Source organism: Papaver somniferum, chromosome 7 (assembly GCF_003573695.1).
Source record: "Papaver somniferum cultivar HN1 chromosome 7, ASM357369v1, whole genome shotgun sequence".
Lineage (NCBI taxonomy): Eukaryota > Viridiplantae > Streptophyta > Magnoliopsida > Ranunculales > Papaveraceae > Papaver > Papaver somniferum.
The window spans coordinates 149,786,298-149,930,476 of record NC_039364.1 but is presented as its reverse complement, the minus strand read 5'-3'; the positions used below and the strand labels follow the sequence as shown (position 1 = coordinate 149,930,476).

The 144,179-nt window shown below is 36.0% G+C and overlaps 3 protein-coding genes, 1 long non-coding RNA gene, 1 other non-coding gene and 1 pseudogene across 7 annotated transcripts; 3 read left to right on the top strand and 3 right to left on the bottom strand.

The window, feature by feature from the left end:
• Positions 1–53,521: 53,521 nt before the first annotated feature.
• Positions 53,522–53,621, bottom strand: LOC113300697 (annotated as a pseudogene).
• A 13,157-nt stretch (positions 53,622–66,778) lies between these two features.
• On the top strand, positions 66,779–71,351 carry LOC113298733. 3 transcript variants are annotated; one of them, XR_003334360.1, is made up of 4 exons: positions 66,779–66,992; positions 67,089–67,195; positions 68,782–70,502; positions 70,872–71,351. It is a non-coding gene; the product is annotated as an uncharacterized LOC113298733 (long non-coding RNA). The 3 variants fall into 3 exon arrangements; XR_003334359.1 differs by having other exon boundaries at positions 67,955–70,502; positions 70,872–71,349; XR_003334358.1 differs by having other exon boundaries at positions 67,089–70,502; positions 70,872–71,350.
• Positions 71,352–73,020: 1,669 nt separating this feature from the next.
• On the bottom strand, positions 73,021–74,217 carry LOC113293065 (RING-H2 finger protein ATL52-like). The gene has a single exon (XM_026541831.1). The coding sequence runs from the start codon at positions 74,006–74,008 to the stop codon at positions 73,205–73,207; it is 804 nt and encodes a 267-aa protein (XP_026397616.1). The 5' UTR covers positions 74,009–74,217; the 3' UTR covers positions 73,021–73,204.
• A 13,482-nt stretch (positions 74,218–87,699) lies between these two features.
• LOC113298732 (purine-uracil permease NCS1-like) lies at positions 87,700–89,662 on the top strand. The gene has a single exon (XM_026547550.1). The coding sequence runs from the start codon at positions 87,807–87,809 to the stop codon at positions 89,520–89,522; it is 1,716 nt and encodes a 571-aa protein (XP_026403335.1). The 5' UTR covers positions 87,700–87,806; the 3' UTR covers positions 89,523–89,662.
• A 79-nt stretch (positions 89,663–89,741) lies between these two features.
• On the bottom strand, positions 89,742–89,928 carry LOC113300930. Its single transcript, XR_003336018.1, has one exon. It is a non-coding gene; the product is annotated as a U2 spliceosomal RNA (small nuclear RNA).
• A 10,171-nt stretch (positions 89,929–100,099) lies between these two features.
• On the top strand, positions 100,100–101,547 carry LOC113295367 (protein DMR6-LIKE OXYGENASE 2-like). The gene is made up of 4 exons (XM_026543706.1): positions 100,100–100,378; positions 100,462–100,709; positions 100,815–101,193; positions 101,299–101,547. Exons 1-4 carry the CDS (start codon positions 100,100–100,102, stop codon positions 101,545–101,547), a joined length of 1,155 nt encoding a protein of 384 aa, XP_026399491.1.
• The last annotated feature ends 42,632 nt before the right edge of the window (positions 101,548–144,179 follow it).

Below are 144,179 nucleotides of genomic sequence, written 5' to 3'. Positions count from 1 at the left end.
CCAGAAATTGAATCGGAAATTTAACCATTTGAAGCTCCAAATACTGAAATGAGGATAAGAAGGTATTCCCTACAAACCCAATCTTTTATTTGTTGTTTTTCATGGATTGGATGGGTTAAATTGCTAAAAACTTAGGGTTTTTAACGGTTACAGTAGCGGGTTCGGCTGATAATTGAGTTGAGTTTTGAGCCGAACTGTTCTTGAAATTTCACCCTAAAAGTATCTATGAACAGTTCGGCTAAACCGTAAATGTCAATTTTTAGCCGAACCCCAAAATGTGTATTGAATACGTCCCAGAACAGTGTCAGGTTCGGCTAATACCTTGCAAACCTTCCCGGCCGAACCTGAGAAGTGAAATTTACCCCAGGTGGTTGTCAGGTTCGGATGACTCGATTAGATCACTTTCAAGCCGAACCTCTCTCTGTAAACACTTCGAAAATATTGATTTGCAGGCTCTAGGTTCGGCTAGCTCGTGTTGTTGAGTTATCAGCCGAACCTTCTCGTGACCTCATTCTTTTTGCCTTGTGTTTGTCTTTTCATTCTCGTGAAGTTAAAGATAAGATCTCATTGATTTTAATGAGTTTAATATGGACCTTGGTACTCTCCATCATTAGACTTTACTTTCTTAACACTTTTAGTAATTTCCACTTTTTTTGTTTGGTTCATCCTATGAAAAGGCTGCACAATAGAAAACATATGTAATAAAAAGCCTAACCGCTAAATGTGTATGAATTTAAGTGTTTCATGGAAAATCAGTATCATGTTCGGCTGATGTGATTTTTTTAATATGAGCCGAACTTGGAAAAATATATAGTTCGGCTGATACGATATTTAGAGTGAAAACCGAACCTAACTCTCAGGAATAGGTTCGGCTTGTTATTAGAATTTAATATAAGCCGAACTAGGATCTTGCAAATAGGTTGGAAGTTGGAAAATGAAGGTTCGGCGTATAACGTTAACAAATTCAGGTAGCCGAACTGTTCATCAATTTAGTGGGTTCGGCTTATATTTTTAAGCCGAACATAGTCCTGGTTCGCCTAACCATGATGAAAAATACATTTTTTTGATGATTTCAAGCTACAAAAGTGAGATTAAACATAAAATAGAAGTGTACATGTGTGTTAGAAGCATTTGGTTCCTCATCTATGTATTTATCATCTGGATTTGGCTCATAAAAATCATCATCTTGAGTTTGAGTTTGAGTTTGTGTAAAATCATTCTCATAATCTAAGAAATCAGCCATTTTTGGATCATTGTTGTAGTTGATATGTATTTTCCTAGGTTTTTTAAATGAAGAATGACCCTCCTCATCCTCCATTGAATCAAGAAAAAAAATTTCTCACAAAGGACAGATTTGTCATTATAAAAGGTTTTGATTTTCTGATTTTGTTATTTGACATCCTTTTTTGTCTTTATTCAATATGCCTAGAAAGATTTAGGTATGCCTAAAAACAGCTTGTTCTTTTTCGTGACAGACTCTTATCTATTTAAGTGGTCCGTCCGTTTTGAGGATCTTTTTGTCCTAAAAACAGCTTGTACAGGTGATCGGTGATATCAATAGTTACACAGTGAGCTAGATGCTAGTCCAATTCACATAACATGTGTCAAAAGGAAAAATTCGGGCAAAAACTTCTACCGTAATGTTATTGGAATATGTAGACAAGAATTTAATGAGCTAGTGGTGCTCTCATACTATCATGTGTAAGGTTACTGGTGCACTCCGATTTGATTTAAAATTTATTGTCCAAGTTTAATGCACTTATTATACAAGACTTTAAGTATGTTTTATATTGCATGTGTGATTTTCCACTCTTTTTTTCAAATAAAATGTGCTAAAGATATCAGTTTATGGCTCCCTTGTTTTGGTGGTCCGTCCTTAATTTTTGATGTTCGGAATAAAAAAATGAAATGATTCAAATGAATATCATGTTGTCTAATATGTTCGGATTTTTATTAGAAGTGGGCAAAAACGGATTTGAAGAGCAACGAACTCCGACAAGCGTACCTAACTTAATACGTCCAATTACCACGGAAAATTTATATTCGTACCTCAAACAACTCTACCACCACTATATTGTTATCAATTCCACCTCCTAACGTCCTCATTTTATAAAAAATAATTAGTAATTTAGAAACCCATGATATTATAAGTTATTGTCGGGAAGGCGGATTCTTGATAATATTATTGTAGCTAAGGAACTGGTACACTCGATGAATCAATCTAACTCTACTATAGGTTCCTTCGCGCTCAAACACGATACGAGTAAAGCCTATGATAGAGTTGATTGGAATTTTCTTAGCAATGTCCTTCACAGTTTTGGTATTCATGACAATATCCATTTCTTGATTATGAATTGTGTCTCTACAACATCTTTTTCCATTAATATCAATGGGCAACCTGAAGGAAGAATTGTCAGTGGGAGGGGTATAAGATAAGGATGCCCCTTGTTACCATATTTATTCATTCTATGCACTCGTAGCTTGTCGAATATTATGAAGAAGATGGAATTAGATGGATTATATCAAGGATACAGAGTTAATCGATGGGCACCCTCGGTATCGCATCTCATGTTTGGTGATGATATAATGTTATTTGGGAACTTTAATACAAGTACAATTAATTCTGTGATTGCTACTTTACATGACTACGTAAAGTGCTCAGGACAGGTCGTGAACTATAACAAATCGAGAGTATTATTTAGAAAGGGAGTTACACCTGGAAGGCAGCAGGAAGCCATGTCTATTCTTGGAGTACAAAGAATGCAATCTGACGGTAAATATTTGGGGTTTAAAATTTTGAAGCCTGGCAACAGAAAGTCATCCCATGAATTTTTGGTTGAGAAGTATGATCTATAAATTAAGTAGGTGGAAGAAACACTTTCTTTCCCATGCCGGCCGAACAACTCTAATTCAGTTTGTTCTGGCTTTGATTCCGGTTTATGTTAGAAAAAATGGGTTTTGTTTTAAAACCAAAACTGCATGGACCATGATTTGATCCTTCGACCAATTGTCCACTAGTTGTTTTTTTTTTTGAATAGATAAAATATTAGTCCCACATAGACTAAAATTTTAAGAATTTTAGAGTTAAATACCATGGGTTTTGCCTAAAGGGCATGGCCTTTTGGGTCTACACACTTTTGTGTGAGGGGGAAGACTTAGACTAGGGCAAGGTTGCCTCTTCCGTACGCGTGGTGGTTCGCACAGAAGCACGCACGCGCCGTCTGTACGGGCGGACCAAGCTCGGGTCGGGTTCCTATGGATCTATCTTTTTGCTCAAACTTTTCTTACGTGTTTTCCACACACATGAAAGAAGAATTTTTCTCTCTTGTTTGTACGTGTTTGTCACACGCGTGAAGAATCTTTCTCTTTGTTTTATATATCTGGCACGCGTGCTACTTTGTTGACTGACAAAAGCAAACACTTTTTTATGCACGCATGCTTCTCTTGGACAGACAAAAGCCTTTACTTTACACAGTTTTCTTAGTGAATGTTTTCTGATAAAGTGAGAATCTCTGCCATTATCTTGCACTGTTTTTAACAGAAACATTACCAGTACGCATGGTTTCTTTGCATGCTTTTTTCCTCTCGTTTGTAACGTCTTGAACACTATATAAGTGAGTAGTCTTCAGCTCATTCTACACACAGAAAAACAACAACCTCTACTTTTCCTTTGTTTTCACAATGGTCTCCTGATATTTATTTTACTGTTAATTGTTTTTCAATTACTGCCAAGCTCTTAGGGTGTTCTCTTGTATGCTACAAAGAGGAATACTAAAAATAGTTGTATCCTGGAGGTAAATCGTCGAAGGCTATACCATCTCTCCGTTTAGAGGAGTAGCGGGCGAGATTGTCTTTAGGACAACGTATCTCATACGTGCCTCTATTTCTCCTGCTACAATTATCACGGCTGCATCAGAATCACCCATCAAGCACTGGTTTGAGCTAAGTATTATTTTCTGTCTTTAGATTGTTGTTACTAGGGTTGAACGTAGTACATCTTCCTTGAAACTAATACACTCGGATTTAGGAGATCTGAAATCAACACCAACTAGAGGTGGTAAAAAATGGTATATCACTTTTATAGATGATCATTCACGATACTGTCAGGTTTATCTTCTTAGAAGTAAAGATGAGGCCCTGGAGGCTTTTAAATTATATAAATTTGAAGTAGAAAACCAAAAAGGTGTTATAATTAAAACTCTTAGGTCAGACCGTGGCGGTGAGTATGTAATACCTATAGGAGAATTTTGTAGACAAAATGGCATCATCCATGAAACTACCGCACCTTCCTCACCTGAGTCCAACGATATAGCCGAAAGAAAAAACCGAACACTCATAGATATGATAAACGTTATGTTGACTAGTTCAGGGTTACCTCGAGCCTGTGTGGGGAAGCAATTCTCTCTGCTTGTTATATCCTGAACCGAGTTTCGTTTTAAGAAATCTGATAAAACTCCATACGAGTTTTGGAAAGGTAAACAACCGTCATATGCATACTTTAAAGTGTGGGGGTGTTTGGCCAAGGTGGCCATTCCGTCTTCCAAGAAACACAAACTAGGATCTAAAATCGTGGATTGTGTTTTCCTAGGTTATCCTGAGCATACTAGTGTACATAGGTTCATGGTCATCAACTCTGACCATAGTAACATTGGTATGAACCCAATAATGGAGTCTAGAGATGCAGTATGTTTTGAACACATTTTTCCTTTGAAATCTGGACCTGGAAAAAGGGTACATAATGATATCCCAGATGTTCCTTCGACTAGTCAGAACCCACCTCTAGAGGCTGAGACCGAACCAAGAAGAAGTAATAGAATTAGAACCGAGACAAGTTTTGGTCCAGATTTTGTAACTGTTACGGTAGAGTCTGAACCTCAAACCTTTAAGGAAGCTATGAATTCTCCGGAAGCTCCCTTCTGGGAAGAACCTTCGATAAATGAGTGGGAGTCCATTCAGCAAAACGAAACTTGGGAGCTTGTAGACTTACCTCCTGGTAGTAAAGCCATAGGTTGCAAATGGGTATTCAAAAGGAAGCTTAAAGCGGATGGAACTATAGAGAAACACAAATCTAGGTTGGTAGCTAAAGGCTATAGACAAAAGGAATGATTAGATTTCTTTGATAGTTATTCACCTGTCACTAGAATCACTTCTATTAGGATGTTGATTGCTATTGCTTCTATTTATGATTTGCATATACATCATATGGATGTTAAAAATGCATTTTTATATGGTGAATTGAATGAAGAAATTTATATGGACCAACCTGAAGGATTTGTAGTGAAAGGTTGTGAAAACAAAGTATGCAAATTGAATAAATATATGTACGGTTTAAAACAAGCACCTAAACAGTGGCATGAAAAATTTGATCATGTAATGATATCTAATGGCTTTAAGGTTAATGAATCTGATAAATGTGTTTACATTAAATCCTTGGATGATGATCATGTTATTGTGTGCTTGTACGTTGATGATATGCTCATATTAGGCAGTGACATTGATATTATCAATACCACTAAAAACATGCTTAACGAAAACTTTGACGTGAAAGACTTAAGCCCTGTTGATGTAATCGGGATGGAAATCAGAAAGACGTCTGATGGATATAGTCTTAGTCAATCTCATTATGTTGAAGCTGTACTTAAGAGATTTAATCATGAAAATGCTAAACCTGTATCTACTCCTTATGATCCCACCTGTAACTTGAAAAAGAACAAGGGTGAAGGAATTTCTCAACTTGAGTATTCCCGCGTAATTGGCAGTCTTACGTATTTGATGAACTGCACAAGACCTGATATTGCTTACGATGTGAGTATATTGAGCAGGTACACTTGCAACCCTGGGCAGGATCACTGGAATGCTCTCAACAGAGTTCTGCGCTACTTGAGAGGCACCTCAAACTTTTTCTTAAGCTTTGGGAGGTTTCTTGCTGTGCTGGAAGGGTATTGTGATACCAAATGAATATCAGACTCAGATGAGGGCAAATCCACTAGTGGGTACATCTTCACACTTGGAGGTGCGTCTGTATCATGGAAGTCTTCTAAGCAGACATGTATAGATCGATCCACTATGGAATCTGAGTTTATAGCCTTGGAGAAAGCTAGAGAGGAAGCTGAATGGGTACGAGCTTTCTTAGGAAGAATTCCACTCTGGACCAAACCTGTGTCTTCGATCGCAATCCACTGTGATGGTCAAGCTACTATTGGTTGCGCAAGGAACAATGTATACAACGGAAAGTCTATACATATAAAGAGAAGACACAAGATAGTGAAACAACTATTCTCTACTGGTATTATCTATATAGACTACGTAAAATCTAAAGATAATATTGCAGATCCTTTGACAAAAGGATTATCTAGAGAGGTAGTTAAATCAACATCGAAGGGGATGAGACTTAAGCTCATAGAATAAATCACCATGAAGGATACTCAACCTTGTGAATGGATCTCCAAGATCAAGGTTCAATGAGACAACTAATTTATGGTGATATCGAGAAAACACTATCTTTCCCCCCCCTATGGTGTAACTGTGTGATAGTGCTACCTGCATGAGTTAGGATGATCTGTTGAGATCTTAATGAGTTCCATGTCTTTGTTTAAAGCGGAGTGTGGCTGGACACTCTTAATGGACTCACATATGTGGATTTTGGAAGTGAAGACGCTTCCTATGAGAATTTGAGCTGATTCTCTAGAGACATTCATTAAGTCCGGGATTTAGCCCACCGCCAAAACGGGCACAACGGCAAGAGCTTGGCAGATATCCTTTGAGACATCAAGTGTGGTTGTTATTTCTGAATTGCATTCACTTTTGACGGTTCAAGACATTGCGTTCACCGTTACAACAAGCAGTTCCGGTAACCTCTCACTAAGTTAAGGTTCAATCTCTGGGACACCTTAGCCTATTTTTGATGTCTTCTGTTTTCTCGTGTTTTACCGATATGTTTTATCATTCATGTGGGGGATTATTAGAAAAAACGGGTTTTGTTTTAAAACCAAAAGTGCACGGACCATGATTTGATCCCTAGACCAATTTCCCACAAGTTGTTTTTTCTTTTGAATAGATAAAACATTAGTCCCACATAGACTAAAATTTTAAGAGTATTAGACTTAAATACCATGAGTTTTTCCTAAAGGGCATGGCCCTTTGGGTCTACACATTTTTGTGTGAGGGGGAAGACTTAGACTAGGGAAAGGTTGCCTTTCCCGTACGCGCGGTGCTTCGTACAGAAGCACGCACGCACGCCGTCCGTTCGGGCGGGAGGGCCGGGCTCGGTCTCGGGTTTGGGTTCCTATGGATCTATCTTTTTGCTCAAACTTTTCTTACGTGTTTTCCACACACATGAAAAAATAATCTTTCTCTTTGTTTTATATATCTGGCACGCGTGCTACTTTGTTGACTGACAAAAGCAAACACTGTTTTCTGTACGCATGCTTCTCTTGGACATACAAAAGCCTTTACTTTACACAGTTTTCTTAGTGACTGTTTTCTGACAAAGTGAGAATCTCTGCCCTTGTCTTGCACTGTTTTTAACAGAAACATTACCAGTACGCATGGTTTCTTAGCATGTTTTTTTCCTCTCGTTTATAACATCTTGAACACTATATAAGAGAGTAGTCTTCAGCTCATTCTATACCCAAAAAAACAACAACTTCTATTTTTCTTCTGTTTTCACAATGGTCTCCTGATATTTGTTTTACTGTTAATTGTTTTTCAATCACTGCCAAGCTCTTAGGGTGTTCTCTTGTATGCTGCAAAGAGAAACACTAACAACAGTTGTATCCTGGAGGCAAATCGTCGAAGGCTATAGCATCTCTCTGTCTAGAGGAGTAGCGGGCGATATTGTCTTTAGGACAACGTATCTCATACGTGCCTCTATTTTTCCTGCTACAATCATCACGACTGCATCAGATTCATCCATCAAGCACTGGTTTGAGCTAAGTATTATTTTCTGTTTATTACGATTGTTGTTATTAGAACCAACAGTTTATTATATGGCCACCAACATCATTCCAAAGGCCATCATCCATAAGCTTACTCAATGCATCAGAAATTTTTGGTGGGGGCATACAAACGAAACCAAAACGATGCATCATCTTAATTGGGATTGGTTTACTACTAGCAAGGAACTTGGCGGATTGGGATTGCGGGATCTGGATCAGCTAAACTTAGCTTTGGTAGCTAAAGTGGGGTGGCATTTTCTTTTCAATCCTGATTCCATTTGGGGTCAGATTTTATCAGCAAAATATTTGAGAGATACTAATTTCTGGAATGCCCGTAAACCTCCTAAATGTTCGAGTACTTGGTCTGCTATTCTCGAATGTAGAAAACAGTTGAAGGAAGGGTGTTTTTGGCTTATCGGCGATGGGAAAAGAGTTAACATTTGGAAAGATCCTTGGATTCCGTCGATCCCAGGATTCACTCCAGAAATTCCACAAGAAGGAACCATTGGCATCTCAAAAGTCAGTGATCTTATTATTGAGGATGAAGGGAAGTGGAACAGTGCTCTTATAAATAGCGTGTTTGATCCATACACATCATCGCAAATTCAGAGAATCTACATCAATAAAGAAACTTTAAATGACATGTTGATTTGGAAATTCACCCCTCATAGAGTTTTTTCAACTGCGTCATTTCAGAAACTCTTGAATGCTTCTACTGCTGAGACTTCAACACGTAATGATACTTATTTTCCATGGAAGACTTTCCGAAAATCGAAATCCCTGGCTCCAAAAGTACATAACTTTGTGTGGAGGATCCTTCGAAATGGTTTGGGAGTTCTAGCGAAGATTAGTAAGCATATAGATGGTGTTCAATCTGACTGTCCAATGTGTCACAGCGCTATGGAGACTGTTGACCACCTCTTTGTCCAGTGTCAGGTAACTCAGGCAATCCTATTTGCATCACCTCTAAATTTCAGTAATAACTTTATATCAGAACCATCCGTGCTCGCTTGCTGTAAGTTCTGGCTCTCGAAGCATGATTCTTATGATACTTTTTGTCTGGGAGCTTGTATGTGGTGGGCAATATGGAAAGCTCGAAATAAATTGGTCTTCGATAAAATTCCCATTAACATGCAGGCTACTGTAAATGAGGGTATATTTTGGTTTAATTCTTATAATGAGGGAATACTGAATGAGTTAGAGGCTGACGATGTTACTCCTGGAGTGAAAATCACTGCTCAAGTTTTGACTCAGTGGCTGCCTCCACCCTTAAACTATATCAAGATAAATGTTGACGCGGAAGTTGCAGCAACAAAATCTCATGCTGCAGCGAGTGCCAGAGATGGTAATGGGGTAGTTTTAGGAGCTGGTGCAGTCACAATCGAAACTACTGACTCTCTAATAGCCGAAGTAAACAGTTTTCTTCTAGCTTTTGAGCTAGCCCAGAGACTTGATAGCCGTAATTTTATTGTTGAAGGGGATTGTCAGTCGGTGGTTCTTATTCTTCAAAATAAGAAAACCTCTACACCTTGGAGAATTCAACATTTCATTGATGAAATTTGTGCCAGGTCAAGAAGCATGAACTCAGTGAAGTTCGAATATGTTTCGAAACGAGTCAACACTATGGCTCACGTTCTCACAGCTTATGCTAAGCAGCACAATGTCCAATCTTGGTGGACATCTTCTCAAGTCCCTTCTTCTATTCTGGAGCAAGCTAACTGTCGAGTTAGTTTCTCTTTTTCCTCTTTCTTCTTCTTTGTAAGGTTCACTGTTTCTTCGTCTGCTCTATGCATAAGTCCAAAAAAAAAAAAATACTCACTTCATAAATTATTTACAAGAACACCAACACCAATGCGTTCAGCACGCTTACGATCCATAAGAAACCTAGAGAAATTCTACCACCAGGGAATTATAATACAGCTTTTGACGATCATGAACTTAATTCGTCGTGTGAGTATTGGTACCTCGTTAGAAAACAACGGAGAACTATGAATTTTTTGATTAGAATTAATAAATAATCTTAGCGATCCCGATCAACAATCAACTTCTTAAAGAGAATTATAACTAGCAATATAACAATCCATTCCTGACTGGCTGAATCAATTAAGGGAAGAAACAATATAACTATATACTTTTGAAGGTTGAATTACAAAGATCTACGTTGTTTGATTTTAAACTATATCACCACAAAAAAAAGAAAAAAATTGTGATTTACTGATTTTCATTATTAATAATGAATGTAGTTAATATTTTGAAATAAAAAAGTGTATTAATGGGAGTGATGGAGTTGTTTAGGGTGTCAGCCGACTACGACTTTTGGCCCCCTCGAATCCATTTTTTGTAATACCCCGATTATCGGCAGTGGTTGGCCGAATGGAATATAAGTAATGGTTCGTCCTTTCCTAACACTAAAACCTTTTCAGCATAATTGGTTCCAGAGTTGGCAGAAAACTCTGCAGTTAAGCGTGTTCGGGAGGGAGCAATCCATGGATGGGTGGCCTCCCGGGAAGTTGTAGCTGGATAACCGCAGCGATGCCCGTTGAAAACCCTACACTGTCAGGTAACCACAGTCGCTAAGTGGGGACTGTATCGGTGGAGGGACGTAGATTTTAACTTCTAACCATGTAAAATCTCTTATGTCTTTCGTTTACTGGCTTTCAATCTATCCATCTTGATAAACACCAACTGATACTTGCATCATAACCTTAGATCTCTTTAGGTAGTTTTCTACATTTATATTGAGAAAACTTCACTGCTTATAAAACTAGTTCCATTGTAGGTAGGAATATAACCGATAATATTGTGATTTCCTACTAATAAGTGCATAATTTACATGTGTTTAGTGTCATGCCAATATTTATTATAATTCTTGCATTCTACCTTGTTATTACTCTTGTTTTCTTTAATTTGTTTAAATTAGGTGAATCATCCCAATAAGAGCGAAAATTTCTAACAAAAAAGAGCTAATAAATTAAGTACTCCAAGTATCTAAGTGTCTAGATCCAAGGAAAGTGGAAGAAGTGCGATGAAAAGGAGCAATTAACGTTAAAACGCATGGAAGACCAACAAGTAAGGAATTGAGCCTTCAAATTAATAATTTCTTCTCATCATCTTGTAGAGAACTGAAATACGAATAGAAGGCAAACATAATGAGGTTATTCCGAGTTCGTATGAAGAAGTTATGAACAAAATGGTGAAAATAATTTGGATTTAGTTTCTGCTGGGCCTATTTTGGGCATGTGCGGGAAGAAAATGACGGGATGCATTTTGGGCGTGAAAATTAGGGTTTTGGGTGGATTTTGAGGAGGTTAAGTATCCTAACTAGATAATGATCAAAAGGAGGTGTAAATACTTGATACTTTGATAGTTATCAGGTTTCCTAGTTGGATAGATATCAAGAGGAGGTTACAAAAGCCTATATAAAGAGGAGGCCAGATACAACTTTTTAACATTCAATTTTATCTACAACTTCTTCTTCTTTTTCTTTTTCTTCTTTCTTTGTATAATGTCTAGGTAATTATTTCTTTGATTAGGGTGATTTCAAGTCCTGAGTAATGGAGTTATAATTATTTTTACGATTTCGTATTGAGTTTTATTGTCGATTGTCTCTATTATTTTTAGTGTCCAAGAGTTATTATTTGGTTTTTTAATTGGAAATTTAAATCAACCTAATAATAATTCTTCTGCTAGTATTGTATTGTGGGATACATGTAATTGTCAATCAATTCTTTATACAAGTAGTACATCGCAAAATCTGACAAAGGGATTCTGTTAAGTTATTGTGTGTAAAGATGACACTTGTAAGCAGACCGAGCTTATGCATCTGATGCTAGGATCAACCTAATTAACAAAGTGTAAAGCGCCCGACAAATTTATACCTTTCGAGTTTGTTCTTGACAGGTTAGTTGGGTAGAATCTGGTTGTTGAGTGCTTCTGTATCCAGAGACGATAAGAATTCTGGGGTAGCAGAGCTTATTGTTGTTCCACGGTTGGTAACAATATAATTTATCAACAAATAAATGAGTATTTCTAGTAAGTTTGTTTTCAGTGACGAGGAAGGATTCCTTAGTCGTCTTTTTTCGTATTGTTTCCACATTCAATCTTTAGTATTTTCTTTTATTTATTTTGTTCTAGAACCCAAAAATCTTGTTTTTCATACTTTTAACAACTAGAAGCACCCTGTTCTTTGTGGAAACGAACTCCTTATCATTATATTACATATTAATTGTGTGGAAAGAAGTAAATTAATTTGTTGTGTGAACGAAGCGCATCATCCACGAGTTGGTGATTCTATGAGAAAATCAAAGTCCAAATATGGTTGAATATGTCTAAAGCCTGTGATAGAATAATATGGTGCTTAATAATAAATCATTAAGAAAACTTGGCTTCTGTGATGAATTTTGGAGTTGGGATACAAAATTGATGCCTCACACATTATTTATTTAGGTACTCCCATTGAAGCTGATAAAAGAAACTTAATTGTATGGGAAGTGGTAGTTGAGAGAATACAAAAAGAACTTGGCACCATGTAAGAAGAAATTTTTAAACAATCCTAGAAGAATTATTTTGATAAAAAGCTCTTTAGAGAGTCTGTTAAGGCACTGCTCGGTCAAACTCGCATGCGTTTCTATCTCAAGCATGTTTGTCAATGTTAGTGATCAAAACTATAATTCTTGATTTCTAGTCTACTATTAGCTAAGTCTTGGACTAGGATAGAAAGTATAGTTGAGATCAAGACTCCATGGAGACCATCATACAAAGACGAAGAACTACTCAGGGAACTGGTGGAACTTCATCGACTAAAAGGTATGTGGAGACTTGAACTTATCTATCACTCAAAAGTATATCTACTCTATCTCCTATCTTGAGACAAAAGTCGTTTTTCTATATAGACTTTAATTATACACATTTGTTATTTCGAGTCGAGTTTATCTCTCTTATCTATTTCTCGAAATATGTGTTGGTAAGCTTTCTCTTTGGCCAAGTTCATCTTTACTAATGGCGAAAGTCATGTTAAGTTTCAATCACTTGAAAATGGCTTTGACGAAAAATGGTTTGTGAACAACAACTATATAACGTCCTCTAAGAATGTTTCAATGATTGAAATGAGAATTTAGATTATATAATCATTATTGGATATAAGCATTGTGTGGTAACTCATACATGTATAAGTTCTTATTCCTTGAACCAAAGTATGCGTACTTTGCTGCTCAGGAAAACCGGAACAAAATCCGCGAACAGTCCGCCCGCGTACCCAGTCCGTGTACTGTCGGAGGTTCTCTTCCCGAGAAAATATGCTAGAGTTTGTGAACTATTTACAAACTTATTCAGCGTACTTAAGTCCACGTACCAGTCCGCGTACTTAAGTTGGTTATTTTCTAAAAACGATTATTCGTGAACTTAAACTTACATAAACTAAGGAATGCAAGTTTGCAAACCGTGGCTGTAAAGTTCATGAGTCGATTCGAGTGAATGAAATCGTTTTTGTTTCAATTGTGTCTATTATAAATATCTAAGCAATTGAACAACTCTGTTACTAGTTCACTTGAGTCATTTGAACTAGTTGTGGTAAAGAAGAATATGGTTGATATGAAAGTGCTCATATGGCTAACCATTTGGTTAACTACTGTTGAACCAACTAAATGTACGTGTTTGGGTACGGTTACACAAACTTAGATAAACGTGCATTTCATTTGCGTGTAACAAGCTAAGTTTCGATCTAACGGTTGAAAGATATTAGCTTGAATCTAATCAGGTTTTCATCTAACGGTGAATATTGAATGCTTTGTTACTAATCTAACATTGATTGCAAACCCTGATTTGAAAGACTATATAAGGGAGAACTCTAGCAACTGGGAAACCTAATCCCCACACCTCATGTGTGATACTAGTTGTATTAGCTAGAGTCGATACTCCTTTAACCTTAGGTTTCTACCGAGACCCTGTAGGTTAACGACTTGAAGACTTCATTGGGATTGTGAATCCAGACCGATACTACTTTTCTTGTATTTGTGTGATTTGATCTTGTTGTTTCTATCGTACTAAGTACAATCTTAAGGATTGGCTTGAGATTGATTTCTCCGATAGGCAAGATATAAAAGTAATCACAAACATCTTCGTCTCATCGTTTGTGATTCCACAATATCTAGTTTCACCATCATACGATTTAGATTATTATGAGGTGATTGATAATACTAGGCTGTTCTTCGGGAATATAAGTATGGTTTATCAATTGGTTCCTGTTCACCTTGATTTATCAAAAGACTGAACAAAAACTCGTAGGTATTTCTGTGAGAGACAGATTTATCTATTACCGTAGACTTTTCTGTGTGATACAGATTTGTTTATTAAAGTCTTCGACTTTGGGTCGTAGCAACTCTTATTTGTGGATGAGATCAGCTAAGGGAATCAAGTACGTAGTATCCTGCTGGGATCAGAGACGTAGGAGCGCAACTGTACCTTGGATCAGTGTGAGATTGATTAGGGTTCAACTACAGTCCAGACCGAAGTTAGTTTGTAGTAGGATAGTGTCTGTAGCGTCTTGATACAATGTGTGTTCAATCTGTACTAGATCCCAGGGTTTTTCTGCATTTGCGGTTTCCTCGTTCACAAAACTTCTGGTGTCTGTGTTATTTATTTTCCGCATTATATTTTTTTATATAATTGAAGTATTAGAGGTTGTGCGTTTGAATCAATCAATTGGGAAATCCAACCTTTGGTTGTTAATTGAAATTGATCGATATTTGAACATTGATCTTTGGTACCGTTCAAGTGATTTCTCTTGTATTCAATTAGACTCGCTTATTTCTATTTACTTGAGTAAGTATTGAATCGAGAAAGAGAGATATAACTCCTTGATATACTTTTATTAAGATTGAGTCTGACTGTCTAGTTGATTCTCTTAAAAGTATATTGGAGTTAGTCCATACAGATTGCTAATCGAAATATTGGGTGTGGTTGTTAGATCCCCGCTTTTTCATTTGGTATCAGAGCAGGCAAACACGTTTAAAGACCTTACAAGTTTGTGTTTGTGGCAATCTGAATATATGGAAAGTAAAGTCTCTAGAAACACTTCACTAGGGTTAAAACCAATCGTAGAAGAAGTTCTGATAAACTGGATATTCTCCAGAAAAAGTTGGATGAACAAATCCGGATCAACTCTGATCTTGTTGCAGAAATTGCAATACTTAAGGATTTGAAATCTATCAAAATTCATTTGATGGATCTGAATAACTCTAGTTGTCCTTCTATGAAGAACAGTCGTAAGTCAGGTGATAAACAACGTCTAGACGTTATGAAAACCGATATGACTCAGAACTGCTCAGACGATCTTAAAGATGTTGGCCCATGTTTGTTTTGTGATTCCTCCAATAACTTTCAACATACTTGTATGTCCTTCCAAAAGAGTCTGAAAGTTGCAAGTCTCTTCATAAGAAAACTGAACAATTGGTTGCTTCTCTAAAAGGATGTACAAAACTAACAAGAAATCCTAAACAGGAAAGTATTGATAGTATGTGAGACTTTGCTTTAAAATCAACATCACCCTTTCAATGGTTTCTTGACAATGAATGTAGCAGACATATGATGGGTGATCTCACATGGTTTGTTTCTTCAAACAACTATGAAGGAGGTCCGGTGACATTTGGAGATGGGAGTTGTTGCTACATAAGCAAGAAGGGGACGATCAAACTACCTGGCGTACCTGCAATCCATGATGTAGCATACGTAAAAGGTATGGCTGCAAATTTTATTTCTAAAATTTGTGACAAAGGCCACAGAGTTGTCTTCAATGCAAATGGATGTGACATCGTAGACAAAACTGGGAAAGTAATTTTTCAGGGAACTCGTGGTAAAAACAAATGTTATCTTCTGGATACTCAGTTCAGCAACTGTTGCAATTTGACTAAGGTGGAATCTACACATCTTTGGAATGAGCGTTTTGGTCACATCAATTATCGTCTTCTAACTAAGATCATTAACAAAGAACTTGTTAGAGGCGTTCCCAAAATCAATGCAAAGATGGATGGTGTATGTGGTGTCTGTCAAAAGGGTAAACAAACGAAAGTTCACCATAAATCATCTCGAGATATTCTCACTAAAGCTCCACTTGATTTAATTCATATGGATCTCTTCGGACCAATTTAACAACCCACATTTGCTTGTAAGAAGTATGCTTTATTTATGATAGATGATTACACCAGGTTCACTTGGGCTGCATTTCTATCTCATAAAAATGAAACCCTTGATGAATTCAAGATTATTGTTAAAAGAATCCAGAACGAACAAGGTCGCAAACTAAAGAAAATTAGAAGCGACTGTGGAACTGAATTCAAGGACACTAAGGTGTTTGAATTTTGTGACGAACTGGGATTATTCAACAATATTCACCAGCCATCACTCCTCAAGCTAATGGAGTTGCAGAAAGAAAAAACAGGAACATTCAGGAAATGGCCAAGGTAATGCTCCATAACAAAAACTTACCATTAAGGTTTTGGGGAGAAGCTGTTTTTACAGCATGTTATTTGATCAACCGTGTCTACCTACGGTATAAAACGCTAACACTCCTTATGAGTTGTGGTACGGTAGAAAACCCAACTTGCACTATCTCAGAGTGTTCGGAATTAATTGTTACATTCTAAAAAATCGAGAGCAGAGAGGGAAATTTGATACCAAAAGTGATGAAGGTATCTTCCTTGGCTATGCTTCTGATAGTCGTGGTTTTCGAGTGTTTAATCTCAGAACCCAGGTCATGATGGAATCTGCTAATGTTATCATCAATGATATTAGTAATTTTCATTATGATAATCCTCCTGCTGAATTGCCTCCAACTGGGACAATTGAGAAAGTCAAAGAAATCCCAGATTCAGTTGAAGTTATTCCAACTGTTACTGATCCTGATATTTCTAGTGACGAGAAGAAGTGCATTGATCAGGCTATTCCTTGCGAACAAGAACGTGTCCCTCCACGAAACCTCTGGGTTCAAAGGAATCATGATCCCAACAGTATTATTGGTGGAAGAGATTCTACTTCTAAGACAAGAGGAAAACTTCAAAATATTTGCAATTTTGGTTGTTATCTTTCACAAGTAAAACCGAGAAATATTGATGAAGCTCTTAGCGATCCCTTTTGGGTGAATGCAATGCATGAAGAGGTAAATCAATTTCAAAGACAAGGGAACTAGTACCTTATCCCTCCAATATCAATATTGTTGGTACTAAATGGATATTCAAGAATAAGTCTGGTGAATTTGGCACAATTTTCAGAAATAAAGCCAGACTTGTCGCTCAAGGATATTCACGGATTGGAGGTATCGAATTTGATGAAATCTTTGCTCCTGTGGCACGCCTTGAGTCCATTCGATTGTTATTAGCTCATGCTTGTTTTCTTAAGGTTAAGTTGTTTCAGATGAACATAAAATCTGTGTTCCTAAACGGAATCTTAAAGGAAGAAGTTTATGTCACTCAACCTAAGGGTTTTGAAAACCCTGATTTCCCAGATCATATTCTTAAGCTTAAAAAGGCATTATATGGGTTGAACCAAGCACCTAGAGCCTGGTTCGAAAAACTTACCACTTCTCTTATTAGAAAAGGTTTTTCAAGAGGCGGAGATGATAAAACTTTGTTTACCAAATGGAGTGGGAAAGATGTTTTAATTTCTCAAGTTTATGTAGATGATATCATCTGTGGTTCAACTTCTGAGAAATTTGCAAAGGATTTCCAAGTCTCTCTTGCCAAAGAATTTGAAATGAGCAATGTTGGTGAATTAAAATTATTCTTAGGATTACAAATTCAGCACCATAAGAATGGAATTTACGTATCCCAAGAAAAATATGCAAAGGATCTTGTCTCAAGGTTCGGTCTGGATAAGTCAACTCCAAAACTGACACTTATGCCCACTACTGGTAAACTGCACAGAGATGATAAATGAGTAAATGTGGATCAAAAATTGTATCGATCTATTATTGGTAGACTTTTATATCTTACAACTACTAGACCTGATATTTCTTTTAGTGTTGGTTGTTGTGCTAGATTTCAGGCCAATCCGAAGGAATCTCATCTTGCAGCTGCAAAGAGGATCATGCTATATGTCAATCACATAGTCAGGTATGGTCTATCTTACACTTTTGATACTAACACTGACCTTTCTGCTTATTCAGATGTTGATTGGGCAGAATGTGTAGAAGATAGAAAAAATACATCAGTGTGTGTTCAATCTGGACTAGGTCCCGGGGTTTTTCTGCATTTGCGGTTTCCTTGTTAACAAAACGTATGGTGTTTGTGTTATTTCTTTTCCACATTATATTTTGTTATATAATTGAAATATCACAGGTTGTGGGTTTGAATCAATCAATTGGGAAATCCAACCTTTGGTTGTTGATTGAAATTGATTGATACTTGAACACTGGTCTTTGGTACCGTTCAAGTGATTTCTCTTGTATTCAATTAGATATAACTCCGTGATATACTTTTATTAAGATTGAGTCTGTCTGTCTAATTGATTCTCTTAAAAGTATATTGGAGTTAGTCCATACAAATTTCTAATCGAAATATTGGGTGTGGCTGTTAGACCCCCCGCTTTTTCAGAGTCTATTGATATGAAACATGCCCCTTATGCACCTTCCTGTTGTGGTGGAGAAAAAGGTTAACAACATTATGAGAAAGTTTTGTGGGTTAAAAGTCATGAGAAAATAAAAATGAGTTGAGTAGAATGGCATGCATAAGATTTACAAGCCTAAGAATAGGTGTGGATTAGGGGTCATAAATTTGAAATGGTTAACAGATCTTTGATAGCTAAGTGGCATTAACGATAAAACAAGAAGAAGGAAACAATAGTAACTGCTTGGTGACTTTAAAAACTAAAGATCATATTGGTGAATTGCTAGATCAAACGAAGATTTTTATGATTGTGTCAACTTACAGGTAAGTGGTGGCATATGCACAAGGTTTTGGCATGATTGGTGGCTAGAAAATAAAGTTTGAAAGAGAAATTCTAAAGGTTGTATAAGATAAAATTCCAGAAAATGATATGGTAAATGATATTAAAAATCGTACTAGATATTTACTTTCTCTAGAGTCCTTAATACAGATCGATCTTTTGGAGATAAAGCATAACTTTAATGTGGAGCTGAATGATGAAGGGGTAAATATTATGGATGGTGATTTTACTGCCAAAATATTTGATGATAAATTCATGAGCTCAAGTGAAGATTGTGACTTTTATGGGTGTATGGAGAGTAATTATACCTCCGAAAGCAAGGTTATTAATCTGGGCTTCGTTTTACAACTCTATAAGATACATATGTTACATCATAGACGTGTAGTTTTGCAGCAAAATCTATTCATGTTATGCAATGTAGATCAGGAGACTTTTGAACACTTGTTTATCTATTGTAAGGGTACTAATGAAATATGTAATTATTTTATCTATTCATTGCAGGTTGGATGGGTTATTTCTTATGATTTTAAGGCACTGCGTGAAAGATGAAGAATGACAAGACTGAATGAGAGGCAATTGATTCATTATGCATTGGTATAGGAAGTGTGGTGCATAAGAGTGTTAGGATTCATGGAGGTAGAGTGAAGACCAGATAGGGTTTGTTGATGGCATAAAAATAAATTATTTGTCTTTGGGGTTCGACTAAAGATATCTTAAATTATTACGCTATAAAAAAAGTGTTATCCAAATGATAAGAAATTTGTTGTACAATAATATCCTTCTAGCTTTACTTATTTGATGGTGATCCTTTGACCTAATTCATATAATATTTTCTAATTTAATATATGCTTCTTTTTCAAAAAATAAAATAAAATATTTTAGTATTTTTACAACTTCAAACTAGTTAAATGGTTTTCCTAATGAAAATTTTAAACCTCAAAGAAGTTTATGAGAACAAGACTATTTATCCCATTGAATTTTTCTTTATATCTCTTATTAAAGCAGAAAATGAGAGCATAATTTATTAAAAAGTATAGGGTACCTAGTACAATACCAATATTTTCGTTCGCGAACCTGTACGGAAAATGTTTATATGATTAATATGTTTAGATCTTAACAAAAATAAGATTCTCATTCCTGATTGTAATCATAAGGTCAACCTAGTATGTAGTTGAACCTTCAAGATCCCAATGCAATCAAGAGAAAGTCTAATATGATTTATATTTCAAGATCATACTCAACAAGAGCAAGTCTTGTGTAATATTTACTATCAAGAGAAAAAATATCTAGGTTAATTAACGTACTACTAGTGATATTTCAGTTATAATGATAAAAAATATAATGCGGAAATGAAACAACACAAGGCACCAAAGAAATTTTTGATGAGGAAAATTGCAATCTAGTAGAAAAACCCTGGGATTTTATCCAATTTAAACACCATACTTAATTGAGCCGCTATAGATACTAGCCTACTATCAGACTTCACATTGGAATGTAGTTGAGACCATATACTCTAATATCTACTCAACCGCAGCTGTGCTTCTTACATCTCTAAAATTGTAAAGAGTTTCGTCACTCAGATTGACAAATGGGGTGATTGTTAGAGCATTGCTCGGTTGAACCCACCAAGTGTTGGTGTCTCAAGTCTGGTTGTTGTATTTTATTTCTGAAACTCGAAGCTGATTGATCTGATTACTAAAGTCAACTTCGTTAGGTTAAAGTAGGAACAACAGAAATATTGACACTCCCTTATGTTACTCTGAAGAACCTGAAAAACGTATTGGCATAAACGAACACATCATCCTTCCATTTGAGGGTAGTAACACATACTTGACTTTTTCCATCTCTAACTTCTTTTCTTACAAGTCGTTTACATTTAAAACATAGCATATGAAGTTTGTTTACATGTCCCTAGTATTGGTTACTTGATAATTTAACTATGGTATAAGTGTAAAGAAAAAATATACTAGCTGCTCATACAACTTTGATATATGGAGTTACGAAGTATATTTTATCTATTGGACTTCGTAGATTCGATATAACATTATTTGGTAATTTGTTATAATTTAGTGTGTTGAACTTTTCGATTAATTTCATACCTCGAAAACTATGTTCACATAGTTTAAAGAAGTAGACTTGCGAAACTTTTTTCGTAGTTGAAAGTTAGTCAAAGGATATATTCTAGTTCTGATCCCTTAAAAAAGGATATTTACTAGGACCGATCCTAAGGATATATAGTAGGACCGATCCCTTACCAAGGATCTCTACTAGGGTCGGTCCCAAGTATCCCTACTAGGACCGATCCTATGGATCTCTAGTAGAACCGATCCTTAGTTTAACCAAGTTTTATTTTTTTTACTTTGTATATTACTTTAGGGTTTACGTACCGAAAATGTATTTGGTTGAAAAGGAAAGTTCACATATTTTGAAATAATAAATTTGAACATGTGTTAAACTCTTATTACTTAATGATCAAGTGTTTTCCTTGATATTCAAGGGGATATCCCAAACCAAAATATTCTAAATATATTTTAGATATTGGAATGTATACACTTTCCATATCCCAGAGGATAAGCATATCTCTTGTTATTATATAAGTAAATTATATGCGGTATGCTAACTAATATTAGTTGTCATACACGAGATTTCGGTATGAAAGTTGGATTACAGTTAAAGAGAACAAAAACTAAAATAAACATTTATTGCACATCTTTAGTATTTTTGGATTTTCTATGTTTTCCAAACAATCCTTGGTCATTACACTATACATACTAGAGATTGTATTCTTCCAAACTTATCCCTTGGACAGGTTGAACTAATCGTTTGTGTGGTAAGTCCACTAATAATATTATCGTAATACCTATCGAAGATGAGAGTACCCAAATTAGGTGAAATCTCTTACATGTGCTTCTGTTAAAGTCTTTTGTGGGATCAAGAAACTTTATTAATACCATTGATGTGAAATCAAATAACATATTTTTATTTTAGTTTTCGATTATTGATTTGCTTGACTAACGGTAACGTTGAACCTTGATATATCTAGTTCGTTTATTTTGTGATTCTTCTCTTCTAATATAATGTCACTCGAACTAGTTCAAGGATCAACGATTTCAGATCTACTTTATTGATTCAAGATATGAAGATAGGTATTTCGATTATCCATTGTTAACAGACTCCGTTCTGTGCATGATCGATCATTAGTGGAATGAAGTTGTCTGTGCAGGTACTTTGAAAATTGAAGACTGAAGACCAGAAGATTTCTTTTCGGTATACTGATCTTTGTGATAACTTTCTGCACACTTGATTGACTGGGATCCGACAAGCAAATTATTTTGCAATAGACTTTTAAAGATTGTGGTATATATCGACAATCAATCTAGGTGTTTCTCTTTGAAATATAATTTCATAAGTTATAAAGACTGACTATTTCGATAGTATTTATTTTATATTGATTAAAAGGAAGAACCTTTGCACTCAACTTAATTATCTCTGATTGAATTGTTAATATAAGAGATTGATAAAGCGGTTACTGAAACATATTAGTTCATTACTAATTCGGATTACGATCCAAATGAGTTGAGTAACAGAATACTTCACAACGGGTGAAATAACTTGAGATAGTAGAATTTATCTTGGGATTCAATTGCGTAGACCAGATTGGTTGTAGGCGTAGAGATACTGAACAAACTGAGTAGCTTGTAGTTAGTTTACTTGGTCTCAACTATACGAAGTTGTTGTAGTCAATTTGTATAACAACTTAATTCTGAGAGTATTCAAAACTGAACTAGGTCTCGGGGTTATTCTCTCTTTCATTTTTCCTCGTTAACAAAATCTTGTTGTGTGCCTTTACTTACTTTTGCATTATAATTATTTTTATAATTACAATTAAAGTAACAACATTGTACATTAGTCAATACTAGGTTTGACCCCATAAATTAGCTTGGTTTCGAACTTACGCTATATACCAAGTGTACATCTTTTTTAAGTAATCTCCTTGAAAGTTCTTGTGTGTATTTGATTACACAAAGTGTGTCATTCATAGGTTAATATCAAAAATATTGTGGTGTACTTAGTACTCTCACTATTTCAGCATAGATTGAGAATTTTAGTTGCTGAGAGTCCTCTATATATAATGATGAATTATAGTAAGTTTCTTAAGATTCAAGCAACTATTAGCAAGTTTGTGAACTATTTTCCATGTGTATGAGTTACTTTATTCCCAAGTAATCTCTTGCTACTTCAAATAACTTTTTACTTTGGTCCTAATTAACTTGTTTTCCTGGTTAGAGCATTCTAGCAATGGAGTTTTTCTATTGATAGAAAATTAAAGAGAGGTACTTCTAAAGTTTAATTTCTATTCAATTAATAAAAGAGTTAACTTACTTACAATAGCATGGTACCAAGAAGTGAAACCATTAAGCGTCCAGAAATTAGCATTGTAATACAAAAAAAAATGCACTCACAAATTTGTGGTTTCATGCCATGCGCTAAAAATTAGTTCAAGAGTTAATCAATATGGTCGGTGAACAATCAAGAAAATTATGGGAATCAGTAATGTCCAACAACGACTTAGTTCATGAACTGATGGTTCTAGTTCGTGAACTAAGATTCATAAAATGCTATAGAATACCTTAAATTACATAGTTCACGAACTACTTGTCGTGAACTCTAGCTGCAATTTTGGGATGTTGAAAACACCTTTAATTGCTTAGTTCGCGCACTCCAAAAGATGGTTAGAGAACTCTAAGAAATTTTGGATGTAAATCGAAAATCTATAAAGTTGCATAGTTCTCGAACTTCCAAAAGTGGTTCGCGAACTTTAAGGCAATTTTGAGTTAAAGGTATTTCTTGCGCAAACATAGTTTATTGAACAAATGAGTTAACCTCAAATGCGATAAGTCCTTTGAAAACCTATTGCTTGAGTTCATGTTTCGCGATTAGCTATACTCAAGCTTAACCTCGAAATTTTTTCTTTGTATCTCATCAAGTTACTAAAGCATACGACATAGTCTTAGAAAATGGATAGGTAGAAACAATGAGTAAATAGGATGGTCAGTGTCTGCATGCCTTTGTTAATGAAGTTATGTCTTTAGTCTTCAATCTGCAGGGGTATTCAGTGATTTCTGAAACCCAACTACCTAAATCTAATCCTGGTCCGAGAGTTATTTTAGCAAAGGATAAATCAAGAAATAGTATTAGCCATCTAACAGTGACAATAAGCTCAACACTTGTAGGTTTAGCCGAGCAGCGCTCTAACATTCATGATATTATAGTTAATAGATTTTGTCTCGCTGTTTCTCATTTGCGTTTTGATGAATGCCTTTTCTAAGTCTAATAGTCATGAAGCTAGACACTTAGCTAATATCATACGGAAATCTGTTAATTTTCAAAAATCGGGTATAACGTTCAATGCTAAAAATAATGAAATATTTAACACTTAAACATTAAGAAAATTGCGTTGAATTATAAATATTTTGAAGTGCTTATAGTCCTGCAAAGAAGTAAGCTACAACCCTTTAGTTCCGTAATTGATGAATATATATATGGTGATAGATTTGAAACATATAGGTAATAGTTTTTAAACCAACCTTTTATCATTGTTCTTGATCAATCTATTTAGAGTAGTCTATCAACTCATCATATGGCAGTGTTCCCAATACCAAAAAGCTTACTACTAAAATGGACTGCATCCAAATGTAGGTTCTAGTAGAACAAGAAAAAAGGTAATAACAATATATTCATGAAAAAAATGAAGGGAAGTGGATCATCCTAACGTGTTTAGTGGAATGAACATTAAATAAGCCGGTGTGATAAACAAAGAGTTATTGGATAAACTTTCATGGAGTGTCGTATGGGTGCAAATCCTATAAAATAATAATTTTTCTGACTCAAACCCCTTGACTGATTATGTCTCAAATGATGGTTCCTGGGGTACTGGAGGGCTTGCATGCAAGTTTGGAGATTGTGAGAATTCATGCTTATTGGAAGTAGAAAATGGTAACTCAATCTATTTCTGGAAAACAAATGGGTGTTCTATGTTTTATCTTATATTAGATCTTAGTTTGTTTGTGCTAATAGTCAGTCAATTAATGATTCTGAGTCTCTGATGCCAAAGACTGGAATGTGCAGGTACTTAATTCCCCTATGATGACCAAACTGATGAAAAAATAAAATATCTTCACCTAACAAAATTGGTGAAGATTATTTAAGATGGAAACAAATAAGTTTTAATAGGAATTTCACCATTAAGTCTTCCTAGTTGTAGAGCTATTCTGAATAACACTAGTCCTCGTACTGAAAATTTGAATGCGATGGGAATCCAGTGATACCATTTCTAGAAAAAAATTTGTCACCAAAGAATACTTCATTTTATATGCAAATCAATGTTTACAAGATCTTATTTTTACAAGAGATATGATTGTTAGATATTGTTTCGTTGCTAGTACTAATTGTCCATTATGTGATATTGGTGTTAATAATATGCAACATATATATAATTATGGATCGTGTGTGATAAAAAAAATGGAATAACGTGGATAACATGTTAAGAAAATCTTTTGCAAATGTAGTGTTAAAGATTGGTTAATTAATTTGTTTCAAGTTATTAATGTGTATAACAATGATACTGATACTCTTATGTATGTGCATTCATTCTTTGTCAAAAATGGAAAGTTAGGTACATGTTTATTTTTGAAGATGTGCATGCTCATGCTAGTCAAATTGTTCAGTTGGATAAAAATGATTGGTAAATGGAATACTCTCAATCTATGCGGAAACAATCTTATACATGAAATTGCTAGGAATAGTAATGGGTACCGGGATTCTCCATATATGATGCAATACATATTTTTTACTACACTTTTTATTTTGGTTTTCTTATTTTAACAAACTCTTTATCGAGTAGTTCGTGGGTTACAAGGCTTTGTTTTTTTAGTTTAGGTAGATTTCATTTTCTTTATCTAGTCGATTAATGTAAGCCTCTGTATAGGCCAAATCTATTGTTTAGAGATCATCTTTTATTATTATAAATTTCATCTTATTATCTTGATTATTACAATCAGATTATATTAAGCTTCCTATGAAACTTAAACTCTCTTCGTATTTCCTGCAACTTGTTTTCTTTCAACTCTATCGTCTTGCTTTAGTTGGCATCTGATCCAAGAATTTTAGATTCTCATCTAAAATTCGATCCTAGATATCGCTTCTGCAACTCAAACCTTCAAAAAAAAAAAAAAACCCTACCCTTTTCTATTCACTCGTCCAATGGCTGAGAACTTGGAAACCACGGTTAATAAGCTATATAATGATTTCACCAATAAGAAAGATCAAATTAACACCATGCTGGGAGAGTTAACTCAATTATCTACAAATATGAATAACGTTTTGGGGTCGTTATATACACAAACAGATGAATCCACGGGAAAGACGTCAAGAAAGACGTTTGAATCAACCTCTAAACAACATGAAGAATCACACGGTAAGAAGCAACATGGATTTGTTTACACTGATGTCATTCCAGAAAATATATTGGAAACCCTAAGAAAGAATAAACAACATGAAGCTTTTCTTAATAAACCAAGAAAAAAAACTTCAATTTTTCAACTAGACAGTGATGATGATCTTGGAGACGAACAACATAAGAGACGGATAGAAGATAGACGTCTTAAAACAGGTCAAACCACTTATAGTTCTTTACATGGGTATAAATGGAAGGTTGATATTCCTAACTTTAATGGGAGTTTCATAATTGAAGAATTGATGGATTGGTTCTATGAGGTTGAAGCCTTTTTTCAGTTTATGGAGGTACCCGATGAATCCAAGTAAAGCTTGTTGCTTATAAGCTTAGGGGTGGAGATGTTGCTTGGTGGGAAAATCTATGTGAAGATAAAATAAAGTATTCTCGACCTCCAGTATGTACTTGGGGACGTATGCGCAAACTTATTAGGTATAATTTTTTGCCTCAAGACTACAAACAACAACTTTTTGTTAAGTTATAAAATTATTAACAAGGAGCTAGGTCTGTAGAGGAGTAGGTGTCTGAATTTTATAACTTGGTTGCTTGTAATCAGATAAACGAATTTGAAGAATAGTTAGTGACACAATTTATTGAGGGTTTGAATCGTTTGATTCAAAATAATATGACATAGTCTTTGTTTACGATGGTGGGGGTAATTCAGCAGGCTATTAAAATTGAACGACATTTAATTCGTTCTTCTAGGCTTCCTCAAACTCGTAAAACTCGTTATCAAAGAAGCTACAAATCATCTCAATCTTCTTCGGGTAACTATCAAGACAATTCTTATAGTCCTCATTATAGTTGCCAAGAAGGGAGTTATGGTCGACCAGTCCAACATCCACCAGCAACCAACTTTTCTTACAATCAAACACCACTTCCAACCAAAAGTGCACAATTTATTTGATATACCACCTGCAAAACCATCAAAAGCTACTAATCGTCGGGATAATACTCCAAATACCCGCACTAATAAATATCAACAATAGTTTCCTCCATTACCCAAACCTCCAAATCCTTAATCCAAAAGTTTAGAGGAAAAAAGTGCAACAAGTGTAATCAAGCTGGTCACACCTCTAGTGATTACCGTAATTCCATGGTCAAGAGTAAACACAAGAGGAAGAAGACCGGGAGAATGATGACTAGAATTATGAGCATATGCATGACTCTTATGACACATATTTTCTTGGTATGATTTGTCCTATGCTGATTACTGAGCCATGTATTTCATAGAGACATAGTATTTTTCAGGTCACAGTGTGCTATTGAAGGAAGGTATTGTAGTATGATCATTGATAGTGAAAGTACAAACAATTAAGTAGCTTCCAATATAGTCGAAAAATTAGGTCTACCAGTTACACCTCATCCAAATCCATATCCAGTGGGTTGGATTAATATTTCTGATACTCAAAGGATAACTCATTAGTGCTTAGTGAAATTTTCATTCCCTGGATATGAAGATTACGCTCTTTGTGATGTGATTAACGTGACTGCTGCAATTATACTATTGGCAAGACCATGTAAGTATGACATTCGTGCGGCTCATAACTACTATGAAAATACATACACTTTTGATTTTGATGGTTTTACAAAGGTGTTGTGGCCTCTTCGATCTTCTACTTCGGTCAGATAACAAGTGCCTTAGTTTCTAACATTTCTTGATATTTAAAACAAAACCATTCTCTGAGTTTACATGAAGTTGTTAAACCTATGGTGAAGATTCCTGACAGGGTACAATATCTATTATCCTACTTTAGTGAGTTTTTTCCTGCTGAATCACCCAATATACTACTACCATTGAGGTATTTGCAGCATCCAATAGATTTTATCCCAGGAACTTCTCTTCCTAATCAAGATTACTATATATTAAGTCCAAAAGATCATGGGATATTATAAGGACAAGTTGATGACCTTTTACAAAAAGGATTGATTAATTAGATTAAGCAAAATTCTATGTGCTAGCCCAGCCTTTTTAGTGAATAAGAAGGATGGTGGACATCAAATATGTATAGATTGTAGAGCACTGAATAGAATGACAGTACCATATAGGTTTCCCATACCTAGACTAGATGATATGAGTTCGAGCATAGCTCTGCTGAACCCGCCAAGCATTGGTATGTCAAGTTTGGTTGTCATATTTTAGTATCAAAACTCATCTAGAGTCGCTTGATTAATTATTAGAGTCAACTTCGTTTAGTTTAGACTAGAAAGTATAGGAATACTAAGACTTACATGTATTACTTTCAAGACATGAAGAATGTGAAGCAGTAACGAATGCAACGAATACATCATCCTTCCACTTGAGGTTAGTAATATTGACTTGATCTTGTTTCCATTCCCAACATATCTTTTAAGTCGCTTTATATTCAAAACATAACATGCGAACCTATATTTATGACACTCTATTGATTAAAATTGGTCATAACATTATGATCAAAGTATCATGGAATTATATTGAATTACGAAGTATAACGCTTATCTTTTGAGCTTCGTAAATACGGCATCAACATAACCTATATATTAGTTACTTGATTATGTGTGGGATATAGGTGTGATTTCATCCTAGGAAACTATGTATTATTACATTGGTTTAAGGAAGTAAATGTATGAAGTTGTTTCATAATCGAAAGGGAAATCATAAGTGTGTTGGTCTGTGTTAGAGAATTGCTCGGTCGAACTCGCAAGCATTGCTATCTCAATCTTTTTTGTCAAGTTTAGTTGTCAAAACTATAAGTCTTGATTTCTAGTCTACTAATATTTGTGTCTCGTATTAGGATAGAATGTGTACTTTAGATTTAGACTTCACGGCGTTCATCGATTGAAGACGAATAATTACTAAGGGGAGCTTGTGGAACTTCATCAACAAAAGGTATGTGGAGACTTGAACTCATTTATCACTCATAAGTCTATTTCTATTATATCTCTTATTGAGACAAAGTATAGCTATATAGACTTTACATTATACACATTTGATATTTCGGGTTGAATTTAACTCGCTTACATATTTCGAGAAATATGTAAGCGTAAGATTTCGCTCTAACAAAGTTCATCTTTTATTCTTGATGAAAATCAAAATATGATCATGTGAAAATCGCCTGGTAACATCTCACATGATTTGTGTGAGATAGTCATTTGATGTAGACTCAGAATGTTTCGTATTGATCATTTGATCACTTGAAAATTTCTTTGAAGCTAATAGTTTGTATAAGACAACTATTATCGTCTTCCAATAATGTTTCAATGATTGAAGTGGGAGTTTAGAACAATTAACCTTTGATTGGGTATAGCACAGTCTGCTTACTTGTATGCTAACTGTTGCAAGTGTATTCTAAGTCCGGGAATTTAGTATGCATACCCGTATGCGTACTGATTCAATATTTGAATTCCGGGAACTATAGTATGCATACCCATATGCGTATTGATTCAACTGATTTCGGTCGTGAACGACAGTATGCGTACCCGTTTGCATACTGGCGAACAAGAGCAAGTCCGGGAACTTAGGTATGCATACCCGTTTTCATACCCGAGTGGGTTAAGTTTTAAAATCGGTTATGTATTTACATACTCATGAACAAATACATTTATATAACAAGGAATGCAATATTTTCAAACCGTGGCTATAATGTTCATGAATTGATTCGAGTGAATCAAAACCGATTTTGCTTCAATTGTGTCTTGTATACTTCTATGAGAATATAACCAATTGAACAACTCTGTAACTAGTTTCATTTGAGTCATTTGAACTAGTTGTGTTTAAGATGAACAAGGTTGATATGAAAGTGTTCATATGGCTAACTTCGGTTATCTATTGTTGAGACAACCAAGTGTACACGTTTAGGTACGGTTACCCGTATCTAAATGAAGGTACATTTCATTTTTGTGTAACAAGCTAAGACAATCTAACGGTTGAAAGATATTAGCTTGACTATAATCCGGTTTTCATCTAACGGTGGATATTGAATGCTTTGTTTCCAAGGTAGCATTGATTGCAAACCCTGATTTGAAGACTATATAAGGGAGAATTCTAGAAACTTGGAAACCTAATACTCACACCTCATATGTAATACTAGTTGCGACTAGAGTCGGTTCTCCTTTAACCTAGGATTTTCCCAAAACCATTATAGGTTAATGACTTATAGACTTCATTAGAATTCTGAAGCCAGACCCAACTATTTTCTCTATAGTTGCATGTTCTGATCTTACTTTGTTCTATATTATTGAGTACTATCTTCTCTAAGGTTTTCTCGAGATTTAATCTCCGATAGGTAAGATAAAAAGTAATCACAAAGCTCTTCGTCTCATTCTTTGTGATTCCACAATATCTCGTTCCGCTACCATACGGTCAAGCTTATTGTGAGGTGGTTGATGTTACTAGGTTGTTCTTCAGGAATATAAGTCCGGTGTATCAACTGGTTCTTGTTCACCTTGATTTATCGAAAGACGGAACAAAAACTCGTAGGTATTATATTCAATAGACTTTTATGTATGAGATAGATTTGTTTATCAAGTCTTCGACTTTGGGTCGTAGCAACTCTTAGTTGTGGGTGAGATCAGCTAAGAGAATCAAGTGAGTAGAGTCCTGCTGGGATTCAGAGGCGTAAGGAACGCGACTGTACCTTAATCAGTGTGAAATTGGTTAGGGCTCAACTACATTCCAGTCCAAAGTTAAATTGTAGTAGGATAGAGTATGTACTGGACTAATACAGTGTGGTGTTGAAATCTGGACTAGGTCCCAGGGTTTTTTCTGCATTTGCGGTTTCCTCGTTAACAAAACTTCCGGTGTTTGTATTATTTGTTTTTCGCATTATATTTTTTATATAATTGAAATATCACAGGTTGGGCATAGTTCAATCAATTGGTGAATCCAACCTTTGGTTGTTGATTTAAATTGATTGACGCTTGGATATTGGTCTTTGGTACAATCCAAATTATTTCTCTTATTAATCTGTCTCACAGATTTTTATCTGTTCGATTGCAGATTGATTTTAGAAATTGAGATATGACTCATGGATATATTTTCCTTGATTGAGTCTGACTGTCTAGTTGATTATCTTGGAATTATATTGGAGTTAGTCCATACAGATTGCCTAAACGAAATATCGGGTGTGGTTGTTAGACCCCCGCTTTTTCAATTGGTATCAGAGCAGGAAAACACGTTTAAGACCTTATAAGTCTGTTTTTGTAGCAATCTGACTCTATGGACATAAACACTATCTCTATAAACGTACCACCAGTCTTCGATGGCTCGAACTACTTATGGTGGAAAATTGCTATGTATGCCATTCTTCAAGCACGTGATTTTCAATCATGGGTTCGTGTAGTTAATGGCTATCATCCTCCGGTTGTTACAGAAGGCGATGTAACTGTTCCTAAGGATATTGGTGCATATGATCTTGCCGAGATTCTCGCTGCAAAGCAAAATTCTGATGGATTAAATGCTATCATCCATGCCATTACCATAGATCTTCAGTACCCTGTGACTACGTGCACTAAGTCTAAAGAAGCCTGGGATATCTTAGAAACTGTATTCGATGGAAATTCCTCTGAGAAAGAAGCTAGGCTTCAAAACCTAAATTCTGATTGGCAAAACCTTTGTATGGTTGATGAAGATTCATTTGATGAGTTTAATCACAAAGTATATGAAATTGTTAATGCATCTTTTGCATTGGGTAAGACTATTCCTGAAAAGGACATTGTGATGAAAACTCTCAGATTGTTGCCACCCAAATACGATTTAAGAAACACGCCATCGTTGAAGGAAATAACCTTAATACTCTTTCCATAAATACTCTTGTTAGGAAGTTAAATATCTTTAATCATGAGCATACATCCAAAAAATCTGGGAAGGATATTGCTTTCAAATCACAAAAGAACACTAAATTGCTTGACAAAAGTTAAAATGTTGGAAACTCTGTAGTTGATCCTATTGAGACTGATTCATCAGATAAAGATCTTGAAAATTCAGTTTCTCTCATCACAACACAGTTTAGAGATCTTCTTTTGAAGAGAAATAAACGGTTCATCAGAGATAAACCCAGGTCATCAGTCAAACCTCGTGACCGTGCCCCTCCAAAAAACAGGGACACTGTTGATACTGATGATGAGGATATGCCACGGTACTTCAAGTGTAAAGGTTTTGGTCATTTCCTAATGAGTATCCAAATCGTAGAAAATACACTGGGAACAAAGGTCTTGCTGCAACTCTTGATGAAATGTCTAATCACTATGATTCAAACGATGATGAGAAGTCAAGTGTTGCGCTCCTTTGTGGAAATATTGATTTTGATAATTGTAGAAATACGTACATCAATCTTGATATTCTTCCTGGAGAAACTTCGTCAACCACTATGGAGGATAAAATGGATTTTTCCCTGTCTGAAAATTCTATTTCACATGTTGCAGGTACCTCAATTTGTTTGGCAGCATGCTCAGCTATGGTGTCTGAATCGTCCTCCACATTGACATGTTCGTATTGTACTTTTAAGGGTCATGAACTCTCTATGTGTTACAAGTATAAACATAAAATAATATATGTCAATAAACTTCAACGGAGAGCAAATCGATTAGCAAACAAGCTCAAACTTGTTCAGAATTCTAATTCATCTGAGGTAAGTAAACTCAATTTCTTCTTCGAAAAAGTTAATTTCTAAAGAATGGATTAGACCCCTACGAAAAAAACAAGGTCTAAACTTTCTGTGAAAAAGAGTATTAAGAATTCCATACAAGAAGTGTATGGTAGACAAATTATTTTTCACCCTAGCAAAGCTTAATTGTGTTGAAAGAGCATCTTATCTCATGTGTCTGACTTCAAAAGAGAAAAGAGATGAGCACATATCAGGCTTTAGGAAAAGAATTTTTTTTTCTTTCTCTTTGTTTTCCAGAATTCTGTTGATCTTTTCATATCATAAATTGGTATTAAAAAGGTTTCTCTTTTATTTGGTCATTGAAAGAGGGTTAAATTCGACAATTCAACCTTTTTTAGGGATGTGAATTGGTCGTACATGAATCCTTTTACTTGTATAAAGGTTCTGTAACCCTACACTCCTTTTTCCCTTCTTGAAAACTGTTTTTATCACAAGACTGCTTGTAGAGTCTGTTTTGTGTATCTCGCAATCCCATATTTGCAATGGAGACTCCAAGCATCATGTATGCTGATGGAAAAGATGTTAAAAAGATAAATCTCATTCCTCTAAAACTTTAAAGATAAAAAGGAAGAATATGAAGAAACCAAGGGCTATCCCCTCTAATCTTCAAAAGTTTTCTGGTGTTCTTGAAGAGTTGAAGGAAACAAGGAAGGAGATTCAGCAAATAAAGGCTATTGTTTTAAGAACTCTTGAAATTCATAAGGCCCTGGTTCGGCATCAGTTTGTTGGAATTGACTCCTTTCTTCATGAACCTTATATTCTAGTGGATGTTGACGACAAGGAGTTCGAGGAAGATAAAGAATTTTTCAGAGGTCTTAATGTCTAGGAAACTTCTTATGAGAATTTGTTCTTGTGTTTTAAGAAGGATAACTAGGGTTTTGAATAACATACATTGTGAGTACACATTGCTATTTCCAAAAAAATTCATCTTGCAATGTTTTTAGTTATGTAAATTCTAAAGTTTGTTTGGAAGATGATTTTGCAGTATTAATCTTTATTGGCTTCATATATTGCAAATAATGTTACAGGATATGTGTGTTTACGTCCGTGAACTATGATTGTCCCATATATGTCAAAAGTTAAGTCTATTGTGTCATTGTGCAAATATTGATGGAAAATAGAATGAACTTTTGAATTGCAAAGATTAAGTCAATGGTATCATTATGCAAATATTGATGAAATATAGAATGAATATTCCGCGGTATTGATCTTTCCCTGATCCACTTCTATGTGAAAGTACTGTAATGACTCCGTAAGTTTTCTTATGTTGAGCATTTATGATTAAATTAATCATTGAGGTTCCCTTGTGGTTAATTTAATTGAGTTTTCTGGATACAAATCCATGTTTCATGTGATTTGTTAAGGGAACATTATTTAAATACCCTTACTATAGGCCCCCTTTCAAATACCCTTATCAACTTATACAAACACCCCTAGGTTTGTAAAAGCCCAAACCCGGATTGTAAGTTTACCAAAATAGCCTTCAAGAAATACAAATAACCGTTGCAGAGGATTAAAGCGCCGGCTATTTCCCATTTCATTCTACTTCTTTCTCTCTCTCTCTCTCTCTCTCTCACACACACACACACACACACACACACACAGTTTCAGACGAGAAAACGAGAAAAACGCGAAAAAAACTGAAATCACCACTGAAAACTTGCAAAATCATCTCAAATCTGAAAGAAACCTAGTAGATCTGAAGTGTTCTTTGATTTAGAAGAAGAAATTCAACTGAAAACAGAAGAAAAATCGATTTCATTAGGTTTCAGAGATGCGGTGAGCAACAACAACAAAAAAATCAAAGGTAATACATAGATTTTGTGTTTGATTTAGTTTAATCATCAGATGAATTCGATTTTTTAGGGTTTCGGAAAAAAAATTGTTGAAAAAAATTACTGAAAAAATCGATTTATATTTTCTTATTACCGATTCATACTAATTTGCTTCGATTTCATATTGCATGTGATGAAAAATCAACCAAACGACTGATTTCGTTATTGATAAAGAAGTAGAAGTCTTCCAGTTTGAATTCAGAAAGGTAAAACAAACTTTTATCATCGATTTTGATTGTTTGTTTCTGATTAGTAGTCTATTTTGTTTCCATTTGGTTTCTGATTTTAGGTTGTTGAAGTTATTTTGATTCAGAAGTTATTTTGAATCAGTTAGGGTTTTGAATTAGCAGTTGTTGATTCAGTTATTAAACCATAACTGTTTCGTATATGATTCTTCCTCTTGTATAAGGGTTTGATGGTTTGTATGAGTGTTTGGTTTTAATCTGTAATTTTTTGGACTTCAACTGCACAATAAGTGTCACAGAACATGTTATTTGTCAATTCTCTGGCTCCAGACATCGATACAATTTGTTCCTTTCTACCAGATTCAGAAGAAACTAGAGTTAGTTGACTACATTTCTAGAGGGAACTTGATGAAGTTGCTCGCAGATGTGGAAACAACTTTTGCTAGTTTCTCTCAACTTTTACTTTGTTTCATTATGTTGAATTAGAACTGTAGTTTATTTTGAATCTCTGCATAATGGTTCTAATGGAGTGTATGTAAACATCATCGTATCTCTTGCAAAACATTGTATAGGAAAAGGGTATTTTACTACAGATTTTGGAGAAACAACCTGTACTAGTTGTCTTTGTATTTGGGAATGCAACTTATGCTAGTTGTTCCCATATTTGAAAGCAACCTGTACTAGTTTAGAGACAAAAATTGTGCTAGTTGACTCTATATTTGTATTCTATGTGAGTGAAACATGTTATTTGTCAATTCTCTGAGTTCTAAACATGTTCAGTATGCTACGTTTATTGGTTATTGTACAATTTTTTTGTAATTGTGCTTTCTTCAATGCTTTTATAGAATCATACTGATCATGCTTTGGCGTTCGTTTAATCTAGTGAAGTAGGTTACTTTGTATGCTTTCGTATAATCATACTGATCATGCTTTGGAGTTCGTTCATAGAACACATGTGAAAAATATTTGGTATCTGCTTTGATATCCAGGGTGCAACACCATTCTCTCTAAGAGTGCATGAGCGTGTTATATATTCTCATGTGAAAACTATGAGACAACTTGTGACATTTGCTCAGATTCAGAAGCAACTAGAGTTAGTTGGCTCCATTCCTAGAGGCTTCCTGTGCTTGAGTTAGTTGGTACCAGATATGGAAACAACTTTTGCTAGTGTATTTCATATAAAAACAACTTTTGCTAGTTTATCTCATATATGAAAGCAACTTAAGATAGTTTATCTCAAATACCTATTGTGGTTTGATGCTAACTATTTGTATTATCCGAACATAACTAGGAAAAGATGACTAGAAGATCACCAAGACTGAGAGCCAAAGCAACCAACACTTCAGATAACGCTCCTAGCAACGAAGCAGCAAAATCTGTTGATCAAGTTGACGACAAAAAAGGTACTAATGCTAGTACCATACAAATCTTATTTTAATTAACTGTCCATATATATCTGTATGACAGATGTTAATTGAATATATTTCATGATGCAGGTAAAAAGAAAAAGAAACAATTAGCATATAAATCAAGATTATTACCTTTGATAGACATTGGTCACTGTTTGTGGGTTGCATTTAAAGACAAACCAGAACATCTGAAAGCATTGAAAGAGTCTCCATTTTAGGGTTTTTTCGAACCATTCTTTAGACAGAAACAAGAAGATAGGCCTTCAAAATAGGTAACGGCTGAAAAACAAGTGTACACTAAGATTCCTGAAGCCGATGTTCCGCATATTGAAGGAAACAAATGAATGGAAGATGCATCAGAAAGGAACGTATTTCGGTCCGTTGGTAATACACTCCCAATAGGACTAATTGAAAAGGAAAACTTGTTAGTATTATCTGATTGAACTAAATTTGTTAGTATTTATCTGATTGAACTACATTTGTTAGTATTATCTGATTGAACTTGTTAGTATTATTGGTTGTAAACATTATGTTCACATTATCTAATTAAAGTAGACTTCTTACTATTGTTTGATTATTTCCCTCGATTATATTCAGTGTTGCAATATTTCTTTATGGTTGCAGGTATGCATAGGTAAAAAATACAGAGAGACAACTTGTAGAAGTTGTTCCAAAAATGGAAGCAACTTGAAAAAGTTGTCTCCATAAAATTTAAGCAACTTGCAGAAGTTGTCTCCATAATATGAAAGCAACTTGCAGAAATGGAAGCAACTTGAACAAGTTGTCTCCATTAAATGTAAGCAACTTGCAGAAGTTGTCTTCATAATATAAAAGCAACTTGCAGAAATGGAAGAAACTTGAACAAGTTTTCTCCATAATATTAAAGCAACTTGCAGAAGTTGTCTTCATAATATGAAAGAAACTTGCAGAAATGGAAGCAACTTGCAGAAGTTGTCTCCATAATATAAAAGCAACTTGAACAAGTTGTCTCCATAAAATGTAAGCAACTTGCAGAAGTTGTGTCCATAATATGAAAGCAACTTGCAGAAATGGAAGCAACTAGAACAAGTTGTCTCCTACAAAAACGGAAGGAACTTGCAGAAGTTGTTCCCAAAATGCAAGCAACTAGAACAAGTTGTCTCCATAATATGGAAGCAACTTACAGAATCTGTGGACATAACCAACAGAGCAAAAAAATTACAGACCAAAATGATTTCATAACAACTGAAGAATAACTAAGAGTGTACCATTATCAATTAAAAAGACATCCAAGTTCACAAAAACAGAATTGAACATTGAACTTCAAAACTCCTATACTCTTAGCTTGGCAGTATATAACAAGAAAATTCAAATCTAAATCAGACCGAACAGTTTGAAGTACACCATTAACATCAGAAAGAATCGTAAAAGGGACTTGAGAAAGAATACTCCAAGAACGTAACACAATACTTTGCAGCTCCTTGAAGGTAGTTGATTCGTAGATAACATGAGAGATGCTTAAGTTTCAAAAGTTAATCTCCGCGACAACCATATTGACCTAACAAAAAAAAACTCAGTAAATTGCAAAGGATAATAAGATACGAGTTGCCTCCATAAAATGGAAGCAACCACAACAGGTTGTTTGGAGAAAAAAATTGAAAGCAACAAACCAAAGTTATTTCCAAAACTAGAAGCAACTACAACAGGTTGTTTTCAGGATTGAAAGCAACTTGGAAAATTTGTCCTGAGATTCAATATGTGTTTTCAGTACATTGACATTCAAATGTAAACTATGTCATGTCCTGAGATTGTTCTTTTGGTGGTACTACTCAGTCCTAGCAATAAACAGATTGACAAGCTACATTGCTTGTATTCACTAACATAAGGCAATCAGGTTGCACTACTACATTATTGGATAGCAAAAATGTGACCTACAACATGTCCTGAGATTCAAATATGTGATTCGACATGTCCTGTAACTTAAAACTCTGGTAATGACGCAAATCACGAGGGGCGTGGAAATCAGTGGAAAAGGATGAAATATACACATCAAAAACTATATTGTTGTATATGTAACAGGTTCAACAACTACATTGTTGTATCAGAAAAACCAAAACCACCAACAATACATATGAAAAACTAACAATATGACCTAATATTCACTAACAATAATCACCAACAACTACATTATTTCTGAATGGTTTTGATATTCACTAACAATAATCAGTTTCATTGTGTTTCAAAATGATAATCATAAATTGAAAAAACAACTTATTCAAAAGGTACAAGCATGAAAAATTCACGGTTAATCACAAAGGATATGAACAAAACAAACAATTTGTACATTACATTATTTAAAACAAAAGATTAGAGCAAAAAAGAAAATCCTACCTGTTAACGAGATTGAACTTGGATAATGAGAAGAATTCAAATTGTTTGATCTCTGAAATTAATGAATCAAGCTTCGTAATATCAAAATAATGATTCAAGCTTCAGATTCACGAATAATTATTCAAAAGCTTCAGATCTCTGCAATCGACGATTCAATCTAATCAAAATAATGATTCAAGCTTCAGATTCATGAATACGCATCAATAGAATAATCAAAACAATTACTCTGAATCAAAATTAAAGTTGAATCTTCTACTTCGATAGAACTTTGATGAAATCAGATTTAAATATTCTGAAAATGCAATCTTCTACTTCGATGGAAGTTCGGTTACTCTGAAACTACTTAAACAAATCAACTATATTCAAAAATGCATGTTTAAATCTGAATTTCCTCTGATTTAAACTATGAGCTCTCTCTAATCTCAGCTAAAACTCTCCCAACAATTTCTTCCTCTCTCTCAAAACTCGATTCTACCGAGAAAACTAAATCAAGGATGTTCCGACATATTAATTATAATGGATGTTAAAAACGGAAATTAATTCTTCTTGGGTATTAAGCTGGTTGCAAAGATGCCCCTGAAGGGTGTTCATGCAAAGCCCATGGATAGCAGGGGCATATATAACATTCCCACATTTGTTAATGTCCAAAGAAATCATTCTTTTCTTGGAAAAGTAAGGTCACTCTTGTTGTTCTTTCGGGAATGACATTTTATGGGGGAGAATTCTTAATTGCCAAATCTTTGTGGGGAGTGCGGCTGGAATATTGTAGGAGTTTTCTTATTAAACTCATTGATGAATACACTAAGTTTCGACTATGTGAAATCATCGAAACAAAGTTGATATGTTTTCTTATAGTCATGAAGTATCTCTATGAGAATTTCATTATGATCCCGCTAGTTTTCGTACCTTTACCAATTTATATTGACAAAAAGGGGGAGAATTATTGTGTAGTTCACACTACAAATACATATGGTTTACGGAATTATGTAAGGGGGAGAGGTTTTCATTGTGAGATGAAGTATTGACTAAGGGGGGGTGATATATATCGCCGTAGTATTATTATCAAAGTTGTGATACAATTGAACTTTGATGTTGTGTAATAATACTATGACACTGTATAACAATAATTGAGAATAATTATTTTCTTATTGTTATGGATACTGATCTTCAACAACTATGATGCTGAGTTAAACACGTTCAGAATCACTGGAGTACTTGGAAGTGACGAAGATTTCGAGTAATGTTGAAGAACCAAGGAAATCAAGCATTTGGATGAGAAGCTACAAAGTTTATTTATTTTGTAATCCATATGTATTGATAGTTTTTTCACTAAAATTGACAAATGGGGATATTTGTTAGAGCACTTCTCGGTCGAACTCGCAAGCATTGATATCTCAAGCTTGTTTGTCAAGTTTATACTTCACGGTGTTCATCGATTGATGACGAAGAGCTACTAAGGGGAGCTTGTGGAACTTCATCAACAAAAGGTATATGGAGACTTGAACTCATCCATCAGTCAGGTGTCTATTTATATTATATCTCCTATTGAGACAAAAGTCATATAGCTATATAGACTTTATATTATACACATTAGATATTTCGAGCTGAGTTTAACTCGCTTACATATTTCTCGAAATATGTGTCGGTAAGCTTTCGCTTTAAGCAAGATCATCTTTTATTCTTGACGAAAATCAAAAGAGGATCATGTGAAAATTGCCTGGTAACATCTTACATGATTTGTGTGAGACAGTCATTTGATGTAGACTCGGAATGTTTCGTATTGATCATTTGATCACTTGAAATTTTTTTGAAGCTAATAGTTTGTGTGAGACAACTATTCTCGTCTTCCAAGAATGTTTCAGTGATTGAAATAGGAGTTTAGAACAGTTTTTTTTTTTGCTCAATCAATGTAAATTTTATTTATTTATGATCAAAACAAAAGAGATACAAAAAACCATTAAAGGTTATTTTACAAAAGAGAATCTACTAACAGAATCTATAGTAAGCTTGAAATGGGAATTCTAGTCTAATAGAACTACAATCTGTGTAGTTTTTTACAATGCCCATACTCAAACCACTACCTTCTTTGGCCATTTGATCAGCAGAGAAGTTTATTTCTCTGTAGCTATGTGCAAACTCTATGCTTCCGATGTTGTCAGTTATTATATTCCATCTAGCAGTGATGAACCATGGCAAGTTGTTCTGTCAAAAGGCAAGAATAGCATCTTTTGAGTCAGATTTAAAGACTACCTCCCTGTGAGAATTTTGCAGAGCCCATCACCTGCACATATAATAGCCATCAATTATGCAAAGTAATTAGTAGCAGTACCAAGGCCTCCAGCAACTGCTATCAAAAATTCACCATTTCTTGATACAAAACCATATCCAGGTGACCCTGGATTTCCTTTGCTGGCTCCATCACAACATGTAAGAATTTTAAGAAGATCATGGAGTGAAAAGAAAACTTGTTTAATGTTGGAGGTGTAAGTTTGTCTGTACTTGATACCAAAGAAGCTTAGTATTTGAAGATCATATGCTTCATTTTTCATTTTACCCTTGAATCTGTGTTCACATTCTCCTGTCAGAAAAATGATCTTGTTCTTTATCAGTTCATCTCTTCAGATTCTTCCTCAAACACCAATCTATTCCTTATGAACCAAATCTCTCTGAGAATGACAAAAGCTGTTGATATCCACTGTTCTTGGATTACTGAACTCTTCCGTTTTGCCATTCTTAGTATATCTTGAAAAGAAGTTGGAGTCTTGAACTTAAAAACATGACAAATCCAGCACCATAGTTTAAGACAGTAAGGACAATTCCACAAGACATGATCTAAGTCTTCTTTTTCCTGTTTTCATAGATAACATCTAGAAGCTAGATGAAAACCTTTTGTTTTAAGTTTTAGATCAGTAGCACAAATACCTCTAGATAGTTTCCATACATTTCTGGAAATTGTAGGGTGAGCACATGCTTTCCAAAATTTTTTTTATAAATATTGGAAACAGGGTATTTACCTCTAATGCAATTAGCTGCAGATGATACTGTGAATTTTCCAGATATTGTGCCACTCCATATTAGTCTATCCTTTCTGCCATCTATCACTGGTAGGTCTTGAGCATTAAAGTATTTAAGCTTCTCATAAGGAATGTTCCAATCATTGTTAATGATGAGAGAGCTAACTTTCAGGTTTTGATGAAGCTGTATGTAAGCATCTCCTATAAATATGTTGCACAAAGATTTGTCTTTGATCCATATGTCATTCCACACAGAAATATCTTCACCATCTCCCACCACCCATCTTGAATTGGTAGTAACATCATTCATAACCCATTTCAGACCTGGCCATATGGAAGACTGTTTATGACAAGTGATCCATTCCCCATTTTTCATTTTGAACTTTGCTTGAAAAAACAAAGCCCATTCTTCATTTCCATTTTTCAATGATTGAAATGGGAGTTTAGAACAGTTAACCTTTGATTGGATATAGAGCAGTATGCGTACTTGTATGCTAACTGTTGCAATTGTATTCCAAGTCCGGGAATTTAGTATGCATACACGTATGCGTGCTGATTTAACAGTTGAAGCCCGAAAAATATAGTATGCCTACACGTATGCATACTGATTCAACTGAGTTCGGTCGTGAACGACAGTATGCGTACCCTTTTGCATACTGGCGAACGAGAGCAAGTCCGGGAACTTAGGTATGCGTACCCGTTTTCACACCTGAGCGGGTTAAGTTCTAAAATCGGTTATATATGTTTACATACTCATGAACAATTATATTTATAATAAGGAAAGAAATCTTTGCAAATCGTTGCTATAATGTTCATGAATTGATTCGAGTGAATCAAAATCGATTTTTATTCAATTGTGTCTTGTACACTTCTACGAGAATATAAACAATTGAACAACTCTATAACTAGTTTCATTTAAGTCACTTAAACTACTTGTGTTTAAGATGAACAAGGTTGGTATGAAAGTTTTCATATGGCTAACTTCGGTTAACTATTGTTGAGCCAACCAAGTGTACACGTTTCGGTACGGTTACCCATATCTAAACGAAGGTACATTTCATTTGTGTGTAACAAGCTAAGACAATCTAACGGTTGAAAGATATTAGCTTGAATCTAATCAGGTTTTCATCTAACGGCGAATGTTGAATGCTTTGTTACCAAGGTAGCATTGATTGTAAACCCTGATTTGAAGACTGTATAAGGGAGAATTCTAGCAACTTGGAAACCTAATCCCCACGCCTAATGTGTGATACTAGTTGCGACTAGAGTCGATTCTCCTTTAACCTAGGATTTTCCTAAAACCATTATAGGTTAACGACTTAAAGACTTCATTGGGATTCTGAAGCCAGACCCACCCATTTTTTTTGTAGTTGTATGTTCTGATCTTACTTTGTTCTATCGTATTGAGTACTATCTTCTCAAATATTTTCTAGATATTTAATCTCCGACAGGTAAAATAAAAAGTAATCACAAAGCTCTTCGCCTCATTCTTTGTGATTCCACAATATGTTGTTACGCTATTACACGGTTAAGATTATTGTGAGGTGATTGATATTACTAGGCTGTTCTTTGGGAATATAAGTCCATTGTATCAATTGGTTCATGTTCACCTCGATTTATCAAAAGACGAAACAAAAACTCGTAGGTATTTCTATGGGAGACATATTTATCTATTCAATAGACTTTTCTATGTGAAACAGATTTGTTTATCAAGTCTTCGACTTTGGGTCGTAGCAACTATTAATTGTGGGTGAGATCAGCTAAGGGAATCAAGTGCGTAGAGTCTTGCCGGGATTCAGAGGCATAAGGAACGCGACTGTACCTTAATCAGTGTGAGGTTTTCTAAGGCTCAACTACATTCCAGTCCGAAGTTAAGTTGTATTATGCTAGCTTCTATAGAGGCTTAATACAATGTGGTGTTCATATCTAGACTAGGTCCCGGGGTTTTTCTGCATTTGCGGTTTCCTCATTAACAAAACTTTTGGTGTCTGTGTTATTTATTTTCCGTAATATATTTAATATATAATTGAAATATGACAGGTTGTGCGTAGTTCAATCAATTGGTGAATCCAACCTTTGGTTGTTGATTGAAATTAATTGACGCTTGGATATTAGTATTTGGTACCATCCAAGTTATTTCTCTTATTAATCTGACTCACAGATTTCTATATGTTCGATTGCAAATTGATTTGAGAAATTGAGATATAACTTTTGGATATATTTTCCTTGATTGAGTCTGACTGTCTATTTGATTCTCTTGGAATTATATTGGAGTTAGTCCATACAGATTCCCGAACGAAATATTGGGTGTGGTTGTTAGACCCCCGTTTTTTCGGGTATAACCAATCATAACCTATATTACCGTAACTATTGTCAAGTGAATATAAACTTGTCTTACTGTCTCGACTATTGTCCATAGACGATCACACTTTGTATCGGACTTATAGGTTAATATCAAAAGATTGTTTTGTATTTGGGTACCCTCGTCTTTTCAATTGGTATCAGGGCAGGAAAACACGAAAAGATCTAACAATCTGTGTTTGGGGCTATGAATCCATGACTAATTCAATTAACGTATTAACAAGATTTGATGACTTCAATATGTCTTGGTAGAAGACTTGTATGAAGAAAAGAATGCTCTTTTTTCAGAGTATCTTTGGAATTTGGATTATACTCGTTTGTTTCTCAGATCTATTGTCCAGATTCATAACAGTCATGGGCATGTATATCATGGAACCCATTACTGATTATTTTAGTAATGGTAATACAGATACCTATGTGACATACTTTATGTCAAATATAGATGTGCATAAGATTCTTAAAGTGACTTCTCAAATAATATCCCATGAATATTATTTCTCTGAAAAATCTAAGATCCTGAACATATTTTGGCATTCATACCTAAATGTATACACACATCTAGAGTTGTTTGTATGAATCTGACCAAACATAACTTTTGGATTCCTTTTAAATCTGTGAAGGGTGATTTTTCTATTAATGATATTGTTAACAAAGGATTGCTTCATACTCCACATAACTGTTTCTATGAAGCAGGTGATCTTCTAAAAATTTATCGGTTCAATAATTCTAAAGATCTTTCCAGTAAGAATCTTGTCATGGTCGAGTTTGTTTTATCTTACTCTATTTTCTTCAATGAAAAATTTATTTTTTTTCAAACCCACACGGGTTCCTGAAGATATTATCAGATAATGATAATAATAGAGTAAAATATTCGGACATGAATATTGGATTAATCCAATGTGTAGATCGGATCCAAGAAGAAAAATCTATTTTCCAAAAGGTGGATAAAAATCTTATCTCAAATTTGTTTTCATATAAACAAATATTTTCGAGTCAACGGTTTCCTAAACCTAGTCAAGTCCGAAAAAAATCTCTCCTCCTTTAAAAGGAAATACTCATATATTGTTACTACAAAGAATTTTGGAGAAAAACTTCGGAACATGAACTAGGGTTTTTTTTACAATTTCGGTACAAGAAACTATAATGGTAAAAAGGAAATCAAGAAGCGAAAAAACTTTTGAGCCAGATAAAGAGAATCTCTTGAATCCCTTTATTCCTTACAATGAGATTGAGAAGATCCGTTTTCCAAATATGATCAAATATCAACATGAGTTCACCAACTTTATTGACAACACATGCTTTGACACATCAAATTCTCAAAGGAATAAAATTCAATGCTGAAAAGAGATTTGTCTCAGAAGTATCAGATGCTGACTATGTGAAGTTTGTTCAAGATCGAAACTGGGGAAAACTTTTTGAATATGAAAGTTATTCACCGGATGTGGTAAGAATCTTTTATGATGATATTCACAATATTAATCATAAGAAGCTTACTTTTTTTTTATACTTGTCGGATGAAATCTTCTTGATGTTAATCGAAAGATGATTTCTAATATTATCAAGTACAATGATAATTGTAATCATATGATTATCATCTTTGAAATTGATCACGATACCATTTCAACCCATTTCACTGGAAAAGGATTAACTGGGAGAAAGGAAGATTACCAACAAAAGATACCTCTTTATTTAAGGGTTTTTAGAAAACTTGCTATTGCAACCATCTTTGCAAGTACAAGAGACAAGTCAGACTGGGAAAAAGAGTTTACAGAGTTTATCTACTTTCTTTTAGAAGAAGATAAACAACTTTAAATCAAATGATTAAGACTTATGAGAGCATCCCTTCTCCAAGCTTAAAGAGAAATCTTGGTTATCCCTGTTTTATTACTAAACTTTGTGAATGTGGAATGGGTGAGAATTTTTGTGATATGAAGTATACCAAGGCTTTCACTAAAGGAACCATTAATCAAATGATTGGAGGACAAAACAAAGTACAACTAAATTCTTTTACCTCCCAGACTTCTGAGAATGAGGAACTCTTGTTTTTCATCCTGCGACTTGGTAGACAATTGAATTTATTCAGAAACAGTTAGCCTTTGCTGCTCGAAAAGATCCAGAAACTTTGCAGGGTATCTTAGATATTGATACATAATTCAGGAGAGGCGAAGGATACCGAGGGTCGGGACTAGAGAAAGAATGTCAAGAGTGGTTCAAAAATAAGGAGTAATCCACTTCTTATTATTTCTGGAATATACTAATCAAATTGTTGATTTAGTTCAATATTTTGTATAAGGTCTATTCGAATAAACTATCATTTATAATGAATAAATAAATTTTATTTTACAATCTTTTCATTCATTGATTGATAGTTCCGATTGCATAAGATTGCTTTGTATGATTATATTTTTATGTTATTGCTTTCAGTTTATGAGATGTTAGTTTCGGGTTTTGTTAACCTAATTTCGATCTCATATTCTGTTATCCCTTATGATTTGTGTGACTTTTTGATTTAGCGGGATTAATTTCTAGCCCTTTTAGGTAGGCTTTATCAAAGGATCATAAGGAGATATGATCAAAACTCATGTGTGAAAGTCACAATGATGTTGATATCAATTTATGTTTACATAAGTTGTGTTTAGCATAACATATGAGTTTTAGGTTTAAAACTTTGTTATTGGCACGCAATAGTTAAAACCGATTCAACCTTTGTCTAGTAAAGGTTGCTCTTGTTCTTGCGAGAGGATGACAACAAACAGGGGGGGGGGGGAGTTCTTATTGAACTCTTACTTAAATGATATATCTTTCTGGGGAGAAGTGGATACGGAAATCGAGATAACGATTCTTTTATTGTTAGTTAATCGTTTTTCCTTTTTAAGAAAAAATTGATTTTTGTGATTCAATTGTTTCCGGTTAAGAAAAACTGTGTAACTTCTATTTGACTTCTTGATTTGGTATCTTCTTTATTGTTTAGTATCAATTATTTTTGCTTAACGAAATTCAGTGCAATTGTTCTATTTCCATTGGATTATCTTTGTTTCAATTGCTTCCAATTAAGGAAAACTATGAAAATTCAATGATTTAATTTTTATCTATTATTTTTGCTTAAAAAAATACGGGATCATTTGTTTAGCCCATTTGATTCCGGATGAGAAAAATAAAGTTAATTCTGATCTTAGTTTAGACTTATCAAATGAAGGATTCGGGTATTCAAGTCCAATCGAAGTCCTTGACAAGAAAAACTAGTTAACTAACCTAGTGTTTGTCTTATCTAAAGGAAGGTCTAAGTTATTCTATGAATAATTAGAACTTTATAAGATAAATTGAGTTAATTCTGATCTCTATTTATGTCTTATCGAAAGAAGCAATTCTACATACACAATCGGTTCGCTTAAAAACTAAGTTATCTTAGTTTCTTTATCGGACTAAGGAAAAATTGATTCCGTGAATTGTTTTCTTGATAACATACTAAAATGAGATTATCTAAAATGGTATTATCAATTATCATTTATTAAAATGGTATTATTAACTAAAATTGGAATTATTTGTAGTTTCGGTTTTATTATTAATTATCTAAAATGGTATGTGAAACCTTTATGCTTAACTCTTATAGGTTGTACACGTCTCATGGATTTGTAAGACTTTTCAGTTTGCTCTTTTGTTTGTTCGTTTCTTTGTCATTTTTGTGACAAAGGGGGGGGGGGGGGGGGGGGAATACAGAGTAAAAAAGTGATTTATGATCACTAGGAAATAATATATATGCTTAAACGTTATATTAAATGAAAGAATAAAGCATAGACTAAGGAGGAGAAACATATCGTCTTGTTGTGTAGTATTTCATACTACAATAGGGGAATAACAAAAATGCTCGGATTAAATAATTACCTAGCTTTCCTTTAGGGGGAGTAAAGCTTTTGTTATTCAAATGTCAACAACGACATTGATTTTTTGAATATATGCAGGATATTGTGCTGTTGAAACTTGGAATCAAGGGTATGAAGAATGGGTTTATTTTGTAATTCGTTTATCTTCATATGTAATAGAGTTTTGTCACTAAAAATTGGAAAAGGAGGATATTGTTAGAGTATAGCTCGGTTGAACCCACCAAGCATTGGTATGCCAAGTTTGGTTGTCATATTTTAATATCAAAACTCATCTAGAGTCACTTGATAAATTACTAGAGTCAACTTCGTTTAGGTTAGAATAGAAAGTCTAGGAATGTTTACAAGTATTACTCTGAAGACTTGAAGAATGTGAAGAAGTAACGACTGTAATGAATACATCATCCTTCCACTTGAGGTTAGTAATATTGACTTGATATTGTATCCATGCCGAACGTATCTTTCAAGTCGCTTTATATTGAAAACATAACATGCAAAGCTATAGTATGACACTCTAGTGATTAGACTTGGTCATAGCATTATGATCAAGTATCAAGGAAGTATATTAAATTACGAAGCATAACACTTATCTTTTGAACTTCGTAAATAAGACATCAACATAATCTATGCATTTAGTTACTTGATTGTGTGTGGGATATATGTGTGATTACATCCTAGGAGTATGTATTACTACATTGGTGTAAGGAACTAGATGTATGAACTTGTTTTATAATCGAAATGGAAATCATAAGTGTGTTGGTCCGATTTTTTTATTGAATAATATTTGGATGACCAATGAAAGATGACAAGGTAGAACCGATCTTAATTTATGTTGAGAATCAAGGTATTGTTAGAGCACTGCTCGGTCGAACTCGCAAGCGTTGCTATCTCAAGCTTGTTTGCCAAGTTTAGGTGATCAAAACTGTAAGTCTTGATTTCTAGTCTACTTATAATTATGTCTCGGACAAGGATTGAATGTGTAGTTGAGCTTTAGACTTCACGGCGTTCATCGATTCAGGACGAAGATCTACTGAGGAGAGATTGGAGGAACTTCATCAACAAAAGGTATGTAAATACTAAAACTTGTCTATCACTCAGAAGTCTATTCTATTTTATCTCATATTGAGACTAAGTCGTATAACTATATAGACTTTTACATTATACACATTTGATATTTCGAGCTGAGTTTAACTCGCTTATATCTTTCTTGAAATATGTTTTGGAAGCTTTTTGTTTTAGCTACGTTCATCATTATTCTTGACGAGTTTAGTTGGAAACAATTTATTTGTTGGAAACTAAATAATGAGTCAAAAGATGATCATGTGAAAATTGCCTTGAAACATCTTACATGATTTGTGTGAGACAGTCATTTGATGTAGACTCGGAATATTTCGTATTGATCGTTCGATCACTTGAAAATTACTTATAAGATAATAGTTTATGTGAGACAGCTATTGTCGTCTTCTAAGGATATTTCAATGATTGAAATGGGAGTTTAGAACAGTCAACCATTGTCTGGATATAACACAGTATGCATAGCGGTATGCAAACTTGTTGTAGTATGATTAAGGACCGAAAACCAAGTTTGCATACCAGATGCGAACGGCTTTAACTGTTAAACACCGGGAACCAAGTATACATATCAGTATATGAACGGTTTTACCTGAGTTAGGTCCGGGACGACGATATGCATACCCGTTTGCGTACTGTCGGACAAGACCAAAGTCCAGAACTTAAGTTTGCAAACTAAGTTGGTTTATGTTCTAAAATCGGTTAAGTATGATTTCATACTCATGAATAAATACATATATAAATTAAGGAATGCAATCTTTGAAAACCGTGGCTTAATGTTCATGAATTGATTCTCTTGAGTTAATCCGATTTTGTTTCAATTGTGTCTTGTATACTTCTATGAAAATATAAACAATTCAACAACTCTATGAGTAACACAATTAGATTCATTTGATCTAGAAGTGTTAGATGAATGTGGTTAATAGAAAAGTGTTCACATGGCTAACTTCGGTTAACTATTGTTGGGCCAACAAACACATTTTTGTGTATGATTTGTCTCAATTCTATATATTGTTAGTGCTCAATTATTGTACTTATTATGGTTTTTATGTCTTTGTAGGTGTTTTCGGAGAAATAAGCTTTTACGGAGAAAGTTGCTCAAAAAGTGGCATTTGGACCGCCGGAGAAAATTACTAAAGACACTCCAGAAATTACTATTACAGCCCCAGTTGCTAAAGGGACCCTGCTGGCGGATAAGGGGAGGTCATCCCCTACCATTTGAATATTGAAAATTGGCGGGAAAGGTTTAAAGCATAAACCAGACTTAGGGTTTGAATTTCGTGCGATTTTGGAGAGATTCAAGAGCTGATTTTCATGGGTTGGACTTATTATGGTTAAACAGGACCGGTATGGTTGTTCGAATCGATTATATTTGGCTAGATAGTCGGACTTTTATTAAACAGGGAAGAAATATATAGTCGGGTTTATTTCAGGGAAGTTTGAGCTATAATTGGGAGATTGCTTGTGTCTGGAAAGAATTGAACGTCTTATGATCATGATATCAACGTGTAGGAGTCAGGAAAACACGATAGAATCAACAGAAGACGCGTGCAAGAGATAACAGGAAATTGTTCCCGAGAAAGAGAAAGAAAATATTTTGAATTAAACTCGAGATATCTTTGAAGATTTGATGGCCTATTGAGTATAAATAGAGTGCTATGGATGCAGAAAGGGGCTATCAAGAGTTTGGAAGACAATAGAGTGATGCTAAGAGGTTAAATCACGAGTTGCAGGAAAACAAGTTCTGCTGCTGTGAAGACGAAGAACTCGAAGAACAGACAACAGAAAACCGTCGCTCTTCAACAGTGTCAATGACAGTAACTCATAACACCCGGATTTCAATTTAGCAACGCTTATCTTCAGAGAAAAAACATCTATTGTAACAGAGACTTTTGTAACGCCTATTCACGTTGCAAACATCTCTGCATCATATTATTTTTCAATAAAAACACATTTTTGAGCAATGAAAAATTCTTTTGAGCGTGTTTCCAACATGATGAGCTAAACTTATTCTCTAGGACGACGGAGGAAGCTATTTCGCAAATGAAAAAGTGGTAACTTTTATTTTATTAATTTGTGCAATTTATTATATGATTATTTTCTTAGAATAAAAAATGGATTTAATGGTTTTTATCAAACAAATGTGATTTCTATTGATGGTATATGCTTATCCTAGGTTTTGATATCTCATACTTTCGATTTACAATTGTTTTTCTAGAAATCTACTTATGCAATAATTAGAATCAACTTGAATGTGTAGATTGCATAAATACAATTATCAAAATTACTTTGGAAATTGGTGAAATAGTGGAATCTTATCCCCAGTCTCTCCCACTCTTGAAAACAATGAAAACAATCTTAATTTAATTTGTTGTTTTAGGATTAAAATATAAATCTAGAATCGAACTTTCACAAGTCTTTAACGAACCTTTTTCTAAAACAAAAAAAAATCTCATCAATTTTTGGCGTCGCCGATGCGCACTTGTCTTTAGGATTAGGTTTTAGATTTTTTGTTTTTAGTCTTTGTTTAATTTAATTAGAATTTTTATTTATTTTTTAATTTCTAGATTTTACTTTGGTATTTTTTGTTTTTGGTGTGCAGGATTGACTCGAAGCTAAAGTTGGAAAGTTAGACTTGCTTGCCATAAAAGGAGAAAGCCGAAGGTTTTATTTTTAAGGACTTTTATTTATTCGTTTCTTCATTTTCTTTTGGACTTGTAATTTTCTTTTATTTGGAACGCGCGATAGGGGGATACTAAAACTAATTGGGGGATATAAATTACTTCCCCCAACCAATAGTGTTTGTTAAGGGGTGTTTTTTGGGGGTGAAAATACGAAACTACCCTTTAAAACAATAAAAGGTAAATCAAACATAAAAATACCCTACTCCCTTTTAAATTCAAAACATTTCTCACTCCCTTTCAAATTCCCTTCTCCTTCTCCGCCGGCTCCTCACTTTGATTTTTTTTTTTTTACATTCGGTAGGGATGAAGACCATGCCGGTACTGAATGCTGGCATGGTTATTTAGGATGAAGATCATGCCGGTACTGAGTGCCGGCATGGTTATTTAGGATGAAGACCATGCCGATACTTACTATTTCAGACAATTTTTTTCTGTATGTTTTTGTCCTCAAACCGGCATGGTTCATTTGGGAATCAACCATGCCGGCACTCATTTTTTCAGGCGTAACAATGGCCGATTCAATGAAAAAAAATCAAATTTCAATAAACTAATACCTATACATGGATAATTGGAGTACTTGTATGTTCAGTTTGTTTACTTTCATGGGTTGGTTCTTCACCTAAAGCTTCATGATCATAAATATCTTGATTTAATGTTGTTGCATCAACAAATTCAACGTTAATGATTTATACTAATCATCATCAAACGAACCTGTTAACTTGACTAATTATAATTAACCATTAAACATGATTACTGAGGGGAAGATTAGGAATTAGTTAAAATACATGGATAGGGGGTGACCTTGCTTTACTATTTAAATCCCGTTTTTGTCTTTTTTCTCTACCCCCAATTAGTTTTAGTATCCCCCAATTGGGCGTTCTTTATTTGGTTGTTTGTTGTTATTTTAATTATAAAAAAAAAAACAAAAAAAAAACACACACTTGCACACACCAATTGGATTTTCGCCCGACACCGATTTTAGGAAAACAAGTGGTTTAGTACGGTGAACACTCTCGGCGTTATCATCCGAAACACCACAAACCTCAGCTTCATACCTTTGGGTATATTTTTTTGTGGTAACCCAAGCCTACTTAAATTAGTTAGCCAGCATTTGCATGTGCACAGTTTTTGGTTGAATTCTTGTATGCCTGAACGTAAAAGAGACGCTCTAGGTCGGTTTGTTAGAGAAAAACCTAGTGGTTCCATTTTAGTAAACAAGAATCTTGATTACCTTAATCTAGAGACCTCTGATTTTGGAAAGTCTAGTTTTCAACATCCCTATTTTACTGAGGAGAGAACCCCTATTACTCAGGTAGAGCCAAAAATGGAAACTTTGAAAGCCTTGTTGAATCCTACTAGGACTACTCGTCCCTCGTGTATCAGGGTAGCTGAAACTGAAGCAAATGAACTTAAACCAGGGACCCTACAGATGCTCCCAAAATTTTTAGGAAAAGAAAATGAAAACCCCTATTTCCATGTTAGGGACTTTGAGGAAATTTGTAGTACCCTAAAAATTAGAAACCTTGATGATGATGCTTTGAAACTTAGGTAATTCCCCTTTTCCCTAAAAGATAAAGCCAAATCGTGGCTATGTAGTTTAGCTTCCGGGTTAATCGAAACATATGAACAACTTACATTTTCCTTTTTGAACAAGTTTTTCCCTAGGCACAAAACATCGTCTATTAGGACTCAAATATGCACGTTTTCTCAACAGGACGGAGAATATTTGTATAGGTATTTGGAAAGGTTCAATGATTTTTTGACACAATGTCCTCATCATGGTTTAGAAAAGGTTAGGCTAGTTCAGATACTTTATGAGGGTTTAGATTATTCCACTACAACCATAGTAGAATCTATGTGTACAGGTGGGTTTGAAAACCAAACAGTTGATGAGGCGATGAAATTTTTGAATGAAACCGCCAAAAAGACCCAACAATGGGAAAATAATAGGGGACCCCAAAAAAAAATTCTTCTAGGCAGAGGAAACATTAATAGGGTAGAAGGAGGCTTTGAATCAGATGCCAAAATTGCTGCTATAACAAAAAGGTTAGAAGCTTTAGAAATGGGTCACACTAATGGTAGAGTAGAGCCTTTTTGGGAAGGCCAAAATAATGAAGAGAAAGCCAATGTTTTTTATAATAACGTTAGATTTGATAACCGTCAAAAGATTGACCCATATTCAGAAACCTATAATCCTGGTTGGAGAAACCATCCGAACCTTTCGTGGTCTAAAGGCCGGAGTCAAGGTCAGTTTAGTAATTCTAATGCTCCCCCAGGTTTTGGCTATACTAAGAATCCTTCAGGATCAGCTCAGTTTCAGAATCAGTCAGATAAGAAAATCCTAAGTTTAGAGGAATCTCTCGCCTTGTTAACTCAGCAAACTGCAAAATTTCAGTTATCCGTAAAACAAAGTCTACAAGCTAGTAATAGGATAGGATAAGAGAATAGTCAGGCTATTTCCGAGTTAAAAAACCAGGTTAGTCAAATAAATGAGTCTTTGAGAGCAAAAGGTAAGTTTCCTAGTCAAACACAACCCAACCCTAGAGGAGTTCATGAAATAGGTGCAAAACCATCGAATCAATTAAATGCTGTTAGAACCCTTAGAAATGGTAAAGTTGTAGACAATAAGGTAACCATGCCTTATAGTGAACATATTGTAGTTCACCCCTCATGATCACACCACTCGGGACCACCAGTAGCTGAGGAGACTGATAAAATTTCTGATGATGCCAATTCGGTTCCTGAGAGGTATGATTCTGTGCCTAGAGCCCCATTTCCCCAGGTATTAGTACCAACAAAGAAGGAATCAAACTTTAATGTGATATTGGAGGTTTTTAAGCAAGTCACCATAAAGCTTCCTTTATTAGATGCAATTAGGCAACACTACACCATTTTAAGGATATAGCAACCCAGAGTAGCAACAACAGTAGCGTCGTTGCTATATTTTCGCAACGACGTATTTCTGTTTCGAATTTAGCAACAACAATCTTCCGGTTGTGAATAGCAACGGCAAGGTGTTCATACATGCGAAGCACGCGTGTGGTCGGGAACACTTTGACGTCTTTTTACGCCCAAGTCAAAGTTTGGTCAGTCCTCTTCTTTATTTTTCCACCCTTTCAACCTTATAAACTACAGTACTAATCCCTCGGGGTATTATCCTTAGAATTTTCTGATCCAGTTTCATTTTTCACCACCCGCTCTTTATTTTTCTGCTCCCGGATATATTTTCTCCCCTTAATATCAACTGAAGATTCAGTTCATGTCTCGATCTAAAATCGATCTTCAGTTGCAATCTTGTATTCGATCTGGTAAGTATTTATCAGTATTAGTTTTTCGATTTAAGTTAATAGATTCTAGGGTTTCACGATTTTAGGGATTTTGATTTTAGTTTCAAGCAGCTAATAGAGTAAATACATCTCGGGGACTTGGGTTTTCTAGATCGGTCCTCAATCTGATGTATGATTTATTTTAGTTACCAAGGTGAAGTAATAGAGTTGGGGTGGTTTTTGTAATGGCTTTATTAGAAAATTTGCTGGTTGGATCTGCTTTATAATCATATATGGTTTAGAACCAGTAATTATAAATGTTATTTAGTGTTTGTAAATATAAGAATGGAGACGGTTTAGTTGAAAGAACTGATTGTTCTGTGTTTAAAGAAACTGAATGTTAAGTAACTATGTAATTTTTATTCAATTTCAAGAACTGAATGATAGTAAAGAAATTTGTAAACCGAAAGACTGTGTTGTTTTGGTTTTTGGGTGTTTTTTGTAAGTTATGCAAGTGAGATTTATGCTTGTCATCTGCACTATAATGTATAAGTAACAATGTTCTGTGTTTAAAGAAACTGAATGTTAAGTAACTATGTAATGTTTATTCAATTTCAAGAACTGAATGACAGTAAAGAATGTAAACCGAAAGATTGTGCTGTTTTGGTTTTTGGGTGTTTTTTGTAAGTTGTGCAAGTGAGATTTATGCTTGTCATCTACATTATAATGTATAAGTAACAAATTTATTGAGGTAATATACATTTGGGCCTGAACTGCATTAAGTTCTCATAGTCCTATTTCATTCTTAAAAAATCCCTTTGTTGTTTTAGTTGCTTGTCACTATGTTTTGACAATTTTTGAAGCTTGTATAGTACATTCTAGTGCTTGGAAGATCTATGGATCTTTTCATTTATGACATATTTGTTAGATAGTGAAATCAGAAGTTTGCGCATATGTTGTCAAAATCTGGTGTCCGAGACTGAGCGCCTTGAAGCATTATCAGTGATGTATGCATAGTTATATTTTTTCAGTTTTTTTTTGCATAATTCTGAAATTTGAGAGCGCTTAAAATTAGTTCTTGTTTCCATTTTCTTTGTTAATCTTATGTTTCTTCCATTGGACTTCAAGTTATTTAGAATGGAAGTAGGTAATATTTTGCTGTAATTGCTTCTCAATTAGCCATCATACTTGAGAGTTAAGTAAAAAAAAAGCATACATCTTTTGACTACTTTTTACATAGGTAAAATCCTTTTAGTAGAATTGATTTTCTCTTCTTTAAAATCTCTAGTTCTAGGAATCAGAATAGGTTATAACTTATAATATGGGATTCTTGTCCACAAAATATGCGGCAGTGATTGCATTTTTTGTCTTCTGGTTTGGGCGTCATTGTCTATATAAGTTTGATATTGGCTTCACAAGTTTTTTTCTTTTCTTTTTTTCATTTTAGTCTATCGATTTTAGGGTTTTATCTGAAATATGTTGTTTCCGATTTCAGTTTTTCGATTTCTTTTTTCTCTTTCGATTTAAAGGTTTCATATGTGAAGCTAACACGATTTTATTTTTCCATTTTAGGGTTTTCCAAGGTTGAAGAGGTGAACTACTTTGAAGAAATAACTATGAATAACTGAGGAACATAGAAAGGTATAAGTTTAAATTATTGTTTTATGTTAAGTTGTTTTAGGGGTTTTGATATATTTTCAGTTTAGGGTTTAATTTCTATTATATGAACTGAACTTAAGAAGTTTTTTAAGTACTTTGTATGATCTTGTAAAGTACTGTGTTTGATTTTGAAGAGTAATATATCATATGATGAGAACAAGAAATGGATGAAGCGGATATGTAAAAATAGAATTGGTTAGCAGGTTATCGTGATTCAGTTCATAGCTACAGGTTAGACTTCAAGTGGGAATATCAACTTCATGGAATGGAAACTGTCGGAGTTTATACACTTGAATTCTAACATGTAGCTTTGAAGTTCTGAGTGAAAAGAAATCACGAGAACTTCATGACCTAGCTCTATTGTTTGGTTGTATTCATTTCATTGATCTAAAATGCTGCTTGTTTTGTATTGATGTTGAATACATATATGGTCAGAATTTTCATTTAACATAGATACTGTCAATCTTTAGGATATGTCATCTATGGTTGATAAGGGCTGGATGAAATGTTCCCGTAAATATGCTCAGTACATGGAAGGTGTTAGGTCATTTATAGAATTTGTTCATAAAAATGGTGGTGGAAATACCTTATACTCATGCCCTTGTGTTAGATGTAAGAATGGTAAAGGATTGGAACCACTTAGTAACATTTCATTGCATTTGCTTAAGTATGGTATTCAATCTACGTACACACCATGGTGTTTTCATGGGGAAAAGTTAGAGGTAGAATCACGGTCACATGAGGATAATACTAGTAATGGCAATTTAGCTGAGAATGTAGAAAATGTAGGAGATGTAGTTGTTGATCCTTCTATAGGCGTGGGTGATAATTTAGGAGATGTTTTTGAGGATGTTGGTGTTGCTATAGGGGTAGATGATAATATTGGAATAGATAGTGGGATTCATAATGATGCTAGAACTAGGAAAAGGAAGAAAAGGAAATCTGTCTATGACCGTGCAAAAGAACCGTTATATCCTTCATGTCCTAAAGGAATCACAACATTGTATGCTTCTATCAAATTGAATCACATCAAGACACAGTATGGGTTTTCTGATAATGGTACGACTGCACTCTTAGAGTTGATAAAGGAGTTGCTTCCTGAAGAAAACACGTTGCCATCTAAGTACCCAGAAGTGAAAAATATGATCCAAGCACTAGGAATGGATTATATAACATATGATTCTTGCGTAAATGAATGTGTTTTGTATTGGAAGGATCGTGCATCGTTGGTGAAGTGTCCTGTTTGTCAAGAATCTAGGTATAAGAAGGTTTTTAATGATGATAGGAAGCTTACTACTATTACTCATAAAACGGTAAGACATTTTTCATTGGTTAAAGGCTGAAAAGGTTTTATAGTGAACCATGGATCGCGGAGGCAATGACTTGGCATTCTAGAGAAAAGTCAAATATAAATGCCATGCGTCATCCCGTCGATTCTTCAACTTGGTGATGTGCAAATAGTTTTTCGCTTGAGTTTTCCAAGGAACCAAGGAATGTTACACTTGGGATATCAACTGATAGTTTCAATCCGAATGGGTGTTTCGGTCTTGCACACAACTGTTGGCCAGTGATTCTATGTATTTATAATTTAGCTCATTCGTTGTGTATGAAGCGGGAATTCTCCATGTTGACATTGCTGATATCAGTCCCTGAAGCTCCCGGTAAAAACTTTGATGTTTATTTAGAAATATTGGTGGATGACTTGAAGGAGTTATGGGATGGTGTTATAGCATTTGACGCCTTCAGCAATACTGAATTCTTGATGAGATCATGGTTGTTATGGGAAATTTATGATTTTCTGGCGTTAGGTACTTTATCTGGTTGTGTAACTCATGGATATTTTTCCTGTCCTTCTTGTGGTGAAGGCACTGTTGCTGATTATCTCCCATTTACTAAGAAGATCTGCTATAGGGGACATCGAAGATGGCTACCAGCGAAACATAAGTATCGCGATGACATGAAAAATTTCGATGGAGGGGTAGAGCATCGAACAACTCCATGGCCGCTAACAGGGCAGCAGATACAAGAGATTGTAGGGAAAATCAGATCCAAGAAGGGTAAGGGAAAACAACCTCCACTAGCAAGTTTGAAAAGAAAAAGGAAAGCTTATCATGAAGCGGAAACAGATGGTGATACCAATGCATAAGATGAGGTTAATGACCAATATTATTTGTTTACACGAAGATTTATTCTCTATGACTTGCCTAACTGGGGATCAAATGCAATTCGCCATATTACAGATGTCATGCACACAGAGAAGAATATAACGGAGCATCTTCTGAATACTATGATGGGAAATAGCAAGTCAAAGGATAGTCCCGCTGCACGTCAAGATATGAAAGATATGGGGATAAGAAAGAAGTTGTGGTTGAAAGAGGATGCTGAGACTGGTAAAACAACAATAGAAAGAGGATCATTTGAGATGATGAAGAAGGAGAAAATTGACTTTTGTACAGTTTTGAAGAATCTAAAGGTGCCGTCCAGTTTCTCTTCAAATCTTCGCAATTGTGTCAGTGTTAATCCTCCGGAGCTAAGGAACTTCAAGTCTCATGATTACCATGTCGTAATACAGCATCTGCTTCCGCTGCTGGTTCATACAACAACATCAATACCTAAAGAGCTACGCATTTCTCTTCTCAGGATCATCAACTTTTTTAACATTGTGTGCGCGAAGGTTATCAACCTGGAACATCTGTTAAAATAAAAAGCCAGCCTCGTAGAAGCAATGTGTGTTCTGGAGAAACATTTTCCTCCGTCGTTCTTTGTTATCAGTATTCACCTGATGATACATCTTGCAGTTGAAGCATTAATCTTCGATCCGGTGAGATTCAGGTGGATGTATCCCTTTGAGAGGTAATCACCAAAACTGACTTCATTGTTTAATATTGTCTATAACTTGAGTGATGCCAACTGACTTTGTTGTCCTTCAATGTCTATAAATTGAGTGTTGTCTTACGTAACTGACTTTGTTGTTTAATGTCATTAACTTTGTAGGTTAATGAAAGGTTTCAAAGGGTTGTGCGCAACAAAAGGTACATTGATGGGGATCATTGCAAGAGGGTATACGCTGCGAGAAGCCAGCTTATATGGTATGGAGGGTCTGTCAAAAGATGGTGAGGGTACTCATAAGCATACTCAAATGGAATTTTTTTGATGATGACGATGAATTTGCTGATAAGATTCCTTTAAGTAAAGCTATGGATATTACTCTAACTCAAGTGCAGTTTGAACAAGCTCGCAAATGGATTCTCTCTAAGTACGATGGGTTATATAAGTGGCAAAGGTACAAATTTTTAGTTTTACACCTTTGAGCTTTTGGCCTGTTATTATGTATCTCGATATAATATTTTTGAGTTATTGTTTGATTGTAGGAAGTATGATTCCTATGTTAATTGCGCGAGCTCTAATGGTTAGAGAAACTGTTCATCCAAGAATACCTCAAATTTTCTTTTGTGGTTACGAGAAGAGGTAACATACTAACTTATAGCTTGTACCTTGGTTGTGTAATGGTCTGACTGTGTGCCTAGTATGAAAGTTTACTACTATTTTGTGTCTACTGGGTTTGTTACTTATCTTAATCTCACACATGTTCTCTTGCAGTTGTTAAAAGCTAATTAAGAGAATTCAACACTACGACGACTAGTGCATGGACCTCTCTTCAAGGCGCAGTCGTATAAAAGATACCAAGTCAATGGATTAACTTTCTGTACACAAGATTACGAGGGGGTGTTTTATCACAAAACAATGGTGTGTCAATGAGAGATATTACAAGTTGTAGAGAGAAGTCCGCAGACACAGATTACTAGGAAAAAGAAATGACCTATTATGGAGTCATTAGGAAGATTATCAAGTTGAATTATATGGAATTTGAAGAAACAGTTTTTTATTGTGATCGGGTGAAGGTTGAAGACAAGACTAATGGGTGCAAGGTTGATCCAAATTCAAATTTGATAAAGGTTAACTTGTCTAAGATGAAAAGCATTGACGGAGCTCTGGATGAGCCGTTTATTCTTGCATCTGAAGCGATACAAGTGTTCTACTCAAATGATATTTCTGAAAAGGGTGGTATGTGGTGTTGGATTCATCTCAAGGACTAACTTCCTCCATAGATAGTATTGAAATTCCTACTGTTTATCAGTCAGTTCTTACTGACAATGAGAGTTTAAAGAAGCTTATATGTGTCTATTCTGTGGTTTAAAGCTTGTGTGGATTAGAGTTGTTTCCGTGACAATGATGGTTTAAAGTTGTTTCCGTTTCATGTGTTTTGTTTGTGCTCTGAAATGCGACAATGATAGGTTCTGTTTGTGCTCTTTTTCTCCTAAGTTTTTCTTTATAACTTGCGCATTATTGACAAGTTCTGTTTCATGTGTTTATGTGGATAGTGACAAAGGTTGTTATACTTCTTTCTCTGATAGATGTTAGTTGTTATTTTGAAGGTTATTATGGCAGAAGTTAAAGTAGATGAGAATGGTCTTCCCATTTCTCCCAATGCAACATCATACGGCCACATGCAAGGCTCATTGTTTCGTACTCTTGTCCATATCTCGTACAAAACATGGAAGCATGTGCCCGATAAGTACAAAAATGATATTTGGAATGAACTACAGGTACAAATCTTATCTTACTTCTGTTTACACTTTTTATAACTTTAATTAAGAATGAGGCAATTATTCGGTTATTTCCCAACTAGTTTTGCCTCTGAAATGATGGCATAAATGATTCGGTTTTTTCGCTGGTTTTGTCGCTGAAATGATTCGGTTATTTCCCAACTTTTTATAACTTTAATCTCATCTCATCTTGTCTCTACATACTTTCTTTGCATCTGAATATTCATTGATAACTATGTTTTTTCAGAAATCATTTCATTTACCTGAGTCTTCTAAGATAACCATGGTTAAGGGGATGTCTGGTCCATGGAGGAGACGAAAGTATGAGTTACGAAGAGCCTATATTGATCCTTATGATACTTATGAAGAAAGGATTCTACATATTCCTCCAAATGTAAAAGAAGAGGAGTGTATATAGTTGTGTAAGAATGAAAACACGCAAAAGCAGAGGAAAGCAGAGCTGAGCACAAGAGGAAAAGACAACTATATGATCACTCTCACACCTCCGGTCGTAAACCTCAATCTCTGGTGAAAGTTGATATTATGACCGATAGATTAATCTCCCACTGTGGTCGCCAATTGTTTGAGGGTGAAAACAGTTTCTGCTGATTTTGGTAATTTCAGGTGTGTGGGTGAGAAACGAGTCTAAACCCTAAACAATGTACTGCAAGGGAGTACTTTGATTCGAGAGATCAATCTGTACAAATCCGGCCTAAACCAAGAAATGGACGTTCTAGACTTGCTTCGGTCACAAAGTGAAGGAGAAGGGTTAGTCTAGGGAGGGAAGCGAAGAGAGTGTTGAGATCAGAATAGTTGATTTGGGAAGAGTAGTTGTTTGACGACTTGTATCAGAAAGTGGAAAGCTAACAAGTGATTTCTGAGTGTTCTATTCTCCTGACCCGAACTTTTTTTTTTTGTGGAAATAGGTGAGACCTATTTATACAAGTCGCAATGAAACGTACCCTGGTCTCGTAAGAAGTGGAAACGGTTGAGTATATGTAAGAAAATGGTAACGGGTAACGCCTGGAATTGATGTTTCCGTAATGAAGAAAATGTTTCACCATTACTTCTTGTATTTACTAAACGCTTCACCCTTATGACACTTTCCTGTAACGGGCGTAGTGTACGCCGCACGTTGTAAACCGCCAGACCAATACCCTGATGAGCATCCCCCAGTTTGTGACATGTTTTGATGTCTCGAGTGTTTTCGTGGAAAACTTGTAGCATGTTGCTACGTGTGGCGTGGCCAAAGGATTTGGTGTTTGTAGCCAAGTTGGTGCGGTGACCAAAGAATAGGCATCGTAGCCAGGTTGGTGTCATGACCAGAGAGTTAGCATCGCATCCAAGACATTGCCACGAGTTGTTTGGTGGAAGGTTTGTACGGATGAGATCTGCATCTCAGGAGGAAGGGTAGCCGTATATTGTTGCAACCCTTCGTTTAGCAACCAGCGGCATGGCTGCAGCGCTTCATGCTCTTGGCACGGCCAAATTAGGGTTTGGCATCGTGGCTAAGAATTGGCGCCGTGTCCAAGAGATTGCCACAAATCGTTTGGTGGAAAGTTTGTATGGCTGAGATTTGTATCTCAGGAGGAAAGACAGCCGTTGATTGTTGCAACCCTTCGTCTAGCAACCAGCGGCATGGTTGTAGCGCGCGCATGCTCTTGGCACGATCAAATTAGGATTTTGGCATCGTGGCCAAGAGATTGCCGCAAATCGTTTGGTGGCGATTTTATACGGCTGAGATTTGCATCTCAGGAGGAAGGGTGGTCGTTGATTGTTGAAACCCTTCTTTTGGAAGCCAGCGGCATGTGGTAGGGCCGGCATGGCTAAGGCATATTTTAGGCGCAGCCAAAATTAGAGTTTTGGCAAAACCGTGATGTTTGGCCTTGGGCCGGAAGTTGCCATGCGTTAGGTGGCGAACTTGGACGGCTGATATCTGCATCTCAGATGGAAGGGTAGCCGTTGATTGTTGCAACCCTTCGTTTGGCAGCCAGTGACATGTGGTAGGGCCGACATGGCTTTGGCATATTCTAGGTGCGGCCAAAATTAGGGTTTTGGCAAAACCGTGATGTTTGACCGTGGGCCGGAAATTGCTATGCTTTAGGTGGCGAACTTGGGCGGCTGAGATCTGCATATCAGGTGGAAGGGTAGCCGTTGATTGTTGCAACCGTTAGTTTGGCAGCCAGCGGCATGTGGTAGGGCCGGCATGGCTTTGGCTTTTTTAGGCGTGACCAAAATTATGGTTTTGGCAAAACCGTGATGTTTGGCCTTGGGTCGGAAGTTTCCATGCGTTAGGTGGCGAACTTGGACGGCTGAGATATGCATCTCAGATGGAAGGGTAGCCGTTGATTGTTGCAACCCTTCGTTTGGCTGCCAGTGACATGTGGTAGGGCCGACATGGCTTTGGCATATTCTAGGTGCGGCCAAAATTAGGGTTTTGGCAAAACCGTGATGTTTGACCGTGGGCCGGAAATTGCTATGCTTTAGGTGGCGAACTTGGGCGGCTGAGATCTGCATATCAGGTGGAAGGGTAGCCGTTGATTGTTGCAACCGTTAGTTTGGCAGCCAGCGGCATGTGGTAGGGCCGGCATGGCTTTGGCTTTTTTAGGCGTGACCAAAATTATGGTTTTGGCAAAACCGTGATGTTTGACCGTGGGCCGGAAATTGCTATGCTTTAGGTGGCGAACTTGGGCGGCTGAGATCTGCATATCAGGTGGAAGGGTAGCCGTTGATTGTTGCAACCGTTAGTTTGGCAGCCAGCGGCATGTGGTAGGGCCGGCATGGCTTTGGCTTTTTTAGGCGTGACCAAAATTATGGTTTTGGAAAAACCGTGATGTTTGGCCTTGGGTCGGAAGTTTCCATGCGTTAGGTGGCGAACTTGGACGGCTGAGATATGCATCTCAGATGGAAGGGTAGCCGTTGATTGTTGCAACCCTTCGTTTGGCTGCCAGGGGCATTTGGTAAGGCCGACCTGACTTTGGCGCAGAGATGTGGCTGGCATGGTATGCCATTGGCACTGTGGTGCGGCTGGCATGGTTGGCATGCCTTGGAGCGGAGATGTGGCTGGCATGGTATGCTATTGGCACTGTGGTGCGGCTGGCATGATTGGCATGCCTTGGCGCGGAGATGTGGCTGGCATGGCATGGCATGCCATTGGCACTGTGGTGCGGCTGGCATGGTTGGCGTGCCTTGGCGCGGAGATGTGGCTGGTATGGTATGACATTGGCACTGTGGTACGGCTGGCATAGTTGGCATGCCTTAGTGCGGAGATCTGGCTGGCATGGTTGGAATGCCTTGGCGCGGAGATGTGGCGGGCATGGTATGCCATTGGCACTGTGGTGCGGCTGGCATGGTTGGCATGCCTTGGCGCGGATATGTGGATGGCATGGTTGGCATGCCTTGGCGCGGAGATGTGGCTGGCATGGCATGCCATTGACACCGTGGTGCGGCTAGCATGATTGGCATGCCTTGGCGGGCTGGCGTGGTATGCCATTGACACTGTGGTGCGGTTGGCATGGTTGGCATGCCTTGTCGCGGAGATGTGGTTGGCATGGTATGCCATTGGCACCGTGGTGCGGCTGGCATGCCTTGGCGCGGAGATGTGGCTGGCATGGTGGTGCGGCTGGCATGGTTGGCATGCCTTGGCGCGGAGATATGGATGACATGGTATGCCATTGGCATCGTTGTGCGGCTGTCATGGTTGGCATGCCTTGGCGCGAAGATGTGGATGGCATGGTATGCCATTGGCACTGTGGTGCCGCTGGCATGGTTGACATGCCTTTGCGTGGAGATGTGGCTGGCATGGCATGCCATTGGCACGATGGTGCGGCTGGCATGGTTGGCATGTCTTTGGCGCGTAGAGTGGCTGGCATGGCATGCCATTGGCACGGTGGTGCGGATGGCATGGTTGGCATGCCTTTGGCGCGGAGATGTGGCTGGCATGACATGCCATTGACACGTTTGGCTAGCATGCACGGCTGGCATGCATAGAGATGATGCCAGTCAGTACCGAGGGCTCTGCCGTGGAGCATGGCATATACATAAAAAGGTACCCCGGTAATTTTACGTAGACATGTTGAATGGTTCAATAAATGTGCTAGTGACGACATTATTACTCAAGTGTGACGTCACTGTTTGACTAAGGTTTTACGATTTTAACCCTAAGCCAAAAACCACTATCAACAACATGAAATAACATTTTATTATGTATGTGTATTAGAAAATCAGATCGAGCACAAAGATATTATGGACAAATAATGTATACCTGAGGTTCTCATTTATGAATTCCTGCATTCGGCAAGGCTGGCCACCACCGGGCCTCGATATTCATGATGGTTTTTTCAAAGCTAGCCACATCTAAATTCACAAAGTTAATAAGGTAAACAAATAGTTGGGGTGAATAACACTGTAAGAAACATATATGTAAAACAACTGACCTGTAATATACATTTGTTTCGAATCTTTGATTCACGGTCTTCAAAATCAGTGAAACTGAATTTATTTGGCACATTTTGTCGAAATATGACAAACACAATTATTGTGATTTTCTTTATCTGTGGTGATTTTCTTGTAGCTTTTTTGTTGGGTTGGCTTGTACCTTCCCTTGTTGCATTTAGGCGCCGCTCATCTTGTTTCTCATTTTTCTTTTTCTAATAAAATTTTAACATGCTGTACAAATTTTTCGATATTGTAACTTACCTTTAGAGCTAAGAAAAATGGCGAGGGAAGAAGATAAACCAAATATATTAAGCAATCACGTATAGACGAAATAGAACCCTAAGTGATCACATAGTGGTGCAACTGATATGGATTTCCATTTAGCTGAGACATTATATATTGGAAAGCCATTGAAGGGAAAGATGAGCGTTTTAATCAAACGTCCAAATAAATCAATGACAGGGAGATGAGAGGATTAATCATTCATGGGGTTTGAGCGAAAGCTACATATGGGTTTGAGATTCAGGGCCGTTACTGAATAGAGAAAAGGAAATTAAGAACAATCAATTCAGAAAGGTGGAGCAAAAATTTAATACAAATGAAAAACGGCTTTGGCATTGGAAAATGAAAATGACTCCAGGGATTCAGTTAATAAGTGCAACCACGACCGGGAGAGAGAGGTGAGTACAAATACTTGTTTGCGGTTGAATCTGGATCATTATTTGTCTTTCATTTGTCTCCAAAATGTTATCCAGCCGTTGAACCCTCGAAAACCTTTTCTCTTTTGGATTATAGACTGTTGGAATTGTAAAGGGTGTAGACATTCTGTGTAAATTAATAGAATTCCTTTGACTGGATTAGAAAATAAACGAATTAGGGCTAGAGCTGGAGTAATCTGGCTCGCGGGGTACTCAAACCCTGCTCGTTAAAATCCGGACCATCATGGATACGTTGGTAAACGTTCAGAGTTTGGATGCCCTTCTATTGAAAAGCCATCCTCCCGGTATCAACCGATAAAATTTAGGTCTATATAGCCATCTCTTTCAGGGTGAAGGGCGGAGGACGAAGACCTAAAATGAATTGGTAGGTGATGGAAACAGTGAACCTGATCCTCTGTGATTTTGAAGTCGATGATAAATCCTAGAGAAGTCAATTTTGGTTACAGAAATACTATTTGGCATGGCAAGGTGAGATCGATATCTGTTACAGTTTGAGGATTATCTTATGTCTTTCTTTATATTTCCTACAGTGATTGAATAACATTTATTTTCTGCGACTTATAGTTTCAAGTTGAAGAGGAATTGTAGGTCAAATTGAGCTAGGTATTGGACTCTGGAAAGCAGGTAATTTAAGGATGCAAACAAATTGCTTGCTCAAATGGCTGAAAGAGGTATTTCTTATTGACACTGATTTGTTCCATTATTATCCTTGTCTTTGTTCATAGAAAATGGATCAGGTAATTTATTTATTTTTATAGAAAATGAGATCGTTGTGTTCTTAATTTGATTATGATAGAAGTTTCGTATTATATGAGATTATTAGCTTAGGTTTTAAGTTTAGCAGGGCTTTCTCTATTCCAGTGGTTTCCTAGTTTCAGGGGATCTTCCCAGTGATGTTACTTTTCTATATAAAGTGTTGGAAGTTGGAGTTGATTTAAGGATCACAACATATCACATAATAATATATTTCGTTTGATGGTAGGAATAGCCTTTATCCTCTTTACTACCATTCGCAGGACCCTATTAGTTTTTAGTTATTGGTTGTTATGAGAACAATACTTAAGTGTTTGTATTTCCATTGATGGTGCTTGCTTTTCATGATTCATGCTAGTGTTGGTTTTGCTTGCATCGTAGTAGTCCTGTCATACTGCCGTAATCTTACTTGGGTGAAGTGGATCGGAAAAGTAATCAACAATCATATAATTTCTCAAAATTCAAGTCGGGAGCGTAAATTTGGTTAAATATATTAGTTATACTACTAACTTACAAATACATTAAGAAGAGAAAAACATAAAGCATTTTGAAAATTATAATAAAGTGCCTACTTTCCTACAATATATATCATTAATTCACTCACTTCTTTTGTTTCTTGTTAACCTTTCGAGCTTTCTAAAATCGATTTCCTGCATGCGTATCTTGTGAATTTGTAGGTGTAGAGGTGGAGGTGTAAACGGTGTAAGGGAAAATATAGGAATAAGAGAAGGCATGGCTTTAGTAAAGTCATTATTCTCTTCAACATCAGATGCATTGTTTTGCTCTCTTGCTTCGAGTACATTAATTGCTTCCTCAATATTCAGAGTTTACATCCCATTCCTAAACTGATTTTCGTAATCTCCTGTTTGTCTTGCAAGTAGGCTGATTTTAGTGAACGTGTACTAGTTTTTCATCCTCATCGACAAGCATTTTGTTCTTTCTATTCTATGAATGTAGCTATAAGTGCTCAAACACCTTTCCGCATAAGATGTGTTCACACTTTGAGACAACACTCGCATTACCAACTTATAAAGTTCTGGTGGTCCTCCACCGTATAGACCTCACCATTGTGTTGCATCCTTGCTCTATCCTCTATAGTTTGTGGGCGTGCGGAAACGCTTTTGTCATTCACAAAAATGTTGATTTGGTGTCTTATAATCGCAGCTTCATCCCGTATTGGAATCATCTTGTTTATTGCAGCTAAATACCCGTCTTGAACTTCTTTGTCAAAATTCGGCTTTTTCTTACCAACACCACCAAGAACTGATTTCATTAGCCAAGAGTTTGTGTAAATTTCGGGACAAATATATCATAAATCACAAAATTGTCTACAAGAGTATTTTGTAACAGTTTGTCAACATTACTCCAAAATTGTCATACATCATAATTGTAGTAATTTCTGCACGGTCTTATGTATTAATTGTAGTATTTTCTTGATCTCTTTCCATGCAGTCATTTCTACATCTTCCTATAACATATCTCATTTATTCATTTCTACAATCAGATGGATGAAAAGAGATCAAACCTATAAGTCATTAGAAATTATCATGAATGGTAACTTTTTTAGAGTAATGGAGAGAAGGTGTTGCAAATGGAGAGAAGGTGTTGCAAATAACGAAGCCGATTTATTAGATGCTTAGATTTTCATATTTCAACAAAACTGTTATTGTAAAAGCATATGAACAGATGGATACAATGATAGGCATGTTATAAGTCGATTTATTAGATGCTTAGATTTTCATATTTCAACAAAACTGTTATTGTAAAAGCATATGAACAGATGGATACAATGATAGGCATGTTATAAGTTACTCTTGCAGATGATTTTGTCAATTATGATATAATTCACCAGATTGTGGTCCAACGATGAAACAAAATGAATATCCCGTTGCATTGTTCGGCTTATATACTTTCCTTTAAGTATTATATAAACTCTTGGATGGTGAAACCAGCTCTAGATGGTGTTAGTAAGAAGATGCCAAAATTTTGGCAAAGAGGTTTAAGATGAGTATTTAGCTGTAATGGACAGTATTTTCCAGTGCAGGATGAAGCTGCGATTATAAAATACCGAATCTGTGATTTTGTGAGTAATGAAGTGTTTTCACACGCCCACAAGCTGTAGAAGATAGAGCAAAGATGAGCACAACACAATGGTAGGGCCTATATGGTGTAAGAGCACCAAAACTTTATTATTTAGCCGTGCGAGTGAGTGAATACATCTTATGCGGACAGGTGTTGGAGCACTTATAGGTACATTCATAGTATAAAGAGAAACAAATTGGGTGTCGATAGTGTATGCTCATCATAATCAACTTCTCCTTGTTAGACTGAGAGGAGCTTACTGAACTCGGTATATGAATTAGAATGTAAACTCTGAAGTAGACACATTAAAGAAGCTATTGAAGTAATCAAAGCAGCATTGCGAAACAATATACTCCACCCCAAGTTCACAAGAACATGATATGGAAGCACAATGTCAGATTCAGAATGCTCGAAACAAAAATAAGAGACAAAAGAAGTGAATGAATGAGATATATTACTGCACTTTATTAAAATTTTCTAAGTATCTAACGTTTTTCTCTTATTTTTTCTTGATTAATTTTGGAAAATTATTAATATAACTAAATATGCTATAAAAAATAATTTACGCTCTCTATACGTCCCTCATTTAATTTTTAAGACATTTTACAATTCTCGATTTCGTTCCCTACCCCTCTCCTGGCTACTAAGGTTATATGTTTTTGTCTTCTTTCTTGATTATGGATTTGGAAAATTAATAGAATAATTATTATACCTATAACATCTAATTTACGCTTCCACCAACATGCTCAAATTTGACTCTTCAGAAGTTTTATGATTCTTGATTGTGTTCCCAGCCCGCTCCCGCTACTGGTAACTAAGCTCTAGCCTTAAATGAGATTTTTGAGAAGAGCTCAACCAGGATCAAGAACTCTGATACATGTTTTTGTCACCAAAGCCAAATAGGTGAACTCTTGAAATTGCTGTGCAGAGCATATGTACTCTGATATGGCCTTTGTCGCAGAGTGAGGTCTCCAGGCTTCCAGATCATCAAACTGCAACCATCCCAGAAAAGCTTTGCAATAGAGAGAGAGTACTAAACGATTCCACAAGAAGGAAATCAGATACCTGTTGGTGTTCCAGACTGTGAGGCCACCAAGCATGAAGCTGAGTACCACATACAAGCCAGCCAGATAACCTGTTTAAGTAAGTCTTTGCTGTTTAGATGTTTGTCTGGGACTTCCTGGGAACTTGCTAACATTTATAGTTCGTGGTACTAATCAGAATCGTAGTAGAATCTTGCTTCTTTTTATTTGTATCTCTTCTTATTAGTTTCTTTGCAGTTTTGGTGTGAGACTGTGAAGTGGGAGTTCAGATGATTTTTAGTGCATGCTAGTATGTTACAATTTAAATTTCCAAGAATTTTGAGCTTTCTTTTGTTGGTAGTTTGTCTTGGGCCTTTTTTCCTTTTGGGGATAGTTTTATTCTGACTGGGAAGTGGGAACCCTTACCTATATTTTCTAGCCAATCTGCTCTTTTCTCTTATTTCAAGTTTCAACCTAATGTTTGATGCAGAGTCAGATGTTCAGCTTAATTGCAAATGAAGATGGAAGTTGAGTTGAACCTAATTAAAGGTCTACTTGGCTCAGACTATTTGACAAACAGAAAAATTGCTTGGTCCAGAGTCTCCAGCTGCAAGCGTGACGCGTTATTGAAAAGATCATCATGAAAATAAGTTGACAATGAGGTCTTATTAGATTGTCTACTTCATAGTTGGATCTGACAATAGATAGATAAGGTAGTTCATCTCATTTATGTTTCATGGTGGTGGTGGTGCCTATTAAAATATCTATTCCCCTAAAGTCTGTCATGCCGGTCACATTCAAGCATTTTTTTATCCCAGTGTAAGCACCATCTAGTTGTTGCATTCGTTTTAAGAATGATGTTAGCAATACCCAAGATGCTGACTGCGGTTTTTGAGATCATTTTTAATCGTCTCAAGGACAGAACCTACTGCATCTTTTCTGTAGCATGTTTTCAGAATAACAACTAAAACCAATACTTGTCCATAGGAATAATCAGTAAAAGGCCGCCTGAAAACCCGGATTTTAAAGAAGACTAGCTGCAACTTTGACAATTTTTTAGATTATACAACATATAAGCCACATGGATAACACTAAGAAAAATGATAATGTTGGTTAAATTATGTTTTTAGTACGATTGCCTGCAAAAGTGCAAAGGTAAGCCGAATTAAAAATAAAGCCTTCCTCAAATTATTCACATATCTCAATACCACGTACATTGACTGATCCTGTTCTTCAAAGGACGAATCCCAAAACTAAGCAGCTTAGCTCATTTAGAGCATCCACAGTGGGCGAGTATAACCAAAAATTTGGGATGAGATTGTAACACAGTGGGACGAAGTAAAGATCAAATCCCAACCAAAGATTAAATTCCAGACCAAATATGGTCGCGACCAAATCCCAAATTCTAATATAGTCGGGCGTAAATTTAAAGTACGCTTGTTGCTGGGCGTAAATTTAAAGTACGCTTGTTAACGGGCGGAGATTTAAATTACGCCCGATGAAAATTCAAATTAAATAAAAAAGAAAAAGAATGATGAAAGTTACGAAAAAAATGGGGCGGACTTTTAAAGTCCGCCTGATGAAAGTTACAAAAAATAAATAAATGGGGCGGACTTTTAAGGTCCGCCTGATGAAAGTGTAAAATGGGGCGCAGCCATAACAGTCCGCCTGACGAAATTTTAATCATGTACCGTTGCGTCACAACACGGACTAAACCCAAAATTTGGTCTTTTTTTTGATCTTTGATCTTTGGTTTTGATCGCACCACTGCAGTTGCTCTTAGGGTACTATGGATCTGAAAATTGGTAACCCTCATGGCCTTATAGCAACCCTGATGTATTTGGGTAGAGATTACTTATCCTGATGTACTCCGGCCATTTATGTTTTTCATTTTTAGCCTAGTTTGACAACTCATGATATAGAAAAATAAACAGCCTAAGGTACAAATAATTTGTATCAATCAGAGGATGACAATTACTGTTGAGTGACCTATTTTCTTGAATCATTCTCTAGCTAGCAACTCTTTACCTAATATCACTACTTTTGTTAGGTTTAAACAAACGCACACACGTAAGCCATGATTTGAACTAAAAACATAAAATAAGGAAATGGAAAAATGACTCGAAAGAAAGATTAAAGAATATGATTAACTTTTGTAATATCCTGTTATACACAAAAACCAGTTCTTAGTTGTGTAATTTGTTACCAATTCAACGGGGTAAATTATGTTGGAAAACGATTAATAAAAAATAAATTTTTAAAGTTTTAATAAAAATTATAATTTACTGTTTTTTCTTTGTGAATGAAATTTGTTAGTCCCACATTGTGGAGTTTCCAATTTTTAATAGTTTTAAGAAACAATATAAACCTTTTAGTCCCACATCGGGGAGTTTTTCTTCTTAAGTTGTATTTGTCAATTATATAAACAAATTCACTACTTTTCTAAAATCTATGGGAAAGAGGTTGCTCTATATTTGGAGGGACCCTAAGGGAAAAAACATTTTATATTGTTTTCTGAAGTGTTCGATATTTTCTTTTATGGTTTTATCGGAGTTGTCAAGTTCAAGTTGAGCATCTACTACATATGCTAATAGTAGGTGTAGTAGGGTGTTTTATCCTGGAGATATCCGTCCGTTTCATCAAATCGATCACTTCCATTATAAAGGAGCTAAGTATCAATAACTTTTGCTTATTTGATTTTTCCTTGTTTTTGATTATTGCACCCAACAAATTCAACTTATCATTCTCAATATCATAATCGATCAATGATCGTGATTGTGAACCCTCTAGGTACTACCGGTATCGAAGAAACAAAATGACCAACTACTTTGAAGTTGTCTTCCAAGTTGACGATGATGAAGAAGATGAATCCGTTCTTGGTTGTATTTTAATGCAAACAAAAGAACAATCCACAGACATGGATCTCTTTAACAAAACAGTTTTAGGCAGAGACTGCTGTTTTCTAACCTCATCTTCATAATTAGCCGGCCATATAAGCGACACACAGTGTCTAAGTTTTGAACCTACCATTATTGAAGAACTGCCACCTTCATTATTGTTACTCCCTTCGCTGCAATTATATTGTTGTTCTTGATGATGTTGATGACTAACTAGACCTTCTTCATCTCCTTCGGCTTGTATTTGAAGACACACGGAGTCATCGTTCCGTCCCGTGACAGGGGAACGACATATCGGACAAGTAGAATGAGTTAACCACCATTGATCAATACAAGGAACATGAAAAACATGTTTACAGTTAGGTAATAATCTTAGCATATCACCTTCTTGTAAATCACCTAAACAAACTGAACACTCAGTTTGATCCACACAAAAGACTTCTTCTTCATCATCTCTACCTTGTTGCTGTTGTTGATGATGATAAGTTATAATTGGAATAGCTTTAAGTACGTTTTCGTCAACACCGCGATTAACCATAGCTTGATGACTTCTTAATTCGTTCCTTTCTAACATCGACTCGCGTCTTCGTACACAGTATTTCGTTATAATGAATTGATATGTCACGATTGCTAGAGCAGTGAATGCTATTCCAACCATAGAAATCATTAATGGTTTGAATACTAGTTGTGAAGTTTGATCTGAAGGTTTCATATTTTCCCATTCTCCCATCTCTTTTTTAACTCACAAACAAGACTAGATAAGAAGAGGTTGAACTGGTGTTTTATTAGATAGAGAAAAAATGATAGACAATAGACTGACAGCTCAATCGGGGTTTCCCCCTAAATCTGCTGAGCTGCAAAATATATACTAGAGATCGAATTCTGATTCTTGTTAGATTTATACCTTACTTGCTTGGCCTACAAAGATTTATTCACTCAGGCTACTTATCAAAATTTATATTCTTATAATTTCTTTTCTTTTTTAAATATCATGTACAGTGTTTCTAGTTTTTTTTTCTTAGGTACACTTGTATGGTGGGATGCCGATGACTTCTAGTAAGAAAGCCACAAGTGAGGAAACTCCACGACATAAATAAGAATTGAATAATATATGGCATGGCATGGCGGAATGCACATAAGGATGACCGATGCTGGTTATATCAGTTGAAAAAGAGAGAGTGTAAATTCGTGAGAGAACATCACATCACAAGGCACAGTATCAGCTAGACTGCACTTTGCATGAGAGTAATAAACAAGTCACATATTTTAGTATGGAGTGGAGAAGATGGAACGTCTGAAGACTCTGGGAAAATCCATCCTAACCACCAAAAGATTCTAATGATTTGGTACAATCGATCTTTTTGTCATTTGGGGGAATTTTAAATTCTAGTTCATCGGTGATTTTTGTTCGGATGTGGCTAATTGGTCTTATCCATGTGAATGGTTTGATTTTTATTGCAACACTCTGGCATTCCTTGCACCGGCATTTTTGCAGTGACATCTGAAAGTATATGTCGCGGAGCTGAGGACTGCCACCTATGGGACTCCAACCGTCTCTTTGATTAAGACTTGATTGACTCATAAAAAATAAAGATTCCGCCTACAAGTGTGATAAACGTTAACCCGTTTCCACAGAAGCTAGGGGAACATTTCTCCTCGACATACACATCATAGATGTCCAATACTCCAATTTAGTGGGCATACTCATGTTGTTCACCTAACCTTTAAAGACCTTTGTCTAGCCCAACATATAAGAATTTGCTCCAACTGCGGCCAACTCAACAAAAAGAAAACTAGTTCTAATTTAATCGATTTAACCTTAAGTTTGTGTAAAAGATTTTTTAGTGTCCTCTCAAAAATTATCAAAGATTTCGCTACACACCAAAGCCAGATTTTCTAAGCAACTTCATTGTGATTTCGAGCAACAACCGTATATCAATAACCGGCTGCATCCTATTAGATAATCAGCTGTTTTCAATGCAGACAAACTACTTCTCACCTGTTGTTTGATTGCGTACATGATTGCACCAAGCCATTCCGGTTGAGGTCAAGAACAGACAATGCATGCATAGACATCGTGTTACCGCCATGCTAAGATGATGCTGGTTTACTTTGAACTTAACTGTAGATATGGGCCTAAGGCATCCAAGCTGTTCGGTTTGCCATGGCAATTTTTTTAAAATATTTTAGAACGATTTTGTGAGTTTGATCCCGATTTTCTACAACAGAGAGATGCTTCTATTATACTCGATCACACTCCAAGCTAAACTCAGCTTTACACATTATACATTGGGATACAGAACCCTCTTTCTATAATTGTAGGTTCCTTTTATTTCTAACATATGACGTGTGCATTCACGCCCGGATTTGCACAGTTTTTTTTTTATAGAAAAACTTAAGCCAAGGAGGACCTAATGCACGTACAAAAGATTAGTAGGATTGTTGTTCCTACTCACATTGTTCTTCCAAGAAATAGCCATATTAAAAGTTTCTAGATTCTGAGATTTAAGGATGATTTTAAGGCTAATTAAAACAAAATTAACTGGGTTGATTCTAGTAGTATTGTCTTCGTCTTCGTTGTTCATAACTTCATGAAAGTTCACAGCATTATGATATAATAACTTGAAACGGATCAGCATCTCCATGGATTCAGCTTGTATTTCCACATTGGTATGTTGCATTTTTTTTGCCCATTTGAGTGCTAAGTCTGCTCCTCCAATTCCAGAGTGGCCTGGGTGACCTCTTTTTCCAATAGGATTTCCTGCAAAATCTGTAGAAGTTAGTGCGGTATAATAGATTAGGGTGTCAGGTTCTTGGATGGTGCAAATTCTAATGATTATGACAAAGTCTCCTCCATTGTAATGATCCAAGTTGTATGGAGCAATGGAATAATCATCAGATGAATCATGTTCCTCATAGTTTAGGGAGAAAGTATTCATAATATGTCTTGGGAGATTATGTATTCTGTTATGATTGCATACATGCTGCCTAACACTATTTGTTGTTTGTCTGGCATTTGGATGGGTATGTCGGAAAACCAGATCACACCTGGCCTTCCAGATGAACCAACAAATAGTAGCATAAAGGCTGCAGTTGTTATTGGCATCTCCAGGTAGGTACCAGGAGTTCATCCAATCTATGAAGGTTGTTGTGTTATCAAAAAGAGCATGATTAGTGCCAATAGTTTCCTGCCAGACAGATGTGGCAGCATGGAAATTTAGGAACAAATGTGTCATTGTTTCCTCCCTACTTTTGCATATTTGGCAATTAGGATCAATGTAATGCAGTATGCTAGCTGTTTTTGCATTGGTGGGAAGGATTTTATTAACACATTTCTAAATAAAGATCTTAATATTACTGGGGAATATCCATATTCCAGATAGCTCCCCAGTTTCTTGTGACAATATCATTTATGTAGAGGTTCTTCATCTTGGCCTTGTGTAAGGCTTTGACAGAGAATTTTCCTGTGTCATTTAGATTCCATTGAATCTTGTCTTCCTACCCTGGATGAGTGACCAGAGCAAGAATGGCATGAGCAGTATGGTGATAGAAATAAGTTTGGACCAGTGTGTTATCCCAGTGACGATATTCGAAACTGTCTCAATTAAGTGTGGGCAGTTAGCAGGTTTGATAAGTTTTGCAGAGATACTTGGAATCCATATATCCTCCCAAATTCTGATCTTCCTCCCATTGCCAATCCTCCACGTACAATGATGTAGAATGTTGTTAATTCCTTCTAAGATGCCTTTCCATATCCAAGAATCTCCATCTTTTGGCTTTATGTACATATTGAGTACATTCCTTCCAAGTAGATACCTAGCATTTATTAGTTGAAACCACATAGAGTCTTTATCTTGTTCTAACCTCCAACCAATTTTAGTTATCATAGAGCTGTTGAATAATTCCATATTCATGAAGCCTAATCTTCTTAGATCTTTAGGCTTGCATACTGCAGTTCAGGCCTTTGGATAGTAACCTTTTGGGTTTTCTAAGCTTTTCCCCCGGAAAAAGTCTCTTTGAAGCTTGTTGAGATCTTGGAAGGTTTGCTTTGTTAGCCTAAAACAGTTCATCTGATATATGCTAGAAGTAGATGTGACAGACTTGATGAGAACTTCTCTCCCAGCTGGATTTAGGGGAATATTTTTCCAGCTAGAGAGTCTTATCTTTAATTTGTAAACACCTGGCTTAAACGAATTTATTTTGCTTCTTTGAGTGAAAAGAGGAGAGCTTAGGTACTTGTCATCCAGCTGGAGCACTTGTACTCCCATAACATTACTGATGTTAGGAATAAGATCAGGGTTGGTGTTTTTATTGAAGAAGACTCCTGATTTGTTGAAGTTGACTAGCTGACCTGAGGTTTACCCAAAGATGTTTAGAATGTCCATAATATTTTGGAATTCAATCTTATTAGCTTTGCAGAAAACCATGCAGTCATCAGCAAAGAGAAGATGGATGATAGAAGGTGCATTCTTGCAGATTTTTAATCCAGTGATGAGACCCAATTCTTCTGCATGAATGAGAGTTCTAGACAGGGATTCCATGCAGAAAAGAAAGATATAGGGAGATAGGGGATCATCTTGTCTCAGGCCCCTAAAAGGTTTGAAGAAGGCATCAAGAGAGCCATTAATAAGGACAACTGAAGTGGTGGTAGAGATGCACTGTTGAATTTTATTGCACCATTGATCATTGAACCCAATCTTCTTCATGATGGTATTTAGAAATTTCCAGTCCACTTTGTCAAAAGCTTTTTCCATATCAATTTTGATTCCCATGCTTCCATTTTCACCTTTTTTTACCTCTCTTAGTTCTCATAGTATGAATTATCTCATGAGCAATTGCAATGTTGTCAGAGATTTATCTTCCAGGAATGAAAGCAGATTGGTAAGGAGATATGATTTTGTTTAGGTAAGGTTTCATTCTTTGGGCTTGGAAATGATTTTGTAGGTTGTGTTGCAGAGGCTTATGGGTCTAAAGTGGCTTGGGGAGGTTGGGTTATCAATTTTAGGGATGAGGGATATAAAGGTGGAGTTCATCTATTTGAGCATGTGACCAGAAAAAGAAAAGTAAAATACACAACAAGATTTTGTTAACGAGGAAACCGCAAATGCATAAAAACTCCGGGACCTTGTCCAAAATTGAATACTCTCAGGATTAAACCGCTATACAAAATCTAAACCAACTTCGTATAGTTGAGACCAAGCAACTAAACCTATAGTTCACCTAGTTCCGTCAGTATCCCTGCGCCTCCAACTTGCAATAAGTCACGCACTTGGAACAATTCCTTTAGTTCGTATTCCAAACAGTAAAGGAACAACAAATCTGTTCGGTAACAAATCTTTTAAAACAACGTGATATGAGTTTGACAAAAGGCTCTTCCGTTTATCCCAATAAATTCCTTTTTCAGGTTCTTAGATCAATATATCAACAACTACCAAAGTAATTGTCAAGACTATGCAATCAATACCTTGAATCACAAAGAATTGTATTGATGCCGATCTACTCAACTAATCAACCAAGGTTATCACAATGATAAACCGATTATAGTTGGATCCCCAGGCGATCAAGTTTTGTGCACACCAAAGATTATGAACTCAAATAAGAAATACTTCTTTGTCTTCAAATGTTCTTAGATCTTCAATAAACACCTGCACACAATCAACTTGAATCTCTTGTGATCAATCATATGCAGAACGGAGTCTATTAACAATGGATTATCACAAGACGTCTTTAGATCTACAAACAGTCTAAAGATCCCCGTCGATACTTCGATCTAGTGTAGTGAATCTTATATCAGAAGAGAAGATTCTCAAGCATAAACAAACTAGGTGCAATCAAAGTTCAACAACCATTAGTCAATCATATCAATCGAAAACTAATAATAAACTACAATCATCTAGTTCCCACCAATGGTACTCGTAGAGCTTCCCAATCCCAAATAAGTCTTTAAAACGAGTGGTCGTAAGGGATTTCGCCTAATTAGGGTACTTTCCTCTCCGAATAGACGACTCCACCAGTAACAACATAACTAGGTAGTTTTGCTGGCTCTGAGGATTAGTTTACTCGAAATGCAAATTTCAATATTTATAGACCAAGGAAGTTTGGACACCAAGGAATTTCCAAAATCGAAAATATTCTCAAGATATGCTATATATTTCCAAATTCGGTTTTCATAATTCTTCGAAATGCTCTGTCCAAATATTGACGGAAATCTCAGTAGAAAATCTCCAATTAGTAAATGCACATTACCAATTTTTATTTTCTAAAAATATGCATTTAATTGTTGGAAATTAAAAGCATATAAAACTAAAAACCTTAATTAAAAGATTCTCAATTTATTTCGATCTGGGATTCTCCTTTAGTTATTAAGGAATATCTTTGAACAATAAAAGATAAGAATTACTGCACATGTTCAAAGTGTGTCGACATCTTTACTTTGTAAATCCTTTTTCATATTTACAATCTTGGAACCGATTTTCCACACTTCCAAACGAGTTTAGAATTGGTTCATCTGACTTCCAAGAACTACGTGATTGATTATCCTATCAAATCACCATTAATGGGTTTCTCGGTTCTACCAAACACAAGTTCGGCTCTACCTCCATGTTGGTACTAGGATCAGTCACACTAGATTTCCAAAAATTGGTTGACGAGGTACTAGGATCGGTTGCCACATAATTATGGTATTTAACTTGTAATCGGTTGCACAAGTCATAGGATCGGTTACCAATTACTAAGACTTGTTGTACCTCTTACAAGGATCGATTCCACATACTTGTGATCGGTTGTACCTTTTACTAGGATTGGTTCCCCAATGTCTGGAGTTGGTCATACCAATTACAATATATTGATCATACCATCTCAGGTGATTACTTAAGATCGGTTTCACTAATAAAATTCATACCAATACAAAAGTCATGCATTTTGAATAGTTTTACCAAGATACAAAAACAAGTTATGAGCGGTTATATTAAACACACATATTGGTAATCCAAAGATTTGCAATGAATAAAAATACCAATAAGCCTAGAGATTTCCCTTTCGATTCATAAAACAAGTTTATGAATTGTACTCCTTTAAACGAATGTAAAACATTGTTTCATAGGACGAAATCTTCACCCATACCCATACATAATCACAATAACATTCATACGATTATGTCGATGTCTTATATACGAAGTTCAAAAAGATAGACGTTATACTTCGTATTGTAATTTCTTAATACTATGTATAACTAGAGTATAATCATTCACAGCTTCGCAGTTATGTTTTCAATATGCATGAATTGAAAGATACGTTAGGAATGAAAAAGTTCAAGTCAAATATTACTAACCTCAAGAAGAAGGATGATGTCGTCGTTGTAGCTCTTTACTTCTTCACATTCTTCAAGTCTTCACGTAATACTTGTAAGTCTCATATCTGATAGACACATTTTTGTGTCCGATTAGTCTCGATTCTATATATTGTAAGGGATCATTTTTGTACTTATTATGGTGTTTTATTTATTTGTAGGTATTTTTGGCCAATAAACATTTTTGGAAAAAATTGGCTCGAAAAGTTGTCGGAAAGCACCCGGAGGACATTTGCTATTCGGACCCCCACTTTGGATAAGGGGTAACCTAATTACTAAGGGACATCCCATTTCCAGGCAGTTTCTAATCGCACCCCTACTTTGGATATGGGGCAACCATCTTCAACATTTCAAAAACCAGGTTTTGGCGAGAAAATAGTGCAGTGAAGAACAGTTTTGGCAATCGTGATTTGGAGGAGTTTGAGGTCGATTAAACCTCTGATTTTCATAGGATAAACTCCTTATGGGTCTAGGAATCCGATATGGGTGTTTAAATCGATTAGACTGGGCTCAATCGACGGATTTTTCTCACAACAGAAAATATGGAAAGTCACGTGTGTGACCTGTTTTAGGGAATTTTAGAGAGATTAAAGCGCTGTAAACCTTCCCAAAGATTTGTATCTATCTAAGGAAGAGTTTGGAATAAAAAGGAAAGCTCAGAAACGCGTAGAAATTCTAAAACAAGAAATTGCCGCAACTTGGCCGTGAAGAGAATGAAAGAGATTTTGGAAGATTTGGGAGAGATTTAATCGGTATTTTTGATATAAATAGATGTCTTGGGTCATATAGAAGAGGTGTCGAGAGTTTGGGAACCTAAGGAGAGCCATAGAAGAATAAATCAAAGCTTTACCAAACTCTGTTTCTGCTGCTGCTGCTGCTGAAGAAGAAGAACGCGAAGAACATTGACGCACGGTAAACAGTCGCAGAACAGTGTCGTTGTTTAACAGCTGAAAAACATTAAGCTGTGCAGCGCAGTCGTATTCTAGGGTCTTTAAATCAGCGACAAAGCAACAGTTTTTCTGTAACAGTTCCATTGTAACAGCTGTTTAGCAACACCAATACACTGTTGCAAACAGTATGTGTTGTTACTTTTCACTCTTTTGATCATCTTTTGAGCAACAAACACATATTTTGAGATCATGATTAATATGAGGAGCTAAACCCCATTGCTGAGGCGATAGAGGAAGCTATTTTTCCAATAAAAAGTGGTATATTCTATTTTATCTTTTTATTTGCAATAATTATATGATTATTTTCCTTGAACTATTATTGAATATGATTTTTATTTGAGTTATTGTGATTTATTTTGATGGAGTATGCTTAGTTTTAAGACTTTTGATGCTTCATACTTGGTATTTACAATTATTACTTTTGAAAATCTACTTTTTGCAATATTTTAGAATCAAATTAAACAAGAAAATTGCATAAATATAAGTATTGGTTTAATCACTTTGAACTTGGAAAATAGTGGAATCTTAGCCTCAGTGTTTCTTTTAGTATTGATATCATCTTTGATTGAGTTTGCTATAATTTTTAGTGAGTTTTCTATTTTAATATTAGAATTTAAGTCTAATTAATATCCTTCACAAGTCTGAGAATCGAACCACTTTTACCACTATCTACAAATCACATCAATATCCTAGTAACTTTCTAGATAACCTTTACGAAGTTGACTCTAGTAAATAATGAAACGACTCTTAAAATGAGTTTTGATTCACTAAAATATGACAACCAAACTTGACATACCAACGCTTGGTGGGTTCAACCGAGAAATGCTCTAACACATACTAGTTACCACTGATTCTTTAACACAGTCCATTTTAGATACTCACTTGTTTACAGGAAAGGAAATATATGTCCCGACCTTTTAGCGAAGTGAGGGTCAGGCAAAGACACTCAGTTTTGGTGGCACTCAGACTCCAGATTTCTTAAGTTATACAATAGGGCAGACAATAATGCTCTGCCCTTAGTTTATTTGATATAATTTTCTCCTTTTTTCTGTTCTTGGATGTTTGGCTTTATGGGGCGCTGCTATACTTACCGAGAATTTCACACGCAAAATGTCCAGTTGACAAAAAATGAATGGAAGAGATCTAAACTCTCTAACATCTGGATTGGTAATAGGCGGTTGTGGGTCCCATTCATGTTAGACGCAGGACAAAATTCGGGAAATCTAGTCGATCAACATATCATTTCCGGTATTTATGTCCCTTTGATTGGCCCATCTTGACTTTTATTATTTTTTTTAAGCTGACTGCTGGATAGGGATTTAAACAAAATGAGAAGTGTTACACCTACGAATTTTAGCTCCCATAAAAGATCCCGATAGAGGATTGGATGGCTTATGGATGCCCTCTCTGTATTGGGATTATCAATGGGCGAAAATGAGTCCCGCGTGTTGTTTATGGCGGGATTGTAATCGGGACAGTAACTCGGTAATCCTAGCATTTTTGTAACAAAATAAATAAATTATTGGATAATCAGTATCAACAATCATCATAATCTGATATTGTTTCACCTTCAAAAGTATTGCTTGGCCTCTGGCCAAGAGATAAATTTTGACAAATCTGGTATTTTATTCAAACTTGCCTGCTCCCCTTATGAATCATCTGTATAATATTCTAGATATTCATAACAGAGATTTAGGAGAAAAATATCTTGGTACTCCTATAGCTTTCCAGGCATCGAAAACTAAGATCCACATGGGTATTCTTCAAGCTGTGGATGCTAGGATTAATTCTTGGCTTCATAGGCTCTTATCCCAATCTGCTAGAACCACTCTGGTTAAACATGTTGTTCAGGACATTCCTTTATACCAAATTTGTGTTTTTCTTATCCCTAAGAATATCTGTAGGAAAGTGGACTCCCATCTTTTCCAATTCTAGTAGGGAGAGACATTAGACCCAAAAGATAGAAGGCTCCATCTTTTAGGTTGGGATGCCTTGTGTTCCCCTAAGTCTGAAGGTGTCTTAGGCTTTAGGAAAGCTAAACTTAATTATCTATCTATGTTAGCCAGAAACGCTTGGAAGCTCCTAGAAACTCCTGACTGCCTTTTGGGCACTATTCTTAAAGCCAAATACTTCCCTAGAACTGATTTTCTTAATGTTGTTGTCCTACTGATTGTTCTTGGTCCTGGAGATGTCTTTATACCATCAAATAGATGATAAAGCCTTTTATTTCTTGGATTGTTGGGGATGGTAAATTTATTGACCCTTGGTGTGATAAATAGATCCCTAATTTGGGATCTGCCACACCTAATCCTCTTGTCCCTCTAGACCATTCTGTTAAAGTTTCCTACTTTATTGATGATGCTACTATAACTTGGAATTTAACTAAGTTAAATACCCACTTTGATGATGCTTCTGTTTAGAAGATCATCACTATTCCCTTAAGCCAGTTGTGCACTCCTGATAGGAGGGCTTGGGAGCTTTCAAAGAATGACAGATTTTCTTCTAAATCTGCATACTTGGGACTCAGGGGGTCTAGACCCTCCCCTTCTAAAAAACTTTGGAAGTGCATTTAGAAAATTAATGTACCTCACCGTATTCAACTTTTTACTTGGAAAGCTGATAGAAATGTTTTGCCTGCTAGAACTGTTTTACAAACTATGATGCCTATGCATACTGTCTTTTACAAACTAGGATGCCTATGCTCTGATCCCTATGAAACCATTATGCATACTCTTTCTTATCTCCCTTTTCTAGCCATGTATGGAGCCTGGCCTCCTTTTGTGCTACTACTTCAGCTTTCTATTCTGTTTTCTTTGTTGATTAGATGCATTATTGGTTGATTGAATCCTAACTCTGGAATCCCAGTTGATAGACAAAGTCTGTGTTTTTGCTGTTCTGTGGTCCTTATGGACTAGTAGAAACAATCTAGTTTTATAAACACTCAACAGAATCATCTGGTTGTTATTCATAGGGCTAAGGCTATGCTTCTAACTGTGAAACTTAGAATCCATGATCCTCCTGCCTATGTTAGATCTTATAGCGACCATTGGATTTCCCCGACTTTTGGATGGATAAAATGCAACACTGGTGGTGCTTATGATGACATTTCTAAGGATAATGGTGTAGGCTATGTGATGAGGGACTTCACAAGTAAAGCTTCCTTCTGTGCCTCTATTGTCTTTGATGTGGATTCTGCTGAAGAGGCTGAAGGTAGAGCTATCTGGGCTATTTTGAAGAAAGTTGTGGTACTAAAGTTTACCCATATCATTGTGGAAAACGATGCTCAAGACCCGATTTGTCAATTCTTTGCTGGTTGTTTTGATGGAAATCCTAGAAATGATGCAATCTTTAAAGACATTTAACTTTTTGCTTCATCCTTTGTGGATTGTATTTTCTCTTTGAACCTAGAACTTGTAATTCTGTATATCAAGAGTTAGCTCAATGGGATAAAACAAACAAGTCTTCTATGTACTGGTCCATACCTCCTGTTTTCCTTAGGCCTTTTGTTGAGGAAGACCATTAGCCATTTTAAAGGCCGCTGATTAAAATAAAATCAGATGACCTTCTAATCACCTTCAAATCCTCCGACTAAAGTAACCTTCAACTCAAGAACCTACTTCATTCTCATGGTATGTCGGCGGGCTAGGTAATTAATAATTCCAAATCTCTTATTATCCATCATCCCAGATTGGACCTGAGTAAGGTAAGTAACCTACAAAAATTCTTCGATATGTCGGCCACGTCAATTACCCCTATCTATCTACGGGTCCAATTCAAGCAACAAAGAGAATCTAATTACACCTTTGCACCTCTCCTTCAAAGACTAGCACGAAAAACAAAAGGTTGGATGACAAAATGCCTAAATCAAGAGGGAAAAAGAATACTCATAAAAACCTCCCTAACCCCCACCTCATACCACCTTATGCAAACACAAAATCTACCCATCAATATCCACAAACAAATATATCGTATCACCATGAGTTTTTTCTGGGGGCATGATTTGACAGTTAAAAAGCTTCATCTTATTGGTTGGGATAAAGTAAAAAAACCGATTTCCGAAGGCGGGCTAGGCATAAGAAAGAACAGTGATCATAACAAGGCTCTTATAATGAAAAGAATTTGGAGCTTGCATGAACAACCTAACTCCACATGTGGAAGTCTGTTTACCGAAAAATATCTTCATCATCAACCAATTCTACAAGGCATTGATACATACCATCTTCCTCAAGCGCTCAATGGAGACAATTAGCATCAATCGTTCCTTCCATGCAACAATTGTTATTTCATCAAATTAGGAATGGGTCATCAACACCAATAGAAGCTAAATGGATTCCAAACTCCCCAAATCTAGATCAAGCACAATGTTATCCTACCCGCAGTAGCTGATATCATTGATCCGATCTCTCATAACTGGATTCAGGAAAAATTAAACACCCTCCCCAATCTTATAGCACAAAGAATCATAAACATCCACCTCCCCAGGATGGCCCCGAGGACAAAATTATCTGGCCACACTCAAAATCTTGAAAATACACTACATCATCGGGATACAAATGTCTAACCCATTGTCAACCTACCCAATCCCCCTCCCACCAACCAAATTCCTGTGAACTTTACCGTGTCCACAAAAAATTCAGCTTTTCTTGTGGAAAGCAATCAATGAAGGTCTACCAACCCTCTCTCTTCTACGTCACATCCACCTAACCAACTCCGACATTTTTCCCAAATGTAACACTGATCCGGAATCAACGGATCACATGATAATTCACCGCCCAATTGCGACTACATCTTGGAGCACATTGTTCACTCAGCCTTCAACCACACTAAACTCCAATAATAGCCCCACATTTGTTTTAACACCTCATACAACCATTTCCCATCTCCTACAACATTCAGCACCAAAATATGTCATCTCCTCTTTCTGTTTCTATTCTGGACCTTATGGTTGGCTAGGAATGAACTCATATACCGCCAAAAGCAAACAACATCTGAAGAAATCCTAGCTTGGGCTTAAAAACAACATCAACAATATTCTGCGGATCTTTACCCCCAGTGCTACCAGAAGATTCACTGACATATAACCACTCAAGAAGAATAGAAAGGATCTCCATAAACTGGGTAGGATGGTCCCCTCCCCGAACATGAACTGGACTAAGATTAACATAGATGGGCCATCCAGAGGTCACCCGGGTTTCACAGGTGCATGTTTCATTTGCAGGGATTCTGACGCACGAACTGTAATAGCTTTAGCTCAACCTTTAGGAATTACGACTGCCTTAACTGCAGAAACTTGGGCTCTGCTTTTGGAATCAAGAACAACAACAGAAAGACAATGGTCAAAAGTTCTCTTCGAGACGGATTCAGAGAACCTTCTGCGCCCCCCGACACATCAGGGATGATTGAGGAAATAAAGAATAGACTACGACAGACCTCGCACGCTGATGTACAACACAACTACAAAGAAGGAAATCAAGCAGCGGATGGACTGACCAATCATGCGGCAGACGGAAGTCGAATAAGAAATATTTCAACCAAAATCCGAGACCAGACAATTCCGGATTTTAATAAATTGCATACTTCAAAAATACAAAAAAATAAAATAATAAGATAACCAACATCAACATTCAACAATAGTTTGCATAATACTGGAAACCCATTTACATCAACTTTACTCTATCGCATCCATCCTCTAACCATTTTCGGTAGAAACAAGTAGCACATGAACCCTCCTGGTGATGTATCCAAATCCAAATCCAAAATCTTTTCCAGTAGCAAGTACCGGGTCGACTAGAGAATATCTCCTAAGAGTAGAACATAGGTTTTATGCCGGCCTGTCCGAGCCTCGCACAACTTGCACTACGCAAAGCAAATAAGGTGAGATCTCATTGATTTAACATGTGCCCATGGGGTGGTATGTGCATGTTACGTACACATCTAATTATTATCTAAGGTGAGATCTCATTGATTTGGGTGCTTCACCTAATATTATACTAATCCAGTACATAATGCATTTTTAAAATAGTAATCACCGTGAAACTTCTTAAAATTTTGTCAACATTAGCTCCAACGATCAAATAGAAACAAGTCACAAAAGCTCAACCTCTCATATCAGTTGGTATATATTCTTCTCCTTCACACATCACTCTCAGCAAAAGAAAACAAAACTAGTTTCTCAGTCTAGTGTACGTCATCCCAGATTCCAAGTAATTCTGAACTGAATCTTTGGAATCATGGTGTCCAAATGTTTAACCCTTCATCTTCATCAACCTCAAAACTCCCTTTCATCTGCACACCTACAAAAATCATCATCAAATTTAAAACCTCACTTCTCTCAATTATACACGGCTAGCAAGTCAACTGCTAGTGCCCCACATCATCTCTTATCTCACAAAACATGTAGGAACTTTTCTTCTTTTTCAGTTGTTATGGCATCAAAAAACTCTGCCCAGGAAGTTGGATCTAATGAATTCAAAGAATTTGATCCAGATTCAGGTCTTATCAACAATGATCTTAAACCAACAACACAAGATCAAAGAACATTTTCTGGCTGGGAAATGGCAAGTCTTTGGATAGGACTAGTAGTAGGTGTTCCTGCTTATTACTTAGCGGGAAGTTTAGTTGACCTTGGAATGTCATGGTGGCAAGGAATCGCAACTGTGGTGGCAGCCAATATCATTTTGTTAGTCCCTTTAGTTCTTACTGGCGATCCGGGTACTCGTTACGGTATTTCATTTCCCGTACTTGCTAGATCGGCATTCGGAATCCATGGTGCTCATATACCGACCCTTCTTCGAGCTTTGGTTGGTTGTGGTTGGTATGGTATTGAAACCTGGATTGGTGGTGAAGCATTTTTTCTTCTGTTGCCGGAATCAATCAAGTTATCTGCATACGCGAAATCTTTACCATGGCTTGGTACTTCTCCCCTTGAATTCTCTTGTTTTATTGTGTTCTGGTTAGCTCAGTTGGGAATTGTTTGGAGAGGAATGGATGGAATTCGACAACTTGAAAAATATTCAGCTCCAATTTTGATAGTGTTAACTTCTGCGTTACTTGTTTGGGCATATATCAATGCAGGTAGTTTTAGCCATATGTTCTCATTATCTTCAAGTTTATCCAGTTCTCAGTTTTGGGCTCTCTTTTTTCCTTCTCTGACTGCAAATATAAGTTTTTGGGCTCCTCTGGCACTAAATATACCGGATTTTACCCGCTATGCGAAATCACAGACCGATCAAATTCTCGGTCAGGCAGGACTTCCGGTTTTCATGGGAGCATTCACTTTTGTTGGCCTTGCAGTCACCTGTTCTACTAGTGTAATATTTGGTCAAGTAATCTCCAATCCGATTGAACTTCTTGGGAGAATCGGAGGTGTTGTTACTATGATTCTGGCAATTGTTGGTATCAGTCTTGCTACGATTACCACCAATATCGCTGCCAATGTTGTCGCACCTGCAAACGTTTTAGTTAATCTTAGTCCCTCCCTTTTCACATTCAGAAGAGGAGCGCTCTTAACTGCACTTCTTGGCATTGTTTGTCAGCCATGGAGACTGCTTAAATCGAGTGAGAGTTTCGTGTACACTTGGCTCGTTGGATATTCAGCTTTATTAGGTCCGATTGGAGGGATTATACTAGCCGATTACTACATTCTTCGTCGTACCAAGTTAAATATCAATGCTTTGTACTCGGCTAATCCTCTTGGTACTTATTACTACACTGGTGGATACAATTTAGCGGCAATGGCTGCACTAATCGTTGGTATTATGCCTGTGATACCTGGATTCTTGCATAAGGTTGAAGTTATACATTCGGTACCCAAAGCATTTATGGTCATTTACAATAATGCCTGGTTCATTAGTTTCTTCTCTGCTGGGTTTGTTTATTGGATTCTGTCTTGTCTGAAAGGAACCCAAAAGAACTCTTCAAGTGCCGATCCACTACTGTCTTCTTGATTCGTTGTAATTTACAGAGATGTATGGTTTCTTTTATGTAAAGAATCCGAGATGATTTCAGACTTCAAATGTAAATCTAAAAGCATGTTTGCGTTTCATGCATAGCAACTAAATTACAGAAAGATTTGAATTGCTTTGTTGAGTTCGGTTCGGTTCGGTTGGCGGAACTCAAATTACTTTGTCATTTCAGTTACATTTTCTTTTTCTTTTTTTTTTAGGTGTGGGTGTGCCAGGCCTTTGCAGTAGTGCAACGCAAAGGCGACACGTGAGATCCCCAACAACAAGCTGTTATGATGGGAACTCTTCCATGAAAAAAATTAATATAATATCGTGTGAACATATCAAATATTAAACTGATAAGAACAGATACTACACTTGATTATAGTCAAAAGGCCGAGAAAGGTATATTTCAGTTACATTAAATGAACCAAAAAAACTACTAGTCTACTAGTATGGACAAGAGAAGGGAGACCGAAATAACATATGGGATCTATAAGTATCTAACCACTAGGTGGGGAACATTGGTCGCTAAATTACCGGACACTTTTAGATTTCAATCAAAACCCGCTGATAGAATTGTTGTTGGAACAATTGCTGAAAATAGCCTGCAAAACAATCATAAACCAAATAGAAAAAAAAATGTTATGGCTGAGTAACGACCAGGTCGCTCTCTTTAAGACGTTTCGCGGCTCTGCCCAAGATTGTGCAAGCAGTTCTTCCATGTCGCGTCGTCCTCAGAATAAAACAGCCGAGTAGAATCTCTTTCACAATCTCTCTTGTACTTTGAGAGTATGTGATACTTGTACACTTCTATTCTTGCTCAGAATCAAACTTTTAGAAAACATGTGATGAACACACAATAGTTTTCTTTCTCTCAGAATTTCTTATTTTTTCTTTAGAACTCCAAAAACATTAAAAATGAAAAACTCTCTTTTGTTTTCCAACCAAAAATCTGTTTTATAGTCAAGGGGTCTTAATAATGTTTTTAATGAAAACATTAATTTGTTTTAATGTAAACCATTACTCTTGTAAGATGAAACAGTAAATGAATTTATGACAAGAATAAATTTCTTTTATGAGTATCATTAAGATCATGAAAAATAACATTCATAGAAAATAATAAATGGAAATAAAATTTTGTTTTAAAAAATATATTTCCAACAATCCCCCACTTATATTTTTAAAACATTGAGCAAGATCTATATAGTGATGTGCATAAGTAAAGGTATCTTTCGATTTTGAACCTTTACATAGTGCTAGACTCTCTCAAAATCTAACCATAGAGTGAACATAAGTCTTTGAACTCTAGGAGATTAAAAGATTGTTTAACACACACAACTATACTAGTGTAAAGTCTAAAGCCAGCACATTACGGCCCTGTGCTTGAATCCCGGTTTAATGAATGATCTAGAGAACTGCCCAAATTCTCATAGAAAGCGGCCACACTTTCACATCCATACAGGTGAATCTATCAAGAGTACTCCTGTAGCTAAGTACCCCACTCTAAATAGAGATATAGACATCATTAAGATCTTTAGAAACAAAACCTCAACCTCAACTCGCTTCAGGATATCATGTTGTGGGATGAATTCTCAAAAGCATGATTCCGTGTCTACATATTATCCGTAACTTAGTCCCATTTGAACCTATATCTTGGGATCACCATTCATAGGTAGGGAGTACCTTTTGAACCTACTTCTGGAATCTTGAGTTATAGGTTGGGCATCCATCACGAACAACTATGTTCATATCATTTGTGAATCGTTATTCCCTTTGAACCTACTTTTAGGTGGGTATCCATCATAAATGACTCAATTTATCAATGGGCATCAACATCATCCCATAAGATGTATTTACACCTTCTTATTAATCCTTTCGTCAAAGGATTAACGATAACTTTTTTTCAGACCATATATAATCAATTATCATAGCATCAAAAATACCTTTCTATGTCGACTCTACCGTTGTAATTAACGGTTCTCAACTCTTGCAATAGCCGCGGTACTATCACATTGGATTAATATGTTTGTTCTTCCTCTACCTAGTATAGGAATGAATCACTCTATCCCTTGAAGGATTCATTAGAGAGGATATCTCAATCAGCATCGCAATAATATCCTTAAAGGATTGCGGTAAACATTTATAGATAGTGTATTTCTAGGTTTAAGGTTATTTTCAGACACCTCATAACCTTCTCAATGTTTTACTAATAAGTAATATACCTATAGTCCATCACGTAGCAATGCCTTGCTACCATACTCATTTTCTTTTTCTAGTTCAATCACACACAATCATAATCACTATAATACTAGAATGAAATGAGTGAAAACTAGTTTATAAAGACTATATCGTTTTATTTCTTACAAATATTTTTCAATGCAATGGAATCGATACAAAATAAATGTTTCAATTCAAAATTTTACACTATCTTCATCCAAGTCTTTTATGTCAAATAATAAACTAAGCCATGTTCTCAGTTTCATTGACATCATATGAGTTAGAGTAAAAATTCAACAAATCACTTATGCATATATACAAACAGTCTTATGCGTTTGTCTCCCTAATCAACTTTTGAAACTATTTGAATTAGCTAAGTAATCAAATTTCTCATTCAATTGCTTAAGAGCTTGTTTCAAAATAAATGTTGACTAATCAACTTATATGCATTTCATTCTTATGGGAACTACAAAGTTATTTATGTTTGGTTTACATGATTTCAACATTTAACTTATTCAATATATTTTTCTATATATGATACACAACAAATCACACATCATAGAAACAATATCACCAATCAAGAATATAAATCCAGCAACATGAAAGCAATTATCAATTCAATTACCTTTTCTATGTTTGTCAAACTAAAACATTTGGTTCTTAAAACTTTTTCCAAAGATTAAAATCATGAGGAGCTAAGTATCTCAAACAAGGTAATAAATATGACTAAAATTATTTTTAGTCTTACTACTTACAAATCCATTTTTAATGATCATGTGATCTCCATTTATAACTAGCTCTTTAATCTAAGTTTAGTATTCAAATAGACATTGGGTAAAGAACCCCCACTATTTTTCGACTCAAAATGAAATTTCAAATCAAAACCAAAATATATAAAATCGAGAAGTCACTTATGCAAATTGTATTTCTACCCACATTCATTCAAAAATTTCTATAGACTTCGTTAGACCTCGGATTTCGGTGTTTAATACCAATTCAAAGACTACAAAGTTTCCTCATTTATACAAAAGTAAGAAATAATTTTTAAGCGCACATTGTTTCTCTAAATTCATATTTGACGCACTATGTGTTCTTTTTCATTACTAATAAAGTAATTATCCAATTTCAAAATCCTTTTGGCACAATATAGAGGACGACCAAACAAACATTTTTCGTGCAGACAACATCATCTAATTCATTACTGAAAATATCATTTTTGGTCACCAAGTTAAACTACATGAAATACCAAAAATATCTTATAAAATTCTCAAACATTTTATTTCATCCGATGCTTTTTAAAACTAGCAAGATTGAGAGTCTGCATGCTTCGGTGTGTTGGGTAAAATTTGATACATGTCACTTAAAAAATCCTTAGAATTTTTTAGAGGAAAACACAACATGCTCATACTCATCACCAACTCAAAAATTTCATAAAAGCAAGATAAATTCTCATATTTCAAACATTCCAAAGTTTCAGTCATATCATATGAATAATATAATATTTAATTTAAACATTCCATTGATAGTATTTACATTGTAGTAGTGCAATGATCAAGTTCAACAAATTTTTTAATCTCAATCTTGTTAAAAACAAGATAGGCACATGAAACTAGATTCTTTATCATTTTGGTGGGATGAACATCTTTAACAAGATAGTTCTACCCGAAGCAAACTTTTGAGACCATACCAATACCGAGAATCCTAGAGATGTAAGTATAACTCAACACCACTTTCTTTCAAACAACTCGGTTAAAATTTTGAACCATAACCTATCAAAACAAATATGGTGTAAAACACCAATATATATCACCTCTCACCGTATCCACAATTCACATTAACTTAGCTTGAAAAGCAGTGTTAACAATATTTGATATTCTTGCAATGCCGAATGCAAACATATCAAATAACTTCATAATTAAAATTATGTTCATTTCTTGGTGAGAGTTGGTATTCATATTTGTTTTGACTAGGTTTCTTATTCTTTCGGCTTTGGTTTGGTGTCAAATTCTATCTCATAAGTTCCAAACTTGTATGAGTCGTCATAAACAATAATTCTCAATATCTAGTTTCCATACAACTCATTCTAAGATTGAAAAATCAATTTATTTCAATCCAGAATGCAATTATTTGATCACCACAATAACTACAAATAGTTCATCAAACATACTTCATTTTCTTTGAAATCTCAATTGGTCATAAACCATTGTCCACTCTTTCTACACCAACAAAAAGATTAGCAAAACCATTGCTCCATATATCGATTAATCTCCAGTATTTGCTCGCAATTTTTGTTTTCATTGGGAAACAAAAACTTGCTCATGTAAGTGAAATTATCACCTGTCACAATCATCTAAATGTGAGTAATTATAACCCAAAATAAGTAAGGCATGTACTTGTAAAGCTACTTAATCAAATAAAAATTAGTACTCCAAGTATCAAACAAAAATGAAGTTTTATAGTTATAACGTCATAGATTATAACTTTCTACTAAGCATATTATCAAACATTTGACGTGCACTAGTTTGATTTCAATAATGATCTTATTTTTATTTTTTTTCATTACCAAAACAAGAGTAAAGTAGTAAGATCAAACCATGATTCTTAGTGCAATTTCTCACATATCTAATCTCTATGCTTAAGTATCTCAAGTATCACGACTCATATATTGGACATACAAACACAATGATTTTAAAATCACAACATCTCTCAAACCGAAAATACAAATAGAAAATTTCAAAAATGGGTTTTCAAGATAAAGTGATTATCTACAATTTTCATGTTATACCCGAATTAAAAATAACAACACAAAGATCAGAAAAACGAAAATATGCGGGACTATATTTCTACTCGTCAGAAATTTTCAGCATTGTCATGTGGTTTGTTAAAATACCTTAAAAATACTTTTCGGACTCCCAAAATTCTGAAATTTTACAGGGATGATCCACATGATATCTAATATATATGGTATAAATTTCAAGTCCAAATTCGTTCTCATTTAAGAGATACACAGAAAACTCTATAACATGTTACAACTATGGTCCATTAAGAATAGACATCAAAATTAAATTTTAGTTATGAAGAAACTAAAAATCCAAGCATCAAGATAATTTGTTAATCAATAATTATACCTTAATAATTTGATAAAACAAAATAAACAATGATACTTATCGTGTTTCAGCAATAGTTTCTCATTTAATCTTCCTGGCAGAAGAAAACGTCTTAAATTGTTGGAACAATTGCTGAAAATAGCCTGCAAAACAATCATAAACCAAACGGAAAAAAAATGTTATGGCTGAGTCACGACCAGGTCGCTCTCTTTAAGACATTTCGCGACTCTGCCCAAGATTGTGCAAGCGGTTCTTCCATGTCGGGTCGTTCCCAGGATAAAACAGCCGAGTAGAATCTCTTTCATAATCACTCTTGCACTTTGAGAGTGTGTGATACTTGTACACTTCTATTCTTGCTCGGAATCAAACTTTTAGAAAACATGTGATGAACACACCATAGTTTTCTTTCTCTCAAAATTTCTTATTTTTTCTTTAGAACTCCAAAAACATTAAAATGAAAAACTCTCTTTCGTTTTCCAACCAAAAATATGTTTTATAGTCAAGGGGTCTTAATAATGTTTTTAATGAAAACATTAATATGGTTTAATGTAAACCATTACTCTTGTGAGATGAAACAGTAAATGAATTTATGACAACAATAAATCTCATTTATGAATATTATTAAGATCATGAATAATAACATTAATAGAAAATAATAAATGGAAATAAAATTTTGTTTTAAAAAATATATTTCTAACAATTGTGGACTTCAAATCTTTCAAGTTGAAAAAAGTACTAGTCAAATACGTCTGGAAGTCGTCCGAGAGTCCAATCGAACGGCGACCTGGATCGAAGATTTCCATATTTTCCAAACAAAACTAGTGACAAAACCCATAGGTGACCAACTTAAAGGAACAAAAAAACCACCCATATTAATTTTAACAAATTAAATCAGTTTCATTAAATAGTGACACAAAAACCCCAGCTCAAATAATAATTAGCAAATTTATTTATTTTTTACTTTGAAAAACCCCAAACGTACCCTTCTTCATCTTCGTCTTCTCTCCTTTCTTTTTTCTTCTTTCTTTCTCTCCTTCTCCCCACCACCATCACCACCAGCAGCGATACCAGATCTCACCAGCAGAAACTTTATGCTTCCCCGACCACACTAGCACCTTCGTATCTCACCACCACCACCACCTTCGTCCGCCTTCTTCAATTCCATCACCACCTTCGTTCCCTTAACCCTTAATTGTTGAAATTAGGGTTGCGATTTTAACTTCAGTTGAAGAACAGAGATGGGTTGGTGACGAATTGATGATTGAGATCGATTTTTCAAGGAAGGGATGATGGAGTGGTGACGTTTCTAACAAAGTCTAGGAATTAGATCTAGGAATTGATTCCATGGTGGAAATGAACTACCGATGACGATATGCTCGTGTTGGGAGAAACGGTGGATTTAGAATGATAATTTGAAGTTTTGAAGTATTAAAAAATCTTATCATTTCACTAATTTTTCAATTGAATTGGATACCAGATTTCGTTTTGTTTGACATTTCGTTGGTTTTTATTCTTGAGAATTTGATTTTGATTGTTACTGTAAGGATTTATTGACTTGGTAAAAATCTTATTTCCTTCTACTTTTGATTGTTACTGTAAGGATTTATTGACTTGGTAAATTTAATTCCATTTACATGTTTGATGATGAATTAGATTTATTCTTGAAAATGTTATACCAAATAGTAGTGAGATTAACTTGCCGGGTGCAAGATTTCGTCCCTTGTTTGCTCTGTGTTGGTGGAAATGGGATATGAATATCACAGTTAGTCTTATGTTGCTTGTTGGTGGATTGATTTTTCTAATAGTAGATGAATTTTGAACTGAAGTTTGTCTAAGTACTTTAGTTTAAAATGTTGAGATCAATGAAGTGTGCATTACTGTCTCTTAGTGAGGTCCATTTTATGGGCTAACTTTTTAATTGAAGTCCATGCCAGTTAAAGAACTGGTTAAGGAAAGTGTACAAGTTGTTTGGTTGTGCAATTATTGAAAACTTAAGTTGCGTTTCCACAGTTAACTTAGCAGTTGACATTATGTGGTTTGTTAATGTTGAGCTGCCATGCATACATTTCAAAGTCATATTTTGCAGTTCAATCTGATAGTTATCATCTATGGTTAGAGTGGTTAGACTAGGTGCACCTGTTGAACTTGAAAACTTGTATAAGTACCACAGTGTGGCCCTCTTTTGACTCCTGCACCGACACTTGTGTGCAGCGTAAGTGAAGGAGGCATCTCCCTAAAACATGCTCTTTTTAATTTCCGAGTACCTACTTGAGATGATTTGAGCATATGGAAAGAGAAAAGTAACTATTCTATTCTTGTTGGCCAATATTCTTATATCTTATTACTGATATGTTGGAACTGCTTGTGTTTGATTCAGGGTGTCAGGTACTCAGTCAGACCCATCAAATTGATGCTAGAAAGGAGAGAAAGATGAAGACATTAAGGACTGCTCTTGGGATGAATAAAGTTGATGAAACTTCTTTACTACAGGAAGAAGGGAAACAGGAAACTAAACTGGAAAAAGTGGAATCTGATTCTGAAATTAGGTGAAGGAGAGGGTCCAAAAGAAGGTTTAATAGAGAAAAATGATGGCTAAAATTGAAATGGGAAGCAATTGCAGGTGGTGAATTGGATTGTGGAGCTGAGTAGAGTCAGCTAGGATATGTTGCTGCCGCTGCTTTCAGATTGGCAGTGTGCAAGTGTAGTTGCTGGTATTGTTGATATGGTTATTGCAGTGATGGGTTTGATATGGTTATTGCAGTGACAGGGTCTTGTGACGAGTTTCATTTGATGCTGCTAGTAAGCTCCGGTTGCAGCTGAAGTTAATATTATAGAGAAGGTGATACTGGTGTTGGCTTTGAGTTGGTTCTCTATGAAGAATGGTTTGAGCTGATGCTTGAGAATGGTTTTTAAGTACAGTTGCAGGTTGAGAGTGTAGAGAAGAACTGAGATGCCTATGTTGGTGGTGATTATGAACTGCAGCTGGTGATAATCAGAATCCATGGAGGAACTGGTGTTGCTCTGATTGAATTAATATGGATATTGCAGGTCCAGTTGAAGATCAAACTGAGCCTGAGATGGAGCATTTGTGGTGTTCAGGTATGAGCTTGAACTGAAATGGAAGGCAGTAATGCAGTGGGTATGGGATTTGAAGTGAATTTGTAGTTGCAGGTGCAATGAAGTGCTGCAATACAATGAGGAATTGCCTGTAAACCTAGATGAAAAGATATACCAGGTGAAGCTGAGTAATGGGTCTTGAGACATAACTGGTGATATTGTTGTTGAAGCGCATAAACCAATTATGGTTTCATCTTATTTATGATGAAACCAAAATCGGTTTCATCGTATTTCAACAATGTATTTCTATCCATGAAGATGTATAATACCTCTTAAAAAATTTATTGCAGGTGATTTCTCACGAAACCAAGATGAAACCAAAATCGGTTTCATCATATTTATGATGAAACCAAAATCGGTTTCATCGTATTTATGATGAAACCAAAATCGGTTTCATCGTATTTATGATGAAACCAAAATCGGTTTCATTGTATTTATGGGAGGTGGTGGTGGTGGGCGGTCGTGGTGCTGGTTTTGGTCGGCGGTGGTCGACAGTGGTGGTGCTGGATGGTAGGGTGGCTGGTATTGGTGGTGAAAGTACGTAGTATCGGTGGTGGTGGTGGTGGTGGTCGGAGGTGGTGGCGGTGGTGGTCGACAATGGTGGTGCTGGATGGTTGGGTGGCTGGCAGTGGTGGTGCAATTGCGCAGTATTGGTGGCGGCGACGGGCGGCGGCGGTGGTGGTCGGTGGCGGCGGCGGCGGTGGTCAATGGTGGCGGCGGCGGGCGGTGGTGGTGGTCGGTGGTGGCGGCGGTGGTGGTCGGTGGTGGCGGCGGCGGGAGGCGGCGGCGGACCGGTGGCGGCGACGAGGAGGTGGTGGTCAGTGGCGGCGGCGGAGGTGGTGGTCGGAGGTGGCGGCGGTGGTCGGTGGCGGCGTGGTGGCGGAAGGTGGCGGCGGCGGTGGTCGGAGGTGGCGGCGGTGGTCGGAAGTGGTGGCGGTGGTTATCGGTGGCGGCGGTGCTTATTGGTGGTTGTTTATTTCTTGTTGGGGGTGACAATATAATAAGAATTAAAGCGTGGTTGATTTTTGTTTTTGTTGGGGTGATTTAAATTAGAAGGGTAATATAGACAGTTTATATTAAATGGGATTTTTGTGAACAATTTATTTTGTTGGAGTTTTTGTATATGGATAGTGACACCTTTGGGGTTATAACTCACGGACCGTTTTCCAAATCGAAAGATCGAAACGTTGAGATGGGACCAGAGTCACCAGAAGTTTTTGACCGAGCTCGTCATAGTTGGACTCAGAAATCGGTTTTTGAGGCTGGGTTGACAACGGTCACTGTGGAAGATCCTCTGATCCAGTCCTAGGAAAAGCAAGAGTCAAGACGACCTACAGGGTCAAATTTTATGGGCAAACCGGAATTTTAGCTTAGATATAACGTGAACGTGTAAAGAGGTACAAAGTTAATAATTAAAAATAGAACATGATTTAAATTAGGGCGGCTAATTAACATGCCTCCAACATTATGGGATTCAACCAAGATACGGGGAAAGAATAGGTTAGAAAATCTTATATCAGTAAGATTGATCAAACGGATAAACGTTTTCAGTCGGTTGTTTCCGAATGGATGTGAAAACAAACATTTGTACAAGAGTTACAATTATAAAACAGGTGCTTGGTTGAGATTTTACTATATACATGGTGATTCTATTGTTGTTTTGATGCACATTGGGATGGAGTAGCTTATTTGCAGTATTCTCAGCTTCCAGCATGTACTCTCTGCTTTGAAAGGTTAATAAGATTTTTAATAGAGTACCTTCTAGTTGTTCAGGAGGCTAGGAGGACTAATAACTACTGTGTTTATATGACTAATTTTCTAAGTATGTGGTCTTGAGTTTCTAATATAATAGCCTTGGTCAAAATTTTCAGCCAATATTTGTCCTTGGCATGCAAATCCAAACCTTCTATGTATAGTACTCTCAGTAGCTGATAGTTATTCCGTTTCCTACTATAAAAAGGACCTCCCGAATATATAATGCTACTTCATCACCACAAAATCTCATCTTTCATTAGTTACATGCATTTACGGGCCTCTATTGCTTTCACCATTTTTTTATTTTTCCTGCTTGATTTTTGGTAGACGTACGTAGCACTTAAGTTCTATCTCTCTCGCACACACATGAAAACCACGGGAATGGATTTGGCGAGCAAAAGAGATCCCGAATTACTAGAGTTAGATTACCAGAAAGGAGTTATTCATGTATGCAACAATGGGATTGCTAAAGTTCCTGACAAGTATGTCTTGCCGGTTAACGAACGTCCCGTTTTGGAAGTTGCTGGACTAGATCAACATGAAACAACAAATCTTGATTTAAAGTTGCCAATCATAGATTTCAACAAACTGCAAGGTTCTGAAAGACCCCAAGTTCTTAAATCACTCAAAGAGGCTTGCGAAAATTATGGGTTCTTTCAGGTAGGTCTTAAAAACTTTAGTTACATTCTGTATTAAGAGCTCAAACTCAATGATAACAATGGAGTAAGTTTGTTTTTTTGCAGGTTATAAACCATGGTATTCCTCAGGATATTTTACGTGACATGATAAGCGTTAGTCAACAATTTTTCGACCTTCCTTTCGAAGAGAAGTCAAAATATATGTCAGCTGATATGCGTGAACCTGTTCGATACGGAACTAGTTTTAATCAAAACAAAGATGGTGTTTTCTGCTGGAGAGACTTCTTGAAACTCATGTGCAAGCCTTTATCAGATGTTCTTCCTCACTGGCCTTCTTCTCCTCTTGGATTCAGGTTTGCGTACTGATAAGCAGCTGTAAAGTTAAACAGTTGTTAACTAGTTCTCTTGTGACTCCAAATGAAGTTTGATAAACTATATCACCATCACATCTTAAACAGGTCGACAGTGCATTCTTACTCAAGACAAACAAATAGTTTGTACATAAAACTCATGGAAGCTATTCTAGAAACCTTAGGGTTGGTTAGTGACGACAAGGGCGGTACTAGGCAGACAAATGATAGCGATGCTAATGACAAGTATGAGGACGACGTTTTAAAGCAATTCGAAGATGGGAGCCAGCTCATAGTCATGAATTGCTATCCTGCATGCCCTGAACCTGATCTAACCCTTGGTATGCCACCGCATTCGGACTACGGTTTCCTGACATTACTGCTTCAAGACGATGCTCAAGGACTTCAAATACAACACCAAGACAAATGGGTTACTATTGAACCGATTCCGGGTTCTTTTGTGGTCAATATCGGTGATCATCTTGAGGTAATGAACTAAAACATTTAAATTACTTCAAACTTGAATCATACGATTCATTGAAACTAATATTGGATTAGTTGATTGAGTTTTTTTTTTGTATGGATGGAACAGATTTTTAGTAATGGAAGATACAAGAGTGTGTTGCATAGGGTTTTTATCAATTCTTTACGGTACAGGATATCTGTCGCGTCATTGCATAGCCTACCTTTAGACAGTATGATTCGACCCTCACCAAAACTCATTGACGAAGAAAACCCGAAGCTTTACAAGGATACCGACTTCAAGTCGTTTCTGGAATATATATCATCGTGCGAACCTAAAATGAAGAACTTTCTCGAGTCTAGGAAATTGACTATTTAGAAAACGATTGTACTATTTCAAAAGACAAAAAAAATAGTATCAATGGGTATTTTGAGATTTTTATTTACTTTGTTTCTTTTCTTTCCTTGAAGCATACTTTGTAGTTTGTACTATTTTGCAAATGTACACTTGTACAATATCAGCATTATTGTTCGATTGGTAATTCGTAACAACTAAACATTTGACGCACCTGTTTAGGCCAAAACAGACAGAAATATTAGGGGCTCTAATTGAAGTTATTCTGTTACCTTTTTGGTTTATGGGGGTGGGGGCTTTTGAGCCCTCTTGTAATTCTTGTAATTACGTATTTTGTTCTTTAGGTCCTTTTTGAAGTTGAACTATGGAATACATCAGAAGATTCCTAATAAATGGTAGATTCTAAGATATTTGAGGTTTTCTTTTTCTAGTGATCGTACAGCCAAATTGTTTAGGACTGTTCATTCTGAGAGCAATCTACTATCATTGATATACTACAATTTTTATCATATACATTGAAATTTGACGATATTAACTAAATAAAAAATATAACAATAATGTAATGGTCAATTAGGTTTTCGGTTAATATTTATCGGGAATATATATGTGGCATTGGACACTGTTGGAAGCACATATGGTATTATTGATATTACTGTAATACAATGGTAAAGTCTGAGCTCGAAACTCGTTGGCATCAACTTTTTCATTCACTAAAAATGTAGCTTGTGGCATCAATGGTCACTTTAATAAGATTCAAATCGAAATAACACGTTAAGATGTTGATATAATTCAAAATTTGCCACTCTAAATTAAAGTTTGTTAACAACCAAGGTATAAGATTTGATAATGTTCGTTTAAGTAACTCAAGATCTACCGTATAGTTGAGATCTTTCTCGTGACCCAAAATTTATTAAGTGATCCAAGTCGTCTGATTGATTTTCTATCTTAAGTTTTAACCGAATAGACTCAAAATTTGCTACTCTATCCTTAAAACATGGCTCAATGTGTAAGTTCTTTTTTTAAATCTTATAATTGTTTTCATCGGGGCCCAAAATTTTGCATGTGGTGACCTAGTATCCTCTGCATATGACTCGGACGATCAATATGAATCTTGTAGCTTGTAAAGATCCAAAATTTGCGTTTGGCCCAAAAATCTGTTTCATGAAGCAAGTTTTTCCTTGCTATCACTAAAAATATTCACAATGACTATAACGTAAATAGGACTAAAATATGCATATGAGACTAAACATGACACTATGATCTATAATCTGACTCGTGACACAAAATTTACTATTGTAGCCAAAAATTCATCAACGGAATCTAAATTTGCCTAGCGCCACAAATTTGTTATAATGTTCAGAATATGCACCACACCTAAATATTTGTCTCCAAAATATGTGTTGCAACCCGGATTATACATCGCCGATTAATATCTCTTACTATAACGGAAAAGTGACGTATGATTTTTTGTCACATGTACCCAAGGACCCATTTCTTGTTCCACTCCCGATTCTCTCTCATAAGCAGCATATTCTTCAGCATTAAGACTATCCAGATATCATTAATGTGCAGTTATCAAGCATTTTTCATCATTATGATCAATGACTAAACATTTTTCACAAATATTTCCGGGCTGCATATCCCAATGATATCTCACTCAAGAGTTTTCTCCTATAATAGTAGTCTACTCCAACCTCTTAGAAGTAAAAAAGAGAGATCCACGTCAACTCTAGCTTTGACTGTATTGTCGTATCTTGGTCTTCAATTTTTAAGGTTAGTTGAAATATTTCTACCAGAAAAGACGAGGGTACCCAAGTATACCTCAATCTAAAACTTTTCCTACCTATAAGTCCTTTTTCCGAAAGTGATTGTCTATATACTGAGTCGAGACAATACAACTAATCGGTTCACACTTCGTGTGATCGTCTATGGATACAAGATCGAGACAATACAACAACGAAGTATGTTTACTTGATAAAAAGGTTCGGACTTAACCAAACACAATAGGATTCACTTATCAAGTAAATAGGAATTAACGTTTGTGTGATTTACTTTAAATTATAATAAAGACAATTATAAATGCTGAAAATAAAAGTAAATGACACAGCAAGATTTTGTTAACGAGGAAAACCGAAAATGCAGAAAAACCCCGGGACCTAGTCCAGAATTGAATACTCTCAGGATTAAGCCGCTACACAAAGTTACACCAACTTCGTATAGTTGAGACCAGTCAACTAAACCTATAGTTCACCTAGTTCCGTCTGTATTCCCACGCCTCCAACATATGAATAAGTCCCGTACTTGGACAATTCCTTTGGTTCCAGATGGATCCTAAGAAGTTAAAAGCATCATCAGCATTTTTACTAGTGAACTCACCAGCGCACACAGACTCGACCATGGCTTTGGTCGAATAGTCTAAACCATCATAAATAATTTCTACTAGTTTCATCTTATCAAATCCATGGTGAGGACATTGGGATAGGAGATCATTGAATCTCTCTAAAAACCTATAAAGAGATTCTATCTCTTGTTACATACTGGAACTAATTTTCTGCCTAGCAGCTGCAGTTTTATGCTTAGGGTAATATTTAATATAGAAAGCAGCGATAAGTTCATGCCATGTTTCAATGGATTCAGATGGTAGGTTGTTCAGCCAGTTCTTGGCTTTATCTCTCAAGGAAAAGGGAAACATCTTAAGTTTCAAAACTTCATCAGTAAGGTATTTTATTCTAATTGTCCCACAAATTTCCTCAAAGTCCCTAATATAAAAATAAGGGTTCTCATCATCTTTCCATAAGAATACAGGGATCATCTGAAGAATAATAGGTTTTATCTCGAAATTAGCCGTAGTGGCTGGCAATTTAATGCACGAAGCTCGGTTGGTCCTAGTTGGGAACATGTAATCTTTCAAAGTTGCCACCGCTGGCACAACTGAAGCACTAGGGGTACTTTCCTCACGAAGAGACAGATTCCCAAAACTAAAGTTTCCAAAAACAGGTCTATCAAAAAAAGAGTCTTCGAGCTCCTCGCTTCCACAAAAAGAACTACTAGTTTTTTCATTAATCAATCGACCTAGATTGTATATTTTTCAAGCCTGTTCTCTAATGACCTCGGGCATACACAAAATAAAAAACAAATAAAATAAAAATAAAAATCCTAAAGGAAGGGAGGTTCTAAGCAAACACAAAGCAGGCTGACTCCACCAGAACAAACCTAAAGATTTCTAGCAAACAAAAAGCATGATGGATTCACTTAGATTGCTTCTAGACCAACTTCTATTCTTTCGAAAAGGAACTCGTTACAATCTGAGCAAACCTCTCTGAAGTCAATCCGAGTTAAAGTAAGTTGAATAGAGGCGAGGGAAGCTACGTGGAGCTTTGATACCAAAGGCCTCACCGACATTACAAGGCGGCGTATTCAACTCACAGAAACCATCATGAACTTCAAAGTATGCTCAAAAGAGTAACCAATATTTTTCGAACGACTTTCCTATTAAGCTCGTTACCCTATAGGTCTCGTTCTAGTCAAAATTTTAGGCTTAAGTTCGCGTTTGGTTTCATTTTCCTAAGGAGGGCAAGAAGAGAACGGTGATGAAATCCGAACCCTTATATTGTATGGCCAGTCCTTGCCCTTTACTAGGAAATTAAAGCAGCCGTTTTCAATTCCTCAGCATATATGCAAACGAAGGAATACAGTAACCCGCTGAAAGGGGATTCGCGGGTGTTTAGATAAACTTACCTCCCGTTCCAAATGGGGGAAGAACCACTGAAATCGACTCGGGACACGACTCCTATGTCATGTACGAACCCGAGGGGCCGAGGCGATATCGTAATCGCCGTCCTTATCTGCAAACAGTTTATATTTAAACTACCCTTCCGTAGGATTTTTAAAAAAGATAAAGTCCCAAAGTCCACAGTCCCAAAGTCCAAAAGTAAAGCGCAAAAGAAAAAGACAATCTAAAAAAAAGTTCTAAAAAAATAAAAACCAAATGAACTGTCTCTCTCTCTTTTTTTTTAATTAGTTTTTCTTCTTCTTTTCTTTCGCTCCTTTCGCTTTGCTTTTACTCCAAATCTTTAAGTATTCACCAAAAGTTTTGGCAAATTTTTCTTTCGCTCCAAATTCCAAAATCTGTAAGGAAAAGACAAAAACCCAAAAATGTAAAGAAGATAAAAAAAATAAAAAACTAAAAAAAATCTAAAAACTCTAGTCTAAAGACAAGTCCGCGTCTGCGGCGCCAAAAAATGATGTGAATTTCAATTGAGTTGTAGTAATAAGTTTGTTGAGACTTGTGAAAGCAAAAGATTCTAGATTTAATAAAAATAAAGAAAACTTAACTCAAAATTTGATTTCAAGATATTAAAGATAACCAAGATACTAGAATCCACTATTACACATGAATGAATGACGTCAAATATTTCATAAATCTAATTAGGCTTTAAATCCTTTATTTCTTAATCCACAAATAATCAAACATATTCTCAAATTTTAATCGTATTCCCTAAGCATAGACTATCAATTGATTAAACAAAGTATAATCTATTAAATTGAAACACAAGTAATTAAGAAAATTATGTAAACTCTTAAGAACTCTGCAAAAGCAGTGATTGAGTGAATTATAATTAAAAATTAGAGAAAATGAAATAGTTACCCATTATTCATGTGTGAATAGCTTCATCCATTGCCTTGGTTACGCGAGAATTTAGCCTCTCATCATGTTGGAAACACGCTCAAAAGTTGATTTCATTTATGCTCAAAGATGGTTTACAAATGATTAAAGTATGAGAACGATTAAAATTACAGAGAATCGATATATGTTAACTGTCGTTGTCACTGTAGCAGATAAGACTGTCATCGGACTGTCGATGTCACTGTAGCTTATAAGACTGTCCACAAAGTGTCGCAGCGACTGTAGCTTTTAAGACTGCTCCGTGAGGGTACTATGTTCTTCGTGTTCTTCGTGCAGCAGCAGCAATGGAGTTTCTGCAACTTGATTTTCTCGACTCTCTGATGCTCTGCAACTCTCCCAAACTCTCTATCCCTTTCTCTGATACCCAAAGATGCTATTTATACTCAACAGGCAAAGAAAATCCCTCGTAATAACTCACAATAATCTCCCTTTATTCGGCAGTAAAAATAATATTCTTGGGAATATTTTCTTCCCATATTTTTCCTCCCATGCACCTGATTGCGGCTGACTCACTCCAAACACGCTTAAAACCTTCTTTTTTATCTCTTTGCACGCTCCAGAAAGTGTCCCAAGTCCCCCAAACTTGAGCAATGCAATCTGTCCTGTGAATATCTTCTTTCGTGTACGTGTGTCATGTTTTTCTTCTCTCGGATTATTTAGCCAATTATAGACGAAGAATAGACCCATACCAACCCTGTTAGGCCCAAAGGAAGCTACAATCACAACCATTTAGTCTCACGGGAACAACTTCAAAATCTTAACCCTAATTCTGGTTCTTTTGAAACCATAATTTCCCGCCAAAACCAAAATTCAAAATAAGGAAGATGGGTGCTAAAGATGAATATGGGTTACATATAGCCGTGGGTGCCCCTTAGCAAAATTGGGGGTCCGTAGAGCAATTGTCCTCCAGGGGGTGCTCCGAGTAACTTTTCGAGCCGAATTTTCTAACAATATTTATGTCCAAAAAATACCTACAAACACAAAAAACACCATAATAAGTACGAAATCGAGTACTAACAATACGGAACATTAAGGACAAATTAGACACATAAATGCGTCTATCAAATAGCCCCAAACTTATTATTTGCTAGTCCTTGAGAAAAATTAATCTAAAAAATAAAATCCTAACTCGCCAGGTGGCCCTAGCGACCGAGTTAATCTCGGGAGGGTTTACCAGAGGTGTACCCACAAAACCATGACTTCTAATTGGTCACAAGTATCCAAAGAGCTATGAGGACATACATATTCTCAACCTATCTCCAAGTAACTAGAATGTCAGAGAAATTAAAGGTGCCAGGTCTAAAGCTGACTAAAGAAAAGGGGAGACACATCCGCAACACTGGTAGATAAAGAGATATCCGCTACACAGCTAGATAAACATTGTAAGATGCATCCGCTTTACAGCTAGATAAGATTAGGAGAGAGATAAAGATGAGAGGGACATCTTCTACACAGCTGGACTAATTACGTGTGATGAGTTGAACCAGTGCTGGAAAGATCTTGTGCCAGATGGAAAGCGGACTAACAAAGCAACCAATATGCATCTTTCTTAGACTCTCTCATAGTGCTCAGTAAAAACAACGTCTTATTCGGCTTCAACTGTTGATGATAAACTATCGAACCTCATAGAACCCTGACAATTAACTCTTCTCCTTAATTTCTTGCTTGAAACTTCCTTATAGATTTCTACTTCCTTACGGTCTTATTGAACAAAAAGCTAATTATAGAACAAAAAGAATGTAATGATGATTTATTTATTTTTGAACACAAAAATAACAAGACAAAAATTTAAATGGCCATGAGAGAAGGACTTTAGAACTTGGATCTTCGCAACTTGTGATGTCTTGGTATCATGAACTTCAACAACTTACATCATTTGCTCTTACAACTAAGTCTTGTAACTAAGTCTTCAACTTTGATTTTTTGAATTATTATTTTCTATTGTTGCTTCTAAACCTTAAACCTCTTCAACTTTATTCATATATTTTGATGTCGCTCCGCTTGTTGATGATGATAAGTTTCTACTGAGAGAGAGTCGTAATCCAGTAACTAAGACTACATCGTGAGGTTGCTTTGTCTTTCTGTAATTTCCTTCTGACCTACTTGCCTTTCCATCATGGATGGTTAGGTCCATCATGGTTACCCTCTAAAAGGAACTAGTTCTCTCCTGAATTTCAAAGATCCCAATGTCTTTTTCTCTAATGTATCAATAGATTGTTATCCCTAGCATTTCAATTTCTATCTTTTCGGTGAGAAACAATATGTAAACTTAGCTAACCGGATACTATGTGATGCTAGAAGTTTCAAAAATGCAACTAAAAAGTTCTTCCCCACCCCCAAACTTAAATCTAACATTGTCCTCAATGTTTTTAATGAAAGAGGAGTACCAAAAGTAAAATAACACGAGGAGAAGTTGGAAAGATAGTACCTGGGTGAAGAGAGAGAAAATCAAAAACTAATATACAACATACAACTGCCTCGATGGTCAATCAAGGGTGAACAGGGTCCTCCAGAGGGACCTCCTCAACATCACCTGTAGGAAAGGGCTCTAAAAAGGGTTTCAATTTCTGACCGTTAACCTTCGAAGAACTACTACCATCCGGTGTCTCGATCTCAACAGCTCCATGAGGAAAGACAGTGTGAACAATAAAAGGACTCGTCCACCGAGAACGTAACTTTTCAGGGAAAAGATGTAAACGGGTATCATACAGAAGAACTTTTTGACCTGGAGAAAATGACTTCCTTAAAATATTTCTATCATGCACAAGTTTTATTTTTTTTTCTTATACTCCTTAGCACTATCGTAAGCATCTATACGAATCTCGTCCAACTCATTGAGCTGGAGTCTCCTATGGGCTCCTTCCTTGTCAAGTGAAAAATTTAGCTGCTTAACAGCCCAATAAGCTCTATATTCTAACTCAACAGGTAAATGACATGCCTTGCCATACACAAGCCGATAAGGCGACATTCCAATGGGGGTTTTAAACGCAGTACGTAAGCCCATAAGGCATCAGTAAGCCTAGAAGACCAGTCTTTCCGATTAGGATTAACTGTTTTCTCTAATATACGTTTTATCTCCCTACTGGAAACCTCTACCTGAACACTAGTCTGCGGATGATACGGGGGTAGCTACCTTATGTGTAATACCATATTTCTTCATCAGAAGCCTAAAAGGTCCATTACAAAAGTGCGACCCTCCATCACTAATCATAACTCGCGGTGTACCAAAACGTGTAATTATATTATTTTTCAAGAACTCAATCACAACCCTATGGTCATTGGTTTTACATGAAACCGCCTCAATCCACTTAGAGCCATAGTCTACAACGACAAGGATGTAAAGGTTACCAAAAGAATTAGGAAACAGACCTATAAAGTCAATACCCCACACATCAATGACCTCAACAATTAAAATCGGGTTCAAGGGCATCATGTTCCTACGGGAAATGGTTCCTAATTTTTGACAACGCTCACAAGTAACACAATAACTATGGGAGTGTTTAAACAACGAAGGCCAATAGAATCCACACTGCAATATCTTAGCAGCAGTCTTCTTAGCAGTAAAGTGACCCCCACAACCATGATCATGACAAAAGGAAATAATACTGGACTGGTCACTCTCAGGTATACATATCCTAATAATCTGGTCTGGACAATACTTAAACAAATAAGGATCATCCCAAAAGAAGTGCTTAACCTCGGCTAGAAACCTAGAATGATCTTGTTTACCCCAATGTTGGGGAATTCGACCAGTAACAAGATAATTCACTATATTTGCATACCAAGGTGATTGGGAAACAGAGAACAGTTGTTCATCAGGAAAGCTATCCCTTATAGAAAGGGAATCACTAGGGGAACTAACAACTAGCCTAGACAAGTGGTCTGCTACTACATTTTCTGCACCTTTTTTTATCTCTAATGTCTAAGGAAAATTCCTGCAACAATATGATCCATCTAATCAATCTAGGTTTAGTATCCTTCTTGGAAATAAGATACTTCAAAGCAGCACGATCAGTAAAGATTATGATATTAGAACCTAAGAGGTAGGATCTAACTTGTATAAGGAAAACACAATAGCTAATAGTTCCTTCTCCGTAGTGGTATAGTTCAATTGGGCATCATTCAGAGTTTTTATAGCATAGTAAATCACATGAAGTAACTTATTTTCTCGCTGACCTAACACAACACCAATAACATAATCTGAAGCATCACACATGATCTCAAAGGGTAGGTTCCAGTTGGGTGCCTGGACTATGGGGGCGGTAGTGAATAAAGTCTTAAGCTTCTCAAAAGCCTCTAAACAAGCATCATCAAAGACAAACTTAACGTCTTTTGCAAGCAAATTGCAAAGAGGTCTAGAAATCAAGCTAAAATCCTTAATGAATCGACGATAAAAACCTATATTCCCTAAGAATGACCTAATATCTCTTACGGTTTTTGGGACCTATAAAGTTTTAATAAGGTCAACTTTGGCTCTATTTACCTCTATACCCTTCGAAGATACGATATGCCCTAGAACAATTCCTGAACGAACCATGAAGTGACATTTCTCCCAATTAATCATTAAATTCTTTTCCTTACACCTAGTCAAAACTAATGAAAAATGATGCAAGCACTCATCAAAAGATGAACCAAACACTGAAAAATCATCCATAAAGACCTCAAAGAACTGTTCTACCATGTCAAAAAAATATGCTCAACATACAGCCTGAAATGTCGCAGGGGCATTACATAGACCGAAAGGCATGCGTTTATACGTAAAGGTACCAAAGGGACAGGTAAAAGTGGTTTTATCTTGGTCTTCTGGGGCTATGAAAACCTGATTATAACCGCAGTATCCATCTAAAAAGCAATAATGGCTACATCCAGCTAATCTCTCTAGCATTTGGTCGATGAAGGGAAGGGGAAAGTGGTCCTTCCTAGTGACCTTGTTCAATTTCCTATAGTCAATACAGACACGCCAACCCGTGGTTACCCGGGTTGGAATTAACTCATTGTTATCATTCTGGACTACAGTAATACTGGATTTCTTGGGAACAACCTGAACGGGGCTGACCCAATTACTGTCTGAAATGGGGTAGATAATGCCTTCATCTAACAGCTTAAGAACCTCGGTTCGAACTACTTCTTTCATTTTAGGGTTCAGTCGACGTTGCATCTCCCTAGAAGGTTTGGTGTCACTCTCTAAATAGATATGATGCATAGAATCAGTAGGACTTATACCCTTAATGTCTTTTATGGTCCACCCTAAAGCTTCCTTGTTATTCTGAAGGACGGTTACTAGCCTACTTTCATGATCACTATCCAAGTCGGATGCTATAATCACTGGTAAAGTTTCAGATGGGCCTAAAAACACATATTTCAGGGTATCTGGTAATGGTTTAAGGTCCAACTTATGAGGATTTTATAACGAAGGAACTAAGGTAGACTTAGAAACGGGTAGAGGTTCGAACTTAGGTTTCCAACCATTACTAGTGTTTATCAAAGGGGTTGAATCTAACAAAGCATTCACCTCATTAATCACATCATCATCATTAAAATCAATACCAAAGTGAGATAGGCATTTCTATAATGGATATTCTAACAAAGTGTTTGGTAATGACTCCTCGACTAAAGTTCCTATCATGTTCACATCTTCTATGATCGAGACATCTAGTTCAGAGGGTAGCTTACTAATATTAAAGATGTTCAGCTCAATAGTCATATTACCAAAAGACAAATTCATAATACCATTTCGACAATTGATGATCGCATTGGATGTAGGTAAAAACGGGCGACCTAAAATCACTGGTATTTGGTTTTCTGGGTCAGGGACAGGTTGGGTATCTAGGATAACAAAATCCACTGGATAAATAAACTTGTCGACCTCAATAAGAACGTCCTAGATAACACCACGAGGAATTTTAACGGACTTATCAGCTAACTGAAGTGTCATCTGGGTAGGTTTCATCTCACCAAGTCATAGCTTAAGGTACACATAGTATGGGAGTAAGTTCACACTGGCTCCTAAGTCAAGCAACGCTTTCTCAACACGGAAATTTCCTATTGTGCAAGAAATGGTAGGGTACCCTGGGTCTTTGTACTTAGGAGTAACGGTATTCTGAATAATAGAAATCACGTGACTAGCTATAAAGGCTTTCTTCTGGACACTAAGTTTTCGCTTTCGCGTACACATATCCTTAAGAAACTTGGCATAAGCGGGAATCTGCTTAATCGCATCTAACAATGGGAGATTGATAGTAACCTGTTTAAAAACCTCCAATATATCATTAAAGTTTGACTCCCTCTTAGTTGGAACTAGCAGCTGGGGGAACGGGGCTCTGGGAACAAAGCCGGGCTCAACAGGACCCTCGTTGGTCTCTTTAGAGACTCTATCAGTCTCCTCATTTTCTGGCTCAGAAGGTTGAACATGTTCACTATCAGGCATGGCAACCTTATTGTCAACTTTCTTTCCACTCCTAAGGGTTGTAACAGAATTCACATTATTGTACGATTTCTCTCCTTTGGGATTAGGATCAGTATGACTAGGGAACCTTCCATCTTCTCTCTCACTAAGAAACTTAGCTATTTGGCCGACTTGAAGTTCTAATTTAGCAAGATACTGGGAATTATTCTTAGAATTTTGCTTGGTTTCCTCTTGTAAATTAACCTGGCTCTTTATTAACATTTCCTGGCTTTGTGATAGCATATCCTGGATCTTTTTTAGTATACTAAGAGATTCCTGTAAGCTAGTCATTCTATTATCAGAAAGGTTTTGGAACTGGGCTTGACCTGAAGAATTCTTATTATAACCAAAACCTTGGGGAGGCTGAGAATTACTAGGTTGACCTTGATTCTGTCCTTTAGACCGAGAGAAATTAGGATGGTTTCTCCAACCAGGGTTGTAGGTCTCTGAGTATGGGTCAAACTTCTGACGGTTTTCAAACCTAGCGTTGTTATAGACAGCATGGGCTTGTTATTCACTAACCTAACATTCCCAAAATGAGTTATTGGGTTCTACTCCACAACTTGAGACTTGGGAGGCTCTAATCCTATCATCAGGTTCAACAAGAGACCTATGTTTAGACTGATTCAATTCCAAAGATTCTAACCTTCTAGACATAACATCAAACTTAGCATCTGACCCAAAGCTTGTATCTACCACGTTGGTGCTACTTCTATTGACCAAGAGTCTTTTAGGAGGTTCAATACAAGGCTCCCACTGTTGGGATTTTTCAGCGACAACTCCTAAGAAGTTAAAAGCATCATCAACATTTTTACTAGTGAACTCACCAGCGCACATAGACTCGACCATGACTTTGGTCGAATAGTCTAAGCCATCATAAATAATTTCTACTAGTTTCATCTTATCAAATCCATGGTGAGAACATTGGGATATGAGATCATTGAATCTCTCTAAAAACCTATAAAGACATTCTCCCTCTTGTTGCATACTGGAACTAATTTTCTGCCTAACAGCTGCAGTTTTATGCTTAGGGTAGAATTTCATATAGAAAGCAGCAATAAGTTCCTGCCATGTTTCAATGGATTCAGATAGTAGGTTGTTCAGCCAGGTCTTGGCTTTATCTCTCAAAGAAAAGGGAAACATCTTAAGTTTCAAAACTTCATCAGTAAGGTCTTTTATTCTAATTGTCCCACAAATTTCCTCAAAGTCCCTAATATGAAAATAAGGGTTCTCATCATATTTTCCTAAGAATACAGGGATCATCTGAATAATACTAGGTTTTATCTCGAAATTAGCCGTAGTGGCTGGCAATTTAATGCACGAAGCTCGGTTGGTCCTAGTTCGGAGCATGTAATCTTTCAAAGTTTCCATCGCTGGCACAGCTGAAGTACTAGGGGTACTTTCCTCACGAAGAGACAGATTCTCAAAATTAAAGTTTCCAAAAACAGGGCTCTCAAAAGAAGAGTCTTCGAGCTCCCCGCTTCCACAAGAAGAACTACTAGGTTTTTCACTAATCAATCGACCTAGATTGTCTCTTTTCCAAGCCTGTTCTCTAATGACCTCGGGCATACACTAAAAAAAAACAAATGAAAGAAAAATAAAAATCCTAAAGGAAGGGAGGTTCTAAGCAAACACAAAGCAGGCTAACTCCACCAGAACAAACCTAAAGATTTCTAGCAAACAAAAAGCATGATGGCTCCACTTAGATTGCTTCTAGACCAGCTTCTATTCTTTCGAAAAGGAACTCGTTACTATCTGATCAAACCTCTCTGGAATCAATCCGAGTTAAAGTAAGTTGAATAGAGACGAGGGAACATGCATGGAGCTTTGATACCCAAGGCCTCACCGGAGTTACAAGGCGGCGTATTCAACTCACAGAAACCATCATGAACTTCAAAGTATGCTCAAAAGAGTAACCAATATTTTTCGAATGACTTTCCTATTAACCTCGTTACCCTATAGGTCTCTTTCTAGTCAAAATTTTAGGCTTAGCTTCGCGTTTGGTTTCGTTTTCCTAAGGCGGGCAAGAAGAGAACGGTGATGAAATCCGAACCCTTATCTTGTATGGCCAGTCCTTGCCCTTTACTAGGAAATTAAAGCAGCCTTTTTCAATTCCTCATCATATATGCAAATGGAGGAATATAGTAACCCGCTGACAGGGGATTCGCGGGTGTTTAGATAAACTTACCTCCCGTTCCAGACGGGGGATGAACCGCTGAAGTCGACTCGGTCCACGACTCCTATGTCATGTACGAACTCGAGGGGCCGAGGCGATATCGTAATCGCCGTCCTTCTCTGCAAACAGTTTATATTTAAACTAACCTTCCGTAGGGTTTTTTTAAAAAAATAAAGTCCCAAAGTCCACAGTCCAAAGTCCAAAAATAAAGCGCAAAAGAAAAAGACAATCTAAAAAAAATAAAAACCAAATAAAATGTCTCTCTCTCATTTTTTTTTAATTAATTTTTCTTCTTCTTTTCTTTCGCTCCTTTAGCCTCTCATCATGTTGGAAACACGCTCAAAAGTTGATTTCATTTATGCTCAAAGATGGTTTACAAATGATGAAAGTATGAGAATGATTAAAATTACAGAGAATCGATATATGTTAACTGTGGCTGTCACTGTAGCAGATAAGACTGTCATCGGACTGTCGACGTCACTGTAGCTTATAAGACTGTCCACAAAGTGTCGCAACGACTGTAGCTTTTAGGACTGCTCCGTTAGGGTCTTATGTTCTTCGTGTTCTTCGTGCAGCAGAAGCAATGGAGTTTCTGCAACTTGATTTTCTCGACTCTCTGATGCTCTGCAACTCTCCTAAACTCTCTATCCCTTTCGCTGATACCCAAAGATGCTATTTATACTCAACAGGCAAAGAAAATCCCCCGTAATCACTTACAATAATCTCCCTTTATTCGGCAGTAAAAATAATATTCTTGGGAATATTTTCTTCCCAGAGTTTTCCTCCCATGCACCTGATTGCGGCCGACTCACTTTAAACACGCTTAAAACCTTCTTCTTTATATCTTTGCACACTCCAAAAAGTGTCCCAAGTCCCCCAAACTTGAGCAATGAAATCTGTCCCGTGAATATCTTCTTTCGTGTACGTGTGTCGTGTTTTTATTCTCTCGGATTATTTAGCCAATTGTAGACGAAGAATAGACCCATACCAACCCTGTTAGGCCCAAAGGAATCTACAATCACAACCATTTAGTCTCACGGGAACAACTTCAAAATCTTAACCCTAATTCTGGTTCTTTTGAAACCAGAATTTCCCGCCAAAACCAAAATTCAAAATAAGGAACATGGGTGCTAAAGATGAATATGGGCTACACATAGCCGTGGGTGCCCCTTAGCAAAAGTGGGGGTCCGTGTAGCAATTTTCCTCGGGGGGTGCTCCGAGCAACTTTTCGAGCCGAATTTTCCAACAATATTTATTTCCAAAAAAATACCTACAAACACACAAAACACCATAATAAGTACGAAATCGAGTACTAACAATACGGAACATTGAGGACAAATTAGACACATAAATGCGTCTATTAGTATTCCAAACAGTAAAGGAACAACAAATCTGTTTAGTATCAACTCTCTTCAACCAAGTGATATGAGTCGGACAAAGGCTCTTCTGTTTATCTTAACATAAACTCCTTCGTCAGGTCCTTAGATCTATCTTATGTTCAATTACCAAAGTAATCGTTAAGATTTTGAAATCAACACTCTTAATCCAAATAATTGTGTTGATGCCGATCTACTCAATTAATCAATCCAATTCTATCACAAGGATAAAACCGATTATTAATTGGATCTTCTTTTTACCGAAACAAGTATTGTGCACACCAAAGATTACGAACTCTAAAATTAGAAATCTTCAATATCTTCTTCGTCTTCAAATCTTCTTAGATCTTCAATAAATACCTGCACACAATCACTTGAATCTCTTGTGATCAATCACGCACAGAACGAAGTCTCTTAACAATGGATTATCACAACATCATCTTTTGAACTAACAACAGTCTATAGATCCCCGTCGAAACTCTGTACTAGTTTGAGTGAATCTTATATCAGAAGAGAATATCCTCAAGCATAAACAAACTAGGTGCAATCAAATTTCAACCACCATTATTCAATCAAATCAATGAAAACAAAAGATAAACCGCAATTATCTAGTTTCCCACCAACGGTACTGAATGGAGCTTCTCAATCCCAAAGAAGACTTTAAACTGAGCGGCGTAAGAGATTTCGCCTAATTAGGTTACTCTCTTCTCCGAATAGGCGGCTTCACCAGTAGCAGCACAACAAGAGGTAGTTTGATATTACGAAGTATTAGTTTGCTAGGAATGCAAACTTCAGTATTTATAGACTAGGAAGTTTGGACACCAAGGAATTTCCAAAACCGAAAATATTCTCAAGATATTCATTAAATCAAAAATTCGGTTTCCATAATTCCTGGAAATGCTTTGTCCAAAAATAATTATCGAAATCTCTCAGAAAATCTTTAATTAATAAATGCACATTACTAATTCTTTTTTTCCTAAAAATGAAATTAATAAACTTAGTTAAAATATTCTTAACTTATTTATTTTTCGATCATTGGATTCTCTTCCCTTAGCTATTAAGGAATAACTTTGAACAATTAAATAATAAACATTCACAGCACGTGTTCAAAGTATGTCGACATCCTAACTTTGTAAGTTCTCTTTCATACTTACAACTTTGAAACCGATTTTCCACACTTCCAAACAAGTTTAGAATTGGTTCATCTGACTTTCAAGAACTATGAGATCAAACAACATTCAATCACAAATCGTGGGTGTAACGGTTCTACCAAAACAAGTTTCGGTTCTACCTCTATGTGAGTATTGTGCATAGTCACACTAGATTTTCAAAATTCGTTTGACTAGGTACTAGGATCAGTTCCCCACATATATATGGTATCTAACTTGAATGTGTTGCACATGTCCATAGGATCGGTTCCCCTTGGCCTAAAAACGTGTTTCACATGTCCATAGGATCGGTTCCCCTTTCTGCTATAAACCTGCTACACCCCATACAAGGATCGGTTCCCCTTTGTTATGTACTGCACCTCTTACTAGGATCGGTTCCCCTTTTCCCAGTTCTGGTCAAGACATAAAATCACAAACCCGATCATACCATCTCAGGTGATTACTTAAGATTGGTTTCAGTAATAAAAGTCATACCAATACATAAGTCAGGCCTTTGTGAATAGTTTTACCAAGAACAAAAACAAGTCATGAACGGTTCCACTAAATCACACATATTGGATGTTCACAAGATATGCAATGAATAACAATCCCAATAACGCCTGGCGATTTCCTTTTCGATTCAAAAACAAGTTTATGAACTTACTTCCTTAGAACACATGTAAACATTGTTCCCTAGGATGAAATCCCAACCTCATATCCATACATAATCACAATAGCATTCAAATGATTATAGCGATGTCTTATCTACAAAGTTTAATGGTTAATCAATAAACCTCGTATTGTATTCCTTAATACTATGTCTATATAGAGTTCAAATATGCTTCGCAGTTTTGTTTTCAATATGCACGACTTGAAAGATACGTTAGGGGAATGAAACAGTTCAAGTCAAATATCACTAACCTCAAGTGAAAGGATGATTGTTGTCGTTGTAGCTCCTTGCTTCTTCACATCTTCAAGTCTTCGCAATACTTGTAATGTCTCATATCCTAATACTTTCAAGCTAACTTATACGAAGTTGACTCTAGTACATAATCAAGCGACTCTTAACATGAGTTTTGATTCACTAAAATATGACAACCAAACTTGACATACCAACGCTTGGTGGGTTCAACCGAGCTATGCTCTAATACTACCCATAAAACTTATTGCTCGATTTATAATTTCTGCATTCATGTGCTCAAGAATTAGATATTTGAATTGGACTGTGAATTCTTGAGTTAAAAATGTGTAATCCTCCAAAGTAATATGAGAAAAATAATTTTGAGTAACGAAAAGCATCTCATTGATGAGCTAAGGACCTCAACTGATTACATCATTTGTAATCATCAACCAGATTAAAGCCAATGTTAGGGCTTGGATGAAGTCATGTTTACATTCAACAAAGAGTGAATGTTGTGGCTCATTCTCTTACTAGTTATTATGTCATAAAGAAACCACTTAAATGTTTGGTGGTTACCTTCTCCTTCCCTTCTTTCATCTCAGATTTTTGTGTAGCTGAGAGCGGTAACAATTAGTTGTTTTATTTTTGTATCCATGTAAGTTGTTGGTTCACCTGCTTTGGTTCCTTAAGGTTTTTGGTTCACCAGAAATTGATTAACTAAGAGTGTCCACAATCATTGAGTAAAACCAAGCTTAGTCAAAAACTAATCGCAGTAATCTGGAGGATAACCAAATATGGTCGGGTTTTCTAGGGTTTGGGACCAAATCTAGTCTGAAATACTGGCCAAAACTATACTTGCTTGAGCGCTCGTATTGTGTATGTCTGACAGTAGGCGGTGGTATAATTAACATTTGCATGCAGGCACATATGAAGGCAACCGCCTCATGATGGGGGGAAGTTATAAAATACGCCTGAACAGGGAGAATATATTACATCCGCCCCATTAGACGAGAGTACCATCTCCGCATCATATCATGCGTCTTTACAATGTTCGCTTGTGTGGGGCGTTGATATAACATCTTCCTCACCAGACGTTCATAATACATCCGCCTGATATCAGATGTGGTTATAATATTTTTCTGTGTGGGACGGACGTTATAAGTCCATCTGGGGGTAACAGTAGTATTTGTATTTTCCACCGTTGATTGATATTTTCAACCGTATTAATACTTTTATATTTTTGAACTTTTGATTTTATTGCAACAGATATATTTCATATACATATATGTATAAATTTGTTGAGCATTTCATCGCTACTACTAATTCATTTAGTCTGTGTATCAGAATAATTTTACTACTTTCATATCATTCATCTTTCAAATTGTTTAGAGTTATGGCACCAGTACCACGTGGCCCAAATTTTTCAACAATTAAAGACATAACGATGTGTAAAATTAATTTATCAATATCTTAATATTCTGCTATTGGAACCGGTCAATCAGAATAGGTATTGTGGACTCACGTCAAAGATGAAATGGTAGAAGCCTTCCTACAAAAACGATATCGTGAAATAAGTAAAGATGTGACAGTTTTCTCTGCAAAAGAGATAGAAGTGTAAGGTGAATACCCAACTGGATGGGGCCGTAAAAGGAAGGTAAGTAATCTTTATTTTTTGCACCCTTATTAATAATTATTTACATATGCATGCACTAAAGTGTTTTTAAAACAATAACAACTTGAAGAAGTAAGGAAGCGGTTCAAGGAACGCAATGGTGACAAAAAATTTAAGCACCAAGAATGCTGCGAAATCTTGTTAAAAAATATAAAATATTCACAACGATTGACATTTGTGTTCGATTCGACTCATGTTATGGAAGATTCTCAGAGTGTCGGGGAAGACAGGGAAAGACAAGAACCAACAACTCAAGACGAGTCCAGTAACAAAACCGACATCGGAGACTTAGCTAACACATATAACCGTAAGATGTAAAAAAGAAAAAGATAGCGAAACAACTCAAGAAAACAGGGAGAGAAAAATCCAATGCCCAAGGGAAAATGATGTAAATAATTATTAAACAATAATTTTTCAACACCTATTACCAAGAACAATCAAAATTTAAGATGGCACAAAGAGATGTCAAGTTTGCAGCAAAACAAGCTGAGTCTGCCATAAAACAAACAGGGAAAGACATACTCGACGCAAAGCAAGTAACAGACGAAGAGTTTCTGATGGATGTCTCTAGATTGGATGATGTGGAGTAAAAGAAACAAAGCTTAAATCATAGCCGGATTAGTCGAAACTTTAATTATTATGATTAATAAGTGATTAGTAGTTTTAGTAGTTTAATTTTATTTTAATACTCCCTTTGTCCTAAAATTTATGTCCTCTATTCTATTTTCGTTTGTCCTAAAATATTGTCCAGCTTCTGTTTATAGTCATATTTTTTAGTCAAACTCTTAAATATACCCTTTAGTGTTCTATATTTATAAAATTATTTTTAAATATAACTAATCTAAAATCTTAAATGATATATTCTTCGATAGGAAACAAATCTACTAAATCAATCCATAATTTTTTTTTTATTTTTATCTTTTATTTAAACATTTCTATAAATAATAATATTACCAATATGTATATTTCTTACATACCCCATAATCCATGTTCTCCTTTTAATTTTGGTAATAACATATCCACAAAACATATTATCTTGGTTTCCAACATCTTAATTTTTTCCATAATCTGACCATAAGTGTTCGATCAACTCATATGCAAGCGAAAATGTGTCTCTTTGTTGCGCGTCGCACGACCGCGTTGCTCAGCTCTCATTTTGGAAAATTCATGACTATGCTCTCTCAATATAGTGATCGGTGCTGGGTTGTTATGTTGTTCATATAGATGTGGATAGTCACTAGGTAGATGCTCATCCTTTACTATCATATTATGTAATATAATACTAGGGCTTAACCCGTGCCATAACGGCACAGGCATAATTTTTATTTGATATGTATTTTCCGGTGTTTGAATATTAAGATTTATTACTTATTATTTGTCGTTTTACCTTCCTTATTCCGGTCTTCAGTTTAAAAATCCTTTTTCATGTACCCATATATGATTTATTTCTATTTTGAAACTTTCACATCTTCCCAAATATGTTAGAGTTGTATCCTCAAGCCACGAATTTATCATAATTAATTTTCACACTCTCTTTCCCAAAAAAAAAAAAAAAAATTGTTATAGTATTCTATAATTTACAAAGGTATCTTATGAGTCATTTGGAATGATGCTGCACTTCTGTATTTCCCTTAGAGCACGTTCGTTTCAAGGTTTTCAAGTCCAGGGAATTCAAATACAGGGTAATTCGTTTCCTAGAATTGAACTCCAAGAAATGGATTCTTTGATCAAAAAAATTGTGTTTGGTTTAGATAATTGAATTGCTAGTAATCCAAATTAATCAAATCACTTTAAATGTCCCTATTTTTTCGATCTCATCATCTCCACAGTCATAATTACAATCAAATAATGATACATCAAAATATAAAGAAGAAACTACCACCACCATCACAACCAGCAAAAACCACCGGCAGCAACCACCACCATCTCCACCAGCAGTCACCACTACCATCGTCAATATACAGTAGCACCCCACCACCACCAACATCACCACCAGTAACCAACATCATCGCCACCACCAATCAGTACCACCATCACCAACCAGTACCAACCACCACCACTATTATTCCTTCCAGACTATGTACCCTTGTTCAACTTCATCTTTGTTATAAGCATACAGTGTAACACATCCAATCATTAAGGGATACTTTTGACATTTTAGGTTGGTTTCCTGGAATTGGATTCTATTCCACCCTTCGACTGATGCAATTGAAAACTGGGTTTTGGGGGTCATTCAATTCTCCGGGAATTGGATTCCTGGCTCCAAATCTTTGTTAGGTTCGGAGAATTCGGGTGATTACCTTGTAGTCAAATTATTGAGCTCTCAATTCTCCCAACTGAACACGTTGTTATTTTAGTGGACGTGCAAAACCAAAACATTGAACTATGTTAACTATTACGTCATTCGAGTTCATTTGTCACGGATAGTTGGGTAGGCCTTAAAAATGTCCAGATCCTTGTTGACTTTTTTCCATTTAAGAATAGTCCAAGAAGATTAAAACCCAGTATGGACTCAACAATAAACATCAATAACACAATAAGATATCTAGTACCTCAAAACTTCTACACATTCTAAATATTGACCTTCCAATGTGTGGTTATTCGCTGCATAAAAATGATGAAACCATGGTTATCTATGTTAGTGCATTGCTCAGTCGAACTCGCATGTGTTGCTATCTCAAGCATGTTTGTCAATGTTAGTGATCAAAACTGTAAGTCTTGATTTCTAGTCTATTATAGCTAAGTCTCGGACTAGGATAGAAAGTGTAGTTGAGCTCAAGGACTTCATGGCGATTCATCATACAAGTGGAAGAACTACTCAAGGAACCGGTGGAACTTCTCGACAAAAATGTATGTGAAGACTTGAACTTATCTGTCACTCAAAAGTCTATCTATTCTATCTCCTACTTCTTGAGACAAAAGTCGTATGCTATATATATATATAGACTTAGATTATACACATTTGGTATTTCGAGGCGAGTATACCTCGCCTATCTATATCTCAAAATATGTGTTGCTAAGCGTTTCGCTTTGACCATGTTTTTCTTTACCTAGTGACGCAAGTCATGATATGTTTCAGTCATCTTGAAAATTTCTTTGACGAGAAATAGTATAACAACTGTATAACGTCCTCTAAGAATGATTCAATGATTGGAATGAGAGTTTAGATTACATAAACAATAATGGACATAAGTATGTTGTGGAAACACATATGTGCATAAGTCCCATACTGTAAGAATGGCTAGTATCCAAGTCCGTGAACTTCCGAAGTTCTCAAGCCCGAGAATTTCTGCTGGAGTTAACAAACTGCTTGCGTGAGCCAAGTACATGAACCCAGTCCGCGAACCGGCGAAGTTCTCAAACCCAAGAATTTCTGATGGAGTTTGTAAACTCTATCCAGTACCTTAAGTCCGCAAACCTAGTCTGCGAACTTGAGAAAGGTTATATATCTGAAGATGATTTCTGAATTTAAACTTATAAAGACTAAGGAATGCTTTTGAAAACTATGGATGTAAAGTTCATGAACCGATTCATGTGAATCAAATCATCTTTGTTTCAATTGTGTCTTGTGTAGTACATGAGATTTCCTTGCAATTGAACAACTCTCTAACTAGTTCATCTTGAAGTCATTTGAACTAGTTATGGTGAAGAAGAAAATGGTTGGTATGAAATGCTCAAATGGATAACCTTTTGGTTGACTATTGTTGAACCAACAATGTACGCGTTTGGGTACGGTTAACAAACCTAGAAGCATGCACTTCATTTGTCTATAACAAGCTAAGATTTCGATCTAACGGTAGACATATATTAGCTTGAATCTAAATCAGGTTTTCATTTAACGGTGGATATTGTTTGCTTTGTGAGCAAGGCGAAACCCTGATTTGAAAGACTATATAAGGGGACATATAGCAACTCTAAAAACTAATCCCCACACCTTACGTGTGATACTAGTTTGCATGCTAGAGTCGGTTCTCCTTTAACCTTTGGTTTTCTTGGTTAACGACTTAAAGACTTCATTGGGATTGTGAAGCCAGACCGATACTACTTTTATCGTAGTTGTGTGATCTGATCTTGCATCTTCTATCGTACGAGTACAATCAGATTGATTGGCTTGAGATTAACCTCTCTGATAGGCAAGATATAAAAAGTAATCACAAACATCTTCGTCTCATCGTTTGTGATTCCATGACATCTTGTTTCGCTATCATACGATTAAGATTGTTGTGAGGTGATTGATTAATCTAGGTTGTTCTTCGGGAATATAAGACCGGATTATCAATTGGTTTCTGTTCACCTTGATTTATCAAAAGACGAAACAAAAACTTTAGGGTTTTTCCGTGGGAGACAGATTGATCCTTTGATAGACTTGTCTGTGTGAGACAAATTTGTTTATTGTCAAAGCCTGCGATTTTGGGTCGTAGCAACTCTTAGTTGTGGGTGAGATCAGCTAAGGGAATCAAGTGCGCAGTATCCTGCTGGGATCAGAGGCGTATGAGTGCAACTGTACCTTGGATCAGTGGGAGACTGATTTGGGTTCAACTACAGTCCAGTCCGAAGTCATCTTGGAGTAGGCTAGTGTCTGTAGCGGATTAATACAGTGTGTGTTAAATCTGGACTAGGTCCGGGGGTTTTTCTGCATTTGTGGTTTCCTCGTTAACAAAATTTCTGGTGTCTGTGTTATTTCTATTTCCGCATTATATTTGTTTATATAATTGAAATAATGCAGGTTGTGCGTTAGATCATCAATTAGAGTAATCCAACCTTTGGTTGTTGATTGTGATTGATTGATCCTTGGATATTGGTGTTTGGTACCATCCAAGTTATTCCTTGTGTTTGATTAAAGGCTCGATGATTTCCATTATCTCGAGTAAATCAAAACAAGAGAGAGATATTAACTCCTTGAGATACTTTTATCTAGATTGAGTCTGACTGTCTAGTTGATTATCTAGAAAGTATTTTAGAGTTAGTCCATACAGATTGCTAAGCGAAATATTGGGTGATGTTGTTAGACCCACGCTTTTTCAGTCTAGTCAGTCAAATGGTTAACCACTTAACGTGATAACAGTAAACTCAGTTATCTATCATTGAATAAAAATGATGTTAAAACATTTAGTAAGAAATATTTTTGTATGAAATGCCTTATCAAATCTCTGGATGCAATAATTCTTACAATCAAATTTCGTTAGCTTTTTTAACTTCTGTTGAATATAATATTACGACTCATCAATTGGCATTTTAATCTTGTGTTTGTTACCTGAAAATTTAAAATCATGTAAGTGTGCCTAAGAAAACCTCTTAGTATGGTAGGAAAACAGTCTCGATGACAAACTTATAGCGCTAAACATGTGTACGTTATCAATATCTTCTTTGCACTATCTTATAGTTAAAACATGTGCACAAAAGAAACATATGTTCTATTTATAATAGTGCTGTTTTAAAACTACGGTATCGTTGCCACTGATATACAACACATTATAATTCATATAAAAACACGTAGGTGGTTAACTTTAAGATTAGTTGCTCATTTGGTATATGATATATGATTTCTGATTCTCAAAATTCATCTCCATCGGCATTAAAAAACTTTGTTTAGAGTAATCTGAAAATGAAGATGGGAAAACAATAAGGAGAAAATAATAAGAATCACAAATGCAAGAGAGTATGAGTAAAAAGAATAAATAAAATGATCAGACTAAAAAAAAATGAATGAGTTTCAATTTTTCAAAGTTTAACCCCAAAAAAAAAGTAAAAATAAATAAGATAGATAACCATTGCAAATGATGTTCCGGGAAGTGAACTTCATGAAAATAATATAATCCATTAATGAATTAATAAAAATCACATCGCCTCCCTATTTTGCATGTCGAAAACCCAATGGAACATCTAAAATAAATCATACCATGTTCGATGAAATAACCAGAATTTTCTTTTTTAGTCGCTTGTTCTGATTGAGATTCAAAGTTATATAAAAATAAGAAACGTAAATAAAACATGACCTGAGAGCAAGCAAAAAAAATGATAGTGATTTAAGACTATGCAACTAAATTTATTTAGAAAAATAAAAATAGATTAATCAAATACCTGCTATTATGGTCGAAGGACATGAATGAATTTTATTTTTCACTGGCCACCGTTGTTAACCAATAGTTACCACCACCACTCTTTTTACCGAAACAGCTTCCGCCACCACTGTCCATGACGCCATAACATTTTTTTTGTATCAGCACAGCTCACTAACTCCACCACAACCACCACTTCCTTATATAATTGTTAGCAAATCTAAGCATTAATTATAAGAATATATTTATATAATTATTAATATAGTAATTTATTTATTATAATTTTAATATGACATAATAAAATATTTGTTGTAAAAAAATAATGAGCCATTAGTGATATGATAAGTAAATTTTGACCGTTAGATTTATTTTTTATCTCAATCACAACCATCACCTGTGAGAAACAACCAATTAATAGTTTCCATTGGTATAATTTTTAGTAAAATTATTTATTAATGAAATTATGTATTTATTCGATTAATTAAGGAATCATTTGTCATGAGCAACTAATAAGAAACCAATTAATAAAACACTAATAATAACATTTAAGTTGAAAAAAGCACAATCGTAGATTTATCTTTTCCCTAGACAAATCCTGACCACTCTTTATTTAGACTAACTTATCCAAACTGTGTTATGTATTCTAGACAAGTTTTCATGATATGTGCAAGCACATATGGATTTCATATTCTTGCACGTTGCTCGATGATTGCAAATTATTGTTGCAGTACACCAAATCCCGGGTTTACATCTTTTCGTGCACCCTCTTGCATCATTTTTTTTTTTGCCTTTTCTTTGAATCTGGATGATTTACAGATATCACAATAGTAGCAATCTAGGTATATGCCATCACTGAGATAATGTCCCATATCATATGAATGTCCATTTACCACAAAGTTCACTGGTGGTACTTCCCTCTGATGAGACTTCAAAAAATATATGAATGGTTCATCACATTAATATCATTGTTTGAGACGGGCATACCAAAAAACGCATTCCAAAACCAGAGATCATATGACACCACTACATCCAAAAAAATAGTTCTGCTCCCTTTATAAGCGGCGTAAGCCCCTGATTCAGCCGACGAACATTTATCCCATTTCCAATGCATGCAATCTTCATTTCCCAACATGCATGGAAATCCTCATGTCTTTGTTTTGCTTAAGAAACTGTTCAACATCACTTCTAGTTAGTTCGCACAAATATTTATCCCCATACAATTTTATAATCGTCTTACAAAACCTACGGGTAGCTTCCAAAAAAGTGGTTTCTCCAATGCATAAGTACTCATCAATCTGTCGCACATCTGTATGCTGACACTCAGATTGATGATGAGGGTTTAATCCAAGAACTCCAAAAGCATCCCTTTTCTAAAAAATAAAATAAGGATTTCCAGAAACAACATCTGCCACTGTTCGGTTGAACAAATCTAGTTGCATTCTGAATATTCCACGAAATACATTAGGTGTAAAGTGTGGGTTCTCGGAAAAGTAATCTCTCCAGAGAAGTATAGCTCCTGCCTCATGATGTCTTGGTATTTATGTATGAGTATGAGGCAAGTTTACATTTGTAACAAGGACTCCCAAACTATCTGCTAGATTATTTTGGCAAATTGTGACTGAATCTTCATATGATGAGTAGAAACTATTATTTGAAAAAGAAGAAAAAGAATAGTAACTGGTATTCTCATAGCATGCCACTATAATTACAAGAATAAAAGACTATTATTATTAGAAGAAGAACAATATTGTTTTGTATAATTTAAGAGATTGAGTGTTCAATTTATAATGAAAATCTGAGACTATTTTTAAGTATAAAAAATGCTAGTGTTTCAGCCTTGATACGACTACACACTCTTGGTATTTTAAAAATTATTTGAGGAAGGGACAGTTAAAAGAATAGGCACAACAACAATAAAAAAAATATCAGTTTGAATGACAATATCATGCAATTTTTTTTAGGAAAGCATTAATAAGTTAAATATGAAATGACTACTCCCTAACAGATAAGACAAGCCATTGTTGGAATAATTATATGATCGGTGCCTAATAATGCATATTTCTAGATCATTTTGTTGTCTTTTGTCATATCTCAAGTGCTTTAATCTCCCATTTTAAGTCAAATTATGTATTTTGGGGCTCAAGGCATCAATAATCTTTTTTGTTGTAGATATTGATATTTTGTGTCCGTTTTGTAGGATCGATGAATACGGGGAGGTCCATAATGTGAGCTGGTGAAGAAGACTAGAGTTTCAAAGATATCATGGATGGATAAGAAGTGGAAGGAAAATGAGGTGTGAATTGCATTATATAATTAACGGGCCAAAGTACAAGCTGATATTGTACTCATATCACGGTTTAGAAGTGAAAACCCAATCTCTAATACAAATTACATGTGTCCTTAAACTAGTAAGCATCCAAACATATCCTTATCCATCCTTATTTCCAAGGTCAAAAACAACTTTCTTTTCTTTTCTCTTGCACAACCGACCGTCTCACTTTCTCATTTCTTTCTCTCTGTAAACTCATCCTTGCTTCTGCCAAACCATACCTCCACCATCATCGCCGACCATTCATATTTATCATTCACAGTCCAGAAATACCAATTCCCTGATCGATATTTTTGGAAACTCAAATCCATCACCACACTTATCAATTGTCCACTCACAGTAACCTATCAATAGGTTGAAGTTCGGGCTTTCTTGTTTTGTGAAGCTATATTCATGGAAGCCCATACTCTGTCAAAAATAGATGTCGGTGATGAAATCTCAGCACGAAATCGGTGAGTGGGTGTTAATAATTTTAATATTGATTTTTAGTGTGATTTGGTAGTAGTGATTGATTGGTTAGGCTGGAGAGAGTTTATATAAATTAGGGGAGTCTGTATTATAAAACTCAATCCCGAAGTAGCCGGTGCAAGTTGTAGAAGCTTAGGTTTTAAGTTCAACATTTTTCTTATGTTCTGAAACTCTCTGCTAAGGTAGCGATGAAACCCTTTAATAATTAAGATTTTCTTGGTTTGATTTACTTGTTCTTCATGGGGTTTTGAATGAAAAACATGATTTAATCTCTGAATACTAGCAATTTACTTTCACCTTGTACGTGAAGCATCCATGGTAGTTAAAACAATGCTTTGTTATGTATTCAAGCATGTATATGAAATGATTTAGTTCAATATGTGATTATCTATTCTTTAAACAAATAGGAAATGCTAGGGATTGACATTTTAGCTGAGGTTAATTCATCCATTTGTGCAAGTGATTATGAAAAGACGAAAGTACCCAAATATACCTCAATCTAAAACTTTTCCACCTATAAGTCATTTCTCCGAAAGTGATTATCTGTAGACTGCGTCGAGACAATACAACTAATTGGTTCACACTTCGTGTGATCGTCTATGGGTACGAGATCAATACAATATGACAACAAGATAACTTGTGTGATTGACTATGGATACAAGATCGAGACAATACAACAACGAAGTGTGTTTACTTGATAATAGCTTCGGACTTAACCAAACTCTAGGGATTGTCTATCAAGTAAAATAGGAATTTACGTTTGTGTAATTTACTTTAAATTATAATAACAACAATTATAACTGCGGAAAATAAAAGTAAATGATACAGCAAGATTTTTTTAACGAGGAAACCGAAAATGCAAAAAAACCTCGGGACCTAGTCCAGAATTGAATACTCTCATAATTAAGACGTTATAAAAAATAAAACCAACTTCGTATAGTTGAGACCAAGCAACTAAACCTATAGTTCACCTAGTTTCCTCAGTATCCCTGCGCCTCCAACTTGTTAATAAGTCACGCACTTGGAACAATTCCTTTGGTTCGTATTCCAAACAATAAAGGAACAACAAATTTTTTCGGTAACAACTATTTTCAAACTACGTGATTTGAGTTTGACAAAGGCTCTTCCGTTTAACAAATAAACTCCTTTGTCAGGTCCTTAGATCAATCTCTCACACAACTACCGAAGTAATTGTTAGACTATGCAATCAATACTATTAATCACAAAGAAGTGTACTGGTGCCGATCTACTCAACTAATCAATCCAATCTATCACAAAGATAAACCGATTATAGTTGGATCCCTTTCCATCCGAAACAAGTATTGTGCACACCAAAGATTATGAACCCAAAAAGTCTTCTTGTCTTCAAATATTCTTTAATATTCAATCAGCACCTGCACACAATCAACTTGAATCTATTGTGATCAATCACACATAGAACGGAGTCTGTTAACGTTGGATTATCACAAGACGTCTTTAGAACTACAAACAGTCTAAAGATCCCCGTCAAAACTTCGATCTAGTTCGAGTGAATCTTATACCAGAAGAGAAGATCTCAAGCATAAACAAACTAGGTGCAATCAAAGTTCAACAACCGTTAGTGAATCAAATCAATCGAAAACTAATAATAAACCGCAATTATCTAGTTTCCCGCCAACGTTGCTAATAGATCTTCTCAGTCTCAGGCCGTAAGAGATTTCTCCTAATTAGGTTACTTTCCTCTCCGAATAGGCGGCTCCACCAATAACAACACAACTAGGTAGTTTTGCTGGCTCTGAGAATTAGTTTACTAGAAATGCAAACTTCAATATTTATAGATAAGCACCAAGAAATTTCCAAAGCCGAATATTCTCAAAGATATGAAATAAATACAAAATCGGTTTTCATAATTCCTGGAAATGCACTGTCCAAATATTAACCGAAATCCCAATAGAAAAATCTATAATCAATAAATGCACATTACTAATTATTATTTTCTAAAGATATGCATTTAATTGCTGGAGATTAAATAGCATATAAAAACTAAGAAACCTTAATTAAAAGATTCTCAATTTATTTCGATCCTGGGATATATTCTCCTTTAGCTATTAAGGACTATTTTTAACAATTAATGATAAGAGTTACTGCACATGTTCAAAGTATGTTGACATCTTTACTTTGCAAGTCCTTTTTCATACTTACAATCTTGTAAACGATTTTCCACACTTCCAAACAAGTTTAGAATTGGTTCGTCTGAATTCCAAGAACTATGTGATCGATTATCCTATCAAATCACTAATTATGTGTTTCTCGGTTCTACCAAAACAAGTTCGTTTCTACCTCCATATGAGTATTGTGGATAGTCACGCTAGTTACCAAAATTCGGTTGACTAGGTATTATGATCGGTTCCCCACAATTTATGGTAACTACCTGTATTCGGTTGCACATGTCCATAGGATCGGTTCCCCCAAAACTACAAACTTGTTGCACATGTTCATAAGATCAGTTCCCCCATCTACTAAAAACGTGTTGCACCTCTTAAAAGGATCGATTGATTCGATTCCCTCTTGCAATTTTGTTGAACCTCTTACTAGGATCGGTTCCCCAATGACTAGATAAAAGTTGTTATTTACAAGGCATCGATCATACCATCTTGAGTGATTACTTAAGATCGGTTTCACTAATAAAAGTCATACCAATACATAAGTCAGGACTTGTGAATAGTTTTACCAAGATACATAAACAAGTTTATGAGCGATTATACTAAACACACATATTGGTAATTCAAAATAGATTTGCAATGAATAACAATATCAATAAGCCTAGTGATTTCCCTTTCGATTCATAAAACGAGTTTATGAACCTACTTTGTTTAAACGAATGTAAAACATTGTTTCTTAAGATGAAATCTTCACTCATACACATACATAATCACAATAGCATTCATATGATCATATCGATGTCTTATATACAAAGTTTAATGGTTAAGCAATAAACCTCGTATTGTATTCCTTAATACTATGTCTAACTAGAGTTTCATACACAGCTTCGCAGTTATGTTTTCAATATGCATGACTTGAAAGATACATTAGGGAAAGAAACAGTTCAATTCAAATATTACTAACTGAAAAAGCGGGGGTCTAACAACACCACCCAATATTTCGCTTAGCAATCTGTATGAACTAACTCCAAAATACTTTCTAGAGAATCAACTAGACAGTCAGACTTAATATAGGTAAAAGTATCTCAAGGAGTTAATATCTTTCTCTTGTTTTGATTTACTCGAGCTAATAGAAATCAGCGAGTCTTTAATCAAACACAAGGAATAACTTGGATGGTACCAAAGACCAATATCCAAGGATCAATCAATGACAATCAACAACCAAAGGTTGGATTACTCTAATTGATGATCTAACGCACAACCTGTATTATTTCAATTATAAAGATAAAACAATATAATGCGGAAACTGAAATAACACAGACACCATAAATTTTGTTAACGAGGAAACCGAAAATGCAGAAAAACCTCGGGACGTAGTCCAGATTTAACACACACTGTATTAAGCCGCTACAGACACTAGCCTACTCCAATCTAACTTCGGACTAGACTGTAGTTGAACCCCAATCAGTGTCCCAATGATCCAAGGTACAGTTGTAGTCCCTACGCCTCTGATCCCAGCAGGATACTGTGCACTTGATTCCCTTAGCTGATCTCACCCACATCTAAGAGTTGATACGACCCAAAATCGCAGGCTTTGACAATAAACAAATTTGTCTCACACAGACAAGTCTATCAAAGGATCAATCTGTCTCCCACAGAAAAACCCTAAAGTTTTTGTTCCGTCTTTTGATAATAATCAAGGTGAACATGAACCAATTGATAATCCGGTCTTATATTCCCGAAGAACAGCCTAGATAAATCAATTACCTCACAACAATCTTAATTGTACGGTAGCGAAACAAGATGTTGCGGAATCACAAACAATGAGACGAAGATGTTTGTGACTTCTTTTTATATCTTGCCTATCGGAGATATTAATCTCAATCCAATCAATCTGATTGTAATAGTACAATAGAAGATGCAATATCAGATCACAAAACTACGATAAAAGTAGTATCGGTCTGGCTTCACAATCCCAATGAAGTCTTTAAGTCGTTAACCTGGTTTTAGAAGAAGAAAACCAAAGGTTAAAGGAGAAACGACTCTAGCACGCAAACTAGTATCACACGTGAGGTGTGGGGATTAGTTTTTCAGAGTTGCTAGATGTCCCCTTATATAGTCTTTCAAATCAGGGTTTCTCCTTGGTTACAAAGCAAACAATATCCACCGTTAGATTGATAGTTAACCAAAAGGTTCGCCATATGAGCATTTCATATGAGCATTTCATACCAACCATATTCTTCTTCACAATAACTAGTTCAAATGACTCAAATGAACTAGTTAGAGAGTTGTTCAATTACAAGGAAATCTTATGTACCACACAAGACACAATTGAAGCAAAGATGATTTGATTCACTCGAATCGGTTCATGAACTTTATAGCCACGGTTTGCAAATTGCATTCCTTAGTGTTTATAAGTTTAAGTTCAAAAATCATATTCAGATATATAAACTTCTTAAGTTCGCACACTAGGTTCGTGGACTTAAGCAACCGGGCAGAGTTTACAAACTCCAGCAGAAAATCTCGGCAAATACTTTCCGTCGGTACGGGGACTGGTACTCACACAACTAGTTTGTCAACTCCAGCAGAATTTCTCGGGATGAGAAGTTCGGCAGTTCGTGAACTGAGTTCACAGACTTGGAAACAAGCCGTTCTTCCGGTTTCTCTTGATCAACTAAGTTCACAAATTTGGGTTAAAGGGATAAGACTTATGCACATATGTCTTTCCACAACAATAATTATGTCCATTATTGGTTATGTAATCTAAACTCTCATTCCAACCATTGAAACATTCTTAGAGGACGTTATACAGTTGTTACACCATTTCTCGTCAAAGAAATTTTCAAAGTGATTGAAACATATCATGACTTTCATCACTGGGTAAAGATAAACATGGCCAAAACGAAACGCTTACCAACACATATTTCGAGATATAGATAGGTGAGGTATACTCGGCTCAAAATACCAAATGCGTATAATCTAAGTCTATATATAGCATACGACTTTTTGTCTCAAGAAGTAGGAGATAGAGTAGATAGACTTTTGAGTGACAGATAACTTCAAGTATCACATACCTTTTTGTTGAGAAGTTCCACCGGTTCCTTGAGTAGTTCTTCTTCTTTTATGATGAATCTCCACGAAGTCCTTGAGCTCAACTACACTTTCTATCCTAGTCCGAGACTTAGCTATAATAGACAAGAAATCAAGACTTATAGTTTTGATCACTAACATTTACAAAAATGCTTGAGATAGCAATGCATGCGAGTTCGACAGACCAATGCTCTAACACTAACCTCAAGAGGAAGGATGATGTTGTCGTTGTAGCTACATACTTCTTCACATTCTTCAAATCTTCATGTAATACTTGTAAGTCTCATATCCTAACACTTTCAAGCTAACCTATACGAAGTTGACTCTAGTATGTAATCAAGCAACTTTTTAAAATGAGTTTTGATTCACTAAAATATGAAAACCAAACTTGACATACCAACGCTTGGTAGGTTCAACCGAGCTATGCTCTAACAGATTATATCACATCTTCAAGGTAGTTTGAGGCAAGCACCTCTATAGCTCCTTGATTGAAAAGAGAACTAGTATATCAAACTAAGGAATTTCTATGCATTTAGGTGGTGGATTCGAATCCCTAGTTCATCTTTATATTTCCTTTTAATATTCTTTCTTTAGCATAATCATCCATATCCTTATCGTATCGACAACCCAATTCGTTTTAATTAATATTAGTAGAACCTTAGATCTTTAGTTTCACCAATCAAACTCCCCGTATGATCGACCAGTATTTGCAATTTTCTGCGTTATAGACGTCGTGCGCTTACGGTTTACAATCATAGGTTTCTAAGCCTACCAGGTTTTGGCACCGCTACCGGGACAGACACAACGATAAAACAATACACACAACAACGATAAAAAAATACACACAACAACAACGATAAAACATAGACATAACAACGACAAAAAATTATCAGTTTGAATGACAATTGCATGCAAAAAAAGTTTAAGAAAGCATTAATAAGTTAAATTTGAAATGACTACTCCCTAACAGATAAGACAAGCCATTGTTGGAATGACTATACAACAAAGATAATACATAACATGTAAGACAAGCCATCTAATAGTCATACAAAATTAGACATTCATATTATCTTTATCCAGATTCGACGGAACCGATCGTGGTGGAATAAAAGGTATAGGCATTCTTGGAGGGGGATTAACTGATGACATTGTTGATATTGATGCCTGACTCATTGGAGTCCAAATTTGTTGTGGCATAGTTTGAGGAAAAGCACCGAATCTAAGGGGAGGCTGGGGTGGTTGTTGCTTATGGAAATGAGACAATTGTGCCTCCAACATGTGGTTCCAGTTTTTTTAGTCCCCGTATTTCTGCATCTTTAGCCATAAGAGCATCTATCCTCTTCTTCATTTGATACAATGTAAATTTGCGAAATTCTTGAGAAAATCGGCATATTATTGAAAATATGTGTAAGATTCGGCCTGTCATGCAAAAAATAAATGACATTAGCATATATTATCGTGAACTTTACAACATAAAGTTGGTCGTGAACTTACGTATGATAATTGTTGTTAAGGAGGAATGAGAACAACTTCAGCAGGTTCTTCAATCATGTGATTGTGAAGGTTACCAGCATACCCAATGCTTCGACTTCCCAATTAGGATTGGTCATATATTTCTGGAAGTTAGTTACATGTCGCCAATAATGTATGTATACATCATACATAACAACTTGCAGTATGATCGTTGCATTGATCTAACTACCTTCTTTCAAAAGATTTACTTGTTGACTATCGACCTTCCCAATATAAAAAAGTGGGTTTAAAAGAACTTCGAAGGTAGGATGGCCACCGATCTCCCAAGTACATGTTATGATGTATAACAGGGAATATGCATGTATTAAGTATGTTATCATTTAAATAAGTATCAGAAAACAAAGAACGATGTTATTTGTATTTAATAATAATGCTCGTATAATACGGAATTATCAACTCGCAAAGCCAATCCAAGTAAATATAACTCTTGAGTATGAGAGCTCCGCCGCCGTGCATCCAATATCAGATCCACAGACATGTCTGGAAGATTCTAGGGTCGCCATGTCACTTGTTCTTCAGTCAGCTGATTAAGTAAATTCCTACAACGAATAATATCAATAGTCTTCTTCTTTAACCTCCACCCAGAATTTCTAGGCCACCTTTGTTCTTTATCACTCGTTGCGACATCTGGTCGACATATGCCCAGATATTCATTCGTACCCCCAAAACTATTCTGTAATAACGACCAACCAAACAAACAAACATTGAAATGAATAAGGAATAGGCATTTACCTATAATATTTGGAAGGGCCCGCTTAGTGCTTTATGTCTTCTACCAAATAAGCCAAGTGCCGAATACAATCTCGAAAAATCAGCACCACCCCAGTCATATGTGCCAACTGCATTAAGATCCTCAAAAACACTAACCATCCATCATCAATATAATTATTTGTATTAGAAAAGAAAAATTATCCTAAAACATACATAAAAAAGGTAGTTGCCACTCTTTTAGCAAGTTTGTTATCATATTCAGCAGCAACTAACGTATCTTTTTTGAAATATGTGCTTAAAAATGTAATTGTAATTGTATCTGAAACCCACGACGGGACACACTTTTTCGATAAAGCGAAGGATCTTGTACCTCATGGAAAAATGCTCATGCACATATTCAAATTTGTACTTGTTTGGTTCATACGAAATATCATCCCCAACACCACTCTATCCTGTCAACATGACCCAATCAAGCGGTGTGAACCCCCATCTCACTAAAGGGGAAGTGAAAAGTGTTATGTTGTATCCCAAAAACGCTCAACAACATAATCTATCAAAGAATGTGAGGTTTCTACTAATTCCATGGTCAATAAACGTCTCCATCATGCCCTTTCAATAATGTATTAACCCTTAGAGTGTGTGTTGTAATAAACATATACTAGCCAATTACCGAGAGCAGCAGGAATCATGGTGTGCATGCTTGAATTTTGGATCGCCTGCAAATGTAATATATGTAGAAGCATGTGTATTATCATCTTCCAGTACATGGTATCTCCCTTACCCGGGAACAAAGACCTCCACATATTCAACATTATGGACTATTTCAAGATCATCACCAGCTTTAGATATCTGTTTCTTATTCGTCTTTCTGCCCCCAACATATATCAACGTTAATCGGTTCGACATCTGTGCACACGATAAATACAAGTTTCATAATTAATAGAGTAACCCTTAAACCACAATATATAAATAATTAACTTTACAAACATTCATCATAATTTCATAAATATTCATAGTTCTAAATTCTATAATTCCATAAACATTCATAATTCCACACACACAAATTATGTCTTATACATTTACAACAAACATATCCATTCTTGACATATAAAATTAACCACCCAACTCAATTCAACCAATTCCAGTTCCAAATTTAAATTAATCTACTCAAATTAATTTTGTAAACCCAATTTCATACACAAAAATTATATCTTCTACATGTACAACAAACATATCCATCTATAGAAACATAAAATAAAACACAACCCAACTCAAATTAATCAATTCCAAATTCAAATATATCAATTCAAATCAATTTATTTAAACTCAATTTACAACTTGCAAAACCTGATTAACAATTGAACCCTATTTGAAAATTAAAATTTTCAAAACCTAATTACAAATTACAAAGCACTACAATCATACCTTTGGTCTCCAATTAGGTCTCTACATACCCAATTAGCAAAATACTATAGCAAAGATGAATCATAAAAAACCCATGAAAAATAAATTCGAATTCATTGAAATAGATTTGAGTTACATACCTTCTTTAGATAAACTTAATATTCATGAATTTAAACTCTCTGTGTAGATTTATAACCTAAAATTGGAAGAATATGGACGAGTTCATTTTTTTTTTGTCTGGGTTTCCTTGCTTTTCTTGTTGTTTGTTACAAACCCACGGTACGTTGTTCGTGCGAGTAGCATTATGTAAAGTCAGTTATTTAGTATTTCAGTTATTTGTAACTTGTAACCAAGAACCTCTATATATTAAGGGTTTGCTCCTGTAATGAAACTATGAAGAAATTATTATGTTATTCTCTTAGATTGTCGTACAATGTTAGTTTAGTTTAGGGTTAACAAGCAAGATCCTAGCAATTGGTATCAGTAGCTCTTTCCTGGCATAAATCATGAATCATGTGCAATTCGGTTATGTTGAGAAATACAGTAGTTCTTCCAAGGAATCGCCACCTACAACACAAGGAAGCAAGCAAGACGATGACGAAGAATATCCAAAAACTTCTATGTCTTCTATCAAGGCGGCTATACTAAATTAGATCAAATCATTCCACTACAACCATAAAAACCACCTTACCCTCTACCACAACCCCAAACACCACCTTACCAACCACCAGAACCGCCACATTGCTCTCCACAACAAATTCCTATTCATCCACCACCACAACTGCGGCTCTACCCTCCGCAACAACATCTATTTTATCACCCATAATAGCCACCGATTTTTCCACCACCACATCAACCTATATATCCACCACATCAACCCCAACCCCGACTGCTATTTCCTGTAGATCAACACAATTTTTGGGGTCGATCAATTCGGCTTAATTTTCCAGATTGTGATGGTAACGACCCTCGCGGGTGGGTGTTTCGGTCTGATAAATACGAATTTCTCAACAGAATTCCAGAAGAAAATATGGTGCACTTAACTTATGGTCATTTACTTGGGGATGTCATTCCATGGTATCAGTGGTTAATTAAAACCATTGGATTTCCAGCGTGGAACGAATTTTCTCGTTACTACTGTTCTAGATTTGGGTCAAAGGAAGATGATGATCCGGAAGGGGCATTAGAAAAGTTATATCAAATTGGAAATGTCCGCGAGCATAAAACTGTGTTTGAATGCCTTGCAAATCGTTGTTGCTCAATGAAGGTATCAAAGCAGGCGTGAATTTTTTATCTCCTCAATCACTATCTCAAGCATATGTTATGGCAGAACGACAAGAAGACGCTCTTGGTACGTTGGTATCTACAATTTCAAAGAGATGTAATAGTCGGCAATTTGCATTTCCTTCACCTCCCACCCATTCCAACCAAATATTGCCTAAGCAATCAACCCTTATATTACCTTATGCAGTTCCTAAATCAGTAATCATAGGACCCCGACGTTTGAGTATTGCAGAGCAGCTTGACAGAAGAGCAAAAATTTTATGTTTCAACTGTGATGAACAATTTAAACCGGGTCATCGGTGTAAGCGACCTCAGTTGTTACTATTGGAAATGGAGGATGAAAATTCCAGTTTCATTCCAGAAAATGAACAAGCTACGGAAGAACAACCTGCTTTGGAAGTTTCTTTGAATGCTATCGTTGGAACTCAAAGATATGGAACTATGAAACTTTTAGGATACATTTCCAAACACCAGGTAACCGTATTGGTAGACTCTGATTATACTCATAATTTCCTTCATCCCAGAATTAAGAAGCAGTGTGGCACACGTGTTGATAACTCTCATCCTATGAGTGTTACAGTCGCAAATGGGAGCACGGTGAATTCTCCTGGCCATTGTTCCAAGGTGAAGTTAGTCCTCCAAGGTCATAATTTTACTTTAGATTTTTATATTCTTCATGTTTGTGGTTATGAGATTTTTCTTGGTGCCGATTGGCTTCAAAGTCTTGGTGTTGTTCAGTGAGATTTTCGATAACTAACACTGAGTTTTGATATGGATGCAAAACCAATTACTTTAAATGGGCACCTACTACATTTTCTCAAGTCCGTGATGAAGGTGAGTTCCAACAACTTTTCTTATAAGAAAGTCGTGGATTATATACTTGTTTATTGGATTCTTGTGCTACAATAGAACCTCAGATGTCTACATCTGTTATATCATTACTGGAACAATATTCAGACTTGTTTGAAGCTCTGACTGAGTTACCACCACGTCGTGATCATGACCACCAGACTCCTCTACTACCTGGAAGTGCTCCAACTAATGTACTTCCTTACCAGTATCCTCATTTTCAGAAAAATGAAATCGAGAAATTAAATCAGGAAATGCGTGATACTGGAGTTATACGACCAAGAACAAGTCCCTTTTCTTCACCGGTTCTTTTGGTTAAAAAGAAAGACGGCTCGTGGCGTATGTGTGTTGATTACTGTGCACTTAACAACATTACTTTGAAGGATCGATATCCCATTCCTGTGATCGATGAATTGTTGGATGAGTTAAATGGTGTTGTTATATTCTCCAAGTTAGATCTTAGATGCGGGTATTATCAGATTAGAGTATTTGGCGAGGACATCCCAAAAACAGCTTTTCGTATACATGAGGGTCATTACGAATTTCTTGTAATGCCCTTTGGTCTTTCGAATGCACCAGCGACATTTCAAAGTCTGATGAATGAAGTTTTTCGGCCTTACTTGCGTCGATTTGTAATTCTACAATATACTTGTGTACAGTCATACAGTAGAAGATCACCTTATACATCTTAAGGAAGTATTTGAACTGCTCTGCCAACATCAGTTGTTTGTTAAACGATCACAGTGTTATTTTTCTCAACCAACTGTCGAATACCTTGGTCATATTATAAATGCAAATGGTGTACAAGTGGATCACTCCAAAATAGATTCTATGATGCAATGGCCTAGACCAATATCTTTAAAGGCGTTGCGAGGATTTTTGGGTCTTACTGGGTATTACCAGAAATTTTTTCGTGACTACGGTAAGATTGTTGCTCCATTAACTCAGCTCCTCCGTAAGGATTCTTTTAGTTGGAATTCTGAATCTGAAATATCATTTAATGAGTTGAAGACAACCTTATCAACTACACCAACTTTAGTGTTACCATATTTTACTCATGAGTTTGTTCTAGAGTGTGACGCTTCTGGCCTGGGATTAGGTGTTGTCTTAACACATGATAGAAAACCTATTGCGTATTTTAGTAAAGCTTTGGCGCAAAAGCATATTCACCTCTCTATATATGATAAGGAACTCATGGCTATTGTAATGGCTGTTTGAAGGTGGCGTCCTTACTTGTTAGGTCGTCATTTTAAGGTATTAACTGATCATCGCACTTTGAAATATTTCCTTGATCAAAGGTTAACTACTATGGAGCAGCAAAAATGGTTAACAAAGCTTTTAGGATATGATTATGAGATTATATACCGAAGAGGAAAGGAAAATGTTGTTGCCGACGCTCTTTCTCGTCTCCATGACCATCCACAGCTTTGTACAATTTCTTCCCCTATATTTTCTTCTATGAAGGACATCAAGAGTAATATGGAAGACATTAGTTTGCAACAATTGGTTCAGCATCTCTTGGTTTCTCCAACAGGGGTTCCACATTATACACTTGATAATGGTGTTTTACGGTACAAGGGAAGGATTGTTTTGTCGCCTAATTCTCCATGGTGCAGAAAATTTTTACATGAGTTTCATGATTCGTCAATTGGGTGATATTCAGGATTTTTACCAACTTACAAACGGGTTTCCACAATCTTTTATTGGTAAGGTATGAAACAAGCAGTAAAGAAATATGTCGATGAATGTGAAGTGTGCCAACGGATGAAGTACGAGACTATATATCCACCCGGTCTTCTACAACCATTACCGAATCCATCTGAGGTGTGGTGTGATGTTCCATGGATTTCATAGTTGGTCTTCCACTTTCAAACCGTAAAACTGTCATTATGGTTGTCGTTAACAGATTCAGTAAGTATGCCCATTTCTCTTCTCTGTCATATCCTTATACTGCAAAGTCTATGGCAGAAGCTTTTGTTCGAGATATTGCAAAGTTGCATGGAATGCGTCGGTCAGTTGTGAGTGATCGTGATCCTATTTCTATTAGTCATTTTTGGGAAGCTTATTTCGAATTACATGGCACTACATTATGTCGTAGTACTGCATATCACCCCCAATCCGATGAACAAACGGAAGTCAGAGCAATATCTCCGTTGTTTTGCAGGTAACTATACAATTCAATGGACTCACTAGCTACTTTGGGCTGAATTTTGGTACAATACATCATACCACACCTCACTACGTATGTCTCCATTCCAAGTTGTTTATGGTCGCCTTCCGCCTCGAATTAATTCTTATATTCCTGATACTACTAATGTTCATGTTATTGATTCTGCACTTCAAGAACGGGATCAGTTACTTAATCATTTACGTGAAAATTTGGGGGTTTCCCAAAATAGAATGAAAGTTCAATCTGATCGTAATCGTACTGAGCGTGAATTCGGTGTTGGAGACTGGGTGTATTTAAAGCTTCAACCATATCGACAAACATCAGTTGGCTATTCTCCATTCCAGAAATCGTCTCAAAGATTCTACTGCTCTATCAGATAGTCAAAAGGATTGGTTCTGTTGCCTATAAAATCGCATTGCCTCCTGGTTCTCGTATTCATGACGTCCTTCATGTTTTACAGTTAAAAGGTAGGATAGGTGACTCAATTCCTTCTTCAATAACTTTGCCTCCAGTGATGCTCAAACTACGCCTTGGCGACCGGCTAAAATTCTAGAACGTGGGTTGTTTAAAAAGAACAACAAAGTTGTCACTGAACTTCTTATTCAATGGGAAGAAAAATCTGATGACGATGCTACATGGGATTTGTATGATGAATTCATGGCTCGATATCCTGAATTTGCGCCTTGAGGACAAGTCGTAATTAGTGGGGGAAGCAATGTTAAAAACCCATGGTACATTGTACGCACGAGTAGCATTATGTAAAGTCAGTTATTTAGTATTTCAGTTATCCGTAACTTGTAACCAAGAACCTCTATATATTAAGGGTTTGCTTCTGTAATGAAACTATGAAGAAATTATTATGTTATTTTCTTAGATTGTCGTACAATGTTAATTTAGTTTAGGGTCAACAAGCAAGATCCTAGCATTGTTCTTATTGAGAAGAGTGTTGAAAAGATGAGAAGGGATGAGCATCGTTGTGTCTGTCTGGATGCGTGAATTATATTCACATCGCACGCACTAATGGTGCATGCGGTATTGATATGTGGCGTTAATTAAATCAACGCATGTAGTGGAAGAAGGTATAATATCCGCCCCTTCAGGTGGACTTCAAGTCAACGTATGTCATCTGAAAAGACTTTATGCGTTTGTTTGATATCAAACAAACATTTAAAGTCCATACCATACCAGTCGCGAATATTATACTCCGTTCAATATCGGGCTTATATCAAACCAGCGCTTGACTATAATTTACTCCTCTACCGTTGCGTTTGAACCCCAAAAGACCAAACCTTTTTAGGATTTGGTATGGTTTTTGCTCGTTGCTCCTCCTGTCTCATGATTGTGGACGCTTTAAGAGCAACCACAGTCGACAATTAAAACCAAATATTTGGTCGAGAAAGTAAACACAGTCGAACGGAGTAAAGATCAAACACCAGACTAAAACCAAAAACTAAACTATATTTGGTCTTTAGTTTGGTTTTGGTCGAGCGTAAGTAAATTACGCTTGAGGTGAGGCACAACCATAAGTTAAGTTTGAAAGGGGACGAAGATATAAGTTACGTTCGACAATAAGACGTAAATTTAAGTTGCGTTCAAATGAGGCGAGGTTATAAATTACGCCTGGTGGGGCGTGACTATAGTTGCCCCTGTCACTGGGCGAGCATTTAATTTGCGCCCCAAAAAGAAGAAAAAGCTCATTTATTTATTATGTTAAGTCATACTAAATTAAATTTAACGATGAAGAGTGAGCGCGTACTCAGTTGATCTCTCCGAATAAATTAACAATCTAATGTTTATCCTTAGAATTACCTCATGATATGAGATCAAGTAATCAAATTAAATAAAACATCTAGCTTTTTTGTTTCTGTTTGAGGAACTAATTAAATATATAATATGATGATTGATAGCTATAGTTAATTAAGTAAATTACAAACCTATCCACCAGGACATAGTTATAAATTGCGCTACAACGGCAGACGTAATTAATAGGTACGTCCCAATCAGGTGTGAGCAGAATTTTGCGCCTCGACCAAACAGTGTTTATACATACACCCCACATTAAACGAACCTCAAACATTGCGCCCAACCAAATTTGTTCCTCGTCCGTAATGTAACACCACGGACAAAACCCAAATCTTTTAGTTTTTTTTTGGTTTTTACTCTTTGGTTTTGACTGCACCATTGCAGTTGCTCTAAGAGCGTCCACAATGGTA

Bases quoted from the DNA above. Each gene is read 5' to 3' on its own strand.
- LOC113293065 (XM_026541831.1), bottom strand. From the start codon at position 74,008: ATGGGAGAATGGGAAAATATGAAACCTTCAGATCAAACTTCACAACTA.
- LOC113298732 (XM_026547550.1), top strand. From the start codon at position 87,807: ATGGTGTCCAAATGTTTAACCCTTCATCTTCATCAACCTCAAAACTCC.
- LOC113295367 (XM_026543706.1), top strand. From the start codon at position 100,100: ATGGATTTGGCGAGCAAAAGAGATCCCGAATTACTAGAGTTAGATTAC. The intron at 100,379-100,461 runs GTAGGTCTTAAA...GTTTTTTTGCAG, and splicing joins AAAATTATGGGTTCTTTCAG to GTTATAAACCATGGTATTCC. The intron at 101,194-101,298 runs GTAATGAACTAA...TGGATGGAACAG, and splicing joins ATATCGGTGATCATCTTGAG to ATTTTTAGTAATGGAAGATA.